Raw genomic sequence first — 122,458 nt, 5'->3', positions numbered from 1 at the left:
TTATGTTTGGGTAGACCATGCCAAGTAGTAATTGTTTTGGTTTTATGATTTAAACCTTTTATTTTGTTTAAAGTTGAAATTACAGTTATCAGTATTTATTCATCATAGATTTGATTTGAAAAATATTATCATAGGAGAATTTTATGTTTGGGTAGACCATGCCAAGTAGTAATTGTTTTGGTTTTATTATTTAAACCTTTTTATTTTGCTTAAAGTTAAAATCACTATTCATTGATGATAAACCGTAAACGGATAACACCATGAACTATAATATTTTAAATAGAACTCTCATTGTAATGTTTACTACTATTATTGCTAGCTTACCATCATTTTGGCTTAAATATTTTGTATCATATCAAAATATTCAATATTTATGGACTTATTCTTTATAATATTGATCAGTATTTAACAAGAGTATGCAATGTTAACATTCCAAGTAATTTTGTGCCAGTTTAATGTGACGGGTACCAATGTTCTTTTTCTTCCCTTTCAATCAAAAGCCATTGATGCATGTGTTTGCAACCAAAATATTTAGATTTAGTCAAACAATATAGGTATCGAACCATGGAGTATGGGCTATTATCTGAATTTATTGATCAATTAATGTTACTCCCTCGGTCTATGAAAAGTTATGAATATTTGACACGTATTTTAATGTATAATTGATAAAGTGAAAAAGAGATAGAAAGATTTTTTTTTTTAATTTAGTGTTAGTGAAGAACGAGTCTCGCCTCATTAGAGATAAATAAATTTTTAAAATTTAAAAGTTCATATCTTTCAAAGAAAGACTGAAAAAAAGAATTTATATTTTTTATGGATGAGAAGAGTATTAAATAAATCAATAAAATGGTTTGGTTGATTCCAGCTGACGTCAACTCACTGACCATGCATTTGACTACAAGTCGAACTATTTTCAAGAATACATATTCGACTAAATTGGGGTTAATAGTAGCATAACTGCATGACACTAATAAAATTGATACGATGAAATAAATACAGACATATATGTCTAATATTTATACATAAATTTTACTTCTATCAGATATCTCTATTTTATCACAGTAAAAGTTAAAAGTTTATAAGTCTAATTAAATATTGACATTTTCACAAAATATGTACTACAAATTTACAATTTCTTATTTTGACAAAGTTAAAGTTTATAAATATAATAGTACTATAAATTAATTAATATATTTAAAAATATTTGCAAAATTACAATTTTTTTATAATTTAAATAAATACCAATGCAAAAGAATTGTAGAAAAGAAAACTTTTAGTTTATGTTTGAAATATTGTGAATTGGAAAAAGTATAATATGGGAAGATAAAATTAAATAAAGAAAATCAAAAGTCAAAAAAGTAAAAAAAAAAAAACATTTAAATGAACAACTACTCATATGCTAATGTCAATGACATTAACTTTTTATTCTGGTTGAGGAAGAGGAAAAACGAAATTCTTTTCCTATTATTTTTAATGAGGATGTTTTTTGTCTTTCGTTGTTAAGATTCATCAATGTATGTAGTCGTAGCTCCTACCTAAATTGGCAGTACCTACTCAATCCTTAAATTTCTTGATGCGTATAGGATCAAATACATATAATTGTAGATATTCACTTACACTTTTATTTATGAGGGTATGAAGATTAAAAAAAGTTAGGCACATAGTTTTTTTAATTTATTAGAGACATTTTTACTAATGTCTCTAGATTGGCATCCAATAATGCACCCGATTTAGGTACTAAATATTGTTAATATCACGACAATGATACTTGCAGATATTTTATCATTACAATATACTAGCTCACGGAAAAAATATTTGTATATGCCCCAATATGATTGCTTCTTGAATTTGATCATAATTTAGGCATTGAAAGAAGGTGAAGCGATATCAAAATCGGGATCTATATCCGGTCCATCAACGTTTTTGTTGTGTTTTATGCCTCGTAACTCTTCTATTAATAGCATAATAAACTTTTTTGTTGTTAATATTTTTGCTCACACCAATTGTAAGATTTTCCCGACGGGTACTAATGGATATCCAAATTCTCACCCTTATTTGCTAGAATTGAACTCTATAAAAAGAGTTGATGCATTAGAGTTGATTAACAAGAACATAATACAACAATGTAGTGTTAACAATTATCTCATTCTTCTATTTTCATATTTAGTTTTTTATTTTCTATCATGGTACCTGAATAATTAACAATTTGTGAATAATCAATCTTTAGTTCGTTGATTATAATACCTAAATTATGATCCAGTACTTTTCAATTTGAGGTGACTAACTTCTGGATATGAATAAAAAACTATCTGATTAGCTTCCCACGAGTCAAAACTCTCAATGATGAAAATTGAAATGCTCATTGACACTAGTCAATATTACCGAAAGCTGACAAGCTTCTTGATATAAGCCTAAACTATCAACGGATTTTTAAAAGCTCATTGAAATAAGCCTAAACTTTCAAGAAAGAATAAGAAGCTCCACGCGAGAATAATCTATCAACGAAAATTTAAAAACTCTTGAACATGATTACAAACTATTTATCAAATTAATTAGGTATAAAAAATTTGATACTTTATTTATGGGGAGTGTTGGAAATTTGGAATGAAGAGGATACATGTAATTGAATGAAATAATCAAATGCTACATTGTCAATTAGAGCTTATTTAGAAATTGATGAAATCAAATTAGATCCATCAAAGATAATCGAGTAATAAAGGAGTACTAGATTATTTATTCCGTATTCTATTTCTATCAAACAGCCTAAAAAACTTAAATTATTGGGTGGAGGTTGTGCATGAAGCTAAGCCTAAGTTAGCCATTTAGACCAGATAAAATATAAATGGAATTATAACTCGTGATATTATTTTTTTTAATAACAAATCATTTAAATAGTGAAATTTCATGAAATTGTCAACCATGAGTAACATCCATAAAATCAAATGGCATTAGATTTTATGCGATCAGTGTAAAATGCTGACGACCCAACAGGCTACCCAAAATCCGTTGGGTTAAGATTAGATTCAGAAAATTTTAGTCAAAATGAGAAAAAACTCAATTGATCTGACTTGAAATTAGCTTGAAATTGAATCGGCTTATCGAAACATAGTGGATTTCCCCAATGAACACCACTAAATAAATAAAGAAAATACAAAAAATAATAAAAATGATAAAAACAAACCACTTAATATTTGGCCTTTTCATGATAGATTAGACCTTTCATATTGTAGATAGTTTATTTTCATCTCAGGCTTAGCCGGGCTTGTTCAAATCCAAATATGAGAACTGGGCTTACTGTAGTCCAGTTACGTGTTTTCTTGGCACAAATTGAGCCTTGATGTTTAAATATTAGAGTCACCTAATGATCTCTAAATTTGCATATGGAAAAATATTTGTCTTTACAAATCCTTAAGTATTTCAATTTGTTGTCCATTTTTTCTAAATTTGGAATTTGCATTTAGCTCATGAATGAATCGATTCTAATATGCTAAATGAAAAAAAAAAAAAAATTGTTATTATCCGTCAGTTGAGTTAGGTAAATACTCCCTCCGCTCCATTCAAGATGGACACATTCTTGAGTTGACACGGAATTTTAAATGAGATTTTCGGGTGGAGTAAAATAGAAAGAAAGTTAAATATTTTAATAAGGAGAAAAGAGAGAGATATAAAAGTAGAAAGTGAACCCGTTGATTGAGACAAAAAGATGGTCATTTTAAATTGGATGGAGGAAGAAGTATAAAAATAGTACTCCCCCCGTCCCATAATAGATGCTACACTTTCCTTTTTAGTTTGTCCCACAAAAAATGTTACATTTCCTCTTTTAGAAAAAGTTCCTTCTCATATCAATTACTCTATAAAATTATATTTTCTCTCACCACTTAACACACAAAATAACATCTCCTAAAATCTCGTGTCATTTCTCAAGTGTGACATTTACTATGAGATGGAGGGAGTACTAACAAATATCGGTGAAAATATTAAATTGAGAGATCAAATGTGACACATCGATTGATATCTTTGGCTTATGATGAATTGAGATAGAATTTTTTTGTGTTAATGATACTATAACACATAGCGAATAAATAGTTAAACTCAGATCAAGAGTACGTAAAAGTTAAAAACTAAAGATTTTACATGTACCATGGAATTAAATTGGACCAAATAATCATTTTCATAAGAATTTCATGAAAAAAAAAACTTTCTTTCTCTTAGAGCATTTCCAAGGAAAGAGGTAAATGAAGAGGTAAAAAGAGAAATAACCACTATATTTACCTCTTCTATATAAAATTTTATTGTCCAAGAGAAGAGGTATTTGAGAAGTAATTATCTCTCAAAGCTCAGGCTCAACTCAGAGCTCAATTTGGGTCGAGTTTGAGGCCAATGCTGAGTCGGGCCATATCATGACAGCAGAAGCACTGGCTAACCCTTGGAACAGCAGCTTTTCAAGAACTACTATACATTCTCTAGATATGGATTATTGGTCGAGTAGCACAGAAGAAATCAAGTGGGATTCGATGTTCAAGAACTATGATTTATTAGAAGGAAATATGTAAAAGGAAATATGTAAAAGGAAATGCAAGAGAGGAGGATCGGTTTCAGTTAAGCCCAAGGCTATGTCCTGCTGTAGTAGAAAGGTACCTTACATTCACTCGTTTTATGTATGAATTTAAAATTGATGTGTATTAGATAATAACGAGTTAATTATAACAAATAAATTCAAGCACTATCATTTATACTTTGTATTCTCCTATCATTAGTATAGCTATATGTCGATATCAACAGTATGTATTCTTCGAATATTGAAAATGCATATGGCCTCTAGCCTGCGTCTTAAGTTATACTGGGGGCTTCAAATTAGAGACAAGGAAAAAGTCGTCAATTGGGATGTGGTTATTAAAGCTCCAAATATTGGTTGTGATATTCTACGGTTAACGTTTCTCTACAAAGATTTTTTTTAATATTTATGATGTATGTAATATATTATTATGATTGAATATTACTAATTTTGTATTTGTTTTTGTTCTATACTTAGATTGTATATAAATAATGATATATAGAGTAACTATTTGTAAAACACAGTTGATAATTATATGTTTAGGAAGAAGTCTTGGGTGGTCATGATATTGAAAGTATTTTATATTACTGATTGTTTCGTATTAAGTATACATATTGTTAAAGTGTGATTTTTATGTTTTTATTTGAAATTTTAAAAATATTATCATTAGCATTTTTTTTTTGTTTTTAAATTATTGAAACATTTTTTTAGTTCTATACTAAAGTTTGTCTTAATATTGTAAGCAACACATTTTTCTTTTTTGATGTCTTACTCAAGTTAATGCAACATCAATATCTTCCCATTATCCTCTGTGCTATATTATTCCTTCTCCGCTAAATTTACAAAATAAATGTATATAATCTCGTGTCGAATAGGAAGTGCTCCACTCAGAATGGGATAAGAGAATTATATTTTTTTGTGAAGTGTATATAATAATATTATATTTTAATTCTATTTAATTATTTTGAATTTGCATTCAGCTAGTGAAAATCATAAGACCCGTGCATAGCTCTGATGATGAAACTAGTTGCTTACAATTATGGAGATTTCGGATAGTCCTACCCAATGCAGCCTCGACAACCTCACCACATGTAGCTGATAACAAATAACAAATAACAAATAATAAAATAATAAAATTTCATGAAATTGTCAACCATGACTAATATCCATAAAACCAAATGGCATTTAATTCTATGCAATCAATGTAAAATGCTGACGACCCAACAGGCTACCCAAAATCGTTGGGTTAAGATTAGGTTCAGAAAATTTTAGTCAATTGATCCGAATTGAAATTAGCTTGAAATTGAACCGCCTTATCGAAACAGAGTGGATTTCCCCAATGAACACAACTAAATAAATCAATGAAAATATAAAAAAAATACTTCCTCGTCTTAACTAAGTTGAGTCATTTCTTTTCCACACTCGTTTTAAAAAATCGTATTAAATAGTTAGTGGAGATATGATAAAATAAAGCGAGAATAATATAAATAAGACTCTTCTATATATCATTCTCACTTTTATTTTACTATATATCCATTTTAACTATTTATTACAATTTTTTCAAAACTAATGAAAAAAAAGGACTCAATTTTCTTGAAACAGAGGAAATAACAACACACGACTTATTGAGACGGAATCCTATACTGTGTTGAAAAACACAGTAGGGAATGCTCTGTGCATTAAATGCACGCCTTTACCTATCAAACACAGCAATAGAGAAAGTCAATATGATATCATTGGGTCCCTTGACTTTCTCCATTTGTTGCGTTTGTTCGGTAAAGATGTGTGTTTAATGCACAACATTTTGTACCGTGATTTTCAACACCGTAGAGGCATCCCCATATTTGACTTGTTTATGATGAATTAGGCATTACATATTTTGGATAAATTATTTTTATCTCATGCCGGATAGTTTATTTTTATCTTAGGCTTAACATGCATGTTTTTACCCCCAAAAAAAACACCACTTACAAATATATGAAATAAAATTTGGGCCAGGTCCAAATATGAGAACTTTAAATATTACTACCTCCGTCCCTGAAAAATTGATACAATTTACTATTTCGGTCCGTCCCTAAAAATTTGATACACTTCACTTTTACCATTTTTGGTAGTGGACCCCATATTCCACTAACTCATTCCTACTCACATTTTATTATAAAACTAATACTTTAAAAGTAGGACCCACATCCCACCAACTTTTTCAACCCACTTTCTATTACATTTCTTAAAACCCGTGTCGGGTCAAAGTGTAGCAAATTTTGGAGGACGGAGGTAGTAGTCACCTAAGAGCATCCGCAGCGGTAGCAGCTGCGGTGCTCGTCCATCCGTGCCGCTGAACACATAGCTGTTCGTCCGCCGTTGAGCCTCGTCCGTCCGTGCCGGCGGCACGGCGCTGCTCTTAGCTAAGAGCACGTCCGTGCCGCTGAGCACCATTACGTAGCAGCTTATGATTGGCCAACGGCATAGCCGTTGGCAATTTCGTTTTTTTATTTTTTTATTTTTTAAAAAATCGAAATTTATTTTAAAAAATGTTTTTAAATAAAAAAAATATTTTCCCACTTCCCAAAAAAATATATTCGTTTTCTACCCACTTTTAATTTATTTTTCAATTTTTTTTCCCCAAAATTCACATTTTCATCTATAAATACCCCCACTCCAACATAAAAAAAATCACATTCTCATCTATTATCTATTCTATCATCATCTACATTCTCTCATCATTTTTCCTCATACTCTCTCATCTAAATTTCCACCACACTACACAATGTCCGGCTCCGGCGATCACCCCTTAGGCAATCGCAGTTGGAACCACGATTGGTTCGACTCCGAGGCCGGATATAGTCCAGAAACCCAATTTACGGCCCCTCCTCAAACCCAAGGTTCGCAAGCTCCGGGTGGCTACTGTCCTTACCCGTTGCACGACCTAAACGCCCCCGGGTTCGGGTGGGCACCCGAACCCGGATCGGGAGGGAGCACTGCAGCTCTACTCCTACTCCTACTTTTGTTCCTACTCCTCATGTTCATGGCACCCGCACCCCGTACACTCCGGGTGAGATGATGGCGATGTTCAAAGCCTACTTGGCAGTCTCCGAAGATCCGAACGTCGACACGAACCAAACCGGGGATACGTATTGGTGGCGCATCACTCGCCTCTACAATGAAACCCGGCCGACGGGAACCATCTATCGCAATGATAGTATGATTCGCAATTGCATCTATAGATGCAACGAAGCAATCGGGAAGTTCCAGGGAATTTACCTCCAGGAAGAGCGGTCGATGGGGAGCGGCACGAACGAGCTCGACATCATCACTGCCGCCTTGGCGGCAAACCAACAGGTGGAGTTCAAACCGTTCAAGTACCTCGATTGTTGGCAGGAGGGGCGCCTACATCCGAAGTATAGGGGCGGCATAGTAGCATCCTCCTCCAGCTCCTCCAGCAAACGGTCCAGGTCCAGCTTGCCGGAGCTAACTTGGGTAGCCCCGACGCTGGCCCGAGCAGTTCCCGCCCTGCAAGGAAGGAAGAAGGCGGCGGCCAACCCCCCCTGCCGTCGCGCCTCGATTCCATCCGCCCCCGTCCCCGCTCCCTTTGTGCCTCCTCCACTTCCGAACAACACGTTGTGGGCCATCTTGAGTCAACTCTATATGAGCGATACGTCTCGTATGACTCCGGATCAACTTGCAACACATGAGCAAATGATCCGGGGTCTCAAGAGGCAATTGGGGATAGAGGACTAGTCTTCCACGTGTGTAATTTTTAATTTGTAGGATTTTAATTATGTATTTTTTATTTTCTAGGATTTTAATTATGTATTTTTATTTTTTAGTATTTTAATTATGTAATTTTTATTTTTTAGGATTTTAATTATGTAATTTTTATTTTTTAATGTATTTTTATAATGTTGAAATGTTTTTAATAATTGGAGTATTTAAATTGAATAATAGAATGGTGGGACCCTTGAGCTTGTCCTTAGCTAAGAGCACGAATGTGGGTGTTGTGCTCTTAGCGGACAAGGAGTAAAATTGGGTCCGGGCCCATCTCCGTGCTCTTAGCTAAGAGCACGGATGGAGATGCTCTAATGATTTCTAAATTTGCACTTGGAAAAAAATTTGTCCTTACAAATTCTTCAAGTATTTCAATTTGTTGACATTTTTTCTAAAATTGGAATTTTCATTTAGCTTATGAATGAATCGATTCTAATATGCTAAATGCAAAAAAAGTAAAATAGAAAATCTATACTAATATAAAGTGAGAGTTGTATTAAAAATTACAAGAATGCAATTGAGGCATGTTTTGGCGGGAAACATCATGATTTAATGTTGAATCTTAATTTAATGTAGAATCTTATGTTATCTTTTTTTAAAGCTTATGTTAAGATCTCTTTTGGCAGATTTTTGGTCTAACACACTTATTAGGGCGCGTGAGTTTTTTACAATCCAATTTGGGAAAAAAATAATTTCTTGTTGCAGGCCTATTTTCTCTTTTCTAGGCCTATTTTTGCCTGTTTTCTTTTTTTAGGCCTATTTTTGTTACCGAATTTTAGAACTACTTACACATTATAGTATTACATCACAATTAACAATACAATACAATAATAATAATAATAATAATAATAATAATAACTAACAATTGAAAATCGAGAATTCTTCTTCTTCTAATTCATCCACTGCTTTTGTCTCTTAATAGGGTTTCTTTTCTTCTCTTAAGTATTCCTGCAAGATGAATGCCAATAAAAAGCTGTGAAAAAGGCCAAAACAAACATCTCCTTGAATCTTCCACCCAAATGCCAAAAGCTTTTTCATTATCGAGGTTAACTAAATTCTGTAGCAAAAATTAAATCTTGAGCTAAGTGTGCAGTATTGAATATTGGAAAGAGTGAAATTGAAATATTTCCAAAAAATGTTCTATAATATCTTCAGCAGTGGGCACATGAAATATTTTTAAAAATTTAAAATATTATCGTTTGGTTAAAGAGATGGCATACATGACACTATTTAGGAAAAATTCTGTAAATCTACAAACTGAATAATGAATTGGGGAGGGATATAGAATAAAAAATAAGAAACACAACAAAAATTATATCTCGAGACAAGTGCAGTATTGAATCTTGGAAAGACTGCTGCAGGTATGATCAATATTTAAAATGGTGAAGATTTATTTTAAAAATTTAGAAAACCAATGTCCAAATTGACTTACCAATGAACTTTCTGTTCTTTACAAACAAGCACTGTTTGTACACTAACTGCTCAAATGAAAACAAAAAACACCATATTAGAGGTATTTATTCACCAATCTCCATTTCATAAGGAAATATTAATGGCTATCAGTTATCACCGTTAAAACTCAGGCCAGGATTGCTAAGGACACCAGGAAGGAACAACCATTACCTGATGGTTGGCCAATAGCGGAAACAAGAGAGTCTTCTTCTGATTGAAGTAGTTAAGGGAGAAACCATAACATGATTCTGGCCAGTGGTGGCAGCATGTGAGTTTCTGATAGCATCTTCTTTACATTCTCATTCTTCTTTAGGTAGAGGCCCTGTCCAATTTCTACAACTAAGAGAACTGTGTGATTTAAGTATTTAGAAATCACCGTTTAGTAGTGTTATTTCACACATCCTAAAGTTTTCGAATATATAGCCACTCAAGCAGCACACTGAATACTGAATTAGGAAAATGCATTGGTAATATAAAAAACGTCTTGAGAAAACTTTTTAAAAATTCGATTTAGAATTAGGGGATTTGTGCTGATTAATGAACGCAAGTGCAAGAAGCCGTTACCTTTTTCGGAAGATTGAGGTAATTTCCTCTAATTTTTGCTAGGGTTTGGAAGAAATCCTAACGGTGCCTCTGTTGTAGTTGTATGCTGTAGGTGACACTGGAAAATATATGGTGAAGTAGGATATGATATAGAATCACTCAAAAGAAACACTCTCAATTCAATTAGGAATTCACCTAAGAATATAGAGCAAAGAAATAAGAAGAATCCTCTTCTCAAAAGAAACACTCTCAATTCACTAGGAATCCACCTACGAATATAGAGCAAAGAAATAAGAAGAATCCTCTTCTCAAACAAGCAAATAGCTCAAATTATAATATATCATCAAGTTTCTCCTTCAATATGTAAATTGTAGCCTAAATATAGGCAAACTTGGAACAACCCTCCAAGTATTGGGAACTTTTTAGACTTGCTTATTAACTATAGGGATGTGAAACATCTCTTACACTTTATTAAAACATTGAATAAAGAAGCTAAAACACTTCAAGATTCTTGGATTGACCATTAGACTCTTGATTTAGCTTTATTAATTAGACTCTTGAGTTTATGTGTCATTCTTGATTTAGCTTTATTACTTAGACTTTTGGGTTTCTGTGTCAGTAGGGGATGGATTTGGTCGATCTATGGGATTTCACGGTTTAGAACGGAGTCGAATACCTTTTCGTTGATGACGCCGTCGCCGAAAAATGAAAAAATAAGAAATTCATGGTTGAGCAACTGGAGTGGAACACGCAGCCGCCGACTGAGAGTGCGTTTGAGTCACCGCCGACTGAGTGTGTGATATCGTTGTCGCCGTCGCCGTCGCCTTTTCACTCTATTCGTGAAAACAGAGTATGTTTAGGGTGTCGTCGATGGAGACGACGCTTGAAATGGAGAGGAAAATGTATTTATATGGTGTATGTAGTACTATATAGTATTAATAAATCCTAATGTATTTGAATTGTCCGATTTAAGTGAATTAGTTTAATCTTAAGTTAATCAAATTTGGGTTAATAATGTGTAGGGCCAAATTCAATTTTATTAGTCATTGGGTTTATCCCTCTGTTTTTTAAAAATAGAAACATTTGAAATGGCACGGGTTTTAATGCACAATTTGGTAAAATAAGAGGAAGAGAAAAATTGATAAAATAAGAGAGAAGAGGAGAAAAATTGGCAAAGTATGAACGACGAAGAGAAAAATGAAATTAATGAAATTCCATTTTGTATTGTAGGTGAAGTTGCTGGAAGTTTAGATTGTCCTATTTTATAGATAATGCTGATAATAATGAGTTAGAACAACTTAATCATAGTAATTCTAATAAAAATATTTCATATGAAAATGTATGTCTTTGTTCCCAATAACTTATGAATTACGCCTATTTATTAATTGAAAATCAAAGTTGTCTGAGTAAACAAAATGTATTATTATTCTCCGTCTCAATTTTAAGTGAACAATTTTCCATTCTATGATGCCTCATTCTAAATAACACATTTCTAAAGATAAAAATACCACTTTCTCTACTTTTGTCATCTCTTTTGAACTTAACTCACAAAACAACACTACATAAAATTTTGTGTAGGAACATAAATGCCCCACTTAGAGTGGGATGATGGGAATATTAAATTTTGTTTCGAATAGGAAATCTTTTTGTTTGGATTACGACTAGAGGATCATTCTTCTTTTTTTATAAAGTGTATATAATGATAAAAAAAAGTTTAATAGTTAACAATTTTATTTTTATTTTTTTAATTCTTGAAACTTTTATAACTAAAATAAAGTTTTAGATTGTACTCTCTTTGTCTCATTCTAGGTGACATTTCCTCTTTTTTGATGTCTTACTACTATATTTCTACTTTAAGTATTTATTATCATTTTTTCAAGACAAATCCAAAAATGAAACGTCTCACTTGGACTGGGATGGACGAAGTATTATTTTTTATTCACTCAACTCATAAAATAAAAATATATAAAATCACACGTCAAGTCGAATAGGATAGAGTAGAATGAGAGAAGCACATTCTTATTTTTCTTTTTATGAAGTGTACATATAATAATATTCTTATTTTGTTAATTATTTCAAATTCATATTCACTTGAGAAAATTATATGACCCGTGCATAGCACGGGTGTTAATACTAGTTGTTATTATATGTCAGTTGGGTTAGGTAAATACTCTAGTCGCTTCCACTCAAGATAACCATATTTTTGAGTGACACAAAATTTTAGATAGAGTTCTTGGATGTAGTAAAATAGAGAGAAAAAAAATAGTTAATAATAAGAAGAAAAGAGAGAGATCTAAAAATAGAAAAAAGTGAATACCTTGACATAGAAGAAAGTGAATATCTTGATTGAGATGGAATAAAGGAAGTATAAAAATAATACTAACAAATATCAATAAAATAGTAAATTGAGAGATTAAATGTGACACATCAATTGAGATGACATTTTTTTTTGTTGTGTTAATGATACTATAACAAAGAGCGAACAAAAAGTTAAATTCGGATCAAGGATGAGAAAAAATTTCCCTGATCAAGGAATATCAAGGTGGCAATCCTATTTGGTATGTCACACCCATAAAATTTTGACAAATGAAAATATATATAACTCTAGTTCCAACTAAATATATATATTATGGAAAGTTTGTGCACATATTATGCGCAATAAATACACTATACATATAGGTCCATCATTTCATGTATTTAAAATTATTAAATCATTTTTTTCACTAAGTCATTTTATACGTAAATTAATTATACTAAGTCATCTTACAATAAGATATTTTTAGGAGATTACTTTCTTCTTTTTTATAAATACAGCAAATTTGGACAAATAAAAAGTGTAATTAACTTCAAATTTGTTGGCATTAAATACTGCTCCATATAAATTAAATTAATAGTAATACAAATGATTATGTAGTGTCTAATTAAATAAAATATATGGATAATTATTTAGAGTTGATATTAACTGTATGGATACTATATATTTTATTAAATTTATAAAAATATTTAACAAAATAAAATAATTAAAAAACTAATTTTAAAAATAATAATAATAATGATAAGATTAAAAAACTAATTTTATTACATTAATCATTTTTAATATAGCATGAAAAAACTTCATAAACAAAATAGACAAAGGATTGTTGCATGATAAAGCAATTAAATTAAAATTTTATAAACTAGAACTACTATTGAAAAAATGATCGCCATTCCCATAACTATATTATGTGGTATATATATTCCATTATTTAGTGTTTATATATAGTGTGCCTATTATATATTGAATATGCATAAACTTTCCATATAGGAGTAATAAAATGGTGTACATTTATTAAAGAGTGTTTCCATATTTTATATATCTAGTTGGAATATATATTTTCATTTGTTAAAATTTTATGAGTGTGACATACCTATGTCACCTTGGTATTCTTGACTAGGGAATTTTTTCTCCAGATCAAGAGTTAAAACTAGAGATTTTACATATGTACCATGGAATTAAATTGGAAGAAATAATCATTTTCATATAGGAGAAATAAGAATTTCATAAAATAAGAATCTTTAATAGTAATTTCATAAAAAAAACTTTCTTCTGTTATTGACTTTTTTTCACAGTCGAAGACCTCAACTCTCTCTCTCTCTACTAGTCGTAATTTTCTCTCTCTTGATCTCAGTATCCAACTGCTTGTTTCTGGACTCACTCACTCCTCGCAGATCTTACACTCCGATCCCAAGACTTTCCCAATTGTCAACAGATTCTGTCAAAATGGTGATTTTCTCTGCTACTATCTGAATTCTATTGTTATTCGCATTAGCCACTTGTCTGCCAGATCTGCCATCCTTTTCGAATTCATGCTACTTAACTTGTTTTCCAATTGATCGTGCTTGTAATTCCGGGAATGAGGGGATTTATTTTCGGTTTGATAAAGATCTGAGGTAATGTTATTGTTTACTGACTCATTTTTTTCTGTTTACTTCCTCTTCCTCTGGAATTTGGTGCAGCCGCTCAGATTGGAAATCAAGGTACCAATGCCGTTCAATTATAATTGTGCGACTGATTTTAATTTTCTGCATCTGATAAGAGTGTTTGGCTGACTTTTTTTTTTTTTTACATATTTCCTTCTAATTAATTCATCAGAGGAAACTCGCACAACGATCACAAAGAGTAAAATCAGTGGATCTGCATCCAACAGAGCCATGGTATGTTCCTGCGGAATCAACTAAAGCGTTATAGTAGTTGCGTACTTGCATTTGCATCTTAATTTGCAATATGGATATAATTCCTTATGAAAGGTTAGTTTTTTATGGAAGAGGAATTGTTAGTTTTGGACTTTTGGTTGAGACAACAACTGAATCAGTTAAACACTTCAACAGCTTTTTTCTAGTACTAATAAATTTAAGATATCAACACGTAAAAATCACGTTCCCTGCTGTTTCTTTGTTAATCAACTTCGAGGTATTGTTATACTTGTCAGTTTACTGCATCCAAGCAATGTTTGTGCTGTTAGTGTTTCTGAGATAGAGTATACATTGATTTGCTTGTATAAGGGATGAAGTATACTGATCTATTTCTTCAGCTCTCCACATTGGTCACCCTTAAATTGGAAGTATTCATGTTTCTTGTGTTTTTACAGGATATTGACAAGTTTGTATTCAGGGACTGTTTGTATTTGGAATTACCAGACTCAGGTATGGGAATGCACGAATGATGTAATGATATACCATTCAATGATTGGTCTTCTCTGTCAACTCCAGAATAATATAAGACTGTAGAGTTTAAACTACTTCTCAGATTGCATGCCATCTCCAACCCATTCGAAGAATTAGTTTTATAGACATCTGCTAATAATGGGGTGACTCTATTTCTGTTGTCTAAAATATTCAAATTGTTAAAAAAAGCTGCTCCTTATTGTTGTGTTCATATGAGACCTAACTCCTGGGCTTATGCTTTCCTGGTGTATGTGTTTGCATATGGGGTAGATTTTGTCCACAACTTTCCTTACCAAAGATATAAACTTTGACTTTAAGGGGTTAGTTTCTCTAAGAACAGTGAACCTAATCGACATCAACCTGCTTACATTATAATATGATAACAAAGACGTGCATTATCAGAGAATTATTTGAAAAGGGACGTTAAGTTCCTTGGCACTTCTGTAACTAGCTTTGAAATAATCTCTTATTCACTATAAGCTAATATTCTGAAACTTAATTCTGCTGCTACAGATAATGGTTAAATCTTTTGAGGCTACAGATTTACCAGGTACATGATTAAAATCAAATTTTGAATTCCTTGGAGACTAGAATATTTAACATGATGAGAAATATGTTTATATTAGTTCCTACCACATCATCTTGCAGTTAGATCGGCTAAATTTATCGCACGAAAGCAGTGGGTTGTTGCTGGTGCTGATGATATGTTCATTCGCGTGTACAATTACAATACAATGGATAAGGTAACAGTGTTTGAGGCACATACAGATTATATCAGGTGTGTGGCTGTTCATCCCACTCTTCCCTACGTGCTGTCATCCTCTGATGATATGCTAATAAAGCTTTGGGACTGGGAGAAGGGATGGTTGTGCACTCAAATTTTTGAGGGTCATTCTCACTATATTATGCAAGTGACTTTTAATCCGAAAGATACAAATACTTTTGCCAGTGCTTCACTTGACCGCACTATTAAGGTATAGATGGAATCACCCACTGATAATTTTTTTCTCTTTTTTTTTCCTGTTCACTTGACATTGCATAAGCTTGCAAAATTGCTTTCATAGATCTGGAATCTTGGCTCTCCTGATCCAAACTTTACCTTGGATGCTCACCTGAAAGGAGTCAATTGTGTTGATTATTTCACGGGTGGTGATAAACCATATCTCATTACTGGTTCTGATGATCACACTGCTAAGGTTTGTCTCTTGTTCTGCCTTTAGCCTTATGGAGAGTGAAGCTCAGATACAATAATCTAAAATATCTGTAAAACTTGCAAATAGGTGTGGGATTACCAGACAAAGAGCTGTGTGCAGACATTAGAAGGCCACACACACAATGTGTCTGCAGTTTGCTTCCATCCTGAACTTCCCATTATCATAACTGGTTCTGAGGATGGTACTGTCCGCATTTGGCATGCAACCACTTACAGGTGACCTGTTTTCCAAAGAGTGTTATATACTTACACTTGCCGTATTTGTTCAATTGTTCCTTTAGAATATGTTACACATCCCTCTTTGTTGTATATATTCAGTAACTATTGTGGGTGCCGTATCCCATTTTTCTCTTTCCATATTCTGTGGATGAGATGTCTCACCCTTTTATCATTTTGCAGACTTGAAAACACATTGAATTATAACCTTGAAAGAGTTTGGGCAGTTGGCTACATTAAAGGTTCGAGAAGGTACATTCCATTATGATTATTTTATTTCTTAAAGTCCTAACTTTTCATATTGTGTCACTATCTTGACTTTAAATTTAAAAGTTGTTTCTAGGAAAAGTAATATGAGAAACTGTATACTTATATTTTTTAACCTTATTACTGAAGAAACTTATGACATGAAGTGCATTGGTTTTACCCGAGGAATCTGACCAAGTTAGCTTACTTGGTTTTGAACTATAGAGAATTCTCCAAAGAACTAAATTGTTTGCATGTGTGTGCCTCTTTTATTTGGATAGCCCATCTGAATCACTCAATGCTCAGGGTCGTAATCGGTTATGATGAAGGCACGATCATGGTAAAGCTTGGTCGTGAGGTACCTGTTGCTAGTATGGACAATGGGGGGAAAATAATTTGGGCCAAGCATAATGAAATTCAGACGGTCAACATCAAGGCTGTTGGGGCAGATAATGAGGTATGTAGTTTTCTTCAAATTAACTCCAGAATTAAAAGCCACATGCAGGTCTGTGATTAGCTCATCTCAGGTTGCTGATGGAGAGAGACTACCCTTGGCAGTTAAGGAACTTGGAAATTGTGATCTTTATCCACAGGTATTTTTCTACTTATTTGAACATGTTGCTTTAAGTATCTTAAGTCTTCTTGTGTATAAGAATATGGATGGTTATCTTTTCTGCCTCCACTTTTTCCATCTTCTTTTTTCCTTATTTAAAAAAAAATAACACCTCATGTACAATTGAAATGCTGAATATAAATCTCATTGCGTATTTTTAGAAGACATTTAGCGTATTAAAACTGAGAATATTTTGATTCTTTAGTATTAGATTCTTGTTGCATTAAGCTGAAATAAGCGAGCTCACTTGTTTACTTTCTAGGTTGTCATATTATTAACTTTTCCTCTCTCCTCGTTTCTTATCTGACAGAGCTTAAAGCACAATCCCAATGGTAGGTTTGTTGTTGTATGTGGAGATGGTGAATACATAATATACACAGCTTTGGCATGGAGAAACAGATCATTTGGCTCGGCATTGGAATTTGTTTGGTCAACTGAAGGAGAATATGCTGTTAGAGAAAGCACATCTAAGATTAAGATTTTCTCCAAAAATTTCCAGGTTGCTTTTTAAAAATCCTTTTTGTATTAACATTTCTGTCCTAGTAGGATATAAACTTAAAACTAGATGACAGTCTTACTATCTTGCTTTGTCAATACTCTTTCTTAAGTTCTGCATTAAATTTATTCCAGTTCTGGTTCTAGTATTGCTACATTGCATTTACACAAATATGCTGTACAGTTACTTATGTATGGTTCTTCTTAATAAGGAAACATATTAACATTTGTGTATTGTTCATAAATAAACCTTGTCAGCAATCTATATTGAGTTTTTAGTTCATCATTTGACTATTACTCTATTAGAATGACGATTCAGTGGCTTTGTTTCAGGAGAAGAAAAGCATCCGGCCCACTTTTTCTGCCGAGCATATATATGGTGGCAATTTATTGGCAATGTGTTCAAATGATTTTATTTGTTTCTATGATTGGGCTGATTGCAAGTTGATACGGAGAATTGATGTCACTGTTAAAGTAAGAAAATTGCAGATTAAGATATTTGGTTTGAATCTTACTGTCTCAGCCATATAGGTTACGTTTTTTAATCTGTTTCTTGGTGATATATTCCAGAATCTCTACTGGGCTGACAGCGGTGATTTGGTGACCATTGCCAGTGATACATCATTCTATATACTTAAATACAACGTAAGGCGTGTATTCATATTATATCTCACGAATGTACACCAGGGTTCAATTTGGGCAAGTGTTTGTAATTGAATCGGCCTTTATATGTTGCAGCGTGATGTTGTTTCTGCTCATCTAGATAGTGGAAGATCAGTAGATGAACAAGGTGTGGAAGATGCTTTTGAGCTTCTTTACGAAATTAATGAAAGGTTACGAACTGGACTTTGGGTTGGGGATTGTTTTATTTACAATAACTCTTCCTGGAGACTCAATTACTGCGTGGGTGGTGAGGTAGGACTTACATTACCATACCTACTTATATCATAAATCTTATTTTTTGTAAAATGTTATTTCCAGAATGTATGATAGAAACGTTGTGTTATGTGATGTTTTAGGTGACAACAATGTTTCATTTAGACCGACCAATGTACCTGCTTGGGTATCTTGCTAATCAAAGTCGTGTTTATCTCCTTGACAAAGAATTTAAGTGAGTTATTCATGATTTCTCTTGGAAACATAGCCTGTGTACTTTATTTTGACTACAAGAATTGAATAGTTTGTACAATCTTTACCCAGTAAAGAAATTATTAGTCACTTCTTTCTTCTTGATGTGAGGGGAAGGGGCTCTTCTTGTTTAATTTTAGTTTATCTCCAAAAATAACCTTTATATGTATCTTGCAGTGTTATTGGATACACATTGCTACTCAGCTTGATTGAATACAAGACTCTTGTAATGCGTGGTGACTTGGAAAGGGCAAATGAGGTCTTACCATCAATTCCAAAGGAACATCTCAACAGGTTTGTTAATATCAGAACATCTTAGTTAGTTACTTAAAGTTCTCCAAAATAAATATGCATGATAACTAAGTCAACTAACTATTGAAATTAATATTCATGTGCAGCATCAATGAAAATAATCCTGCTTTATCTCAAAATTGAGGAGTCAAATATCAACGTATTTAATAAACTAATTGCATACATCAATTTGGTTTTCTTTTGTTCTTGCTTGCTCTGAAGTCCTCCAATTTATGATACAATCACTCATTTGTACACATAAAAAGAACACCTTGGATTTCTTGATCTTTCTAAACTATGAAGTCTAGCTCTTAACGTATATACGTCAGATTTAACATTCTTAGATTGGCTTTTCTTGACTGCTGAATGACTGATTTTAGTTCCTTACTAAAGTTAAATAGTGAAGATTCTGAATGTAAGAGAAAAATTTCTTAATACCCTGTTCTAACCCCCTTCTCTCTCTCTCTTTGGTTGGCTCACTTGCTCGCTCTCACTATCTCTACATATTCACATTCAATCTGATTCTGACACATAAATTCCTGCATCCATTATTAATTTAATTAATATGAAAAATCATACTCCATGTAGTGTCGCTCGTTTCTTGGAATCACGAGGTATGATAGAAGACGCACTTGAAGTTGCTACAGATCCTGATTATAGATTTGAGTTGGCCATACAGCTAGGCAAACTAGAAATTGCTAAGGTAAATGGTGTTAACTTTTTCTTTTTTCTTGGAGCTCTCTATATATTCAAAATTTTTGCTCAAACACTTTTTATTTGTTGTGGCTGGCTGGCTGGCTGGCTGCTTACTCTGGAAGAATATCTTTCGTGTTATACTCTGAATTCTTGTCTTTGGATTGAATATGTAGTTCTTATTGTGTTACATTTATGGTTTTCACTGCAGGAAATTGCAACAGTAGCACAGAGCGAGTCTAAGTGGAAGCAATTGGGTGAATTAGCCTTGTCTACTGGGATGGTAGCCTCCTGACTATAAGTCAATAAGCTAAAATGATGGCTTTTGTTATAAGACCTGAATGTTTAACTGCTAAATCCTTTAGCCAATTCCTTCTAGATTATTTTAATTTTGGTGCTAAAGATCACATTTATCCTCATCCATGCTTGATTTGTATGGATACCTAGATTGGTCCAGACGTCTCTTCCTTTCTAATAGCTTATGCTTATTTATTGTGGTTCAGTTGGAGATGGCAGAGGAGTGCTTGAAGCAAGCAAAGGACATGAGTGGTTTGTTGCTACTCTACTCTTCCTTAGGCAATGCTGAGGGAATTTCTACACTTGCTTCTCTTGCCAAAGAACATGGGAAAAATAATGTTTCATTCCTTTGTTTATTTATGTTGGGAAAATTGGAGGACTGCCTTCAGCTGTTGATTGATAGGTATTCTCGTTACTTTCATCTAGCTGGTCTGCTGTATAGTTATAATAACTCTTATAAGTTATAACTTGTGAGTCCTTTGCAGCAATCGGATACCTGAGGCTGCATTGATGGCACGGTCATACCTCCCAAGTAAAGTGTCAGAGATTGTTTCTCTTTGGAGAAAGGACCTCAGCAAGGTCCTCATCTTGCTACTATTCATGTCTACTTTTTAATTGTAGGAGTCATGCTTTAGGATACTCTACAGATGTATTCTATTGAAACAAAAGAAAACTAAGGCTGAATGCCTTTTACGGTATTCTTTTTGTTATTAAATTTTAGTTCCATTGCTATTGGCAGATTAATCAGAAAGCTGCCGAGTCTCTTGCTGATCCGGAAGAGTATCCTAACATGTTTGATGATTGGCAAATTGCTTTTGCAGTTGAAGCCAAAGCTGCAGAGACAAGGTCTTCTATTTAGATAATTTCTGCACCATTATTATTTGATCAAGCATATTTATGTACGTAAATTACCCATCATTTGTAGGTTTGTCTTTTGTCCAGCCTGCTTTCCACATTGAATATTGCAGAATCATATTAAATATAATATACAGTTCAAATTAGTTAGCTATGGCACTAAGATATCTGTTTCCATTTTATTTGTAGGGGCAAATATCCTCCAGCATCTGAATATGTGCAGAATGTTGATAGATCAACCGCAAGTCTTGTAGAAACTTTTAGAAGCATGCAAATGGAAGAAGAAGAAGAAGAATTACCAGAAAACGGAGATGTGGATTACGAGGTATTGATGAATTATTGTCCTAGTAAGCCTATCTGATGGTGTTATTATTCTGGAACTTATGTCTGTGTTATCATGCTATGTACATTTCTCTTTCATATTTTTAATTAACTTTATCAAGTATGCTGAGCAGAATGGACATGAAGCACAAGAACCACAACATGATGAACAAGTAGAAGGGCATGACGATGGCCAGGAAGAGCCTGTTGTGGTGGATGCTGACTCAACTGATGGTGCTGTACTTGTTAACGGAGATGAGGCCGAGGAAGAGTGGGGTACGAATAATGAAGGAAAACTGTCAGCCTAAAAGCAATTGGTTGGGCCGGTGTGATATTCCTAATTTTGTTGCTGGTGATTAATTGATTTCTTCTAGTTGCTGTGTTGCCCAGTTTTTGTAGTCCCTCTATTTAGCTCTACATAATTCACTATGTGCTTTTGGTGCATCTTTTCTTTCTATGCATAGATTTCTATAATTCAGCAGATGTTGATCCACATTTTGAAGCAGTTATTATTATCCAAGTTTTCTCCTAAGTTTGCTTGGATTAGACCTTTGCCCCATTTTTTTAGAAAAAATATGAAATTTCAAATCAATTCGCATAGTTTGACTTCAAAGCATCTTTAAATGCTGCTTCAATTTGTACATGATGCCTTAGCCTTGTCAAAACTTGTATGAAGTCTTGTTTCTAGTGGCTCGACTAGTCATGCTACCATCTTACGAAGCAGTTCTTTCAATGGCTGGTCCTTAATTTCTTCTCCCTTCTGCTTATATCCAGTGCTTACGCCTCGTCACTAAGGCCAGAGAAGACAGACGGTTCCAGCGTTATACAGTTTCTCTCGTGGTAAGACTCTTTTAACTTCTTTTAACATTGAGTTATTTTTAAACGTGCTGAAGATCTGCATGGTTCTGTCTGGATCTCTGTTGGTAAAAATTTTGTTTGCTCGACTCTAAATTCGATTCTCATATGCCCAGCAGCCCGGAAGAGGCGATCAGGTGGCCGAGTGTCTTTCTACAAGTGGTGAGATAAGCACAATTATTTTTGCTACATATTACACTGCTTTAGACTTATTGGAGTTCCTATTTTTTTAATCACACTCTCCCTCTCCCTGTCTTTGTATGGTAATTTTACCTCTTGTCATGCGGCGTTGTGAATTGTAGATACATAGTAGTGTTCTACAGAGTGTACTCATCATCTAATGTAGGCAGAATTTTGTCACACTATCCTGACTATAATATTGTATTCATAAATCCTGTCACGTTCATGTTTCTTCATACCAGAAATTCAATTTTTCGAATATCATAGCATGTGGATTTTTAATCAATAGAATTGAGTGAATTTTGAAATTTCAATTAATATAGACATAATTATTTTGTTTTAAAAAAACTCATATTTTCCCCAATCTTCTGTCTTGTGATTGTGAGTGGTCTTGTTAGAAATTGGCTTGCAGGTCTATTGTTAAACAGCCACATTACCACCCATGCTATTCTTTAAAATAAAATTTACTACTCCCTCCGTCCCATAAAAGATGACATACTTTCCTTTTTAGTTTGTCCCACAAAAGATGTCACATTTCCCTTTTTGGAAAAAGTTCTCTCTCACATGAATATAAAAATTATATTTTCTCTCTCCATTTAACACACAAAACAAAACCTCCTAAAATCCCGTGCTATTTTCAAAGCATGCCAACTTCTCTGGGACGGAGGGAGTACTATTTATAAAGAATCCCAAATTTTTTCTTCGATCCCAAAGAATCGAAGTAGAACAATTTAATATATATGAATATTAATTTTATTAAAATAAGATCATGTGCCACCCATAAGAGCATCGTTAACAGAGAGGCGGAGAGTGATTTGGAGTCAGACAACGTAGAGTGGCGTTGCCAAAGGTGTGCAGCCGCAATCACACCTTGAATGGGAACCAAACCGGGCGCCAGGCATGGTCCGGTGGAACCCAGCAGCGGTGTTGCAGACCCCGCACAACTGAATTGGCCTAAATTAGCAACGCAAGACTCAATCAACCCAATAAATAGCTACTATATATTACTATACTTTTAGGTGGTGTTCGGTTCCTAGATAAAATAATACCAAAATACAATTTAGGATTGAGTTGTGAGATTATTTTAGTCATATGGGTTAACTATGACTAATTATCCATTAATGATTAAATTGTGGGATTGAATCTCATGAACCAAACGCACCACATGTTTAATTTAAAATACAATCTTGTAAACTAAACACCCCTTAATCTTATTCATCACATATGCCAAAAGAAATGCCCCTAAATTAGCAGCTTCATCCCTATTTAAAAGCATTTAATTTGTTGAGTTCTAAAATCACCACCTACCTCTAGTGTATAGTGCACAAGTTTCCTTAGGGGTTGATGGGAAGTTGAACATAAATATTAAAAATCGAAGCTATAAAATCATAAAATCAACTGCTCCACTATTTAGGATATCGCTTTACAAAATAAGTACAAATTTCAGTAATCGTTAAAAATATAATGAAAAAATAAATTAATTAAATTGATACTCCTACTAGATTTGGAATAGGGAATTAGGTTTGAATGAAATGCTAATCTGACAATTAAAAATGTGATTTATGGCATAATTTGAGGTATAAAATTGGACTAGATTGCTAAAGCCTAAATGGCTGATTGAATAATCTTGATTTCCTTTTTAGCTGTGATTAAGTATGCGGCTTAAAATAAGGTATAAGTATTAATTACGGGAAAGATTATGCAATTTATCTCAAAGAAATTAATCATACCAATATACAGTATATACTCTACTTACTAAAGTTAGTAGGTTTCCACATATAGGGCCAAGGAAAAAATACCAAAAATACCAAATTTTTGGTATACCGTGATTTTCGGTACGGTATGATCTTTTGTAAGGTAATAGTATGAATTTTCATATACCGCTGTATACCGTTGAATAATGAAATTATATACCGTAAAATATATATATAATTATATATAAAATATATTTTATATATTTGTAAATTATATGAACAAAATATATTTAATACAGTGTATTTTTTAAATTATAGTAAGGTATACAACAAAAGTATGGTATACCGAACTTCGATTTCGGTATACCGAAAATGAGGTACGATATCGGTATAAAAATTCACCATACCGAAAATAAGTTATACCGAAGTTCGATACACCGAAAATTTTGGTAAGGTAAAGGTATGGTTTGCATATCGAATTTACGATAAGGTATACGGTATGGTGGTTTCAGTAAGGTATACCGTACCTACCCACCCCTACATAAACCACACATTTTTATTTGTATTCAGTTTTTTTGGAAGAAGAAAATGAAAAATGAAAAATGAAAACTATTTTTGTTGTATTGATGACGATGATGATTATTTCAGTTCAGGGTATCATCGTAGCAATCGAAACTAGAGAGCAATGTTATAGACGTTGTATTAATGATTGTGGAATTGCACGAGTGACGCGACGTCAAAAATTGTGTAGTCAAAGATGATTGTGACAGCAAACTTAAACTTATGTGTTGACCAGAACTTGACTAAATTTCGTAATGTAAATGACGATTATCCTAAGTTTAAATAAATAATGTGACGAAGTAAAGTTTATGTCGATAATTTAAAATCTATTCAACATTCAACCAAAAGTACTAGAAAAAGGTAGATATGGCATTCCAATCCTACAAATTTTCGGTTGTGATCCCATCTGCAATAATAATCTTTTTTATCTCCTATTTCAATGTGATCCCATCTGCAACATTCCTTTTTAATTTGTCTACTCATAAGCAAGAGAGTAAGGAAAATTATATTTAATGCCTAAGAAAGAAACTACAAAAGTATTTTTAATTTGAGATTATTTATCTGCAATAATTTTCCTTTTTTTCAGATAAATGTTTATAAGTATGTTATTTTAATTTACATAACAAATGGCTGAATTTGGTCAAAGTACTTTTAACGGCAATGATAATGTATTAATAATATTAGTAATCTTTAAACATAGAACGTGGGTTGATGGGAAATTAGTAAAAATTTATAATCGAATCTATAAAATCATAAAATCAACTATATAAGAAACCTCGATCGACAATGTATAGGATCACTTTACAAAATATATAAAAATTTCATTATTCGTTAAATAAGAAAATTATTGACATATTTCTTTTTCTTTTCTTTTTTTGCATTAATGACAAATTGAATATTTCAGAATAATTGCTATTTGCCGATTCCTAAAATGGCAGCTTTATGTATGTCATCTCAAAGAAATCTAAAGTCAGTATATTTTCAACTATATATATCTAGCCTCACACAACCTAATGTGATCAACACATAAACACCTAAACATTTTTATTTATAAATTCAGTTTTTTCCAAAAGAAGAAAATAGAAAATGAAATCTGTTTTTGTTGTTTTTATGATGGCCATGATGATTGTTTCAATTCATGGTATGGTCGTAACAAATGAAACTAAAGAGGAATGCTATAAACGTTGCATGGATGAATATGGAATTGAAGGAGTCGATTGCATCAAAATTTGTGTAATTAAAGATGATTGTGACCACAAACCCGCCGCCGCCGTTGCCAAGTCTCAGCCGTCGTCGTCCTCCGCCGCCGCCAGTGAGTTAGACGTTGCTCATTCACTGCCATAGAAGTAATGTACTAATGTTTAGCATACATATTCTCAATAACTAATAATGTACAAGTGGATGTTTGGCTAAGCTATTATTTTCGTGATGAATTATTAAAAATGGACTATCGGATATTTCAATAATTGTTTTCATATTTATCTACATTTTAGAAGAGTCCATTTACTAATTACTAATCGAGTTAAATGAGAAAATAAAGATAATTAATTGACTTTGAAAAAGGATATTTATGAAGTCGTTGTGACATTGAGATATTTTCTTATATTAATTCTTGCTATTTTTGATTCATTTGTTTTAAGAAATTATACAAATTGACTAATAACAAAACATATAATATGAATGTCAAATTAAAGATTGACTATAGTTTAAATTTGGAGGAATTGCTTAAGCCTTAAATGAACCACTCGACCTATGGAAAAACTTTTTGACAAAGTGGCACTATCTTGACAAATTAAATGGAAAAATCCACATCCAAATTAGACCATCACTATATATAGTAAATTGCTTCATAGGTATTTATATATGGAAATTACCTAATTATATTTGGACTGATATATTTAATATGTATACTTATTTAGTGCAATAATAAAATTAGACTATTAAAAGCGTGTGTAGTTTATAAGGTCACTTAAAAAACTGCATATATTAATATTATTGTATGTAAATGTTAATTATTATATAACTGAATAAATAATATTCAAATGTCAATTTAAATGTATTGATTAAAGTTGATATACTTCTTTTAACTTTAAAATCAACTAATAATCTAACTATTCTGTTTAAAAGAATATAAATGAATTGCCTTTGATAATAATTTTCTTATTTTAAAATTTTTCGATTTTTGACATGCTACCACGAAAGATAAATTAATTAATATGCTAATAAAAATTAAATTATGATCATGCATTTTGTTTGTAGATAATTTTTACTTAAATATATGTAGTATTTGTATACAGGGGTGCACTAGGGTGCCACTATAGTTAAAATAACATCATACTGTTGGGACTACCGCAGCGGAAGACACGGAAACCAAACAGGTCCTAGAACGGATCTATTTAGGTGATTATGCATTCGACTCCAATTTCATGCAATAAACATAGATCTATAGATATAACATCAAATAAACACATAATCATGCAATTTGATGTAGATTCGATTGTTACCTCTTCTTGATCCATCATAGGATCGAAGTTGCTAGCTGCACCACCCGGAGATCCTTGGTTTATCGACCGTGAATCTTCCAACCTATTCCCTAGTCCTTGATTCTCCATCCGTGTGGGCGGATCTTAGATAATCAAAATAGTCTTGATGAGATCTAGGAGGAACACTACACCAAACTATCTATCTCGATTCAATTCTATGGATTAGAATGAACAAGACAAGATCAAACCAAAACCCTAGATCTCCTTGTTCTATGGCTCGAAAATCGAGGCAAGAAGGAGAGAGAGAGGCCGAGTGATCGGCGGCTAGGGTTAGGGTTTAGAGAGGTGACTTGTGGTGTGCTAGGGTTTCCACATCTCATCACTATTTATAATGGACTTGTTGGGCTAGGTTGGGGATCCATGGAATGACTTAAGTGTTGGGCTCACCCATTAGATAAATTACTAATTAAATCAAATGACCCATGATTTAATATATTATCAATGGAATATTATTTTATTCCACTAAAGAATAATATTGCACTCCCACTTAAATCACCAAATTACAAATAACTTGGGTCCATTTTATTTTATAATATTTCCCGCGTTTAAGATTATCTTGATCCATCAATTTAATTCTTTTGTCTGCTATGTGACTAGAATTAAATTAATTCTCCAAAGAGTTTTTCTAGTTTGAAACTTTATTTATTATTCGTGGAATAAATTCCAACTGCGCAGATTTCTGAATAATAAATTCCTCTTTCAAACACCTCATTGGGGATCACCCTTTTAGGGATTTAATCATACCACACTGGGCACGCGAATTCTATGAAATAATATTCCAATACCTTCATGTTATTCAATTACTACCACCCAAGATATCATGAACTTGAGTTACGTACAAACTCTCACATATTGATAAGTCAAAGTGGCGTTTGATTGAATAAACAATATTGATATTAATATCATAGACTAGAAAATACTAAACTTTCTGAAATATATTCTTTCAGTAGATAGCAATAAAGAATACATTTCGGATTAGATCCTTTCAGTGCTTTACCACACCGGTGTTACTAATCTCATCTTAGGTAAGAGAGAATTATCACAAACACCGCAACCGTACCAATAGGTAGCCAAAGCCTATCTAGGTTGTGAATACGTTTTTCTTCTTACTAGATCTGGCCAAGTCCCCTACTGGAAAACTCATGAGGAGATTCATCGAATTTCCCTACTTGACCTTCTTAGTAAAAAGCCTTAGACTTGTTTATCATATTTCAATAATAAACCATTTATATTATATTATTTATTCTCATAAATAGGTAAACAAGTGGATGTGGCGTTTCTCGTATACATGCACAAGCTGACTGTACAAAGGCATGTACGCTCGAAGCATCTTTTAGTATACAAACCCCAACACATACCACCAATATCCACCCTTAGATCCGGAAATCCAACGCTCAAGATTTAATTTCGTGAACAGAATTGAGATTGCTGTCTAGTGTATACCGAATTGTTGTCGGGGTCATTTTAGTCATTTCAATCAGATTCAAATTAGGGTTACCCCCAAAAATACCTTCATTCTCCAAATTCGCCTCTCTCTCTCTCCCCGACTCTTCTCTCTCTCTCCCCGACTATCCAAAATCTCTGATCAAAATATCATCCCGCCGCCTCCAACTCTAAATCCCATCGCCTCCGCCTATAAATCCCGCCGCCTCCGCCTCTGCCTCTACACCGTGTAACTTCAATTTCCAGCCACGACTACACGGTGAATCGCATGATTTAGGGCTAATTTCTGGAATTCCGAACGCCTACAACAAGTAAACGGTGAAAACAGTTCACAAGGTATGTTAATTGGATTCCGTTTAGGGTTGAACGAAATAGGTTTCCAGAATGTTACTTTGTTGTGAATGCAGATTTATGTATGTGTATTATTCATTCAATTGATGCCTTGTTTAATGTTTCGATCTGAGGTTTTAGTCTGTTTTTGGTGATTTTTGAAATATTATAGCTATTTGCTCCATGTATGAGGGTTTTTTGACACGTTGTGACGGACTATTGTGATTTTTTGTCTATTGGATTAAGTATTGTCTATTGTGATTAAGTATCTAAATGGAAAGCAAAAAAGGGATATAATTGACTTGGGGTTTGGGGCACTTCTGAATTTCAAGTTAAATTTCATACCTCCAAAACTGGGATTCTGGGTTGCATCATACTTCAATCCCATTGCTTGTGGGTTACCTATAGGAGGGTCAGGGACAGAATGCAGGCACATCGACGAAGTTGATGTGCATCTGACGCTTGGCCTTCCTAAAGGAAGAAATCGTATTGAACGGAAACTCCGGAAGCATGATTTGTCGTGGATGGAAGCCGTTGCAAAGTCTCTTAAAAAACCAAGGAAAAATATATATGTTGATGACATTGCCATCCTGATGTTGAATGAGGTAGATGGTGGTGACCAATTCAAGAGACTGTTCTTGGTACTCATGGAATACTGTTTTATAGAGACCCCAGCAGATGGACCTGTTATCCCAAAGATCCTACATATCTTGGATGATTTGTCAATCATCCATGAATACAATTGGTGTGAATACGTCATCAATGTTCTGTTAGATGTGCATAACAGATGGCTGAACTCCTCTAGCAGATACTACACTGGTCCAATAGTTTTCCTTATGGTAAGTGTAACTTTCTTACAATTTTTTTAAAAAAATAATATACTAAAGTTTTTTATGCTTCTGTATGTCAGGGATGTTATGTGGACAGGATGATAGTAGGAAGAAGAACAGTTGAACGACGTTTCCCATCAATTAACATGTGGGAGTTGGAGGCGTTAAAAGCAAGAGAAGCCCTAGAGATCAATGCTGGTGGATTTGGGCTGGGTTACTATGATGACCGAATGCCACAACAACTTGTTGATGATGACAAAGCATTAATCCGAGCGCAAGAGCAACAAAGCTTGGATGAGTTGAATGATATGGCTGGTCTTTCAACTTCAGCAGAAACAAAGCAGCAACACAACGAGGAAAGAGAAGCAAGGAAATTTACTGCTGATGTCTATCGTGCTGGAAATCTTTTGGCTGATGGAATATTCAATTTTGCTGCTACGTTACATGCACCACCAGAGCACATACGTGAAATGAATAGTTTTAAGGTAGCATCTGCAGCGGGGTTGATAATGCTGACTAATGGAAAGAGAGAGAAGAGATGGATGAAAACAAAAGATCAAGTTGAAACACTTGCTCAAAATTTGGATGACGAGGATCTGCAGAATCCTGACTGGATGGTAGCAATCGAAAAAATGATGAGTGCTCTAGATAAAAAAATTGAATTGGAAAATTATATGCCTAATTGGAATCTGTTTGATGATGATGACAGTCAAGTAAGTTTTTCTTATTGATAACAATATGTGGTTTATTTATATTGTATTTGAAATTTCACTACACTTTTGCAATTGGAGATTATTCGTAATGATGGTTTTATGGATATGCAGAATGTGCAAGCACAAGGTGACCAGTCGAGAGGTGAGAAATCACCTGCTGCAGATCAAAGTCGTGGAAAGGAGAAGATGGGTGATGCAACTGAAGCAAGAAAGGAGCCTTCACAGGCTACGTGCTCATCGAGCCCAGCTGCAGCTACTGGAATAAATGAGCCTTCAAAGAATAAAAATGATAGTACATCAGCTCCTGCAGAGGTATGATATACATTGCATAACACAGTTTGAATTTTTGCAGATTACTATATTATATATTTCACATTATAATGCGTTTGTGTTTGTGGCTATTGTAGAATGTCTGTGAAGAACCTTCGAAGCCTACACAAGGAGTGGAACCTGCAGCTTCAAAGGACACGCAAAAGGCTAGTGTTGCATCGAATATGAATGATCCTTCCAAGGAAAAGGAGGAACAAGAAAATAATGCATCTTGCCAAATTATACTATACATTCTTAAGTTTAATAACTGTAATATTGTTTGTTGTAATTTCCAACAGGGACAAAAAAAATCTCCACCCGTGACAAGTCAAAAAATAAAGTAAGTGATGCAATCAAATCTCCTTATGTTGTGCGTGCAGTTACGATGTCAAACAAACTGACGGGGGATGAGAGGGAACTGTATTTTTGGATGATGAGTACTGAAATCAATGCCACGTATGTTTCGTATGAAATTATTTTTAATACCAAGTGTTTATTCAATAATTGTGCAGAATGATAACATCCTAAATTTTGTAACAGGGAGCTGATTGTATTCAACATCAACAACTTCAAAATTACTCATGCTCAACTAATGTCAATGCTGCCATATGAAGGATCCATGTTGCAGTCATAGATGGGTGGAGTTGTTACTTAAATTTGAATGAGAATTTCAAGTCCCGTACATCACCCAACAGATTGTTTCTGTCTACTTTCCCCTCCGTATGTCTCAAACACTTAATGCATATTAGACTTCTCATATGGTTGTCCTAATTCTTATTTTCTTTGGCTGCAGAGTGGTACAGTTGTGGACCCAAAGACTGATCAGACAAAGGAGGTCTTTCATGAAAGAATCATTGATAAGCTCAAGTATATCCAAAACTTCAAATGGGAAAATTACAGTATGGTAATAAACTATCAATACATTGAACTACAATATGTTTCTTAGTGGAATGCAATTAAATATGTTCATTGTTATGCAACAGGTTTTTTTTTCCCTATATATACAAACGACCACTACTATGTGGTTTGTTTTGATTTTTAAAAAAAATCTTGGGTAGATAATGTTAGATCGGTTCCCATGTCAGATGGGGTATTGGGGCCAAGTCTATAAAAGGGTTTTAAAAAGGGAAGACTATATATGTTTTTATGCAATATACATTTATAAATATGCAAACTAAAACCACAATTCTTATTTTATAAATTGCGTATAGACATGCTTGAGATTAATTACAGGTCATATCTCTGTTCAGTTTTCCCCCAAATTTAGGGCATTTTATGAAAAAATATTGGATTTTTTATATTTATTAGTTTGTGGGTGTAACAGAGTTTTTAGGACCTATTTTGATTCGAACTCTGAGATTCAGTTAGATCATGGAGTTCTATTGGGAAATTATTGCAGTGTAAATGTCATGACTTTGCACAAAAGAAACTTAAAAGCATCTCCTGGTTAATGAAATTAATGGAATTTGAGTGAACATTTCTTTAAAGTCAAGTGATGATTACCAGAACATCATATCTTCCTAGCACTTGAAAGCTAATTATGCTTTGGTTGTAGAGAATACAGACTTTTAGGGTTGTGTACCACCTAGCTATAGTTTCGTTCTATTAAACTACATCAGAAAGAAAAATTGTAACAATAATATGTAAACTGCAACATTGATGTGGTAACACCGCACCATTCATTGAATAAGACTGCAATATAGTACTGTAAAAATTTGTAATTAAAAAAGATTGAAGTTAGACTATTTACTGAAATAAAAGGCAACTTGGAAACAATAGTATAAAATTAATAGTAATGAAGGAATAGAAAGAAGAAAATAGTGTGTCTGCACTCGTTTCATTAGACTGCAATATATCTACCCTAATACTGCAATATCTTCTGTATAAGACTGCAACCTGATAATGCAAAAATGAACTAACAATTTTATTTTCCCTTTTGTCGACCACAGTTCCTAGAGTCATGGTGACCAAATTCGCCACATTTTTTACACTGACGCAATGGTTTGCTGTTCAACTTTATAGTCTTTTCCTTCGCGGACACCAAACGGCTTTTAGAATCACTTTTCGAACCTTTGGTGGACACAACTGATGGTGGCTGTACTCTAACCACAATTGGCTTACTAGCAAAATAGAAATCTTTAACTGGCAAAATAGAAATCTTTAACATCCCACTTTTTTCGAACCCTAATTTTTGAGACGTGAAAATTTTTGCATTAAATGTTTTTAATGCTATGACATATGTGGATTAAATTATGAGTGATTATTGCATGACTCTTGTGACCTAATTGCGAATTGGAGTTGAATAGTCAAACTTGTTGAATATATGACGTGGCTATTGAATAGTCAATATTGTGGGAAATATGACGTGGCCGTGGAATGGTCAAAGTCGTTGGAGAAATGTGAAGTGGAGGCGAAATTTGAATGGTGGATTTTGTGATGCGAATATGTGAATATTTTGATGCGGGGTGAAATAATATAGTGGTGAATTATTTTCCTAAGGGATGAGTGAGAATTAAATAGGAGCATTAATTATTCACATGGAATTTTCGACCCTCCTATTTATTGGAAAGAAATCCTATTTTTCTTGGATTAAATTATTGCTTGGGATGATTATCCAAATTAAATCCAAGGTCCGATTATTCCTATTTATTTCATGAAATTTTCGGCCCTTATGGTTATTTCGTGGAGATTTTCGAAATCTCCTATATTATGGGAGAAAGGATTATTTTATTTTATTATTTGATCCCTTGTTTATTCTCTTCCATAAATAAATTCAAATATCCTAGCATATCTTGTCATATCTTCCCTTGTTTTAATTAATTCCTTGTGGAGGGAATTGAAATTTGCGCCACTTTCTACTAATTTTTTTGGGAGAAATATTATTATTCTGCTCCGTGATATTTTATTCTACTCCGTAAAATATCAAATTAAATCATAGGCTAATTAAATAGCCTAAGATTTCGAAATCCCCTTATTTCTCCTAGCAAATCACGCCAACTATAACCACCATATCTCCTCAAATCTTTTATTTATTTAATTATAGGATTATATCTTGCACTCTATAAATACATGAGAAATCCTAAACCCTAGCATCACAAAAAACGCCCCACTCCCCCAAAAAATCTCGATCTCTCCTTCTCCCCACTCTCTCAAAACTTTCTTCTACTTTCTCCATTATTTCTTCATCTTTTGGAGAAGAATTGAAGCTGAAATTCAAGAATTTGTTGAAGAATCAAGATCCTACTTTGTTTCTACCGTTCATTCTATCGAAAAAGGTATTTTTATTTTGATCTTTTCTTCATCTACCGATTAATCGGTGTTCTTGAGTCCACATGCATTTAGATTGAGTGAAGGGGAAATTAATTGATGAATGAGATGCACATGTGTGCGGGTGTGGGTGTGAAACCGTGTGTGTGTGTGAAACCGTGTGTGTGTGTTGGTGTGTGTGTTGGTGTGTGTGTGGGTGTGTTTTGAAAACACTCATGCGTGACACGATTTGATGATAAATCTGGGGTTGTTGTGCGAATGAAAGCGATATGATAATCGTACTTTGATTTTGAATGGTGATATTAAAACTAATCGATGGGAAAAAGGGAAAACGTGGGAACATGCATGATTTTGATCAATGATTGAGACTTACTTGTAATACATAAATTAAAGGTGACACCTCGCGTTCACGGAGTGATAGCATGAAGAAGAACATACTTGTGATCTAGGAATCGAGGTGGGCTTTATTCTTAAACTCTCGCTTGTGTTGCAAATTTATGAAAGTGGAGTGATAAGGGTGGATTATATTGTTATGCCATGCCTATGATTATTTTGGATATTGTGTGTGCCTGATGCCTAGTTTGCGAGTGCGCTCCATTAGGCTATAGGGCTATATAAACGAATTCGGGTCTGAGTAGGGCCGCAAACCCTATCAGGCTAGTGTACACGGGAGATCGGGAGCCGTCCTTGCTAGTCGGCCGGTCTCGTGGGCGAAAGTGTGGCCACACTTCGTCGCACCATGATATTGTTGATTGATGAGAAAATGTGAGGTATTGTTTGACTGGCCAGTCCATGAAATATAATTGTGATACTCGATGCTATTCTTTAAATAAATGCTAAACCTCGAGTTCACTATGGTAAGGGTGGCATAACTATTAAAACGTTTTGGCATGAGTCCACTGAGTATGTTTAAAATACTCAGCCCTGCATGTATTTTCCCTATGTGCAGGTTGAGCAGTGACGAGCGGGTGGCGGTGTTGAGCTAATAAATTGAATAATGATATGATCGTTTGAAACATCAAGTGAAGTCGTGTCTTCATACATGTTCTTCACTTTTCTCTTGGTTGCTTCCGCTAAACATGAAACTTAGTATCATTGTTTTTGAACTATTTCATTATTGCTTAGAATATCGAGACACAATGCGTTTTGTTGGATTTACATTAAACCCTTGACCTTTGAGCATAGTTATGATATCTATTCATCTTTTGATTTTTCTTGATTAAATCGTTGACTTATTGTTTTGATAGTTAGTTAAATACCTTGGTCAAATCTTATTAAATAAAATCCTAGCCTATGTCTTTATTGCTTGTAAGTCTGCCTTAGTAGCAGTCGCCGTATTTATTATACCCTAAAATGTCGGGCTGTTACAACAATGGTGCAATGCATCCACTATCTCACGTTGCACTCTCTTGAACATGTGATCAGTGTACTTTGTTGCAACATGTTTTTCTAATACCAACTGACTGGAGAACGGTGGTATAATAGTTGAATCCATATAATCTAACTTCGAGCTAGAATTTATCTGTGCAGCCAATGCATGATCAAAATTAATGATGAACTCAAATAGATTGGAGCGAGGTCTTGTGAATGTTTTATAGAAGTTATTCTCAGACTCGGAAACAGATGTCGTCCTAATAAGAGACCCCATGAGAAAGTCTCTAAAATAGGCATGGACCCACATTTCTCTATCGTCAAACATTGTTACAAACCACTCGACATGAAGAAGCTCATAACGCTCCATTATCCTCATCCATGAATCTTCAAACTCTTCCGGCTCTAGAACCTCAGACCACACACAAGCACTGATCTCTTTTTTCAACTCTTCATTTTCTAGAGATCTCCTTGGAATTTTGTCGGTAAGTTTAAGCATAATGTGCCACATGCACCATCTATGCTTTGTATCCACCAAAACATCACGAATAGCAGCTCTCATACCTCTATCTTGGTCAGTAACAATCATCTTAGGAGCTTGACCCATGGATTCCAAAAAATGCTTGAAGAGCCATGAATAAGATTATGTGGTCTCATTGGATAAGAGTGCAGCTCCAAATGTGACTGGCTTTCCATGGTTATCCTTGCCCATGAAGGGTGAAAATATCATGCAATACCTGTTTCATACATATAAACGGTAGACTGCAATATTAGAGTCCAAAAACTGCAATATAATACACAATAGACTGCAAATATTAGAGTCCTAATCTACAATGTTATCCAAACAGAAACCTAACACATGGAATGCATAATTTATATATAAACGAACAAGGCATTACCTATTGGTATTGTATGTGGAGTCGAAGGAGACAACATCACCATACAGTTGATAATTCCGCTTAGATATTGCATCGCACCAGAAAAGCGCTTTTAACTCTTTTGAACTCCCAAGCTGATAGTGATATGTGAAATCAGGACATGCCTTCTTTTTCCTCGCCATTTCATCTAACAACATTTGTGCATCAGAACCTTCGACATAAGTTTTCAGACCTTGGACATAATTCCTAAGTTCTGCCACGGTGATTCCCACAGTGTCATAGCCGCCCAAGAACTCATTCAAGAATTTGAATGTCATGGTGGGTCCAATATTGGCTTTCGTGCAGTCACATATGAATCGCATGTGTACTTCACCCAACCTACGATTAATATGCATGTAACGTCTAAACGGAAGTTCAATCATACTATGAGTATGAACTTCCACAAATTCTTGAACAACATAACCCACAAATCCAACCTCAGATACATACTTGAGTGATATTCGCGCCCTACATTCACACCTTTTGGATGTGCGTCTACGTTTGGTTATAAAACCCTCTTGTGCATGCATCTCATCCATTTCAATCCTCACCTTCAATCCCTCTATGTTACAAACAAGATATTGCCATTTAACAACATCTCTAGTAGATTTGATTCCACATTTACGCACATCGAAACCAGTTTCACGCCCATAACCTTCATAAAAGGCAATACCCTCATCTAATGAATGGAATTTCTTACCAACATAAGGACGGAGTTCGTCGGGGCATGCTGGCACACATGCAACTGGATAAAAAGATAAAACATGAGGCAAATTAGTTAAGATACAATTGACTGCAATAAACAATTAGGTGAAGAGCAATGTGATACACATAAACCAGCAACTACTACAAACTATACTAAACAGAATCAGAATCAGCAGAAACAGAGTATTGCCATGAAATCATAGGTTAATACTCTGCATTACGCTTTATGAAATCGAACATTACTCCTCTACCAATATTGAACAGAAGTAGAAACATACTCTACTAAACAAGTATTCATCGAAAACTACTCTTCAACCAGTATTCAACATAAATAGAAGCATAATTCTTCAAACAAAAGATCAATAATCGTCAAAACAGTAAACAAATTCGCCATCACAATCGTCTAATAATTGACAATTATTTTCTAGCTAAACATGTCGATACTCACCTTCAGGAAAAACATCCAAATCAAACTTGATGATCGAGTCGCCCATATTCTCATGAATTTCAGAAATCTATGAAGAGAGACAACGATTTGGAGATTTCTCGGTTCTCAAATTAGGACTGAAATTGAAGATTCGGAATCCAATTGCAGAAAACGAATTGTGGAGAAATTGAATTGCTGAATATGGATCAGAATCAAATTGGATTTAGGATTGAAAAATGATTTCGATTTACAGAATCTGGATTGAATATTGAGTGAAATTGAGAATCTGGATGGAGAATTCATCGATCAATTCAGCGTGAAATTGAAAATTTCCAGCAATGAATTGAGAATTGATCGTCGCGATCAATTGAGAATTGATTCTAATTCAGCCGTGAAATTGTTAAGGAATAGAGAATTCCTATTTTACCCTTCAGAGTTTTTAATGGGTTCAACATATTTAAAATAAGCTGCCACGTGGCAGCTTAATAAGCCTAGGATTTCCAGATCCAAGGGACTAGAATGGTGGTATGGTGTCATTATAATAAGTGTTGTCATCTTAACACAACTCTTTGTATACATAAATAAATAAGAAAAAAAAATTATACCTGATAAATTTCAAATAGTTATAACCAAGTGTTATTGTATAACTAATATTTTTATTTACGCCACGAGATGAAGAGTACACATAAAAATATTATTGTTATATTATGTGTATATAGTATATGGGAGGTGAGAAATATATGGTAATTTCATTTGTCAAAGAGTTATTAGTTGGACACACCAACTTATAATGTCATTTGGTATGGAAATTCATTTGTCAAAGAGTTATTAGTTGGACACACCAACTTATAATGTCATTTGGTATGGAAAGACTAGTGAATATTTTCTTATATAATTACTCAAAAGCAAAATAAAAAATTAATAAGAAGGAATTATTTGAATAAACCATTTAACTGTTAGAATCAGAATCAGAATCAAAATTCAAAATTCAAAATTCATATAGCTATTATATCAGTGTGACTCTTGTGAGTACCAAATAGTAATACTAACCGAATCACATCAAATCAAATTGGCATCTCATAATTAAGTATGGAACTATATAATAATCTCTCTGTCCCGAGTTAGTAGAGACATTTATTTTAGGCACGTAATTTAAGAACTTGATGTGTTAACTGTTAAAATAGGGAGAATAAAATATAGAGAGAATAAAGTATGAGACGAAAAGAAAGAGAGTAAAGGTTTTGCCAAATAAAAAAATGAGTCAACTACCTTAGAATAGCAAAAAGGAAATACGACAAAACTACCTTTGGATGGAGAGATTATATTCTTTATCAAATGAGGAATATTAGCAGTATACTCTATATATCGTCCCTTATATAATCATCATTCTAGTACTATATATTAACTCTTCAGATGATTACAAAATAATAGTTAAACATGAAATCCTCAAGAATTGGGTTTGTTGTTGCTCTGTTGATGATGCTAATTATTTTTGTCAATTATTCAGCTGAAGCTGAACAAGATTATGCCCCATGTTCCAAAATATGCAATGGGCTTATCAGTAACAAATGCGAGAGGAATTGTCACTAGTACCACTGCAGCCCGGTCCAGCCGCCGAGAACAAGTACTAGTTCAAGGCGGAGGAGGATGATCAGCTAGAGATCAAAATAGTAAACGAACGATAATGTTGCCTAGTGGTAGAGTAGTTAATATCTGAAACCAAATGTCTCGTGTTGGACCCCATATCCTAATATGACCCATAAAATTTGTTTATTCTTCCGTTGAAAAATAGGCTTATATATGTGCATCACTTGTTGTGATGTGTGATTGAAATTATTGAAATAAACTTTTACAAAACTAGATTACTACTACCTTTTATCAATATATTATATATGCATTCATGCTAATTAAAAGTTTCATAAATCCAAATCTTCATTTCATCTCCAACTATAATGAAAAGAAAAGGTAAATAAACACACACACGAAAGATAGATTCTTTGGTTTTGTTGCTACTAAAAACATAGAGCCTTCAATTAATCCGTCAGCCTTTCACCACCGGTAAGGGGAGGCGGACACGGGGGTGAACATTCGCGAACACAGTCTTCGTAACACTTGATCAAAGGATCGGTACAAACGTCCGTGCAACCAGCGTAGCAACTACCTAAACTTTCGTCAAGCGCCTCCGCAGCAAAAATCAGCACCATCGCCATTGCAACCACAAATCCGAATCTCCACAATTTCATGTTACTCCCTTTATTTTGGTTGATTTAGAAATAATGTGTAGAGGTATATATACATAATTAGGTTGAGTAAAGTTAGGAGTTGATTTTTATAACGTACAATTTATTAGGGTAGATTTAGGTAATAGTAAATGTAGAGGCAGCGTCAGAAAATTAGTGTCTTAATAGGTTGATTATTGGTTGACCAAGTGTACATAACATAAGTATTAACAGTATCAGCACGAATTAATATATAAATAAAAATTTAACATGCATTTGCTCTGTCTTAACTACTCAAATATCTTTATGCTTGACTGAACTCTTTGGAATTTGGATTATGAGTAAATTTTGATTTAATTTCCGTCACTTCTTTTTCCCAAATAATTAGAAATTAGAATAGTATAGGATTTGGGGCCATAATAATGTTTACAAACATTATGTTTTTTTCTTAAGTAAATTTAAATCAAGCCGTTTCACTACTATAGCAAACAGACATAGTCACATACATGATACAAGGTAAAAAAAAAAATCTAATTAGGAATAATATTAGAAAACTTCTGATTAATTTAATTTGACGTGTTCACTTTCCTTTATGAATTCTCTTGAATATTGTAAGGTTTAATGTTATGTCACAATCACGCAGATCAAATCCCCACATTAAATCGCATCCAACAAGTGAGCAAAGAAATTAAGAAAAAACATAAAATTAAAGAGATGAAATGCCGAGTTTTTCTAACAAGGGTTTGACAATATTTGTTTCAAAACATGTCATGTTAATTCCCTTACATGAATCATCCACCTATTCTATCATATCGCAGCGAATCTTTCGTTGGTTGGTTCCCGCGCCTCCAGTCTTGCTGCTCCGGGAGCCAGCATCACCGCATAAGCGACTGCAATAAGGATCGCAGCTTGATGGATTTTGGGGACATGTCTCTTTAACACAATTTTGGCAGCAATGCAGCCGCCGTTGTTCAGCAAAAACTGCACTAAAAAGAAATATTAGAGTAATCACTATGCCAATTGCATATCCAATTCTTGAAGATTTCATATTTATTGGATAATTTCTTGGATTTTGATTACAATATGAGCATATATTTTAATATATACAGAAAGAGTTCAAATAAAAAAAATATTGTTGTGAAAATTAACTAAGAACTAATCTTAACAGTACATTTATGCATATTCATATTTATGCAGATTAACGGACATGATTCATGCTTTATTTGTGTATTTTTGTAACTGATTTATTTTTATACCTGCATTAGCATTGCTTGTGAAGACGATATTGCATTCTCATGAAAATACTTTTTTCCTAGTATATTTAATTTTATTTATCGTTGGCAGACATTTTTAATACTCAACCGTTACGTTGTTATATTGAAAATCTTTTTCTTCAGTCCCGAATTCAAATTTTCAATTGTCTCAAAAATAATGGACAACAACTTGTCAACAAGGCAGCTGCAAATATTGGTTTCAAACTTTCAAATGGAGAAGTTTCAAAAATTGTATACAATCTTCTAGATGTCAGAATTGAATTATTGTTGATATTGTACTGAGTCAATAGACTCAACACAATAGTAAGCTATTGCTGATGGAGTATTTATAGTCAACAAATAAATTACTAATATTTTGTCACACAGAGTTTAACATGGGACACCTAAAAATTTGATTATATGTCAAAATATCCCCTAAATCTGTGAGCTTATGTGAATTTTTGCCACTTTTCCTCCATTTGTGTTGACACAAAACTTAAATGAGGAGCCCATGATATAAAATTTATGGACTATTTTTATCCACATAGCTTACTTGGATTCCATTGCCTGCATGTTCTTGTGCTCCACTCCCCATTAATGGATAAAATGTATAGAAGAATGTAGGTTTTGAAATCAGATTCGTATATTCTTGAAGAATCACAAATCTTCACATGTATCAACCCAAAATGTGGTGCATATGCATTCTTTTGTCAATGATAGAGACTTCTGAGTTCTAAATTTCATGGGGATTAATGAGGGGACATATATGTCTATGACTGGACTTCATTTTTCTAGATGGTTTATGGCTATGATCAGACATGAAAATTCAATGAATTTAATAAATACAAGTTTAATGAAAAGTTGATCATATATATTTTCTCAATTCATGAGAATCAAATTGACCAAAGGGAAATAGTATCGATGATTGTAAAAAAATGAATGGATAATATTCACATATACTAGCTAGTAAACTATAAAGAAGAACAATATTATTTTGATAATGATTCATATATCAACAAACTAAACTAGTTTGCACAGTGGCCATGATCGTGTGCATATTTTGGAGGGTCTTGCCCAAGAATCTTTAAAACCATATGACCAAACAATAAGACTTGATTTATTAGGATATCAAAATTATTTCATGGTTTGGTAATAGAAATAATTAGATTCTTGGGGCATATCTTTTGAAAGAAAATATGGATGTCTAAATGTTAACAACCAAGCATGATACAGCTTCCCATCATGTCTGCACTATGTGCAAAATAAGGTCAGACAAAGAAGGGAACAAGACCACAAATTTTGTTGCTACAAACACTTTGTAAATGAGTTTTTTAATTACTTATAATTACCAATTAATTAATTTACATTTTATTTGACACTTTTTGATTCTATGCAGGAAAGTTATATCCGGTTAATTTTTGTTATTGAATTGTTTCATTATCTATAGGTTCTTCCTCTATATCTACATATATCGAGTTGATCATCGACTCCAATTCATTCTAGTTGTCATTTAATTTGTCAAATATCGGATGCATTTTCCAACAAAAACAACCAAAGATGCGAATTAGCATAACACTTTACATGATTTATAAACCCTGTACTAGTATAACAAATGGCCTAGATAGGGAAGAAAAGCCAAAAGGGGTAAAAGTTAATGGCCAAAGGGAAAGTGATTGTGTGTACAAACACATAATCTTGGATCCGATCTCACCCAGCTTTCTTGACTATGTAATTTGCTAGTTAATAATATCATTATCTCGGAGTTCACAAACATATAAAAGTTTTAATAATGCACGTATATGCTGTCTGTCTACAAATGTTGTTTCGAGATATGCGCATGCTTCCTTTGTATCCTTGAGCAAATTATAATGTACTAACAGAATATGTAAAAAGTTAAATATGATCCATCAAAACGAAACTCATAGAGTTAGATACAGTGAAGAAAGTCATCGCAAGCATAGAAAGCAGAGGCAATGCAACAGTGAGTGACAATTGAATGATGGACAAAGAAACGAAATTTAATCCCAATGTCAAAGAATTGGAGCAAGATCGAATTTAATGGAGTTTTCTCAACTCAACTAATTCTACCTAGATCAACCGTTGATTTGATTGATGATCTTTCAATAAAAACATACTCACACAACCAACTAATTAAATCATCCAAAAACACAAAATTACTACTAATAATGAATATTAGTGGTGGGAGTAGAGTAGTAGTGGGGTTGGAAGCTAAAGAGCAGACAAAAAATAAAGGCGTAGTTGTGTAGGAACACGTCTTTTACAACTCAACGTGAACGACTGAAGTTACAATTGATTAATAAGGTGAAACCGCGTTATATCAACAGACAGACTATCAACATCTCGAACCTCCAGATTTAATCAACTATGCGATCATGAGTTATTTTAGTGAAAACTTATGATCTACTTCGTTTGGAAGAAACTTACCAAAAAAATAAAATAAAATAAGTGGCTAAATTTTATGGATGAATTGAAAAATATGAGTATTGGTTATGGACTAATGGAGTGGAGTATTTACCTTGAAAGAATTATAATAATATATCTACATTTTCCGTAGCAAGAACTATCTGTCTTAAAACGTTGTCTTAATTTGATCATGTCATCATCTCATTTTAATGTTTTATGCTTCAATTGTTAAATTGATACCTCCCCCAATCCCTTTAAACAACAAACAATTAAATGCACGACTCAAAATAGTGTAAAAATTTCAGTAGTTTTGTTAACCACTTATTATTCACCTCTTTAAAAAGGCGAGTGACTTAATTTGGTATGAATTTCAATTACTCCTGCCTCTATTTGAAACATAGCAAAAATGACATAACTTAACACAGCCAATTACCACACAATAATAAAGACATTTAAAAATATAGAGAAATTTATCTGAGAAATAACATCCAAATACTTCTCAAATTACATCTCAGTGTACAAGAACATAATCATGAAGAAAAGCTAATTAAACCATCTATTATCGTATAAATAGAATTGTTTTGGGGTGGCTCGGACTACTCAAACGGGCAATAGTTTTTTCTCAATAACTAATTCAATTCCATCTTTTGATGGATATCATAACATTAGTATGAATAGACTATTTACCCACTCCACTCCATTACACATAGTAATAAGTGTAAAATCTACAATCCCCTATTTTCCATTTATCTTTCAACCCACCACAATTAAGCCCATCACATGCAATGTTTCCCATGACCCGCAATCAACGGCCACGATCAAGCCCTCCCAAGCCATGCTGCATCATGAGCCGTCCGATCTGTCCAACTCCAAACTTTAATCTTGCCGGCCCATTTTGGTAATTTTGGAAACAAACAATTCCCCACCATTGTTTCTCATGTGACCGACCACTAATCCTCCTTTGACCTGGCACTGTCGTCTCTTCTTGCATGTATAAGACCTAACATATTTTGATTCACCAAATACTAAACCAAAAAAAAATCAACCCTTTACCTTAATTCACTGGAAAATGGAGAAAGGCGGTGGAGGACTGGAGACGGAGCTGAGGCTCGGGCTGCCCGGGGGGGAAGTGGATATGAAGAATGAGAAGAAGAGGGTTTTTGAGGGGTGTGAGGATAGGGCGGCGGTGTGCAAGAATCAGGTGGTGGGGTGGCCCCCGGTGGCAGTGTTCCGGCGCAAGAACAGCTTCAATGAGGGGAAAATGTATGTGAAGGTTAGCATGGATGGAGCTCCCTTTCTTAGGAAGGTTGATTTGACCATGCACAAAGGCTATTCTGACCTTGTTAGGGCTCTTGAGGATTTGTTTGGCTGTTTTGGAATTGGTGAGTTTCATTTCATTTTTTCTCTTGTTTAAATATTTTTTATTTTGATTTTTAAGATTTTGGTTCTTTTTTATGTTAATTGTGTTGGAATTAAGTGTTTGATCATGATTCATGCAGTAGGAAATTGCTTCGTACGTGATCATATTTTTTTCATATATTGTAATAGTTTGATATTTGGCTCTTGATTTTGTGAAATGGTTACAACTTAGGGGATCAACGAACTATATTAAATTTATATAGGTTTTTTTCTTTTACTTATGTGAAAATGCAATTTTGATGAAGTTCGTTCAAACATTGATTTATTAGTAAAGTATGTATTATTAAATTGTAAATATTTCATCATAGCCATAGAGTGTGACTACACAATACGTGGGCCTAATATTATGAATGGTCATGATTGCACTTATTTAAATTTAGGGTAGTATAAACAGTAATAACATGTCGAAATAGGACATTTTATGATTAATTCACGGAAGTATATATTTATTCGATCTTAGATTTATTTTGTTGATATACTAATCGTTGCTATTGAAATATATTATATTCTGAGTATAATAAATAAAGTATGAGGTGATTATGGGCTAAAAATCTAAGTATACCTATATTAAGATAATTGGTATGGATAGATCGGATAGTTTAAGATTTTATACAGTATGTTCTAGAAAATTTGAGAACTAATAGATCCCTTTTTTTCCTTTATTTTGGACTGCTCTTATTTTTACGTTACATCATCTATAGAATCGTAAATGTTACCTCGAATTTCTTGAGTAATTATAAAAGTAAATTTGAATTATCTATAATTTTCTCTAAATAAAATTCTTTCTATTTATAGTAATATGACATACCACTTTCTTTCTCTTCTACTCTTTTTTGCTCTGTCTTTCTCTTGCCTACTATTCAATTTGAACTGATGTTACTTTAATTATTTTTTCCTCTATGCCCATTTTATAGTAAAATGTATGTTTAGTTGTAGACTAGTGAGAGTATTAAATACATAAAAGATAGTGTGAGTTTTAAAAGAAAAGTAGAAACATATTTGAGAAGAAAAATCATGAATTTAGAGTCAAAAGAATCAACTTGTGACACGAAGGATGCAAACAAACATGAAGATGAAAAGATAGGAGGAAGAGAAATAAATTAATACTATCATTCAATTATGTCTTGCTATTGTCGGAGAAAGTACATGCACTAATTTATGACTACTATAGTCGTGTGATAGGCCTTGCTAGCATCCCCCTTTCATTTGATGATTTAGATGAGACCGAGTCTTATAAATCTTGTTCAATAAAATAGATAGAGTCTGATATTTAATCCGAGTATTATAACTCTTGTTAAAAAAACTAAATAGAGTCTGATATTTAATTAATTGTCTTGGATCAATTAAATCCGGATAATTTCTGGACAAGTTAATTGATCCGTGACACGCGTGGTCCCACACGTACATTTAAGGTTTATGTGGCGTGCAATGTGCACGCGTTTAAAACACAATAGACAACGGATAATTTCATATTGTCTGAAAAATAAATTTAAATTTCTAGAAACTAAATATTTGAATTTGATTTGAAATGTGAATAGGGGAAGCATTGAAGGAGGACGAAGAAAATTATGAATTTGTTCCCATCTATGAGGACAAAGATGGGGACTGGATGCTTCTTGGAGATGTTCCATGGGAGTATGTCCTTCTCACCTATTTATTCACTAATTTCAATTTGTAATTTGTTTCTATCGTAATTAGCTGTCGGGGATAAATTCTTTTGCTTGTGACTATAACATATAGTAGGGGAGTACAATTATTTATATAAATTGCCAATAAATTAAAATAAAATAAAATATGAGCAACAAATTTATGAAAGTAAGTACTCCATGTTTTTAAAATTGAGAGATTAAATTTGTGCAATGACAATTCCAAGTCAATACAAACATCATTGCTTATGATTATTGTGGGACTGTTTGGACCACCACTTTCTCTAACATTAGAATCTGTCGAAAATTTATTATTTTACCTTTTTCTAATAAATAATCATCGCCTGTCTTTGCTGCAGAGTCATTCGAGGACTAATCAATTATTTTGATTTGTACTAATGTCGTGTCATTGTTGATTCTATAATAAAATACTTAATTATAAAATTAATTTGTGTTGAATTTATGTAGGATGTTTGCAGAATCATGCAAGAGGCTGAGGGTGATGAAAAAGGTAGAAGCAAATGGTGTTGGGCTTCATGCAAAGGATCTTCTCAAGGGACTTTCCAAAGAGGATTAGCTTTAATTTGTGCTTTCACTTAGTTGAGAAGGATATAAATGTCTTTTCACCACTTTAATTAATCACTATCACTTATGAAGTAGTAAGTTTAATTTTAAATGTGACTTCAATTCATTATTATAGACTTGAGGTATTTGAAGAACTGATTGTATGTTTTTTTTGTTGAGATTGCGCTATTGAATTGGCATGTAAGGGTCCTTGCTTAATATGCTGACTCTAAGCAGTTAGTTTTATAGCACTGGAGCTGTTGTTTAATTTCCAAGCATACTATTAATATTTATAAATGATTATATAATATATTTAAAGTTTGATGAAAACCATGCTAGATTCTAATCTGACACTTGACTTTTTGTCGATGGACTTTCAGAACTTATTTCCCCTCTTTTGATAGTGAGTAGGTTTGGATGTATCTTAATTTTAGGTTGGGTAAAGTGAAAACCAAGCTTAAATATTTGTTGTAAAATCATTGAGGATAACCAAAATAAAAAAATGGAATCGAATCGAATCAGTTGAATTTTTAGCAATTCGATTTTTATTAGAGGAATTGAAACTTATTTTGTTAGCCGTGGACAAATAAAATGTTCAAGCAAAAAATGATTTATAAGCAGATCAGATCAACAACAACAAAAAATTGCGAAGAAACAAGTATTCTATCTAGAACTAGTATATGTAGCATTGCATTATCAGTCAAAATATATTTCTATAATCGATTTTGAATTATATGGATTTTGTTATAATATTTTTGGTTAGTCGAAGGTTGAACCGAAACTCGAACTTATATTCAAATTATTTCAAGTTAGGTTCGATTCTATCGGGAAAATAACTTTATCAATAACCATTGGCTATTTTTAAAAATATTAACTAATAGTAGTACTCTCTTTCTCCCATGATAGTTTGAATTGTATTTTTTTTAGACCGTTAATTGAACGGTTTCTTTTTTAGTAAAAGTTTTATTTTTTTTATTTCTCTTACTTTATTCTTATTTATATTTATTTTTTCCACTTAACCTCCAATAAATCATTTCTCAATTTCTCTGTAGAAAAGAATTAAATACCTAACTAAGGTGGGACAGATATAAGGTACTGTACAATTTTTTCATTTGAATTGTCAACCAAACCGACAAATGAATACCAAACAATTACTCCACTTAAACTTGACATTTATTGACTAAATATTGTCGAATGTATTATCAGTGGATTATTTGAAAAGCTTAAAGACTATGTATAGATAGAGACAGATAACACAAATTCCCTTATTTTATTGTATGGGAAATTAAAAAAAACGTCAAAACATATTGAAGCAACAGCAGAATTGGAATATATTGGTATCACTATATCGTCGAATTTTGAAATATGATTACGCTCATTCCATAACACGATTTATTTCCAAAAATGGAATACGTATTCGTGTTAAAAACTAGCGATTAGTGATAGCGTGTCATTGTCTATATTGATGAATCTTAATTATTAAATAAAATAGACCTAAATCCTCATCTATTGAATTAATCAACCACGTATATTTTGCGCTATTAGATAAGATCAAAGTCGATTATTAATTTACTTTATTTGTTTCACGCAGCTGGATTAGAGCTGTTTGTAATTTGGTGCATGCATGAATCGAATTAAAACTTCCATTATTAACATTAATTTACATTGCAATAAATTTATTCATTTACATATTGTTCAGAGAATCAGATTGATCTACATTCAAAGAACATAGAACAAAGATTAAACCAAAAAAGTAACAATTTTGTGTAACACGCTCTAATATGGAACAGATTCTATGAACCTATATTTTAAAAAAATTTGTAATCAACCAAAACTAATCTCACAGATTAGATGTGTTTATGTGATAGAACTTAATAGTAATATATAAAATGATTGTCTATCTTAAGTGCAAGAGATTCTAATCAATCACAAGCGTATCACTAATTTTCTGGCTGATTTTGTGAAATCAATTGAGATATTTGTGAAATCTTGTCAATCTACTCTCAGCATATACGATTTTGGATTAAATTAATGAAATTTATTTTTTTTCGAATTGAACTTAATTTGTGACTCCATTTATGTTTGGCTAGATTAGGCTTTTGAGTTTATGAGTGATCAAATAAGTTCAAACAGTAAACTTAAATTTCGGCAACATTATAAGCTTAAACAATTGCATTTTAACTCCAAAAAGGAATTGACATATATAGAAAACTGACAGAAAACACATCACAAAGTTAAAAGGCAAAAAGCTGATTTATTCGAACTCCATTAATTAAACTTATTTAAAGCTATAATTATTATTTCGATATCAATATTACACGATTTTGTTCCCCTTATGATTTAACTACTTTTTCAAAAATAATTTTGTTGGTGTCTAAATGGTGATTAGTTTATTAATGAATATTGAAATTTAATTAAAGACTCTCCTAACTTGTGAACCAAATCATTTTCTTTGATATAATTTTGAGTTTCTTTTACTAGACTTATGAACTGTTTTTGGATACGAGACATTCTTTCTCTTTCTTTAATAAAATCTGTTTTGTTATTATAATAATCATAAAAATTAAAGTATCTCCTAACTAACTTAGCCAGTGATTAGATTCCACTCTCGTTTTCGAAATATTCGAAGCACACCGTTTTCATTATGTGGTCTAATTAGGATTATTTTTTAAATAAAAAATGGCAGGTTGATCGAGGCCAGTTTAGTTAAGTTCGTTGAACTAGTTTACTTAAATTAGTTAAGTGCATAAACATGAAGTCCGATCTCAAATATTAATAATCTAGAATTCGAAAAAGCACAGTATAAAATAATGTTTTAGTATAAAATAATTGGAGACATGTTTCCTTGTCGTGCTGTCAAATCCCCATATTTATACATGCATGTCCGAATTATCAGTTGTATGTCACAATGTATAATTTTTAATGTCTCCTAAACGAATCTAGAGTTTGATGCATATTTGTTTGATGATAATATCTTTGATTTTCTACTTTATTTGATATTTTAATGATGGTATGTTATGTATAGTATGAATTATTACGGTGATCAATCGCTATATACCATTAAATGATAATTATATACGAATAGTACTATTTTGACAAGAGTATTAATTAATATGAAATCCAATTTTTTTAATATTTGGGTATTAAATGATGGACCTATTTCTTAAGCCTTACCGACCGTTTATAGTATTATTTTTATGAAATCATAAAATTCCCAATTTTTGAGTAAATGAATGAACAAACGGTCCCTATCAACCAATGAATGGTATAAAAATGATTTTACAAATTTTAAAATCAAGATGAAGCTATTAAGAGGGTAATTTTTTAAGCCTTGCCGACCTTTTTATATACTTTTTTTTAATAAAAAAACATGAAATTCGCAATATTTGTGATAACGACTCTACAAATTAAGGTCCCTACCGACCATTAGTATTTTCTTTTCTTTTTTTGGTTTTTTATTCTCATAAATTGTCAACATAATTATATCTCCACCAAAAATATTTACCAAATATTTTATTAAAATTCACACATCGTGCGATATGAACTAGTAAAGTGAGACAGGAGGAATTAGATTTAGTGGAACTAACTATGACTTGCACGTTGCTGGAACAATAAGAAGTTGCAATATTTATTTATTTATTTATTAATACAACAAAATATTGGTTGCTTTCTTCCAAAGTATTTTAAATTATATTTCATATTTTCTATTTTATCTACACAATCGTGATAAATATTTTAATTCTTTTCGAATACATTTTAAAAGGTGGTGGCAATAATTCAGATGGTCGATATCCTTGTATAACGTTATAAAGCACATTAACAAATCGTGCAATTGTAATCAAGTACACAAAAAATCTTTCAATTGTAATAATTTCCCATGTCTAACCAATTTAGGAAATAGAACTCAATTATTTTATATACTTTAATTCATGAACACAGCCGAATATTCTATTCAAAGACTGAATTATTTTGTGACATGATAATCATGATAGGTTATTTCAATCGATTCGCGAATATGTGAATATAGATTTTACTAGTCAATGGTAAAATTTTGACACTTGCTGAATCCCTAATAGTTACTTACTCCTATATAAGACTTGAAACTAAAAAGCAAATATGAATTTATGTACAAAGAACAATGTAAAAGTTAATTCCGTAAAGAAAATATTTCAACGTATGGACATAGGCAAAACTGCTCCTCCCCCCTTTACCGCAGTGAATATATAAAAAGCATTGATACATTTCATTGATTAAAAAAAAAAAAAAAAACTAGCAGGGGCAACGCAGTTGGCAACGGAGAAGTAGATCTTGCTGGAATATATAAAAAAATATTGATACATTTCATTACTTTTTTGATCCACTTTTCTTATTTTTTTTTTATAAATAGCAAATGCTCGAGCCACAAGACGGCGAGCTACAAAGAGGCAAGCCCAAAGGCCAGACCACCAACAAAAGCGAAACCCCCTACCTTCCAAAAAGAGGTCCAAAACAAGCAAAAACAACCAAACAAAGCGGCCTCAAAAAGCATCAAACCACCCATCCTCTCACCGAGCCAAAACCCATAACAAAGCCACAAAAGAAGGAAAAAACAGCAAGAGCCCGGAAAAATAAAAAGTTCAGCACAACCTACCCCTTCGTGGAGCTCTTGTTCCTTCCCAGCCTTTGACAACCTTCCTTTCGGGCACCATCCTTACGCCCAAGTTCCAAAGCGCTAAAAGAGTCGCTTCTTCTCGACCTCCCAGTTAGGTTTAAAATCTTAGAATGCCATTTTGTTTCTAATATCCCAAATTGTCCACGCGACAACATAAAACATGTCAGTCCACAAACGCTTATCAAATCTTTTGAACGGAGTACCCACCCAAGAAAGCAGACATGTCTTTGGATCTTTGGGAAGACAAAAAGATAACTCCCAACATTTGCAGCAGTGATACAAGAGATTGCTCGAAGATTTGCAACAAAAAAACAGGTGCTCAACAGTTTCAGTCTCTTCTTTGCACAAAATGCATCGATCATCCTCAGTTCTAGCTGCTCCCAATCTGAAAAGCCTCTCTTTAGTGTTGATTTTTCCTTGAAGGAGAAATCAAACTTGAAGAAGAAGGGAGTAACACTTTACTTATATTTTATAAAATCTGTAACGAAATTGATCGGAACTTCTTATCACGAAGAAGGGAGTAACATTTTATGTATCATGTGTTAACCTTTGAAACATTTGATGAGAATTGACTAAACATTCATATTTTTTGTATGATTTTTAAAATGCACTTCATTAATCCAACCATATTCTCTGTACAAATTTTAAAACACGTAAATATAAAAAGTTAATGAAATATATAACTCATAAGTGCTTCATATTTTAATTTTAAAATATGACTGGAATACGTTCATAGGATATGGAGTACTCTTATTTTGTATAAATGAAATAAAACTCATAACAAACTGGTATCAGAGCCAGGTTAGGTGGCTATGGGTCGGGCCGCGACCCATGTTTGTGTCGATTGCGTTTGTCCCGATGTGATCTGGTTTGAGGGGGAGGTTTGTTGCAGTCGACGATCCTAACAAATTATCAGAGTCTGGTTATCGGTTAGGGTTTTGAATTCTGCTGCGAGGGTTTTGTCTGGTACAAATTATCAGAGTCTGGTTTTCGGACTAGGGTTTTGAATTCCGCTACGAGGGTTTTGTCTGGTAAATCGAGATGTCTGCTCTGAACGTGAATTCCGCTGCGAGGGTTTTGTCTGGTAAATCGAGATGTCTGCTCTGAACGTGAAGGTCGACAAATTTGGGATAAGTTTCTTCGTCTGGCATTGTAATGATGCGTTTGCAAGGTGAATTCGGTTTATTGCAAATCTGAGGCAAGGAAGGAGAAGTCTGTCATCTGGCATTGTAATGATGCGTCTGCAATGGAGAATTCAAGTCAAGGTGGAGATTTGTTAGTATGCCTTGAATCTGTATAGGATTGTGTTTCCTAATTGGAATAGGATTATGTTTCCGAATTAGGATAGGATTTTATGTGTGCCTATTTATATAGGAGTAGGGCACATAATTCTTTGATCTGACAGATCTAATCTGTAGCCATAATCTGAAAACACTCCGAATACAATTTGTTCTTCGTTTCCTGCCCGTGGAGGTAACCAACAAAGTTGGTGAACCACATAAATCTGTCTCTTTACGTTCTTTTGTTTGTCAATTACAGTATTACCTTGTTTGTCATAACAATAACAAAATTAGACTTTTTGTTGATTAGTGGATAAAGTATACTCCCTCCGTCCCAAGGTATTAGACCAACTTTCCTTTTTGGGATGTCCCAACATATTAGACTCGTTTCCTTTTTTAGCAAAAAGCATCTATCTTATTTTATTCTCCACCTACTTTTTTCTCTCTTCTCTCCCCTACTTTTTCCCTCTCTCATACTTTACTCTCTCCACTTTAACTATTTAAATATCAATTCCTTAAATCATGTGCCCAAAAGAAGTGAGTCTAATACCCCAGGACACGGAGAGAGTATATCCTAACAATTTAATGAAAATACGTGATTATTAAGGTGCTCGGAATGTTCGAAGTAGAGCTTAGCGCGTAAACATACCCATCTCATTAATGCGGGACGAGCCAACGAGTCCGGGCTACGAATGCTCTTAACTTAGAGTAATGGTTAAGTAAAAAAAGGCGATGGGTGGCAAATCTCTCTTTGACGGCCACGTGTCGGTGGCGGAGAGAGAAAAAATAGCTGGTCCTGAAATTGAGAGTTGATTAGCCGACAAACCCACAGGTTCACATGCGGAACCGGCCCCACTATTGAATGCTAATTGGGTTTTGTACATTTTTTCTTGTTGACTTTGTATCAGTTTTGCCCAGACAAGTGGGGCCCCCATTTCCACCTTATAATTTTCAGTTTTCACCTTGCCTTTGCTCAAACCAGCACGGGGCCCGTGTTTCTCTGCATCTGCGCTACAACTTTCTCTCCGTGCACCCCCTCACCCCCTCCTTTCTTCATTTCACATATTAAGGTGATATATATAAAAGATTTCTTCATTTAAGTTGTTCTGCTACTCAATAGATTAAGTTAAGTAGCTCATTTCAAAATTTGAGATAAAGTTAAGTGGCTCATTTATTTTTATTTTGATTCATCTCATAAAAATAGTCTTATTCTTATTTTTGATAACTACTTTATTTTTAATTAGGTAATGTCTCATTCTCTGCTAATATAACTCAAATTACTTTTTTTTTCTTTCTATTATTCTACTATTTATGTATTAAGACTCATTTCATCCGAAATGTCTCTATTTTTATTAGATAGATGGAGTATGATATTTATAGTTGGACGAAGGGAGTACTATAATATTGTCACATTCAACATGCATGTTTATTTTTCTTTCTTTTTTTTTTATAATTTATTTTAATTATGATGCCATCTTTGTATATTTAAGATAAATTCATTTTTCTCTATACTCATTAAAATATCCAACTATTTTCTTTTATCTTGAATGGGAGGAAGGAGTACTATATATTCGAATTTACTCAAATTAGAAATTATCTACATAAACTTTTTTTTTGTAAATATCCATGATCTAATACTAATATGCTTTTGGGCTGAAATAGAATAACATAAATCAGAATCAAACATGATCTTTGATACGCCAGTTCAAAGGATAATGTTCTCGATTGTATTGGTAATTTTTATTTCACTTTCTTCATTTTTATAATCAATAAATTAGATGAGAGATATGGAAATCTCCAGAGGTGGAATCCAAGTAAGATGAAGATTAAGCAGTTCTCTAAAAAAGCAATAACAAATTGAATGAGAATTAATGTCTTTTTATTGGAAAGGATTTCCCCCTTGAGATTAAAATTTTCTGTTTCTTGCCCAACATTATCACTTAGGAAAACCACACAACCCAACCAATATAATTTTGTGTTAAGTTGAATCTAATCACCTTTAATTATATAAAGCTTCTCTAATTGTTCTTTATAAAAGGGGCATATATTTTGACCTAGTGATAGTGTTTCGGACATTTAGCTTCGTGGTTTGAAAATAGACTCTGAAATATCCTTGAAAAATATTTTTAAAAGTCATGCTATGATGGAATTTGATTTGTTAATATGTTCTGTATAAAGATCGAGAGAAAATTTGAGGCCAATGCCTTAAAACAGTAAAATATTAGATTTATACAACAATTGAGCCAAATAATTATTTTAAACTTATATGGAATTGACAACAAATTTAGTGACCCATCCTGCCAAACTAGTGGTGTCATGTTACATCAATTTACATTTGTGAACTCCATGTTAGCCTTTACGGCATGTATATTTACATTTACAAAATAGTAATACTTCTCATATATACATATGCATATTTTGTATCATTCGTACGCGGTACGTCACATACGTATCCCACGCACATTTATAAAAACTTACAAAAAGCAATAATAACACTACACTGAACAAAGTCATTTTTATTTATACTGAAATTGATAGCACTAGGAAAATATATAATTTAGATTAAATCATCTCGTTTTGTGATTCAAATCCTGATACCACACTCATCTATGATAGATGTGGATGAGTACAATGCGAGTATTTCATTTTTTAAAAATTTCTAAAGCAAGACTGTAAACGTCCAATGCAATGTTTTTTATTTCAGTACAACAAATTGTTTACGTATTGTATAGAATTATAAGGGATATTAGCCTCTAATATCATGAAACTTTCAAAATGTTGGGTTTTTTCCACGAACTTTAAATTTGGCAAATAATATTACAAACTTTATCATGAGTTTGTTTTTTCCCACGAATGAAAATATTCTCATAAATAATATTATGATACGGATTTTTTTTCATAATTTTTCGACAACAATTTTGAGAGCTTCAAGTTTTTCAATCTTTGAAGATAGTTTTTCTTGAAGCACACCCTCCAAAATTGTTCTTCAATCTATTAAAATAACATGAATTTTTTCATTCGTGGGAAAAACTCAACTTTTTGAAAGTTTCATGATATTAGATGCCAATATCTCAAATTATAAATAGTAGTACTACTACTATTTTGAATAATATAACCTGCAACTAATATATACGGCCTATGTCCGCTATTAGTAGTCTCATTTCTTGGTGGCACGAGTTTTAAGAAATGTTAAGAAAAGTGAATGGAAAAAAGTTAGTAGTTAATGAGTCCCATTAGTAAATAGTGGAGTAGTAGGTTTAAATGAAATATGAGTGAAATGAGTTAGTGAAATGTGAGACCGAGACTCCTATTCGCAGATGAAAGGAATACCTCCATCCCTCGTACTATTTATTACTACACATTTATACTATCTTCGTCCCACAAAATTAGCTCATTCTATATTTGGTATTATGTTTTTCTCTCTAATTATTTTCCACTTTAATAATTCAATTACTTTCTTTTCTTTTTCTATCTCTCTACATTACCAAACTCCCATTAAAACTTGAGTCAGTTCCCAAATTTCTTATTTTTACGAGATAGAGGCAGTAAAATACAGTTTTATTGGAGTATATTTATATTATTTGAGTTCGGTTTTAAAAGTAGTCCATAAATAAAACATCCATTGCATTTATAAGTTTTAGCTGGACCAGCTACACCAATGCTACAGAAGAAAGAGGCCCCTGCATTTTGCTCATATAAAAAAGACAAAATCGTACCCCGGTGGGCCCACATGTCGGAAAGGCACTCAAAATCACAAAACACGCACACCCACACGCTTACCATCACAACAAATCGACTTGGAAATCATAATCGCTCATCATCGGACACGCGTCGATCAGCCACTGGTCCGTCGTTTACCCACACGCTGACGTCTTGTTTCCTCCCCTTTATATCAAGCAAAAACCAAAAACAAAATATCACACGCAAAAAAGTTCAATCCCAAATAGTCAAATCTTTCTCCTCCCGCATTCGTTGCTTTGATTTCTCAACCCAAATCCGAAGCATTCTGTCGGAAAAATGGAATTCTCCGGCTGCCTTAAAACCGACCTTACGCTGGGCTTACCCGGCGGATGCGGCGGCGCGCCGCCCAAGCCCGGCTCCAAGCGCGGGTTTAGCAACATGGTGGATTTGAAACTCGGTGCAAGTTGCGATCACGACGAAGTTAGCATCTCGACACCGCCTCCAACAAAGTGAGTAATTGTTGTTACAGACTACTGGTGTGAGGTTTATAGACTAAATGAATTTTTTTCTCGGTAATTAATGTGAAATATGTTGTTGATTTTTAGGGCGCAAGTTGTGGGGTGGCCGCCGGTGAGATCTTACCGAAAAAATATGATGAAGAGCTGCAAATATGTGAAAGTGGCTGTTGATGGAGCTCCATATTTGAGGAAAGTTGATCTTGAAATATATTCTAGTTATAAACAACTCTTGGCTGCTTTGGAGGAGATGTTTACATGCTTAACCATTTGTAAGTTTATATCAAAATAGTAATTTATTTTATTTTTTGGTTTTTTTTATAATTATTTTTTTAATGTTGAAAATATGTATTTTGGTGATTTTAGGTAATGTAATGAATGAGAGGAAGATCATAGATTCTACAAATGGGATAGAATATGTGCCTACTTATGAGGATAGAGATGGAGATTGGATGTTGGTTGGAGATGTTCCTTGGAAGTAAGTTCTCAATTTTGATATTTTATTTTGTTATGAAATTAAATTAAGATCTAGATTTTACTGATAGTATTATAGTAGTATTGTTTATTTATAAATTTTTATTGGTTTTGTGCAGTATGTTTGTTGAGACATGTAAGAGAGTGAGATTGATGAAGAGTTCAGAGGCTATTGGATTATGTAAGAGAATCATCCTTGATTAAATACATTCAGTTTTAACACAAGATATGCATGCTTATATATTGTGATTTGGAATTTATGTAATTAATTTTTTTTCTTCTTTTTTGCAGCTCCTAAAACATCTTCAAATGGGTTAAGCATGAATTGATGAAGAAGGATTCGGCGGCAATGGATCTCTTGGTTTAGAGATTCTTGTGCATATAGAGGCGTTTCTTACTTATTCTAGATCTTAGGAATTTAGTTATATGTAACAAACTTTTATTATAGATTTTGGTGATTTAATTTCACTTTTGGAACTTTGAAATATACACCACTTATTCCAATAATATGTTTGTTATAGTAGTTTATTAGCAAATGTCGAATCTCTTGTTTTTTTCCAAAAAATATCGCAATCGTTGATCATAAATGTACTATATATTATGTCTCCACTGAAATATTGTTGGATCCCAATGTTTTACATATGAAAATAGCTATACATAATGTGCTAGTTCTGACCTATTGATCAATCGAATGATTGTTTTGACCTAATATTTCTGATATTCAGATCTATCCATAATTTCTGGCTAAGTAATTAAACGACATTGTTTGTTGAGCTTTATTGTATAGTACTCCCTCCGTTTTATAGTAATGGAGGCAAAACTTTTCGGCATGGAAATTAAGAAAAATTGTGTTAGGTGCGTTAAGTAAAGATAGAATAAAGTGGAAAATAAAAAAGGTAGAGAGATGAAGATAGAAAAAAGTAAGAGAGTAAAGTAGGTGTGGAAAAATTGTAATGACTTTTACTAAAAAGGGAAATGACTCTATTACTTTGAAACAGACGGAAATGGAAAAACGCCTCTATTACTATGGAACGGAGGGAGTAGTAGGTTGATGGTCATTCTCTTCTAAAGTTATGTACTGAAATTTAATCTAGTTATCAACAGCTCTTGGCTGCATTTTAGGACTTGTTTATATGCTTAACTTAATTATTTATGAAAATTTCATTTTAGCAGTATTATTTTCCTAAATTGAAACTTCAAAAATTATACACATATATATATGGACTTAATAATAAATTCTAATAATTAATTTCAAAATTAAATGTTAGAAATAATCCCTATATTAATAGTTACATAATTAAACTAAATTACGAAAAATTAAAATTGAATGGAAAAAACTGAATTTTTTTATAATGGAACATCACCAAAGTGGGAAAAAAAATTAGTTGTACTTTTTATTAGGTGAATTAGTTGGATCATGAGCTTGACCCATCTGTCCAGCTCTCCTCTGAACTTATGTTGGGCCTACAGCCCACATTTTATGGGCCATTAATGTCAAGTAAACAATTCCAAAAACCGGTGCTTTTATATTTGAATGGATCATTAGCAAATTTATTGCTTAATTATAACTTCAATTTAAGGGTCAAAACCAGTGCGGAAAATCTACTAGATTCGCTCAATCGCTTTCGGCCACCGACGCATCTGCGGTGAGTATATATTTCATCTCTCTAAATCGACCAAAATTGAAACTACAAAAACTGCATTGAAAAAAAAATCCAATCTTGACGCTTTTCTTCGACTACACAGCTCCATTTTCGCCCATCTCAGATCTGCTCTCCTAGCCAGGTATGACAAACAGCAGTCTCTCTACGAAGAATTCCACAATTCTTCTCATTTCCTTCGATTTCATTTTCTAGGTTTTATTCCTTTGAGAAATTATGCCCAATTCCGTAGCAGAGCCGCACCACCAAAACGGCGTCGCAGATCCAAAATCGAGCAACGGCAATGCCAGCGGTAAGCCGTTCAAGATCTTCATCGGCTACGATCCGCGCGAGGATCTCGCCTACGAAGTCTGCCGCTACTCTCTATTGAAAAGATCTTCGATCCCGCTCGAAATCCACCCGATCAAGCAATCCGAATTGCGCGAAAAGGGGGTTTATTGGCGTGAAAGGGGGAAATTAGAGAGCACGGAGTTCTCATTCTCCCGTTTCCTCACTCCATTCCTCGCCAATTTCGACGGCTGGGCGGTTTTCGTGGATTGCGATTTCCTATACCTAGCCGATATCAGCGAATTGTTCCGATTGATCGATGAGAAATACGCGATCATGTGCGTTCAGCACGATTACGCCCCTAAAGAGACCACGAAGATGGATGGGGCCGTGCAGACTGTGTATCCGAGGAAGAACTGGTCTTCGATGGTGGTCTACAACTGCGGCCACCCGAAGAATCGCGTGCTAACGCCCGATGTCGTGAACAAGGAGACGGGAGCGTACCTGCATAGGTTCCAATGGCTTGAAGATGGTGAGATTGGTGAGGTTCCTTTTGTGTGGAACTTCCTTGTGGGGCACAATAGGGCGGTGGAGGGTGATCCGAGCACGTATCCGAAGGCGATACATTACACGCTTGGGGGGCCGTGGTTTGAGCAATGGAAGGATTGTGAGTTTGGTGAGCTATGGTTGAAGGAGTTGGAGGAGATGAGGAAGGATTAGGTGTTGTAGGTCTTTCGACAATGTAGGTTCGTGGAGGAGGGGGATTCGGATCGTTGGCATTTGTTTTGAGAGGATTCTTTTGCTGGGATTGGAGTTATGTGTTTGTTGGTTTATATGTGAATGTTGTTTGGTTGTGTGAGGGTTGTATTTTTTTGTGATGGTTATTGTTTGGTGAAGGGGGATTATGTAGGATGGTTGGCTTGATTCAGATTGAGTTTTGTTGTAGCATGATTGAAGTTGTCCTGAGCTATATAATGTTGAGTCATCTGCAGAGAAGGATGAGATGTGTTTGTTTGGTAGTATTGTATGAAGCTGAGAGATTGTTGAGGTGTTAAAAGCTAAAATAGTGTTTAGTAGTAAAAAATTAAAAATTGACCTCCATAAAAGAGGCTAATATTTACCTCGGAGTGAAGTAGTTGTAAAATTCTTGATGAGTGTAAACTAGAGTTGTACAATTGGATTGAGTCAAAATTGATATTCAAAAACCCACCAAAGCTAAGCGAAATACGTAATTGATTTTTCAATTGTTAGTATTCACAAGAAAAGGAAGATGGAATGGTTTTTTGTGGTGGCAACTGGTAGGTGGTAACTGATGGTTTTAAAAAGTCAAACTGAAAAACGTGATTGATTTTTCAATTGTTAGTATTTATAGTAGAATGCAAAAAAGGAAAGTGACTGGTGTTTTTTGAAATTTGATAAGAAAAATTGGAAAAACTAGAATAAATAAAAATTAAAAAATGGGGTGAGAGAGGCTCGAACTCTCGACCTCAGGATTACTCAGAAGCTATGAGACCTACGCGCTAGCCAACTGCGCCACCACCCCATCTTGATTCTTAACAAACTATTTCAATTTGATTTCAATTAGTTTGTGACAATTTACACTTCTAAGTTTCAAGCCATACTATTTGGAGTTTGAAAGAATAAAAAGATTTTGAGAAATAGTAATAACTTAGTAGTTTAGAATAGCAACTCTTTCAGAACCAAGTCTAAAGTTAGAAAGACTAACTAAAATTTGAGAATCATCAACTATACCCATAGATATGCTTGCACTTAGTAGAGTCGTTGACTGGTTGGTCAAATTCAAATGATAATTTTGTATTAGTTTCTACAAAATCAAATTTCATGTAGCATTTGGTTTGGACATTTTAAAATAAATTTCAAAAACTTCCTCCAAGCCGATTTAATTGTATATTTTAATTTATTTTTGCACAATTTAAATTTTTGATACTAACATAATGCTCTAATGGAAATTATGGAATGGAAAATTAAGTTTGTGTATTTTGATGAAGTATTATTTGGGAAGAGAAAATTTAGCTAACTGATTTTCTCTTATATTGCTACAAAAAATCATTTCTGAATTATGATATTGAATTAATTAATATCCGTGATTTTGAATAATAAATTATCATTGAATAATAAAATTAGTTAACTTCTATGCTTGCAAGACATCGCCTTCATGTATATCTGCCATCTCCTGAGTCCTTGGCAAATTTAATAAAGCATAAAGAAAATAGGAGGAAAGCCCCACAATATTTGAATATACTTGTATACTCAAAAATATAATAAACTATTTGTAGCCCACCAACAATATTTAGAGATTGAATAGTATTACTATTTGCACTTTAATTGCTACCTCCATGTCACCTTTTTTTTTCTTGATCAATAGAACAACAGCAATTAATTAATTGATAAAATTTTGGTATATGCTTTTACTCATCTTTATGATTATTTTTATCACTTACGTTATCTTAGTAGATTGAATAAATTAGAAAGCTACTAGCCATTGAAATACAGTCTTTTGCTCGACCTTTTTGAGGATATTTATTGAACTTATCTTTTCCACGCAAAAAAGGCAAGCAGTAACGGTAGGTGCGAAATTATAATATAGAAAAGCAAACTAATATACGTATACTTTGGCTTTTATACCTTTTTTATGCAATCTTTTTGACTGAGATCGACAAAAAATTTAATCTTGCAAGGGTAGGTGGTGAGAAAACGCCAAACATTTCATTATCTTCATATGGTGAAATAATTATTTTATCTCTTACTTACATGTGCTTGCATTTTGTGGGTGCCTTGCCTATAATATAGAGATAGAGAGAGAGAGGGAGCAAGAGAGAGATGGGTTCTTATGGGATGCTTGCAAAGAGGGCTTTGCTTACTGAAACCCCTGTTATGGTTGAGGTATTGGATTTTTATCTATAAAAAATGGATTCCCTTTAAATTTCTTAATTGATTTTATAGGCATGTTTATGGTACTCTATAATTTGTAGCTGTTTTCTTGAATTTTTGATGAATGAGTAGCTTTAATTGTGAAAAAGGTGGTTTCTTTACTTGAGATTGCGTAAAAAACTAATGTTTTCATACTTTCAGATGCAGAAGCTGATCCGAGGTGTGAAAGGTTGCGTTTCTCTAGCTCAGGTTTCTTTACTTTTCCCAATGTTAAATTAAATTTTGCAACTTTTTTGTGAGATTCTATTTTTCAACATGTTTTCTGAGTTATCGAGGTTGACAAATTGAGATGTGTGAAGTGTTTAATGATTTTGTTTTGTTGAACTATGAAGTTTGTGCTGTCTAATTCTTGGGAAAGTGCATTTTCTTGAACTTGACATTTCTGTAATTGATGAAAGCTATTTTAAAGTGAGTTTAGGTTGTTCTTTTTGGAACATTGTTTGAGCTGAGATTTGTTTAATCAATGGTGTTGATTGGGATTAGTTTATGGTTTCTAAAGGTTCTTGATCGTATTGGCAGACAAAAGCTCCTGCATCTTGAGATTTGTATTCTTGAATATGGCCTTTCTATATAACTACTGCATCTAACTATAGTTTATTGTGATTAATTCACTTGGCTTGTAGCAATTTTATGTTAAATTATGATGAAATCTGAAAAGGAGGTCTATGGTGCTGGCATTGAGATCTTTTTATCGACATAAACTGGATCCGATTTAGATGCCCTTGCTTTATGCTGGTTTGCCTTTCCAATATTGTTATTGATTTATCTTAGCACTTTGTTTGGAAGCTTAAAGTAAGCACTTGTCTTCTAGTTAGTGAACTTTAATGTGTGCATCTTTGTAGTATATTTTAGCAATCTTATCAATTTAAAATGGTGGTATTTGCAGGGGGTAGTGTACTGGCTACCACCGAAGGAGGCACTAGAGAAAGTGCAAGAACTAGTATGGGAGCCTTCAGTTAGTCGCTATGGTGCCGATGAAGGCCTCCCTGAGCTCAGAGAGGCCTTAATGGATAAGGTCATATTTGTTGGTTACATAAAAAAATTCTTCTTTCTCCTAGTGCTTGTTTTTTGCAATGCATCCCTATTCATGATTGAGGATATTCATAATATGCCTAAGCACATTTATGTCATTGTTCATTGTTTGTGTGCTTGATCCTTCTTACACAACAACCTGGTTAAATCTATCACTTTGATTCTAAAGCTAATTATTTGTTGCAGCTATCCAATGAGAACAAGTTGAAGAAATCCTCAGTGATGGTGACTGCCGGGGCAAATCAGGTGAGTGGTTCCCTCATGATATATTCTTTGTCGAACAGTATAGAAACGAGTTTTGGCATGTCAGAGGCTTATAACTATAGTGTAACTGGAATGTACATGGCACATGAACAAGCTTCTTAGCCATTTCTTTTCTGTAATGGTATTTTTTTGTGGATCTCCTTAGGGGTAGAAAAAGTTAACCAGATCGATTTTGACCTCATTTAGATGATGTGTTTTCTTGGAGATTTCTTATTAGCTCATCTGTCGGGATTTAAAATTCTCTCTGTGAGTCTTGATTTGCATACATATAGATTTTCCGCTCTGCAGAACTCGTGTTACATTGCTGATTTGAAGTTTGTTTCCAATACTTTTGTGTCATATGTAACAACACAGCATTCAGACATATTTTGCCGTAGCTAGTTTACTTCCATCATCATATTCATGTTGCATAATCTTACTATCATCGCCAAAATTTTGCAGGCTTTTGTCAATATTGTTCTTACACTATGTGATGCGCAAGATAGTGTTGTCATGTTCGCCCCATACTACTTCAATTCATACATGTCGTTCCAGATGACTGGAGTGACTGACATTCTGGTGGGCCCTGGTGATCCCAATACGCTTTATCCAGATGCAGGTCAGTCGAATCTATCGATAAAAATACTCGTCTTATTCACGATTTTGCTTGTATGATACAATTACACATGGTTTGCACTCTCATGTATGCTAGCTAGCTAACCGGTAGCAAGACTTCCGAGTCTGAATAAATGTAAGAAGCCACATTTGAATTTTATCACTACCTTCTTATTTTCCCCAAATCATAAGATTGGTGTCTATTTGATTCATCCATTCTCCATATTTGCTTCTTGTTGTTCAGTCTGTTTATACATTATCTGCCTCTGATGAGATATTGTCCATAATGGATGCGACTGCTGCGCGTCTTGATTGTGTTGTATGCTGTTCGATTTCTGTTACGTTGCTTTCATAAGTACTGAAATGCAGTCTGTTTCCAGACTGGTTGGAGACTACACTGCAGCAAAGAAAACCGACTCCAAAGCTTGTAACTGTTGTAAATCCTGGTAATCCGTCGGGAACCTACATCCCTGCACCACTTCTCCAGGTTCGTCTCTTCTTGACTCGTTTTCTATTCCATCTCTTACCTAGCCACTGCAAAATTTCCATAAACATTTCTTGCAACAATGTTTGCCTTGACACTATATTTCTCTGCATTTGCTATTTGATCAGAGGATTTCAGATATTTGCAAAAAAGCTGGATGCTGGCTTGTGGTTGACAACACTTATGAGTAAGTAAAATTTTCTCATTGAACTTACAATATTGATACCATTCGATTGATTGCTACTTTATCAGAATAATCGCAAGTTTCTTGATGCTTAGTTCGAAACAACTTTCCAACTCCCTTGTTTGTGCGGTCGAATCTTGCCTGGTTTTTTGCAGTGTTTCCATTCCAAACATGGGAAATTCAACACAATTGATACTTTCATTGCTTTGTAGGTACTTCATGTACGATGGTCGAAAGCATGTGTGCATTGAGGATGATCACATCGTCAACATATTTTCCTTCTCCAAAGCCTATGGAATGATGGGATGGAGAGTTGGATACGTAAGCTCAATTTCATGTGGCAAAAATCTATCAAATTTATCATCTTTCGAGTAGTCAGAACTTTCGATTAACCTTTCCTGATATGAAACAATCAACCGTGGCCTTGCAGATCGCTTACCCTTCGGAAGTCAAAGGCTTAGCCGAGCAACTCCTCAAGGTCCAAGACAACATTCCCATCTGTGCTTCCATAATATCCCAACAGCTGGCGCTTCACTCACTGAAGTTGGGGCCGAAATGGGTGACAGATCAAGTTCAGAAGCTCGTTGCAAACAGGGAGGTTCTTATAGACGCGCTGTCCCCGTTGGGGAAAGATTCTGTTAAAGGAGGAGAAGGCGCGATCTACTTGTGGGCAAAGCTCCCGGACAAGTACCAGGACGACTTTGCGGTCATTAGTTGGCTGGCAAAGAAGCATGGGGTGGCGCTGATACCCGGTAGCTCCAGCGGGTGCCCGGGATACGTGAGGATCTCGTTCGGGGGGCTGGTTGAGGAGCAATGCGAGGAGGCGTCGAAGAGGCTCAAGAAAGGGCTGCAACAGCTGGTAGATGAAGGCATGGTGCCATGATTTTCACTTGAATTCTTGTGGCAATTTAGCCATCAATTGTGACAGAAACAAATAATTTGTGAATTCTGAGGAAAAACTGCAGATGGAAAAGAATAAAATGTTATAAATGCCCAAATTTCCATATTTCACTTTTTCTTTGCATATGATTGATAATTGATGCCGAGCAAAATGTTGCTCGATTATTGAATTTATTATTATTATTATTATTATTATTATTGGGAAGCCGAACCCAAGTCAATGGTAGCAGCCAATTGGATAATTAAGAAATTAAACAAACTAATAGTGGTAGTAACCAATAATATGGTACAAAAACTAGTCACACTTTTGTAAGTAAACTAGCCAATTGTGGATGGAAGTAAATATTTAAGCAAGATCATATATCAATCTTAAGTTGAGTAAAATATTTTAGCTCTATTATTGGAATATTGTGTATTTTTAAACATTCAAAATTGGCCCATTGAAATGGACATATCTGATTATCACATATGTTTATTTAACTTGGGAAAATGGACCACAAAATAAATATATATAGTTGAGTTCTAGTGTTTGTCTTCAAAGTCAGCCGAATCGGTGACAAATTATTCGAATTTAATTATGCTGATTAGTCAGAATGTTATATTCAATTATGTGTAGTTATTACCGAAAAAAAAAATAATAATAAGGTATATTGGCGTCTAATATCACAAACTTTCAAAAAGTTAGGTTTATTCCCACAAGCTTTAAAATTGATAAATAATATCACAAATTATACCCCCAGTTTGTTTTTTCCCATGAATGAAAAAATTCATGCTATTTTAATAGATTGAAGGACAATTTTGGAGGGTGTGCTTAAAGAAAAACTATCTTCAAAGATTGAAAAATTTGAAGCTCTCAAAATTGTTGTCGAGAAACTACGAAAACAAATCCGTATCATAATATTATTTGTGAGAACTTTTTCATTCGTGGGAAAAAACAAACTGGGGGTATAGTTCGTGATATTATTTGCCAATTTTAAAGTTCGTGGGAAAAACCTAACTTTTTGAAAGTTTCGTGATATTAGATGTCGATATCCCAAATAATAAAAAAACAGTGTCAAGTGTTAATTTTGGTGCTCGCCTATCGGCGTGATTATTAGTTTACTTGTCCAATCTAATGTTTGAATTGCCATATAAATATTCTGCGTGGTCCATTCATAGGCAAGGGCTCATTGTAATAGCGAAGGCTCATTGTAATAGCGAAAGGGTGTATTATTATCAACAGAAATTCAGTGATAGCAATAAAATGTAAATCTTAATTTAACTGAAATTACTAATATAGCCTTATACACTATAAAAAGTCAGAGGATAGTTTTGGAATTTCACACTATAATGTGGTAGTATATAGCATATCAAACATATGTTATTAAAGACTATTATATAATGGGATATTGGCATCTAATATCACGGAACTTTCAAAAAGTTGGGTTTTTCCCACGAACTTTAAAATTGGCAAATAATATCATGAACTTTACCCCGAGTTTATTTTTCCCACGAATGAAAAAATTCATGTTATTTTAATAGATTAAAGAATAATTTTTGGAGGGTGTGCTTCAAGAAAAACCATCTTCAAATATTGAAAAACTTGAAACTTTCAAATTTGTTATCGAGAAATTACGAAAAAAATCCGTATCATAATACTATTTGTGGGAATTTTTTCGTTCGTGGGAAAAAACAAACACGGTGTAAAGTTCGTGATATTATTTGTCAATTTTAAAGTTTGTGGAAAAAATTCAACTTTTTGAAAGTTTCGTGATATTAGATGTCAATATCCTTTATATAATATACCATCAACTCAAAAACCATAAATAGAATTAAAAAACCAAGAAAAGCATTGTTGCAAAATGATTATGCTCTTATCTAAATAAAATATAAACTCCCATTCAAACACACTTATAATATACTCCTTCTGTCCCCGACTAAGAATCACACTTTGACCGGACACGGATTTTAAGAAAATGTAAAGAAAAGTTAGTTGAAAAAGTTAGTGGAATGTGGGATCTATTTTTTTATATTAGTTTTATAATAAAATGTGAGTGAATTGAGTTAGTGGAATGTGAGACCTACTTACTATTTATGGTAAAAATGAAGTGTGACTCTTAATTAGGAATAGACCAAAATGGAAAAGTGTGACTCTTAATCGGGACGGATGGAGTAATAATTTTGTAAGCTTCGATTTGACGTTGAGGATAATAGATAGGCTAATATTTTGATCAACTGTGGTCCAATTTTTCATATTTATATGGACCAGTGTGATTCATGCATGACGATGATATCAAAAGATACTACTCCTAAATTAGCTATATTCAAAATCGTAGTAATTTCAAACTTTTAAGATCATTGGCTAGTTAATGGAAATACATCTGGCCTAAAAAAAGACAGCATATAGTAATGAACTTAAATCAAGTATACTCATCTTCACTAAAATATGAATAATATTAACAATCAAAACCTTATGATTTAATTTTTTTGTTATAAATACCACACACCTACTTGGCAATGTAAAGAAACAACAACTAAAAATCACACATACAAGAGATTAGTGACAAGAAATATGGATTCTTATGAAGAACCTAAGATCCCCATCTTCGAATTCACCGAAGCGAGCTTGACTCCTGGGTCGAGCTCGTGGAAGTCGACGTCAAATTCAGTGCGACGTGCCTTGGAAACCTACGGGTGTTTGGTCGTGTCGAATGAAAAGACACGACCTGATCAACAACACCTGCACGAGTCCTTGTTTAGTGCGTTGGATGAGGCGTTTTCTCTTCCCGATGAGACGAAAAGGAAGTACACTTCTGAACTTGCAGGCTTTGGATATGATGGTAGGTATCCAAAGATACCTTATTTAGAGTATTTTGGAATTGAAGATGAAGGAAATTTTCAAAGGGTCAAAAACTTCACCAGCCTCATGTGGCCTCATGGGAATGATAAATTCTGGTAGTTACCTGTTATCTCTCTCTCTTGGCAAATGTTAATCATTACATTAGTGTTAAAACTGTATCAAGAGTGAACTGCAAAAATAATCTTGAACTTTGCGGTCCTTGAATTTAAAAAAATATTATTTACTGTCTCTATGCTTTATAATTTGCATGCCTTTTTCTTACTCCCTTTTGCACTTTTTTCATTTTCTTTTTCAAATTGAAATGCCCCTTGGTAGGCAATTATATTCTAGTTGTTTTTACATGTATTTGAATGGTTTTGATAATTAGGAAAATATGGAATTTTGTGATTTAATATTCTATTTTTTAATTTACGGGAATACTCATAATTTAATCAAATTTTATGAATTAAAATTCATTATTCTTGAGCATTTAAAGTAACTAGATTATCTTTCTTTATTTTTCATGAATTTTTAAAACTTTTTTTGGTTTCTATTTTTCTTGAAGCAAAACTATATGCTCACACGGTAAAATATTGCTGCAACTGAACAAGACGATCATGAAAATGGTGAGCAGCAGCTACGGCTTAGAAAAACACAGCGATTCGTCATTTTACATGATCCGACTCATTAAATACAACTCGCCTAACTCAACCGAGTCTAGCACAGGGCTTGGACCTCACAAAGACTAGAATTTCCTTAACGTGCTTTGCTCCAACGAAATCGAGGGTTTGCAGGTCCAAAATCGCCAGGGAGAGTGGATGGATTTTGAGCCATCGCCTTCCAAATTTATCGTCTTAGTAGGCGAATCACTCATGGTAAATTCTAAATTCATCATTTTTTTTCCAAATTTTTTTACTATTTAAATTTGTGATTAAAAATATATATGTTTGATTATCAGGCATGGAGCAATGGGAGGTTACATAGTCCGACACATAGGGTTATTACAAGGGGATTTAAGGATAGGTATTCTTTTGGAGTGTTTGGGTTCGTTCATGGCCTGGTGGAAGTGCCACAAGAGTTGGTTGATGATCAAAATCCTTTGAGGTTTAAACCTTTCAACAGCATAGATTTCCTTCAATACTGCAAGGATGGTGGGCCCACCATTGACCACGCCATCCACTCATATTGTGGGATTTGAATAGTATTTGTTTGTATTGTTTCTTTTTATGTTCATATGGCTTGTATGTTGGTGATATTAGGATTTGGCGTTTTATTCTTTGTACGAAGTCATTGTGTACGATATAGATAAAATTATACTGTAATTGTTGTCGTTATTGTTATTGTTATTGTTATAGATCCGAACAATCCGGTTGCTGGGAATATGGATAATTCCCAATCTATTCTGTTTATTACAGGCTCAATTGAAAGTCCATTCGGTCTCTTGAGGATTCACATCACAGAGTAGAACAGAAGTATATACTCCTTTAAGTTTTCAACGCCATATGAAGGAAACAAGAAGTGTTAGTTGGAGGACACGAAGGTATTTCCACACCTCTTCTCGTCGACATCTCTGAAGACCCGTTGATCGATAATTAGCAATGGTCCGAGTTTTCTGGGAGAAGTTCATATCCAAATACAAATGTACTATAACTTGAGCTTTCAAGCAAGATTACAAACATCTTCCCAAGTGATGCATACAAATTTACAATATACATTGAAACCTCTATATTTACACAATGGTGGTCGATGTTGTGCATTATTTCACCAATTGATAGACCATGGCATGTCTGTAGTCACAGAACATCACCAAAACTATACAAACAATAAATTTATGAAAGGCAAGAAAAGGTCGACTCTCTTTCTCTCTCTACGGAGAAGATAACAATGGTTCATCTCCGGCACCGGAATCCGCCTTCCATCCCCAATCCATCTCACGCAGCTTCAACAGCAAATACAACACAATCCCACATACAAACCCCAATGCAGCACTCGACCCTGTCATCGACACACCAGCACACACCAACATCACAAACGACTCTTCCTTGGAGTTCATATCCCTCGACGCCATAGCTAGCTCGATCCCAGCAAACAGCAGCAGCACACCAAGAATCCCAACGGGGAACGTGTTCAGGATCCGAACGAAGGAGTTCCCTAGAAGCAGCGCGATCACAAGCTTGCCCAATCCAAGAAACACCACGGATAGGCCACTCCTCCCGCCGAACCTGTACTGCCCGGCTAACCCCCCAGCCCCGTGGCAGACAGGCATTGCCCCGAACCAGCAGCCTACCAAGTTCATCACACCCACACTGATAGAGACCTTGGTGGCGGACAGCTCTGTGCCCGGAAACAGATCGCCAGAGAGCTTACAAACTGCAACGACGGAGTTGAGCACTGAGAGGGGGATCTGAGGCACTGCACCTCGGATAAACCCGACTTTGAAATCGTCCCACGTGAGGCTCAGCACATGGAACTTAGACGGACCGAGTGTCAAGTCTTGAAAGATTGAAGGATCACGGATGAAACAGAGTACTACTCCAAGCAAAAAAAGGATCAACGCTGATGGGATTGCTGACAGAATCCGGAGCCTTCTTTGAACCCTTCTTCGATTGATCGGGACTTCGTCGACTGCACTTGCATTGCCACTGCCGTCGCCGGTTGTGAGAGTTAGGAAGAGCAGGCCAACTAGGGCAAGAACTAGTCCGTCTAGGCCGAGCCAGGGGCGTGGATCCGAGGTCGAGGTTGAGGTTGTTTTGCTGAAATTTTGATTGTAGCGAATGTAATTGATTGCTGAAAATGCAAATTGAAGTCCCTGGTAGAGATGGTGTTTCAGATAAGCTTTCATTAATACAAAACTCACTGAGACATTTTGTCGAACAACTCGACGGCATATAGATAAGGAATATACGGATTTCTGATTCATGCTCCAAGGAAACTACTTGTATAATCAAACTAGTTCTGACAAAACGAGAGAGATAACGAATTCGAACTAAAATTTCCTGATTAAAACGGGAGAGAAGATGAATTCGAAGCAGGAAATAAAAAGAAACAAATTTGGGGGGAAATGTTACCTGAGAGAGCTGGACTCCGCGAACGACGGGGAGGGGGAGGTAGCGGTAGAGGACTGACATGAGGCCGGTGACGCCAAGGAAGAGCAGGACGGAGGCGGTGCAGATTCCGGCGGCGGCGATCTGCTCCACCGTCAAATGAGCCGACTCAGTGACGGCGACGGCGGCGATGGATTTCATAGGCTGGACCGGCATCGGGGTGCCGAAGAGGACGCCGGTGGCGATGTTGTAGAAGGCGGTGAAGATGAGGGTGGTGGAGAGGTCGAGATTGACAACGAGCGTCAGCGCGAGGACGATGGGGATGTAGGTTCCGAGGTCGCCAACGGCGCCGCTGAGCTCGGAGAGGAGGGAGGTCTTGAGGCTGAGGGCGGTCGTGACGCGTCGGCGCATCCCGTCTAGGTGGCGGTTGAGGTGCGCGGTGGCGGAGACGGCCTCCGGCGACTCGTCGGCCATTTTTGGTTACTGTGTGTGTTAAGTTAACTGAATAGTACTAATAGATTAACAGGTGTTGAAGTTTGTGAAAATTCTATGCCCCGCGTCCAAAAACAAATAGAGCACAATTATTGTTTTTGGCCGTCTACAAAATATAGAGCATATTAATTTATGCAAAGTGTTCAACAAATAATAATCTTATACATCATTCCACTAATAATACTTCTTACTTATTTTTTTCCCTTCTCTCTTACTTTTTCAATTTTACATTAAAACATGTGTCATATACAAATTGCTTTATTTTTTATGGACGGAGGGAGTATTTTTTATATGATTATTTCATTTTCTTTAATTGGCTGGAATATCTCGAGGATAAAATTTTTGTAGAATCTTTTACGGAGTACTTTATTTAAAATATTCCAATTTAAAAGTATATACATGTAATTAAAGGATTATGTTAAGATGACAACCCTTTTAAAGTGATAACGTGCTGCCAATCTCAAGTTGCCATGTGGCACGTTATTCAGCAATATTAGAGGCATAAATTGCATGATAGTAATATGTAGATTGTTGAGTATTGCTGTATAGGCATAGAATGTTTCAGTTACAGTATATATATAAACATATTGCTTTTTTATACCTTTATTTTGCATTATAGCCTATACAACAATACTCAACACTCTACACAGCAATCCACGTAGTACTATCAAGCAATTTGTAAAAATTCATCTAAAAAACCGCTTACTATGATATTGCTGGATAAGACCATAATATTGTTGTATAGCGTGTCACGTGGCAGCACGAGGTTAGTGGTACGTTTATGGTGGCACCCTAATGGTCCCCGTTAATTAAATATCAATACTTACTTTCTTTATCTCGTACAAGCATGTTCAAACTTTTTTTGCATAAATTTTAGTAGTGTATATTAATTTAATACTTATAATAGATGTGTGGGAGAAGAGATTTACATAATTTTGTGCCTAAAAATGTTACATTTAGTCCTAAAAATGTGTGACTATAATAAAATAATTGGAATTGTTACTATCATGATTAATTAATTCACGACAATGACCCGTAGTGAATACCACTACTAAAATTGAAAGGCTCTCCAGCTGTTTGAGGGGGTGTATATAGTGACAGAAAGTTGGCTCTTCAAGCTTTAGATATTTTTAATAGTTTCTACATTTCATAGGAAATACATTGTGCTGTTTGAAATTTGTATGCATATGAAAATGTGAGTATTTTCTTATCAGAAAATTACGACTTAGCCTTCTTCTAATTGGATTGTGTCGATCGCAGAAGCTTGAACAAGTGTGTGGTTGTTGCTTGATAAAGAAATTGAAAATTAAGTGCAGGAACTTGAATTGAACATGTTAGTACTCCTAATATGCAGATACTATTTTTTTTTTGTTTGTTTGATAAATATAGACAATCTTTTATTTACAAAGGCCCAAACTATCAGGTTGAAATAAGTGTGTAGTGAGCCCAATTTCTCGAGTCCTAATAAATATTGATTGGACCATGATCCGACACAATAAGGCTTATATCAAATGTATTGATTTCGTGTATGTTGGTGTCATATTCAAAATTGAGAGTTCAGCTTAGATATGATACAATCAGAACTTTAGAAAATAGATCTACTGAAAATCAAATGCGTCACAATACTCATATACAAAGCAAGAACGCTCTACATATTACTATTAGTTTATTATTCATTTATAAAAAAAACATTTGATTACATCTATAGAACAATGGATGAAAAAGCATAAAAGTGAGAGAGAATTCACGACATGGATTTCCTCCTATTGGGAGTCCTACCTCGTACCTTAGTCTTAACCAGGTAGGGCCCGATCCCATTAATCTCAGTCCCTTGCTCCATCTCCGCAATCCTATTACCCTTAAACCCCGAAATCCCGAGCTTCTTCCAGCTGAGAAACGACCCCCTCTTCTTCTCCGACAGCTTCTCGATCTGCCTCTCCATAGCCATACACTGGCTCTGCAGCCTCAGCACCTCCTCCTTTAGCTTCTTTATCTCCATCTGCTGCACCCCTGTCTCCCTCTTCGACAGGCACCTCCCCGGCAGCTCAGCCGGGCTTCTCTGCCCGCTCAGCGTCCCGCTCCAGTCCAGGTGCTTGTTCGCCAGCCGAGACTGCTCCCACAGCAGCACCTGGATCACAGCCCGGACCGGCAGCCTGTCGTTCTGGGCCGCGTGTAGGCACGCCTCCTGCGTTAGTTTGTTGCAGTCGATCAGGCTCCAGATTGTCTTCCTTTCCTTCTTCGATAGCCCTGGATGTGCCTGTATATCACACCAACCCAACAATATACATTGCTACTTAAATGAAAGTCTTATGTGCTACTTTGTTGATCATTAAACAATTTTAAGTTGAAAATCCCTTTTATCATGGTATCAGAGTAGATTACCAACTATGTGCTGAAATTTTAACCGACACAATAATGCTATCTGTCTAGAAACAAAAAAATAATTACTAACTCAGCATTACATCTTTCTTAAAATTTGGGCCATATCCCACATGCTAAATTGATATTTCACCATTTTTTTTGTCTGTTTTCAGAAATGTGTGGCTTAGTTTTGTCATGCATGTATTTTACGTGCCAACTTCTTTTGCAGAAAGAATCTTTCTAATGTGCCTTAATTATCGATATAAATAAGAACTAATTAGTAGTACTATAACTCTATATAAGTTTATGAGTTGTTTCTAACTATTATCAATTGATTTGAAATCCGAATCCTAGAATTAACATGATATGATTATAGACTAAAATTTTAACCATTCGAAAAATGTATCTGACTCGAAACAAAAAATATTGACTAATTCAATATTATATGAGTGATTAAAATTTGGTCCATATGCCACATGCAATTCTATCACATGATAGAAATATCTTAACTGATTAAACTAAAATAGACCCAAACAAATTAATTAATTAAGATCCAACGGCTCTTAATTTTACGAAATCGAAATATAATAAAAGTGAAATAAGACAGTACCTTAAGATAAGTATCAATAGCGCGGTAGAGCCCATCATCTATGGGCCGGGCGTGCCTCGGAAGAGCGCCGGCAAGGGCGACGAACTCTGGCAACGCCAAACACGAGTCGAGGGCGGCCTCCGCGAGGTAGGAGTCAACGAGCCTCGCCACCTTCCCCACAGCCGGCCCGCCTCTAGCGGCCTCCTCGGTGCTCACAAAATTCCCCACGAGGCGGAGCACGAGGTCGACGTCGAGCAACGTGGAGCTCGTGTGGCTGAAGGACGGTATCATGAGCTCTTTCAGCGAGGCCTGGTCGAGCTGCCGCGAGACGCGCTTCTCCAGCTCGAAAAGGCAGGCGGGCTCCACCCGGACGATGTTAGCGGCGCGTAGAATCCTCAGCAGGAAGTCCGTGGGGATGGAATCTTTCTCGGGGGGAAGGATTCCCACTAGAGATTCGATGATGAATCTTTTCTTGGTCCATGAGAGGGTCACGCTCTCGGGTGGGTTCCCCGAGGGGGCGGCTGGCCTGTCTGACGACTCGTCTGCTGCCAGCTCGGGGAGCCAAATCGAGGCGTAGCGAGTGATGATTGAGCCGATGAGGTCAGGACTTATTTTATTGCCCTTGATTTCTGAGAGAGTTTTGATGAAATCATCCATTTCGAGAATATTGGTGTTTTTATTTCTCTTGTGTGTGAGTGGAAATATATATAGTACTTATAAAAACTGTGAAAACAAGCCAAATTTTGTAGGAAAATTCTAGCACTACTAATATAAATATACTATAGTATTTCACTTGCCAATTTTGTCTTGATCAATATTGAAAATGAAAGCTTGGAAGAAAATTCCCTTCACGAGGCTCAACATTTGGATTAACTGGATGAATTTACTGAGAAATGAGAGCATCTAACAATTATATCAGCATATCATATTTCAGTAGTTCATGTCATCTTTTCATTAATTACTAGGCATTTTCATCTGATTCATAAAGCAACTCTTGAACAATATAATGTTCAATTTCAAAAATGGTATTTTGAGTATAATTGGAGAAAATTTGGTAATGTAATTTTTATTTTGCAGTAGTATTGGCCGGCCAAATTTATGTGGACAGAAAATGATGATAAGATGGTAAAAAAAATAGAGGGAGAGAGAGAGATCACTTTCAAACTTTCTATCTCTTTTGTTATTTTATAATGAATTTTGTCCATGGCAAAATCGAATAAGCCTCTGTCACTGGATGGAATATTTGCATTCACTTTTCATTGTCATAAGTGGTGAATAAAGCTGTCACTTTATTTATATTTTTCCCCTACTATTAAAACATGCAATATAATAAAATAAAATAAGATAATACTAAGGCTTAAATAATTAAATATTAAAACTTAGTTTAATATGTTGTATATAAAAAGTAAAAACTACACAGTATTACCATAAGAAAATTTAGGCATCATCTTAGACAAAAATGGTAGTTTTCATTACAATAATTGTGAATCTAAGAAAATCTTCAGGTACGTTTTGTCAAGTAAGAGTGGAGCCAAAAGGGAGCTAGCTTGCATTGCTGGCTTCATGAATTTTGATTGTACGATTGTTTACATTTGCATTTTTCTTGAATATCAAAACTATGTCCATGATATTGAATTTACGAACAAAAAAAATCATTCACGACCACTCAATATTGGGTTTGGATTTTTATTTGGCGTCACTTAGAAAATGTGTTCGGCCCAGTTCAACACCATTTGAGCAATTTAACTATTTACTTATAATTTAACGAAATAATAAAATCATAAAATCTGATCAGATTTTGGTCTATCCATAACATTGAAATCGAAACATTAAATTACGAAGTTTAATTTTTTTTTTCAATTGTCCCTTCCATGCACAAGTCGACGTCTTTCTGTGACGTTAAAGAAGAAGAAGATACTTATATTAATAAAACACGTTGTTTTGAATATCGTTAAATGATGACATATTGTGCATGGACGAGACAATTAAAGAAAAATTAAAACTTCGTGATTTAATATTCTAATTAAGACTCTGAGATCGTTCTTGGTTTCATTAATCCTATAACATGATCAAAACGAGCAATGAAATCCAAGAACTCTCAGAAACTAAAATTGTAAACCTAAGAGTTACTAAACTTATTAATCTATCTACCTATCTATCTATCTTTCCACCATCTTTGCCTGTCAATCTATTGATCATATAGCTTCTTTGGGGACAGGTTGTCGCCTACGGCCGAGCCGCGAGAAAGAGAACCGTTATCACCTTCATCCGAAGACGCTATGGGGATCTTGACACCTTTTCCCTCCATCTCCTTCTCGAGCTCTTCCTCCTTCCTCAGCGCAGTGAACTGCACGTCTAGAGATCTGGCGGCGCCTAGCCAGGCGAGGACGATCACAAGGAGGATGCCACCTAGATACGGAGTCGAGTTTGCTAGGGATCCGAAGGTCAAGATCATGAACTGCTGAATTAAGGCACCCCCAGATTTTCCCAGAGGATTGCAGACTACATCGATCGCTGCTTTCCCTTTAACCTAAGACCAGAAAACGAAACTTCGCCTTAACTCACGTGATCCAGACATGTAAAGCACTGTATGTGAAAGTTAGGAACAAACCTTTGTGTCCTCATCCAGCGGAATGTATGCCATTTCCTTGCACGGATCGAATAAGCTGTATTTGGCGCTCTTGCTAAATATGTTTTGCATTGCTCCGACATAAACGGCTGCTAATAGGGGGGTCATGCCGAATTTGGCGAGAGTTGGGGCGAGAGGGTGTCCGAAGAGAATCAAGGAGAAGAAGCCGACACCGGTTAGGAGCAAGACGGTTGGTGTGATCTTCGCTGCAGCCCCCCAACCATATTTGTTGAAGATCCATTGGCTCAAAAGCATCATTGTGAAAGTTGCAATTCCGGTAGCAGTTGAGAAATCTCCCATGAAAGATGAGTACTCATTTGGTGTTGGGAACTGCACGATTTCGAAGGTTAGATGCCTGAATCAACTATCAGAAATGGTACGAATGAATGAATAGTGTTATTCCACCTGAGCTTTGAGCTTCGACTTCCATGTAACCTCGACGAGGTTGATACTAATACCGTATGCTACCACTAAAGTAGCAAGATCTCTTATGTATCTTGAAGAAACCAAGAATTTCAAGCTCTCCATCGTCCCCATCTGTGGCTTCTCCTGGAAGAAAATGAACAACATGGTTAGAAAGTACTAACACGAACCAGTGCTGTAATGCCAAGTGTTCACAGACTGAATTTCTTGACTGGAAGTACAGAGAAATGTTAGCCAAAATTACGAACAGAAAGCCTCATATCGCGATACTAAAGCTATGTTAATGGAATAATGAAGCTACTATTTCTTGGATGTAGTTACCTTCTTCTTCTGACTACGGGTGGGGAGAGGGACATTATGATTGACCCACCAATAAAGGAAACAAATCGCAAGTCCCATCAGCACCACGATACTCATCATTCCCTTTAGTGAGACAGCCCAGCCATCAACACCAGGACTGAGGTTTTCTCTCAGTTTAGAGAAGTATTTCACAGTTCGACCAGAGAAGATAAGCGCTACATTTGCTCCGAGCCCAAACAGGGGATAGAATTTCTTGGCTTCATCAACAGTGGTAATCTGCAATACGAAACACATTGCAAACCTCATGAAATGTGCAGCTAGACAAATATACGAAAAATATTTGGCCAGCACTAATGCACCAAAACTATATGGAAAGAAAATGAAAAACACAAGGACACTTCACACAATCCAAGTTAGTTCAAGAACTAGCCAACATCACTTGAGATTGGCTTATCCATCCCGAATGTAGACCGTGTCAACTATAGCAAGACTGTCGAAGATTAATATACTACAGTAACAAATAAGGCATACTTCGATTTTCAGACAACGCTAGCTCAGACACCATGAAACACAAAAACGAAACATACAATGGAATCATCAATGAAACATTTGCTAATCCATCAAAGGTGCAATCTTGAACTACTCATGGAAGCTACTAAAAACAGAATCATTAATAGCACCACATGTCTTTAGGGGAAAAACTATAATAGTAATAAGCTATACATCAAAATTACTAATTGAAACCTCATACAAACACTTGTAGTATATTCTAACAGTAATATGCATAGTTACAAAACCAACAGAATTACCTGATTAGCAAACCCCCAAAACAGAACTGAGACAACCACACTCCCCCAAAGCTCAGCCATAACATAGAACAAACAGAAACTCCATATCCTCAAAATAGCAAGAGGGCCAAGAAACCTCGGACCAAGAAGGTTCAAAAGATTGTCAGCAAGGGCTGTGGGGTGGATATAGCTGCTCATGGGGTAGAAAACAAATCCAAACGCCCCGAAAAAGGCGATAAATGGGAATATAACAGAGTAAAACAGAGCCTGCTTCGACAACACATTGGCCATCTTAGTGTACAAAAGCATGAAGCCCACAGCCATTGGCAAATTCACCCACGTTTTCAAGAAAGGTATGATCTCAGCACTCGACCCTTTTGCTGTCACCACTAGAACATCCTTGGTGTCCCTCAAGATCGTGTAGTTGAACAGAATACAGAAGAACATGAGCCCAAGAGGTATGATTTTCTTGAGAGTCACCAAATCAAGGCCCATGAATTTGGGTGGCTGCCCATCAGCTGATGATGCAGCTGCCTCAGCTCGGCAGAAGTGACGATTTCTGTTGTTTTGGGGTTCGGACTGAAGTTTTGAGAACCCATTTGGAGAAAGAGAGGCTTTGTTTAGTGTGATTGGTTTGGAGAAAGAGTTTATGGGATTGAATCTGTACCTCAAATCACACGAGGGCTGTGAGATGAAAGCCCTGGTTTTGGGGCTTGATGGCAACGAAAGAAGCCCTTTTGATTGTAATATAGCTTGCATTTCTGCAAAATCCCCTTTCCCCTTATGATTTCCACACAAGCTTCAGAGCTCACAGAGATATGTGATGAAGATAAGGTGGATGATGATTTACCTCAATGAGGATTAGTTGCACCAGAAAGAAATGGGATTCTTGAATTTGTAATTAAACAAAAAGCAATTGTTGGAATGAAAATAGGTAGAGAGAGATGGGAGTTGATGAGTGTAGCAATCAAAATGGGATCTTTAATAGGATCCAACTAAAAGTGCAAGAGATTCATGTGAAGAAAGCTCATATACAGCCAAGAATGGTGATTTATTGACCAAGCAACATTAATATGTGCCTCTGTTAATTTTCCGTCCAAATTTGGTTGTTGGATTGTTAATGGAGTTTCGTTTTTTCATTTTAGTCCGTCCGTGAATAGGAGTCGCAGTTCACTTTTACTATAAATACTAATAAGGTCTCACCTTCTATTAACTCATTTCACTCACATTTCATTAAGAACTAATATATATATATGGGACCATTATTCCATTAACTTTTTTTTCATCCATTTTTCTTAATATTTCTTAAAATTTGTGCCGCTCATAAATGAGACTCCTAATGTGAACGGAGGGAGTAGCAAAATTTGTGCCGTAATCTATTTTCTTGGACTTTTCTTTTCATTTCTTGCAATAATATTTGCACTTTATTTGAATTATCATGATATCGTAAAACCATTCGAAATGCAAAATATAAATAAGAATATTATCAGATATTATCAGAGATTGCATTTTTGGGACGTGGTTGAATTGAACACGATAATTCGATAAATAATCGTGTCGGGCTGACATTTCGGACCCTTGTCACATTTTTCATTTGAATCATAACGTGTGCCATTTTACAATTAGAAAGTCGCCAAAATGCTTAATTCTCATAATTTATCTACTGCAACAATTTATTTTATTTAGATGAAATTATATCTTTATCAATTTACCTCAAATTTAACATTAACAAAAATTGGTGTTTGTTTTGTTTGATTCTATCGTATTAATCCCATGGTTAATCGTTCTATGCCAAAATGTTTCAAACTTTTCTAATTATTCATCAATAAATACGAAATTATGTGATATACTCACCTTCGTCCATTTAATGGTTTTGATTTTCATTTTGGTTCGTTCATAATTAAGAGCTTCTTATAAATAATGTTGATTTTACTTAGTAGTTTGTACTTTTTACTATATTTCGTAAACTTATAAATATGCGGTTACCGTTCTACTATCTTTTTTCACTTATTTTTTATTATATTTCTTAATAATCGGAACTTCGAAGTGCTGATGAAGTGAATAGTATTCTCTCTGTCTCATAATAGATGTCACACTTTATTTTTTAGTTTGTCCCACAAAAAATGTCGCATTTTCTTTTTTGAAAAAAATTTCCTCTCGCATTAATATAAACTAGTATCACGCTTGTGCTATGCACAGATTGATATATTTTTAAAATATTAATTGATAAAATTTAAATTAATTAAATAAAATTAGAATCAATATTAACAATGAACAATATGAATAACAATTTTAGTTATAGAGAATAAAAAACTATGCATATCAATATTGAACCATAATAAATAGTCATCATTTTTTAAACTTCTTTACACATTACATTAACTTTAAAATTAAACATCTGTTGATATGTTCCCTAATAACACAATGTGTTTGATATGTAAATCATATACTACCAAGTAGTATAGTCTTAGAGAGAACATCCACTATACTATATATGTCTCTACTACATATGATATTCTCATTAATAGGGTACGCCTATATACCCTCCTCGTCCGCCAGGATTTTCATTAGATTGAGTTGAACTATCAATCTGCAAAATTTCTCGTTCTATATGTACAATTCTCTCAAAAATCTCAGGCGTGCTCACAAAACATACAAATCTGCAGTTACAAATTGATAAAAAGATTGAGAAAAACAATATCCTCTTTGATCCATAGCTGTAAATTTAAAACTTCACCAACATACAATGTACTATATCCCAAATATTTATTATCTCTCAGCAACATACTCTTATACGGTTATACTTCCAAGATTATCACTAATTGACATATTAAAACCTCCCACTATTTCCACTTACCTTTAAATTATATATATTCAATTTAATAAAAGTTTTAAAATTAAATGGCAATCTAGTATTTGAAAAATATTTAAAAAAAAAATGGAATGAAATCTCAATGTATTCGATCTGTTCTTTTTCCTCATTTAGCTTCCATTGACCTTCTAATAAACCTCAATAAAGCTTGTAAATTATTTCCTTAGGTGGCCATTGCCAAACTATGCTAGGTGAGAAAATGTTTAAATTTTCTCTTGCTCAAAGTATATGATCAACACACTCAAAGTGAATGAAGAGATTTCTACCAGTTGACATTCTTATTAGTAGCACTTGAAAAACAAAACTGCACGGATACAAATTCGATATGATTGAAATAACACAACATCATTTGTCATGCTTAATACACAATTACCAACATAAAATCTCAACAATTTTAAAAACTCCCAATTATTTTGCAGAATGTCATACACTTCAAATCACAATCAACATTAATAGAACTAAAAACCAATCATATCATATTTATATTCATGATATCACCAATTTGATTACACAATCACGTAGAATATATAAATGCAACAGTAAAACCCCCAAATCATATACTTTTAGCAATAGAATCTCACAATTTCACCTGATCTACACAATCTCTTCCAAACACGACAATCAATACGTACAAAACTAAAAGAAACCGACATTAAATTCAACTTATTTTCTTAACGCTAACAACAATTACAAAGAAAAAAAACAGAGTAAAGACATTGGATGTTGAGGAGAAAAACGAAACGGAAGCCCAATCATGCTTCGATCGAATCTGATACTCTCTTAGATGTCGTCCTTTGAATGTTGATTATGAAGCTTTCCAACTTCTGCAATAAAAATAGAAAGAGAAGACGGTCAAATGTTAAACAACATACAAGTAGAATATTAAATTAAATTTACTCTAGAAAATTTCGACCATATGTTGTTGTGCAATATTACCACTAACTATGAAAACTAAATAACCAACAAACACTTAATCACACGTTTTATATACTTTTAATTCATTTAAATATCTATTTTAAATAGGTATTTCCCTAAATATCCTCAAAATTCCTCTTATTTTCCTAAACACTCTAAAACTCCACTTTTATATATGGTATAAATATATTATCTTCTCTCTATCTAATACACAAAACAATTCACCTAACATCCCGTTTCAATCGCTAATTTGTCATCTATTTTGTGGTGAAGGAAATAGTACTCCATCATTTTGATATTTATACAAAATTACAAAATTCATAGATTTGTTCTCGGGACTAACATACGAAAATATCCATAATTTACAATGAAATATCCAAAAATGGTGGAACAGATATTGAGGAAGAATCAATGAGCAGCGGTGAGTAATCATCCACGTGTAAAAAGTAGTGTTCTTTAACAACTCTCGTGATAATACTACTCCATCCATATAGCATAAGAGAAGCAGCACAAAATTTGAGAAAATTTATTTAACTAAATTAAGTAAAAAAAGGAAATAAAGTTGAAATAAAAAAAATAAGGAGATAAGAGAGTGTAAAATACATTTTGCAAAAAAAAAATAATGAATCAGCTATAACTACTGTGGGACAATCCAAAGAACGAAGGGGAGTATAATACTATTATCATATGGAAGCATTGGAGTGCATCCTTAATTAGACTCACAATGTATATTCAATCTTGTTTGAGCGTGAAATATAATATTATAAACGCTAAAATGAAATATACATTTGTGAAGTTGTGGATTGATTTCCGCATATTACATTTTAGTTATTTGCAATTTGTATTTTATATTATTGAGTTTTGCATTTTAACATAAATTATCTATACTACTCTCTCCGTTCGCTATTAGGAGTCACATTTCTTGGCGGCACGGATTTTAAGAAATGCAAGAAAAGCGGGTGGAAAAAAGTTAGTGGAATATGAGTCTCACTTTTATATAATAGTTTTAAATAAAATTTGAGTGAAATGAATTAGTGGAAATGAGTTAGTGGAATGTGGGGATCCTATTACCATTTATGGTAAAAGTAAACTGGGACTCCTATTCGCGGACGGAGGGATTGTAAAATAACTATATATAAATGCAATCCATCTATATATAAAATGCAAATTAAACCGTCTATATCTAAAATGTAAAACTCAACAACAAAAGATGCAATATCCATATAACTAAAATGCATATGTCGAAATCCATTTACAACTTCTACACACGTATATTGCATTTTAGCATTTACAATATTACATGTTCACTGTCATATAGCTGCACGAGACTGGGTGTACACGTTTTAACTTTAAAACTAGTTACTCCCTCCATCCGATATTACGAGTCCCATTTTTTGATGCATGGGCTTAAGAAATAGTATTATGAAAAGTGAGTGAAAAAAAATTAATAGAATATAAGTCTCACTTGTATATATTATCTTAAATGAAATATGGATGAAATGAGTTAGTAAAATATGAGATCCTATTAACATTGATAGTAAAAAAAATGAAACGAGATTTTTATTCACGGAACGAATAAAATAAAAAAAATAAGGCGCATGCTCGCGGACGGAGTATGTTTTAAACATATCATAGTTTGGGATAGCCCATTCCCATATATAATTGGGCCTAGAAATCTGGGTCCAATCAGACAAAGCCCAGTGCACAAAAATATAATTCTTGTCAATTATAAATTTAATTTTAATATTTAATCCTTTTCTTCTTCGATCTGAAAATATTCCAATCTCTTCAGAGAAAATACTGAGGATTGAGCATGGACAGCACGATGGTGACGTCATCGAGCTCGTGGGGCCAGGCGCTGCTTCGGATCTCTCCGTACACCTTCTCCGCCATCGGAATCGCTATCTCGATCGGCGTTTCCGTCCTCGGCGCCGCATGGTATCTATCTCTCCCATCTATGACCACTGTTTATTCACTTCGTGCAATCTCGGGCTTAAATTGGTGATTTTTTTAGGGGAATTTATATAACGGGGAGTAGTTTAATTGGTGCTGCCATCAAAGCTCCTCGCATTACCTCCAAAAACCTAATCAGGTATGCAGCTAGGGATTTTGTTGGATTCGATTTTTTGATCTACTCATGTCTTACTTTTGATGTGATTTTTTCCCTAGCTGATCCGTTGAAACTATTTCATACTTGCACAATATGTGTAGCAATAGAAGAATTTAGCTGAAAATTGATCATATTTTTGGAGTGACAACTGATAAGTGCTTGCTTTACTTTGAAGATTGAGCATTAGAACTGTTTAAGAAACTACTATTAACAAGTGAAGTAGAAGTTTATCCAAAGTGAATTGATTGTATTGTTTGAGTTTCACATGATAAATATGGTCAGCTTGGAAATATAGGGGGGATTGGTCATGTATCATTTGTTTCTTGCTTTTGGCTCAATCTGTAATCAGAGTTGAGGTTGTTGTTGATAAATTCCTATTGAGCGCCAGTCAGTAGTGAAGTTATGATAAATGGATGTGACAGTTGCTTAGAGTTGATATAATTTCTCAGTGAAGATCCAATCTTTAGATGAATCATGGATTACCTTGATTCTCGAGTGTTTAATGATGGGAATAACTAGAATTCAACTGCCATCCTTTATGTTATGAACATGAGGTGGGAGTAGGAGAGGGAGAGTTGTGAACCGTGGATGTGTTACCTCTCCATCAATTCTTTGTTCTTTCCTCTCTGTTCATCGGTTACTGTTTGGGCTTCTTCAGTGACGGACGGTGAAATAATGATGGAAAAAACACCATATAAGATTAGGACAAGCGTACCTGCTTTCATACTGCGTAATCAGTGTTTTATGTTCATAGCTTTTTAAGTAATTTCATTATTGTTGGTCCATATGTTTATCATTCTCTGTGGAGATTATCTACTCTTTATGTGCATTGATATTGCACTTGAGAAGATTAACACTTACTACTATTTGTTAGCATTAACGATGGCATAGCTTGACCTTTTTCCAACATTTTTGTTTTCAGTGTCATTTTCTGTGAGGCTGTTGCAATATATGGAGTCATTGTTGCTATCATTCTACAGACAAAGCTTGATAGTGTGCCTAAGTCAAAGATTTATGACCCTGAATCCATGAGAGCTGGCTACGCCATATTTGCATCTGGAATTATCGTGGGCTTTGCTAACCTTGTCTGTGGGTAAGTTCTAACGCTTTTCCTTTAAACAGTCAAATCAGATAATCTTACTTTCTAGAGCAATTTCATCTCATATCATCCCCCCTTGGGGTCTTCTTACTTTCATGAAGGCTATGTGTTGGTATTATTGGAAGCAGCTGTGCTCTATCTGATGCCCAGAACTCAACGCTTTTTGTTAAGATCCTTGTCATCGAGATATTTGGCAGTGCACTTGGATTGTTCGGTGTCATCGTAGGCATTATAATGTCAGCTCAAGCTACATGGCCAACTAAGTAATTTCTCATGAATACCATCCTTTATGTAACACTTTCCAGTTTTCTTCATTGTTGTGTAGGGAGTATATTTTAAAAATTATTTTTTGTTGTCATACAACCTTGGCGGATATTTGGAGCACCACAATAGTCACTTGTGGTTTCTGTTTGTAATTACTTTCGTTTAATAAGAAAAAAACTGCCCATTCATATTTCTATGATTTTCTTCTATATGAAATGAATGTGAGTACTTATTGTATTTCGGTTCAAAATTCTAAGTTCTAACTATGAATACATATCCAAATTGAAAAAATTGAAATCACACTAAAAATTCCAAAATATTAAAAAAAATTTGAAAATCCAAAATTATTTTCTAGAATCTGCCTATAAGTAATCATATCAACCATATGCATATACTATTATAGTATTAAAACTAAATTTGGGTTTTTATTTTTGTTTCTTGAATCAAATCTGAGTGAAATAGAAATATATAAAAAAAATTAATCAAATTTTACCAAAATTTGAAAAAGAGTCGGAACAAATTTCAAAATTGTTTTTAGTTGCGATATTTGAGTTTCAATATCCTCGCCCCTAATTGTAGCTATAGGAAATTAATTTTCACTCATGACACGAATCATTTGTCAATTTTTGAAACTCCAAATATTGTAACACGAGAGATCAATAAGAAAGAAGGTAGGATCAAAGTAAATTTCAGAGTGTTGTATGGAAATCAAGACATATGGATTATGGCCCACAAAATTTTGGAAAACCGAACCCTCCAATTTTTGAGTCCTTATATTTTACATTGATGAATCAATTGCTTTTCATATGTTTACTTATGCTACAAAACAACGTACTATTGTGTAAAACAAATTAAACATTCTTTTAGCATCAATCTACGTCAGAGTGAACTACTATTATCTAGTTCAAATTTGTTTGTCTTTTGTGGAAACGTTGTAGTTTGTGCATTAGGCTTGTGCCGCACCACGACATTGGGTGCTCATTCTACATAGCTCATTTAAAGAAAAATATGATGGCTTGTAAAATAGTGGCATTGGTAGACAATTGGTTTGGTGATCACAATAATTGCACTCTTGTTTAGATTCTATACTAAATAGTTTTACACTTTTATTCTTATGAATGGTTCTCTATTTTTCATGTTTAGTTCATTAATATGAGAGTATTACTTTTTAATGATTTATTTGAATACCTAAGTTTTTCTATATAGTACTGTACTATTCATTTATCAAAAGTATGCTATCGGTGACTAATTACAAAAATAAGAGCTCGTCATTAATTGTGCAAATACTTATACTTTTCCAAATCTTTTGCAAACTGTTAACTCATCATTTAATTTTAATAATCATGGTAAAATAAAGAAGCCTTCAACTGAATGCATGATTAAACAAAACACAGATTGCACTAAGAATACCTCAATTAGAATAATGTCGTGTCATAAAAGAGATATTGAACGAAAAATGTAAAAAAATGGATATAAACTTAACTTACAATTTTATGTAAGTTAACTTACAAAATATAGCTAGCTATTTTTGTAATCTTGTAGTATTAGCTAGGGATAAGGAGATGAATTGAATCATCAATAGGTCAATAAGTAGGAAGAGGTTAATGTGTTGGATCACTCTCATATCTGATTTTTTTAGTGCAATACAAAAATAATACTAGTACTTCAAAGATGTTAGGTCATATATATGAATATATCTAGCTATATTTCTAGTTATTCCTAGAGAAGTGCACTTGGGCACGCTTAATATTTTAGTTGACCAATGTTCAAAGAGTGTTGCTTGATTAATATTTAAATTAGGGTAATGCTCATTGTTTGCCTATTATTTCTTGTAGACACATCATTTTGGTTTAATGTCTCGAGGTTGTAGACTTATACTTGAGGAGATACTGCACTATTACTTTTGTTAAACTAGCGTTGCCACCCGTGCTATGCACGGGACAAAAGATTTTCAAAAATAATAAAGATATATTTACAGTTTAATAGATTAAAATAAAGATATATTAACAATAACATAAAAATATATTTCTCTAAAGAATATGAATTAATTCAAAAATAATATTAATAAAATTATAAACAATTAAAAGCATTATAAACAACAACAAACATATTATTGAATTATACAATATGCTCTCGACTCATTGTAATGAAACATTTCATATTCAGCATACTATTGAAACAATTTTAATATCAATTATACTTATAGGTGTAGTAACATAAATAAAAAATAACAAAAAAGGACATGCGTGAAATAAATAGAATAAGATATACAAATAAAGGAAAATGTATTCTTAAATACAATAAAAAAGAGAGAAAATTATTTGAACGAATAAATTCATTGTCATCAAAATTAAATTCAATACATGATAATATTCATAAACATAATATTTTGAAAAGCAAAAAAAAAATATAACTCAAAGTCATAAAAAACATTATCTTATCTGGTAGAAATAAATAAAATCAACTCAATTATAACTAATGATACAAATTGTAAACAATTAAAAAAATTACTTTATACAAAAAGAATAATGATTCCTAGTACTATTAAAACCCGTGCCAAACTTAAATGAAACTTTTAAAGTGGATGAAGAGAGTATTAATTATACTTGAAAACCCTCCATTATGATAGTTGGCATGTTTCCCTCGGGAATGCCTGTGTCATGTAAGTATTTTCTAAAATAAATTTTGAATTATAAAGTAAAAAGTTTTAAATTTGTATAAATATTAGTACAATGAATTTGTAACGGTTATGCTAATTAATACCTCCGTTCTTGATAAGTATGAACTATTTCCTTTTAAGTTCGTTCCTGAAAAGTATGAACTTTTTAATTTTGAAAATTCATTTATATCTGATGAGGTGTGACGGATTCTCCACTAACAATAATTTAAAAGGGTTTTTTTCCTATCTCTCTCTTACTTTTCCAGTTATGCATTAAAACCTGTGCCGAACAAAATGTTCATACTTTTTGGGAAAGGATGGATATTAATAAACATCATAGGCATATCATTATGAATATTATAATAAAATTACCTCAAAAAACTTTATAATAATAGTATTAAAGAATACTAAATTACATTTACAACCTAGCTAATAATTAATACTCCATCATACTACTGCATACTTACTATCCTATGTGCATATAAAAAATCTCAAAATGAAATTAACGGTAGAATCTGAAATAAAAAGTTTTTTGGTACTGCAAAGCGTTAAGTAGCATTAATATTGGTGACAAGGGTATTTATGTAAAATGAGTAACGTTTCGATTTTCAAATGTATAATTATATTATCGCCTTTCTTCCTATTTAATTTCCTACATCAGGTTCTAATATATAAATCAAAATTTGAAAAGAAAAGATTTTGTGAAAATTAATTGGAAGTGGAAGGTTTTCCAGAAAATTAACTATTGGAATACAAAACTTTAAACATTAAAATTAATACTTGGTTTATTCAGATCTTTCATAATTAATTAAATTATAAGTCCTATGTTTTAGCACACATTAATGCCATTAATATTTTATACCTCTTTCAACTTCTTTTCCCTCTATAAATTTGTATTATGAATTATATTATCTCAGATATGAAATATATATAAAAATTTATTTATGAATATAAATAATTATAATCACTAAAATTAATACTTGGTTTTATTAAGATATTCTATAATTAATTAAATTCTAAGCCCTATCTTCTAGCACACATTAATGATGTTGTTATTTTATACAGTACCTCTTTCAACTTCTTTCCCCTCTATAAATTTTTATTTATAAATTAAATCTATATAAATAATTTAATTAAGAATATAAATAATTTTAACATATTTACTTAAATTATATGCTTAAATAAAAACAATTAATTTAAAAAATGTATACAGTTACATGATATAGCCTGTAAAACACAATAAAAATTCTAACTAATTAAAAAATATTCAATTATAAAATTCTGTATTATTAAAAGCCCAAATTCTAAAAATTTAATACACTCAAGCCCAAACTAATAATGTGTATACGTACAATTTCAATTTTCTTCTACAGCTAATAGCCTAATAGTCTAATACCCTATGCTAAAGTAGCGCAAGGCCGCCTCACACACCTCGACGGCGAGAAACGCCAACGCCTTCCTCTATTCCCTCATTTCCTTCTTTCTCCCCTCAAATCGGTGGAACCCGCTGAACACCTGCTTTCCGCCGCCGCCGGGCACCTTCTCTTCTCGACTCCGCCGGCCCACTAAACAACAGTCTCCACGCCACCGCAGCCGGGCTCACCATCGTGCTAAACACCAGCTTCCGGCGGCCTCACCCGCCAGCTCCCTCATTTCCCGACTCCTGGCACTTTTCTCTTTTCCTCTCCCCTTTTTCTTATTCTCTAGCGGGTAAAGATCGGATCTTTGAATGAATCCGCCGCTGCCGCTGTACTTCTCTCTCTCCTTTCTCTTCTTTTTCGTCTTCTCAACTTTCCTCCCATCTTTCTGGTTCCGGATCCCTCGTATCCTCTCGGCCAGCCGCCGCATTTCTGCTACCCCCGTCTCCCTCAGCCTGCCGCCCTCTCGTCGGAGCTGTCGCCGGATTCCAAGCACCCTGCTATGCTGCAATCAAAATTCAGAAAATCAGTCCACAAAAATGCAGATTCAATTAATGTTGTGCCTATATAAATGTCTTAAACTTCTTGTAGAAGCCAATTTTTTTCTACATTTCATTGGACCAATTTTTATCCAATAATAGTTGCCTTTTAGTTGCCCAATAGATAGTTTTCCCGCTCAAAAGTGTGCCACATAGACTCCCAAAAAACTGTCCCTTTATATATTGATAGATTATACTTACTCAAACATAGACAAAAGATGTGCACTTTGAAATTTATTATTGACTTGTGATTTTTTATACACATGCATGCAGCATGCTTGTATTAAGTAATCAAATTTTATTTTTTTAGATATATTATAAAAAAAATAGTACTATAAAATTAGAGCGATGCAATCTCATATTATTATGGGCATGTTTTGATATCTTCGTTGCAAATAATGTCATGGCTCTTATTTGTCTTATTTCGTTTTGCCTTGTATCTAAGCCAATGGACTTGTGTCCTTTTTTATTGATGCTAGTTTTCTTGTTGTATGTTGTTCCTTAGGCGGCAATTGCACGCATACAAACAATTGACAGAAGATTGTGTTCAAATATTTTATACTGTAGTGTAAGTTAGGCCAAATTGTTAAATAAAATAAGAAAGAGGATCAAATCTAAGTCCGTCTCACTCAAAAATATAATTATAGTATATTACAAAGTTTCTAATTTTCGCAATTATTACATTCATCTCTTCCTCGGCGAAGTATGAGATAATATGATAATTGATTTTTAAACACGTGAAAATATTATGGTGGTTAGGAATATTAATTCACTTCTTAGTTTTTGTGGTTAATGACATGTTTAAAATTGAATGTCACTTATGCTATATGGGACGAATCATAATTTAATCAATATTATCCAATAATCATATTTAAAAGATCTATTCCTTCTGTCTCATAGAAATATGGCATTTAGAGTTGACAAGAGTTTAAATACATAATTGATAAAGTAATAGAGAATGAAAAATAATAGTTAAAATTGTGTAGTGGATGCAATGGCGAAGCCATGATTTTCATATTGGAGGGCCCAAATTATTGTCAACGTTTGTGGTTATTGCTTGTGTCGTCATTGTTAAAAGTATCTCGAACCTATGAGAGGAAGATGGATAATAAGGGAGAATAAGTATAATACTATTATTTTGCTTAATTTTCTAATTAGTTTTCATCATAGATTAAATAATGTAAATGATAAACAAATAAATAAAAATGTATTGAAAAATATAGTTTAGATCTTTAAATTTGAGTTTAATATTACTAATATACATATATTTATACTTACAAATCTAAAGAATTAATTTTTATTATTAGATAACAGATTATTACTTTGTATTTTTATATTGTACTATGTTTTACTTAAAGTTATGAAACAAAGACAACAATAGAAATAAAAAGGAACTGAAAAAACAAAGCATCCAACACTGATGGGACTCGAACTCTGGGCTATACATGAGATGGCAGAACTTGGGAGTTGAGACCATTTGAGTTATTGAAAGAAATTGTCTAGGCACATGTATAGTCAATTCTATACGGTAAAATTCATGGGATAAAGCAAATGGTGGGGCCATAAATGATAAAGAAAAAAATAAAGAGAAAAAGTTATGATAAATGGATATTGACTATTTCTATGAGGCAGAAAAATGAAATATGACATATTTCTATGGAACGGAGGAACTATAATACTCCATCTGTCCCATAGAAATAGGCCATGTTTCCTTTTTCGTTCATCCAATAGAAATAGTCCATATCCATTTATGGAAACCTTCTTCTTCTTCTTCTTCTTCCTTCTTTATCATTATGAGCCCCACAATGCAATACACAATTTCAACTATTTTTTCTCCTTCTTTCTTTACTTTACTAATTACACACTAAAATTCGTGCTCATCCCAAATAGTCTATTTCTATGAGATGGAGGGAGTATATGGGCAAAGATCCCCTGCTATGCACAGCAGGAGCTGTGCCTTTACATACATACTCAATAATTTAAAAGATAAAGAAAAAAAGATAAAATAAAAGATACAATACATGCGTTTTGTTATTCGAAAGTTGCGTTTTAAGGCACAGCCCATGTGCACAACAAGGGGTCCACAAAAAAATAGGAAAATTGGTTTATGACACAGGTTTTAATGTAGAATTGGTAAAGTAAAAGAGAAGGGGAAGAAAATAAGAGAGAAGGAGAAAAAAGTACTCCCTCCGTCCCACTTTAGGAGTCCCGATTGAGTTCGGCACGGGTTTTAAGAAATACAAAGGAAAGTTGGTGAAAAAAGATAGTGGAATGTGGGTCCTAGTTTTATATATTAGTTTTATAATAAAATGTGAGTGGAAAAAGGTGAGTGGATTGTGGGGCCTATTACCAATTATGGAATATTGCAACCGGGACTCCTAAAGTGGGACACCCAAAAGTAGTAAACCGGGACTCCTAAAGTGGGACGGAGGGAGTAATAGAGAAGTAGAGTTAGTGTAAAAGAGAAGTTTTAATTCTAATGGCATAAGTGGTTGTTGAGTACAAACCTATCCCACATCGAAAATCTGAGGGAAGTTGGAAGGTGTATATAATTCCTGTCCAATCCCAATTAGTTTGAGGTTTTTGGGAGTGATCCAAAAACAAATCCGTGCAGGCTTGACCCAAAGCGGATAATATCAAACTAATATTGCCGACGCCGACAATCTTGACAAGTGGTATCAGAGCCAAGTTGGCGTTGGGTTTGGTCTGAGAGGCCCAAGTTCGAGTAGGGCCAACGATCTTGACAAGTCTGAGTCGGGCCCGTAATATATGTGTCTCGATGTCGAAAATCTGAATGCCTCAAACTAATTGGGGTTGGACATGAATTATATACACCTTCAAACTTCCCTCAGATTTCCGGTGTGTGAGAGGTTTGTTCTCAACAAATCTCCCCTCAAACCGAGACCACATCAAAACACATAATGGGCCCGTCGGCCCACTCTAACATGGGTCTCTCAGACCAAATCCGACGCCAACCTGACTCTGATACCACTTGTCAGGATTGTCGGCGCCGCAACATTAGTTTGATATTGTCCACTTTGGATCAAGCCCGTACGAATTTATTTTTGGGTCACTCCCAAAAGGCTTCAAACTAATTGGGGTTGAATAGAAATTATATACACCTTCCAACTTCCAACAGATTTCCGATGTGGGATAGGTTTGTACTCAACAATGGTAAATAAAATAATGTATAGAGTTATTATTTTATTGAAAACGTTATATAAATGAATGTACTCTATTTTATGTGGACGGCAAAAAATGATAAATGTACCCTATTTTTTAAAAAAAAAATTTAATTTATTTCTTTCATTGTTAATTATATATTGTTAAAATATACTACTCCATGATAGTTAAATTTAACCGGCGCAGCATCTTATAAAAGAGAGCACAAAAATACAAAAAGAAATGTGCTCACCACTCGATAAAAGGTCATTTTGGTCAAATCAAAGGTGGCACGCCCGGCCTCCTTTTTAATTTTCAGGATATACAAAAGGATTGGCAGGGGCAGAAGAGTCCAATTCAAAAGGCTGACAGATGGAAAAAGGCTTGCATATTTTGAATTCTATAACACCTTGATTAATTAGTATTCATGCTAAATTGTTACAAAATAAACTTCATTATTAGTATGTGAAAAGCTGCATTTATTTGAACCCAAATTACTATACCACCTACTATTGCTAAACTAATCGAAATTAATCGCTTCGCCTCGAATAATCATGTCTGAAATTTCACTATTTTTATCAATTCCTACCTAACTTATTATCAAATCAAATCCATGCTTTTGATTCAATATTTGACCAAAATTGCAATTTTTTTCTAACTTTAATTATGCTTGGAAGGAATATAGTGTGCTCTATAATAGATGCGATTCGGCATCATTGAATTCTACTTATATTTTCCATTGCAGATTTCTTTTTATTAAAATAAAAATATAGTGCTGTAATTGCGGAATATTTTATTGATCATCTCAATTATATATTTCCATTTTAATTTATTTGAAATGTTGGACAGTTGAGACTTTTTCTTTGGATTCGATGATAACAACTCGGATTCAAGTTCCACACTCTGATTCACCTTTCTCTCTCACACATTCAGCAGTAGAGGAGAGAGAGAGAGAGTAAAAGACTCCGGCGACAGAGAAGAACAATTAGATTCTACCAGAGAAAATTCAATCATTCTCTCTGTGCTTTCCTTTCACCAAAATATTTATACTAATTTGTTCAATTTCTGGAGGTAGGATCATACGAATTGTCTGGATTGATTAAACCCTAGCGCGACGGCGAGCTTTGTGTGTTGTGAACGCGGAATTCACGGTTGACGTCGGGGATGGCGATTGCGGCGCCGTCGATTTCTTCGTGTTGCTGCGGAGTTCTGCTTCCTCATCGATCCACATTTCGATTGTTTTGTAGTACTTGAAATTATTTGTGATTGATTTTTTTCCGGTGTCGGAGTTGATTGACTGCGGCAGAGATGATGGCGAAGGGCGGTTGGTGGTGGGAGAAGGTGAGGAGAGGACTGAGGACGGTTTATTTCATGGTGGCGATGGTTTCGTCGCTGGTGGTGGTGGCGTTGCCGGTGGTGGTAGCGATCGTCGACGCCGTTTTGCCTTGTTTGTTAATTTCTAGCTTTACGTGCGTGAATTGCTATGGTTTTAGGGAACATTTGCATAGATACGCCTTCAAGAGCTCGCTTGTGGATATTCCTCTTGTTTCCATTATCAGATCTCTCGTTATCATCTGTATGATTTCTTCACTGTTTAACTTGCCACTTAAATTTTGATTGTGTGATTGTCGACTTTATACTTAGTGTTGTTGTGTTGTGCAATGAATATGCATGAGCAGGGTTTCAATTTAGCAATTTTATATGTTAAAGTTCCTCTGCTTTGCCAATGTGTTGTGTCTTTTTGTTCTTTATTGCTCTCTTTCTTTCAGTTTGTAGCATAATTAACTGATACGGATAATGTGGTAGAACGGCTAATTTAGATTAAGAATGTAGTCTTGTCATTGCTCCGAATGCATAAATCTGGAATCTCGAATAAGATAGAAAGTAGTATCATTGAATTATGAATGTGTTTTTGTTCCCTTACATAATGTAAAGGTTATGGTGAAGTATTGATTTCATGCTTACATTCCCATTTTAGTGTTTAATAACTGATCAAATCAAGAGTTGGAAGACCTCTATTATAGAAAGCCAATCTTACCACTTTTTGGAATTTTCGAATGTGACCAGGTGTATATACAATGTGCGATGGCCCAGCACTATCACACGGTCCCTATCTAGGAACTGTAACAATCTGCTCAATAGTTTCGATACTTGTTCTTTCCATCAAGGCTTGTGTATTCACTGTTCATTCTCAACTTGAGGGTGAAGCATCAGTTTCTCTTTCGAGGAAGAGGATACATCTGAAGAAATCTTGGGGAATGCCTGTGCTGTTTCTCTCATCTGTTGTATTTGCTCTGGGCCACATTGTTGTGGCATACCGTACAAGTTGCAAAGCTAGAAGGAAATTCAGTTTTCACCGTGACCCAGAGGCGGTAAGTTCATATCTTTTACTATATCTTTGTGCTCTCTATTCATTATTTATATATGCCTAGATCACGTTATATAGATTCTCAACATCATTAAGATGACCTGAAGATTAAAAAATGAGCATATTGTACAAAAAATTCACATATCATGTTATTCTATGAATATGACTGTCATTAAACTTCACTTCATAGGAATATGACAGAATCCAATTTTCTTAATTACTCTTTCTCTAATTTTCTCTAGATGGTTTTAGGCTTTTAGCTAATATTCTTTCTTGATTTTCAGGTGCTTTCTTGCAAAGCGATTTTCTCTGGTTACCAGAAGGTTCCACGATCACCGACTCCTGAAGGGAAATCTTTCCGAAGTGAGAGTGCCATGAGGAGAAAAGCACCAGGATTGGTGCAGGATGATGGGGAACTTCCAGTCAGTTTACTTGCTGACAAGGACAGTTTATTCCTTTCTTGTCTTGGGCTAACGGTTCATTACAAGATACACATGCCGGGATCACCTTCACGCTCTTTGTCCTCCACTACACTTTTTGATACACCGTCATTGAGGATTCCTCTGAAGACCCAGTATGGTCTGCATAGGAGTATCAGTAATCAGTTCTATAGTAACGTTTCCCCACTTGATATTCCCCTCCTGGCGAGCACTCCAACATCCCCAATATCTGAGGATATGCCTGTTTTGAGCTTGCATGAGTCTTTTGAGAAGAATGAACTCAGTAATCTAGGGTCTCCAATTATGGAAAGAAATGGGGATGCAATTGAACATTGTGGGATTGTTCTAGTCCATGGATTTGGAGGAGGAGTCTTCTCTTGGAGAAAGGTAATGAGCGCTCTTGCCGGACATGCTGGTTGTCCTGTTGCTGCTTTTGATAGACCTGGATGGGGTTTGACGTCAAGGCCACGGAAGAAGGATTGGGAGGAAAATCAATTACCTAATCCTTACAAGTTCGACAGTCAGGTAATGAGTCATATGTATGTGTGATGTGTGCTATCACAGCATGAACAAGAATAACATTTATAATGTGTGATTCTGGCCATTGTAATTTTTCTGATGTATTGGTTGTCATAGCTCCTGCAATCTCACATAAACATGTAATACTATCATTTAAGCCTTTAAGGGTCCCTACTATTATTTTGTTAGGAGCTTGATCCAGTATTTCTATCACATATATGCATAATACACAAAATGATGCAACTGCTATACTTTCAAATATGGCTTTATTAACATAATTATTAATTTTCTTTCACTGAGCTCATATATCATAAATATGATTGTATTTAAATTTATCAGGTGGATCTGCTACTTTCATTTTGTATGGAGATGTTTTCATCAGTCGTTCTAATTGGTCACGATGATGGAGGATTACTTGCACTGAAAGCTGTGCAGAAACTTCGGTCATCAGCAAATCCTGTTAATGTAAGCTGGTTACTTTAGTTTATTATACTGATGTAAATGTGATTTTGGTACAAAGTAATACAGAACTTCAGATTAAGAATTAATTTCATAAGCTATATTTCTCAGCTGGAGATTAAGGGGGTCATATTGCTTAATGTAAGTTTGTCGAGAGAACTGGTTCCTGCCTTTGCCAGAATACTATTACGCACTTCTCTAGGAAAAAAGCACATGGTGCGTCCTCTTCTACGAACAGAAATAACTCAAGTGGTGAATCGGCGAGCTTGGTATGATGCCACCAAACTAACCACTGAAGTCTTGAGCTTATATAAGGTAGTACTATTTTCTGCAGCTAACATCTTGGATGATATTTCTCTGCACAACGACATTAGTTTTTATGACTGATATTGATTTGTTGGTAAAAATGTTTAGCTGCTTCACTTACACCCATCAAATCACCCACTTCATTCTGCATTATATCGTGCTTTTTCTAAATAGAATGTTTTGAACAATGTCTAACAATCGTACTTTTTACTGCTGTGGGTAATTTCAGACCCCATTACACGTGGAAGGTTGGGACCAGGCCCTTCATGAAATTGGTAAACTATCATACGAAACAGTCTTACAACCTCAAACTGCAGCATTAATGCTCAATGCGGTTGAGGCGCTGCCAGTTTTAGTTATTGCTGGGGCAGAAGATGCCCTTGTCCCTTTAAAGTCTGTTCAGAATTTGGCTTCAAAAATATTAAATTCTTGAGTTCCCCAGTTTTTCCCCCTTTGATATCTTCTCTTTCTCTCTCTCTCTCTCTCTCTCTCTCTCTCTCTCTCTTTTTTTGTCACTCACAACACCTGATTTTATCTATTTGCAGAGAATGGGGGGCCATATGGGGGTTGTGGCCATTTTCCCCACGAGGAATGTCCAAGGCTTTTTTCCTTGGCCATATCTCCATTCATTAGTAAGTTTTTACAAAGGGACCAGAATTCCAAAGGCAAAGGTTGCTTGATCATATTTCATGTAGTTGCTAGGTAGCTTTGTGTTTTCATCCCCAATTATGTTGTAAATTTTCTCCAAAAAGAAGCCCAAGTCCTGCTCCCCTTTTTTTTTTGGGATCTGTTAGTTAAATTTATTTGTGTTTTTCCCCGATTTTTTTTTTTTTTTTATATATATTTTTTTTTTGTTGGAAATGAGTTTTGTAAGATTTTTAAAATGAATGGAATTGAGAAATTTTAAAAGGGAAAAAAGGGGACTCGGTTGTTTTTTTTCAATTCGGTTTTTTCTAGGGCTCATTTATTCTAGATTTTTGTGAAGTTTTAATAGATTGTAATTTTATAAAATTTAAAACCAAACTAACAATAAGCATAAAAAACTACCAAAAATAAAACAACAAATGCAACGTATCAAAAATACGAGCTATGAGTAATGAATAAACTGAGTCTGCTGGTTTATTCATAAATTTGGTTAATCATAAAGGGCCCCAGATCAACAGTAATGTGTAATATTCTATCATTAATCTATTTCCCAGAGTTTCCCCAACACATTTTTTTCCGGGTTTCCTTTTTTATGACCTTGGCCCCGCCATCCCCAAAGTCCTCCTGAGTAAAATGAACCCTTCTCTCTTCAGAGCAAACATTCCCCCTTAGTGCAAAACAGCCTGCCAAAAGTATATCATAAATTTCGATACTGTTCTCCTGATCTAAAGCACCATTACCACAGTACGGAAGATATAGATAAACTAAGGGCCCGGCAATTGAACGATGCAATTGAACTTTTTGGTTATAAAAATTGGGAAACTTCAATAACAAGCAACAGATAATTGCATCATATTCCAACATATTTCTGATTTTTACCCAAAACGGGGAGAAGAATCTCCGCCATTAAAAAACCAATTAGGTGTGACAAGAAGAAAAAAAAGAATTTTACATGATTCATTCATTAAAAGGGGGTAAAGCTCTAATGTAACCAAAAAAAGGCATCCCTTTTTAAGTTCTGCACCGGGTCTCCATTCATTTTCTGGCGATCTTTTTTTAGATCAATTCCGACACCTTTTTCCCTTTGGGAATGAATCTTAAAGATATCCCCGGGGGACTGGAAAGTTTCCAAAAATTAGTATTTGGAAGTCAAAGAAAATAGGCCAAACCAGAATTATTAATTTAGACAAGAATACAAAAATTGTAGGGAAAAATTGGAATTCAAAAGGTTCTGTGCATTAAATGAATATTTTCTATATTTCTATTTTGCAAGTTTTAAAAATGCGTTCTGAACATGCACCACTAACCTCTTCATTGGGATTTGGGAATTTCAATCTTCCTATCAATTCTTCCAGGCCTAAGAAGAGCTTGGTCCAGAATGTCAATTCTATTGGTAGCCATCAGTACCTGTATAGAGCAGAAAGAAAATGAAAAAATTGTTAAAACCCGGTATAAAAGGACTCTTTTTTTTAAAATAAAAGGAAAGAACAAGATTGGGTACAAAATAAGTAAGCACATAGACACATTTTTATCTTGTTAGAGGCTTCAAAGCCATCAAGTTGATTAAAAAAGCCCCCAAACATAGTTGGCTGAACCTCACTATCCCCCATTTCCATTTCCCAAAGTTTCCCCCATACAAAACAGATCCAATGTTATCAATTTCATCCATGAAGATGATGGATGGAAAAATTTTTCCCCTGTCAAAAGACCACATCAGTAATGCATCACAGGGAATACTTTTTGGGAAAAATAAACTGAGATGGATGATGCTAAAAGAGACTAACCTGGCCATGACGAAGAGTTCTCTAACCATCCTAGATCCTTCACCAATGTACTTCTGAACTAGCCCCAGACCCCGAAACCGGATGAAAGTGCAGCGTTGGGGGTTTGAGCCACTGCCCTTGCCAGCGGGTCTTGCCACCCAGGAGGACCATATAGCAACACCCCCTTTATAAATTAAAAAATATAAATGTTAGAAAATATGGAATGACAAGAAAGGCAACAGTAAGGGATTGGGTTCAGAAGTTCCCTTTTGGTTGGGCTATTCCTAGATTTTCCAAACAATTTGGGTGCTTGTTTGGGAAGCTCAATCCCCCATAACACCAGACAGCGGGGTATGAGAATTGAGAAAGATGGGTTTTCCCTGATGAGGGTGAAAAAAAGGGGGAAAAACCCCCTTTATACCATCCACCCCCAAAAAAAAATGAAAGAGAAAAAAATACTGCAATAAATTGGTTACTTCCTAATTTTTAAAACATTAACCATCTCAAAATGTGGGGCAATGAAAAATAATCCAGATGAACAAAAAAAAAGACAAACAAGGATAAGACCTTTTTTATCTTTTTAATTTGCTGGTCAAGACCCCCAATCATGTCAAAGTGGAATCTGGAATTTTCTCAACTTTCATTAGGTTCAAACGGATCAACTTTACTAGGCAGGACCAAGGGGGAGCACATAGCTATCATTACGTAGAGAAACCCCCGGGAAGGTGTAATCTTAGTGATATCGATGCTCTTGTCAATGTCAACTACATACTTGCCCCCGGGATGGACCTAAGCAAAGACAACAAAACAACACAAAATTTCTGCTTAGCAGAAAGCTAAAACATTAAATTTGAGAAAGAATGTTCCAGTGCAACAGCAAATTTTATCAGACTGGGGACCATAATAAAAACCCCCAAAAAAAGAACATAGCTCATGTCTTTTTTTCTTTCTCTGTGCATAAAATGGAGTCATAAACCTCTCTTTTTCCCCCTCTTTTTTAGTTAAGGAGGTAAAAGTTTGAATAAAAAATTTCTTCTTGGGGGATAAAGTGATACCTCCCTAAATACCTAAAGTATAAAAAAGAAATAACATCGCTGAAGTATACATTTTGACCATTTTTTCTAGCATATACATATTCAAATATGATATTCACGGACCCCATTAAATTTTTTCAGCAGCAACAAGGAATATTATGAGTAGTACATTTTAACCTTCACTGCATAAAATTTTTCCCCAAACCCATTGCTAAAGTAGCTAAATTCAAAGGACCAAGATGTTCTAGTTATAGAAAAAATGCCAATTCATTTTTTTTTAGTGGCAAGTGAAAGTATTAGGGAAGAAGGCATACTAGACCAAAACCCATTATTTCTGTTTTTTTTAATTATGTTACATTGGATGAAGGAGGAGGGATGATATTGACTGATTTGATATCGTCCCTTTTAAAAAAAAATAGGAAAATGTTGTTAACAGTAACAACCAACCCCAAAAGGACCTTTTATTTTCCCAAACTTTGACAACTTCCCAACATACGATCCAGGCTCCTGAAGGAAACCGCAAAACCCTTTCCCTTTTAAAGACCTCCTGCCATTAAGGGAAACAAGTACTTTCATATAAAGATGCCAAGCATGCCCCTTTTTCCCAAAAGATTGGTTTCTTATTTAAGACTTATGTCCATCTCGACCAATTTCTATTGATAGCACTTCTTTAAAAACAACGCTGGCATTCAGATGAAGATAAAAAAATTCTTTAAGGGTTTTATTACCATAAAGGGCCCCCCCAAAAATTTGGGTTGGTTTCAAGTGAAATGTTGAATCACCATTTGGAAAGGGGTACTATGAAATGTATAGAAGACGAAAGGGAAAAAACATTAAACATAAATTACAGAAAACAAAAAAATTTTTTTAGCAACAAGATCTTAAATTCATGCCTGAAATTTCTTGCTGCTCATTCGTCATTCATAACAAAACAAGCAGTTAGCAGACAGTAAAAATTCCCATTAGTACTATTTTTTTTGAAGAAAAGTGCATAAAACATGATAAAAAAACCCCCTAGAAATTAAATAAACTAATAAACGGGGTTTGGGAAAACCTCTAAATTATCACCTACAGAAACCTAAAAAAATAATTACAGCAAAAATTTCACAATTTGAGAGCATAATGAAAACGAAACTACCACCCAGCCTAGGGTTTTCCTAAAAAGCAACAATCAATTAAAATTACACATTCCCTTTGAACCATAAGCGAATTGGGAAAAAACCTCGAGCATTAAGGTCATTGCGCTGAGCTTCGAGGCGCTGGAGATCGTGGGGTCTTTTTGGCGTACCGACAGCTGCAAATCCCCGAATACTTTTGAAAAACTGGCAGGCCCTTTGCCGCCGGGAAACAGCCCTTGTTGGTGGTTCGGCTTTGGGTTTATCGACCCCGCCGAACGCCTATCGCCGCCGTCCCCCATTGATACCCCTCGTTTGACGTGATTGGATCGGAGAATAATTGGGTTTTGTCTTTGCCAAGCTAAAAGGGGGGATTAAAAATCCTTGAAGCTCTCCCCTCACACTCTTCCCCCTTTTCCCCCAAACAAATTTCCATCGATTTACTATTATAAATTTAAAATTTGATCCTAATCATGGGGTACTATGTAAATTTTATTGGTGTTCGATTTTTAAATTAAATTTGAATTTCCCAAATCTCTTAATGTTTTTGATAAATAGTATATTCATTTATGAGATAATAGCTCATAGAATTACATTTTAACCAAAATTTATGATTTTTTTTAGTCTCGTTGATAGTAGTGGAGTTATTTTTATGCTTTTTAATAGTTACATGGTAGTGAAGTCATTTACTTTTTTTTTAGTAAAAGTAACACATTTTTTCTCATTTATTTTATTTATCTCTTACTTTATTCTCCTTCATTTTTTTATTTTTTCATCTTTTATTTATTTCTTTTACCTTAATTAGGATTTCAATTCAACTGAAAACCGTGGGTAGAACAACCCTAATATAGCGGGTTAGTTTTAATTTTATTACCGAATATAAAACAGTAACGGGTTGCGGGTTGGCCGATGAGTTGTGAATTTTAATTATAAAATATTAAGTTTAGGGTTTTTTTATATTTTTGAATCCTCAATCTTCATTCTACACAATCATTAGTCTTATTCAATCTTCATTCACACTTTTCCACTCGACCCAACATATAGCTTTCAAGTTCCATCTCAATTCATTATTGCATAGTCTCATCATACGCCATTAGTGTCTTACCACCCCCAAAGCCAATCAAGACAAAATTAAGAACTAACCCATCAAAATCTTAATATATTTATCATTTTAATAATGATTATGTAAGATATGATTTTTAATTTTCAAAAAAAGGATTATTTAGAACAATGCCATAATAATGACGACACGAAGTTTTAATTTATATTGTAGTTGATGGAGATGAAAGGCTTAACTTTCAAGTATTATTGAATAAAACTATGCAAATTTGAAGATTTTATATGATTCTTACCTAAAAGAAAAAAGTATCTAAAATTTAAAATCATTTTATAGAAAAATTTTTTGATACAAGAGATTATTTTGAAAGCTTTTAGGCCGAATAGCCCGATGGGTTAGCCCAAAATCAGCGGGTTAGAGTTAGGGTTGAAAATTTATGATCCGAAAAATCATAACCTAATGCCGCACCCAAATAGCCCAATGACCCGAATGGGTTAGCAACCGAATGGGTTATCCCGATTACGTTCCTAACCTTAATCCACTTTTACTAGTCAATTTTAGAAATGACACCCTTTTAAATCAGAATAAAAAATATCGTTTTATGATTTTTTTCCTTAAGTTTAAAAATTTATCCCAAACTTAGTCGTTTATATTCTAGAGTGAACTACATAAATGGTACACGATCTTTTTTTCGCACGTAAATGGTATCGATCTTTATTTTATATCGTTTTTGGTACCTATAAATCACATTTTTGGTTTTTGATGTAATTATTTTTTCCCAAAAAGCCTCTAAACAAATACATTTTCTCATTCATGTCATAAAGGATATTTTGGACATAAATAAAATTAGTACAAAAGTGATATTATAATATCTTCTCTCATTCTCCTCACTCTTTATACTATTATTTTTAATCAATATTAATACTATCATTTTGACGTTATAGATTAATAATTAATTTATTTTTATATCATTCAAATTTACTTAATTATAATTATAGATATAATTATATTTAATTATTATTATAATACTAAAAAGTGTTAGTAGTTAATAAATAATTAGAGTATAATTATTAAATCATGAATCACCATAATATTATCTAATAATAATAATATTATTATTATTTTTTTATTATTATTATTATTTTACATTAAATTAGTAACTTATTAATATAGCCTTAAAAAAAATTTAACATTGGTGTATTCATTTTGATAAAAAGGGTTAATATTTTGTTAGGTGTTTAATTAAAATGAGTATAAAATTTAATAAAAAATTCAATTGATTTAATTACTTAAAATAATTAATTTAATTGACATTTGGTTCTTGATTTATATTATTAATACAATTAGATGTATGTAAAAAACGTAAAAGAAAAAAAGAAAAGAAAAAGAAAAAAAAAAGAAGAAACATAAACTAAGGAGAAAAAAAAAAAAGAAAGGAAGAAAAATGTTTAAAAAAGGAAAAGGAAAAAAAAAAGATCACTATTTGGTCTCCCAAAATTTAAATTTAAAAATATCATTTGTAAAAAAATCAATTTGATGCAGGGGGGTTTTTTTTATGGGGGAAAAAAAGCATATAAAAAAAAAGATAATTTTTAATTTATGAAATTGAAAGATCGTCTTATTTATGTAGTTACTCATCTTTAAAATCAATAACCCTTTATTTATTTATTGGTGGGGGATAATTTTAAATTATATAAAAAATTAAATTTAATTAATTTAAGATAAATTTTAAATAACGTGATTATTTTTTTAATTTAAAAAAAATTAATAAATAAAATTGAGGGGTTTTAATTTCTTTTTTAAAAAAATTATCTTAAAACTTTAAATTTCGAACCTCCCCCGTTTTAAAATTTTTTTTTTGCAAAAATATATCAAAAAAATAATTTTATAAGTTTCAACGAGATCTCAATTGCATATTTTTTGAGGGGTTGGATAGAAATTTGATTTTTTTTATTTTAAATTTGAACTTTATCTTTTTTATCAAAAATCTTTAAAAAATCCAAATAAATATTGGTTTTTTCTGATTTTGTTGATACATTCTATTTAATTTTTTGTAATTAGGATATAAAAAAACTTTCCCAAAAATTATCTATGAAAACTTTTGGGATATTCCCTTTTGATATTTTGCTCTTTTTTTTAGATTGAAGAAATCTATTATTATTTTAAAATCAAATAAGATTTACCCTTTTTTTGTTAAAGGGTTTTTATCAATTAAATAGACCCCGTTAGTAGTACATTGGAACAATAAATTACTACTACCATTAAAAAAAACTTAGAAATTTAAAAAAGGGCATGGATGTATATACATTTTAATTACATTATACTAATACCAATTTTAATTTAAATAATTAAAAAGCTTAATCTTTCTTCACCTATAAATTACTCACTCTTCTACCTCTGAAGTTCTTCTGCAATTGACTAATAAATTTGATCATGGTTGGTTGGGATCCGCACGAAGCTCTCAATGGATTCATAATCATAAACACTAGGGTTTCCCACCTCCGTGCATCACCGTCAATACATACATATATACACAATTATTGATGCTGCTTCACCTTGATCTGTAATAAAGCCTTGATTTTTATGTCACAGGCCACATTTGCTTCTTTTTTTTTTCATTTCTAATTTGAATTTGAATCAGACGTTTGGGACCTCCGATTGTCGGATTGTGGGAATTGTGATTTCTATACAGTAATTTGGATAGAGAATTTGCTTTTTCATTGGGAAGGTAGAGTTTTTTGTGTTGAGATTAGGTCGAAGAATGGACAAGAAGAAGGTGGTAGCTCCATTGATCTGCCATGGGCATTCTCGGCCCGTTGTCGACCTGTTCTACAGCCCGATAACGCCGGATGGTTTCTTCCTTGTTAGTTCCAGCAAGGGTAATTGTGTATTTTAAGCTGATGTGTGTTCATGCAAATAATGCATTGCTTTTTTATGCTCAGGGAAACAAATAGATCATTATGTGATTGTAGCGTTTGGAATTTGGTGTTTTCGTTTCTATAAATGTTAATGTACATTTGATGCATTGTGATGTTATTATATTAGATGAAGCTATTTTATGGTTAGCGGGATGTGTTTTTATTTAACCAGCCTATGGTTGTTTGATGTGAAGGAGATATCAGAGCAACGCATTTGGCTATAGTGTTTTTAGGAGAAATGTTGAGTTTTGGAGTGTGATGGAAACTGAATAAGAAAGAAAGAAAAAGAGAAAGTATGCAGAACTATGTGCAGGACTGTTTTCAGTTAATGATCATATTTTAGTGCTCTTAAGGCTGTTGTTTCCTATGTATATGTTATTTCTATATAAGATATGTAGTTCACGAACTAATCTAATTTGCCAACAGCCTCTTTTGCAGTGATGGTTTGTGTTATTGTTTGAAGTTACCTATTAAATTTTACCTTTGAAATTAGTTTTTCTTGATTTGTTCTTTGTGTTTGAAAGCACATCTGTGACTTTGTGTGCTTTGCCCATTTAATGACTATGGAATCTCTCTCTCTCCCCAGATTCCTCACCGATGTTGAGAAATGGAGAAACTGGAGACTGGATTGGAACCTTTCTAGGACATAAAAGGGGCAGTGTGGAGTTGCTGCCTGGGCAAACATGGTTTGCTGTAGCAACTGCATCAGCGGATTTTTCTGCGTATGTTAAATATTTGTGTTTCTTTTATTTAAGAATCAATATAGTCGTTTAGATGATTGCAGAGAAACATATGTTGGAATTGATTTTTCTTATTCTCACGTCCCGATGTGACTGTCCATATAAGCAAGTGTCGCATATTGAGCTTTGTTTACCATACTAATTTCATTTTTTCTGTTATGTTCATTGGTTTGCAGGAAGTTGTGGGATGCACTAACTGGAGATGTTTTGATCTGTTTGAGCACAAGCACATTGTTCGTGCTTGTTCCTTCTCAGAGGTACTGTTTTCTGTTACTTGCCACTTCAAATGTTTATTCATCGTTCTTTGTATCTATTTAATATTTTCTGTTGATTTTATTGTGAAATCTCCGTATTAATTTATGTCCCTTTTGAATTTCTGAACTCTCGATATCCCAAGTATAAAATGAAGCCTCTAATTTGGCTTCCCAAAGCATATTTCTAAGCTTGAATTTGAGGTGGTGAAACTTTTGTCTTAGCATGGTTTGAAAATGTTGATTTCTGAAATTGATTTATGGAGTAGTATTTTTAGTTTTGTTTCTTGACTTTTGTTCTTTGCACTCTACGCAGTTTGCTTGTGTAAAATATCAAAACTTATATACGCGTGTGATAGAATCAGTTTCTAGCTTAAAACATATCCTAGGATCGGAACAGTTATGGTGACTTAGCAAATCATGATGATTGAACTTTTCCATCAATTTGTAGGATACTCACTTGCTGCTAACTGGAGGGATGGAAAAAGTTCTTCGTATATTTGATTTGAATAGTCCGGATGCACCACCCAGGGAACTTGAAAATTCTCCTGGTTCAGTTAGAACGCTTGCTTGGCTCCATAGCGATCAGACAATCTTAGGCTCTTGCACGACATGGGTGGGGTGAGGTACGTTAAATAATGCAAATTTTATGAGGTTGCTATTTCTAATCCTTTAAAATTTGCAAACTCAAAACTAACATGAATATATGCAGAGATCGTTTTCAATTCACTCTTTTTAACGAATGGCAATTCCTTTTTATTGCATTATCATTTTAGAACTTAAACTTGATGCTTTGCTACTCAAAATGATGGCCATAGGTTATGGGATGTGAGAACTGGAACGATTGTTCGAACACTTGAGACAAAGTCTTCTACAACCAGCGTTGAAGTGAGTCAAGATGGCCGCTATATAACAACTGCTGATGGATCGACCATTAAGTTCTGGGATGCAAATCAGTACGTCTGTTTCTTTCCTAATTGTGTAAAGTGCACTAGAAAAACTAACATGCAAAACGCTTGAAACAGCTTCGGTCTGGTCAAGAGCTACGACATGCCCTGTGTAATGGAGTCAGCCTCGTTGGAGCCGAAGCTTGGCAACAAGTTCATTGCAGGTGGAGAAGACATGTGGGTCCATTTATTCGACTTTCACACTGGAGAAGAAATCGGTAAGCTCTGAATTATAACTACCAAACATCGATTTTATCGAATAGAAGGCTTGACTTAATTCATTTCTGGTCTTACATATTGTTGTGATTTAATTCAGGGTGTAACAAGGGGCACCATGGTCCGGTGCATTGTGTTCGTTTCTCACCTGGAGGTGAATCATACGCCTCTGGATCTGAAGATGGGACTGTTAGAATATGGCAGACCGGTCCGTTTGATCATGCTGAGCCGGAGAGTTCAGCTGCCAACGGACCTTCTCAGGCGTGAAGGCTGTCGTGAACGAGGTTACACGACAGATGGAGAAGGCGCTATTGTCGATGACAAGAACAAGAAACAACAACTGCCAACTGAGGGGAAGGCAACGGAGGCCGGTTAGTGTTTATAGTTTTACCTGGTGTTACATTGTCTAAATGTTTGAGGGATTCTTCTTTTTTGAATAAGAATGAGCTTCTATCATTTGATGTTAAAGACAAAATACCACAATCAACGGAAGCCAGAGATGAGAAGATTTTTGCTACCGAATTCGACTTTTCCCCCAGCATTTCTGCATCACTCTCTTACTGAACTTGATCTCAACTCGAAGCCCAAAATGCTCAAAGCTCTCCTCCTTCTCCTCTAGAATGTTAACTGCTGATATGCAAGCAGATTCTCTGCAATCATACATTGAGATTCTCTTCAGTGTTGGAATCTCTCCGATGGCTGAAGGAATCTCTTCGAAATTGGATAATGATTGAAGTGAAAGCCTCTCTAACACAGGAAAAGTATAGCTGTCTGCTATCCAGCAAATCAGATCATCACACTGATTAATGCTCAAGTGTTTCAAGCAATCAAATTCCTCCTCCCCAAAATCCCACTCCTGTCCCACAGCCACCTTATGCAATAGAAGAAGTTCGAGATGAGGCTACGAACCAAGAATCTTCACATCACATGAGTCAAGCTTGCAGTCATTCAACTGCAACTCCCTGAGGGAACTCGGGAGCCTGAGGTTCCGTGAGGAACCTTCTAGAAACTCCAAGCTATTGCAAGAGTACACGAGCTTCTCAAGCTTGTCGAACCGACCAACATCGTGGAGATGGTAGCGAGAACTCGCCTCACCACGTTCATGGAAATAATGAGAAATCTCCAGTTCCTTAACATTGGGTATTCTCTTGCAGACATCCTCAGTGAAAACCAAGTCCTCCACATCACGAAGTGTCTGTAGGTAATGCAAAACAACAGCGTCGCTACTAGGAGCCGGACTGGGAATACTGACAGATGATATATCGATATGCCTAAGCTGCGGCATCTCCCAAATCTCAGACGGTGCCACAACGTCTGAGATTTCAGTGACAATGATAGTCTGCAGACTCCAAAGTAGTGATATCGGTGAAGAAAGCTCGTAAGTAACCGACCAATAATCATGAGGGTTAATGTCGCTATATTCGTCATCCTTATCTGCTTCATGGTACAAAAGGCGGGAGTTCACTTCGGGATAAGTGTAGTCAATGCGACGGATGTCGCGAACCAACACCCTTAGCCGCCCTGCTGCCCATCTTTCACGGGATATGATTGGACGATGATGTGATACTGTTTCTCTGGTGTACAACATTGCACTTCTTTTATCAACTGCAACGTGACGCTTCCCGTTTTGGTCTCGTTCGACACATAAAAGGCTCTCTTTCTCACTTATCCTCATGCATAAGTCTCTCACGAGATCGTGAATGCTGTATTTTACCATTTTCCTGTATACTATGAGAGGAGTGCGGAAGAGGAGACTTCGGTGGACAAGGTCGTCTATGTAGCCCTCTGCAACTTCTTCCAAACTTCGGGTTTTATTCTGCTTTATGAAACCCTCGGCCACCCAAAGTTTGATGAGTTCGGTCATTTCAAGGCCGTAGTCTGCACATATTCCCAGGTAAAGAACACACAGTTTCAAGCAAAGTGGCAAGTACGTATAGCTCAAGTACAGAATGTTCAATGGTTTGTAGCCCTCTACTGAATCAAGAACCAAGTGCTTCTCTTTAGCAATCTTTTCCCAGTATTCTTGTGACTTGGGTGATTCTCGAAGAAGGCCCCCAATCACCACGATTGCCAGTGGAAGTCCTTTGCATTTCTTGACGATTTTCCTCCCAACTTCCTCCAATTCAGAAGGGCAGCCTTGTTGTGCAAATGCCTTGGCGAAAAAAAAGGTCCCAACTGTTTTTATCATCAAGAAAATCCACAGAGAGTGTGTTAAGAGTATTCCTCTCAACACAGGTCGGATAGTGATTTGTAGAAGTCCCCAGAGGCTTATTCCCGACGACCGCTTAGGGTTGTAGAAAAACAGAGTAAAGAGAAGAGAAAGTAGGCGAAATATCGATGATCTTTATTGATGAATTTAGCGCCTATTTATATTCTAAGGACCCTAGGGTTGGTTCGATTTTACGGTCCGGGAAAGAACCAACAAAGAAAACCCGGAACGGAGCTTATAAATCGCCGACCCAATTGTTCAAAAATAATAATAAAGATAATAACTAACGCAAAACATAAATTAACTAAAATAATAAAAAGAGCGCCACGCCTTATTTGGAGACGAAGTCACCAAATCTAACCGGTGGCCTTGTTCTCCTTCTCGGCTTCTTGTTCGTCTCCCTCGGTGAAGGCCTTCCGCTTCAACCGTCTCAAAATTCAGCTCTGGCCCCAGCAACTCCTCGGCCTCTGCATATTCAATGGGCACTCGCTGCTGCTTTTGTTCTTATTTTCTGGGAAGAAAGACTTGATACTATCCCAATCATCAACACCCCACACATCATCCAAGATGATAAAATATCTCCTATTGAATAAGATCTTGTGCAACTCAAGACTTAGTTGCTGATCACTGGTTGTTTCCCTGTCATCACTGGATACTCCTAGGCAAGAAAGTGCTTGTAGAAAGAATTTTCTTGGACTGAGTTCTTGAGACACAGTAACCCAAGCATGAACGTTGAAATTCTGGAGGATGTTTGAACTTTCATATATTCTGCAAGAGTGGTCTTGCCAATTCCGCCCATCCCAACGATCGGGATTATTATCCTGCCAGCATGATGTCCGGCGAGCTGGTCCCAAAGCCGCTTGAGGTAGCTGTCGAATCCCACTATGCTGGCAGTTTCAAGAGGCAGTGATGGAGACGGAGATGGAGATGGAGATGAAAAGGACTTTATGAATCCAGTTTCGTCTTTAATCTTGACAACTTTTTCCATGATATAATCCATGTCTTGCATAACCTTGTGGAAGAATGAGGGGCTTTGTTGAGTGGATGCAGCAGCATGGATTCGATCTGCTGCTTCGACTTCGATTGCATCTTCAGCTTCATGAGCTGCAGCTGCGATTCGCCTCATCAAATCTTCTGCTTCTGTTGCTTCGTCGTTCACCATGAGATCTTCGAGGAAGCCAGTCTTTTCGGGGATCACAGCATCGGAATAGTTCTCCACAAAATCTAGAACGAAATCGACCTTTTCGCGGAGAGATTGTAATTGGTTGTTGTCGAAACAAGCGTAAAGGCGAGGATGAATCTGGATCTGATCCATGGTATTCAACAAGGAAACTAGAGCTGCATAAGCTGCTGCCATCTCTAATTTTAACTCCTTTTTTTGTTCAAGTTTTAGACTCAATAAATTGAGTTGTCGTATGTTAAAGAGTTGAATTTTCTAAATGAGATGTACAACAAAGGATGGGACTAAAATATTCCAAAACCGTGTAGTATTATTTTATTCATTGATCTTTCTCGTGAAATTTTACCGTAACTACCAAAATGCTAATTTAATAGGTCTAATGTTGATCAAATTAGACATGTACAAAAAACAAGGACCATGCAGTTTAGTTTATTGTATATGAATAAATTTAATCGTTTCTTACAAGTTAATATAAACTACTACTATTGACTCATTAATACATAAAAACATGTAACAAACTAATACGAATTGAAAATTATTGGTATAAGCTTTGCAACTTTGAGTTAAATCTTGGCAGGCGTTCTTAAATATTTCAGTAAATTATTTGAATAGAATATTGTTGTAGTACTAGTATAGAGTTCATTGCGACCTCCTTTCTTTATTTTGACTAATTTCGTTTGTTTTAGACGAGTCCAATAACCAGTTGCAGTTTGTAATATTCTCTTCCGCTTTACAGCCTCATTGATTTTTTCGCTCATTTTATAAAAATGATAATAAATAATTAAAGTGGAAAAATAATAAAGTAAAAAAGGAAATAATATAAAGAAGAGTCTTATCTACATTATTCTTTTTTTTTTACTTTATTATTTCTCCACTTTAACTATTTATTATTATTTTTACAAAATGAAATCAGAAAAGTTTAATGAAATCATAAAGAGGACGGAGGAGTAATAAATACAGACCTAAAAAAGTTAGATATTGGAATATTATATCACAAATAAATGAATATTTATATACCAAATTAGTAGATATCTTAACAAAATTAAAGAGTCAAATTGAAGGCAGTGGAAGATTTTCCAATTAATGGGTACTTGACCATCTCCAACCATTTACACCAAACTCAAACTCATTTTTGAGATACAACACACCAAAAAGTAGTTTTACTCCAATCATTTACACCAAATTCAAAATTTACACCATTTTTGGGTTTTTATCTCACAAAATTTTTGCAAGTAACACCATATTTGGTGTTGTTTCACAAAAACACCAAAAATGAGTTTGAGTTCGGTGTATGGGGAGAAAATTTCTACACCAAAACTCATTTATGGAGATGGTTGGAGATGGTCTTACATCGTATGTCTATGGAGTGCAATTTGGTTTGTCACCCTATCTTATTGGACCATTTATCGAGCATTTTAATTTTTTTATTTATTTATTTAAGGCAACTTAAATTTTATTTCGGACAAAAGTGATAATGATATTCTCTATAAGCAAAAGGAATCAGATCATATATTTCCCTAGGGATGTATTAAGATGACAACCTCTTTATTGTAATACCATACCACCATTTTAAGCATTGATCCGGAAATCGTGTGTTTGTCATGTTGCCACGTGTAAAAACACGAGGGGTAAAATAGGAAATTTCTAATTTTACGTACCGATTGCAGTTATTCATTGAATATTGCGCTTACCGCAACAATATTGCAGTCTTACCACGACCGCAATATCTAATACAAGAGATCGCAACTCGTGTTCTTTCACTGAAACTTAATCCTAGCGCCCATAAATGAGATCTAACGGACTATATCGGTGGTATGACGTTATTCTATCTATGCTGCATCCATAGTACACCCCTATTCCCTTATCCGAAAGAATGATCTTAATAAATTGGCCTCCTTTTAAAGAGATTAAAATTAGAGGAACATTTTTTATAGTCTATGAATTTTGTCATAAATTCATTTTAAACTCTAACTTTAAAATATCATTCGGGCTCATCAATTATAAGTTAATATCAATCAAAGTAGTATTACTTTTTTACTCGTTTATAAATTTTTTTAGACTAAAATACCCTAAGACCTCTTAAAAATAAACACAAACATATAATGAAAGAAAAATGACATCCTTACTTTTAATTTTAATTTTTCCGTTTTCCATGTTTCATAAGCTCCTAGTTGCCCAACTTCACCGAAATTCTTGCTCAATAAAATTAAGGCTTAATTTGCGTCAACCAAATTACTATATTCAAACTAGTTAGTAAAAAAAATGGAGTACTTAAAATAAGACAAATTGATGATATATATTTGTGCAAAAGATTCTCACTCTCCACCGTCCGGGGTCAGATTCTGAGGTCAGATCCAACGTCCTTATCTTTAAAAAAAATACAAAAATAAAAAGAAAAAAGAAAAAGAAAAAGAAAAAAGAAAAAGCAAAAAGCACGGAAAAGCGAAAAAAATAGAATAAGCCACGTCTTCGCCACGTCTACAATCTTATCCATTTCCCCACACCCCTTTCCCTATATTCCAAACCCCAAATCCACACCAAAATATCTCTCTCTCTCACTACCACCGCTACCAAATCAAGCCAAAATCATCCCACAATGGCCGCTACATTGTCCTCCTTCCGCCTCCCCACCGTCGCCACCACCGCCATCCCCCACCCACCGAAGCCCGATCCGAACCGCAGATCCAACAATTGGTGGGCGCCCATCCTCGGCTGGTCCGCCGAGCCCGACTACATTACCAACCAAAACTCCGATCCCGCTGCCGAATCGAGGCGGATCTCGGCCGACAAGATCCTCTTCCGCGGCTGCTTCACGGAGCAGAAGGCGAAGGAGCTGCGGAAGAAGACGATCGAGACGACGACGTTTCACGACATTATGTACCATTCCGCCATCGCCTCCCGCCTCGCCTCCGATCTGTCCGGCCGCGCCGAGGATCGTTGAATCGGAGCGTAAGAATCAATCTGCCGACTCGCCTATCTCTGCTTTTTTTTAAAAATTTGTTGAATAACAAATTGTAATAATCTAGGGTTTTCATTTCTATGTACGCGCTTATTCGGTGCTTGTTTTAATTGGTACCGTTTGATGCTTGGATCATGGGGGAATTTTTAATCCCGTGCTGTGAAATTTAGGTTTAATGGTGATGGATCTTTTTGAGTTTATTTGTCATATCGTTCTTGTAGATTCAATTTACTTATTTGCTTCGTTTGTTTATGATTGTGAATCTGTGATGAAGGATGCCGATAATCAGCATTTTGCCTTGGTTGATTTTCATAGGGCAAAATAAAATTTCTTTTTAGGGTAAAATTAAAATAAATCAAAATAATGTTGTTTTTCCGCCATTAAGATCTGGATCTGGGATTTTGAACTAGTCAAGAATCAAGAGGAGTATGTATTTATATGACTGTATCAAAACAAGGTTTAACAGTTTTTAAACTGTCTTAACGGTTTTCAAATAAAAATAGGTGTGAACTACAAATAATGTCTCGGATTATCGCGTTATCTCGGCCGAAGCTAACTCAACTTTAAAAATATTTCCGGATAATCTTGATGCGTTTATCTCGAAAATGATCATTTTTCATTGTTTAGCATTTAAAATACTCTTTTAGGAGGTTTTGGAGATTAGGAATTTGTCTTTTATATTTTAAATCGATACTTCCTTCGTCAAATAAGAGTCTCATTTCATGGGTGATCTAAGAGCACATTATCTAAGCCATAATCAGATTTTACAATTAAATTTAATGCACTTAGAAAGTATCAAAATATTCATGACTATTTTACCCTTTTCCTTAAATCATCCAAAAACATTTGATTAGCTTTCTATATACGCTCTAATTAATTATTCCTTCTCTTAAAGCTACAGCAAGTTAAACTCATTTAGTAATTGAACAACTTATTGTTATCATAAAATTGCAATTATTTATTGTTGAATTTTATTTTTACGTATCGTTTGTATATGTATTTATGTTTTGATTGTTTTAATTTGACGTACTTTTATTTATTTATTCATAATGTGAATTTAGTTTTGAATTTACATTCAATATTCTTAATATTAAAGTTTAATTTTTAAACCATATGTGTTTAATAATAATTATAATAAGTTAATTAGTTGGTGTATGCTGTAGCTTTAAGTTATATCTCGTTTTTAGAATCAATACTAAATATTAATCGATATCCTATATATGAGTTGAAAAAATTAAAATTGTCGGTTAATAACATTCTAGTATTTATTATACGTTTAATCATGCTATACCTTTATATCGAAATAATACTCACTCCGTCCCTAAAAATTACTCCTCCGTCTCTAATATGGTCATATGATACGACACGAGAATTAAAATAAAATTTGTAAAGTATAGAAAAAGAATAGTAGTTCAATAGTTAGTGGATGGTGAGATTCCATTAGTTTTAGTATGTTAATGGTGATATAAGTTGTAAATAACTTGATGTATATAGATAATAAATAGAGATAGCTTTCCATAAAGCTGAAATGTCATATTTTTAGGAATGATTAAAATCAATTAGTTTTATTTTTAAGGAACATCCTAAAATGGCAAATATAATCTATTTTTAATTGATGGATGGAGTAATTAGTAGGAGTACTGCATATCCTAATTTACAAAACTATATTCATGTAACAGACTAATATATCTATTTAATAATATCAAATATAAAATCATAATAATCCTATGATATTTTATAAATTAATAAGACTTTGAAGGTGTGATATAATCTACTATTATATAATAATAATAGTAGTAGTAGTAATTAACGTTGTTAATATCATTATTATTAACATTATTACTTTTATCATTCTTTTAAATTATATTCTAATCATTTGATTTATAAATCATCATTAATTAAAACTATATAAATTATCGTCCTTACTCCTTACTCGACTAATCTCCTTTATTTATAAAATATTGTCCGAATATTAATTTTGTACTATTGAAGAAAAGCTTCGAGCCGTACATTAATGCATAATACAGTTTTTAAAGGAAAGGACTATCTTGTAAAATACTTATGCACTAACAACTAGGTTTAGTTTTTTTAAAATATTTTAATAGTGTTTAGTACTATTTTACCCTTGTGTGGATGGCCATAATGTGTGCATAGCATTATTCTTTTACTATTTATGGTAATTATGAACAGGACTCTATTCAGGACGGACCAAAATGGAAAAACGAGACTCATTTTCGTGGATGGAGGGAGTATTATTTTAGTTAGTATTAAATCATATTATTTCAAAATTATCATTCTTCATCCCTTTTGGCCCTTCACTTTGTTTCTTTATTTCAATATTAGATTTTATTTTATAAAATTAAATTTTAAATTTTGATTTTTAAATATCAATAAATTTTTTAATTATTAAAATTACTACTCCTTAGTGTCTAATATTTAATCAATAAGGTACGACGACGCCTTAGTTTTAATCAATATTTAATAGTTTTAATCATAAATAAATTATATAACACGATTTAGTCAACTTCATAATATTTTTAGTCAAATTCTCCTATACATTAGATGCATATTTATTTCGTAATAAATTGTGTTATATGATCTCTTTATGATTAAACTGTTAAATATTAATTAAATCTAGAGTGAACTTCAAAAATGGTCCCTGGACTATTGGTTTATCTCCACCATAGCCCTGAATTTAAAAATATCGTCGTAGTCCTGGACTAAGGGTTTATCTCAAATTGGTCCATTTCGCTTTTTGGGTACAAAATGCCCTTTGGAGGGTTTTGAGGTTTTGGGCAATTTGGTATTTTTACACTTTTAATATTTTAAATTTGATATTATTTTAGTTATGTACTAAATTTGATATTATTTCAAAATTATCATTCTTTCTTCCATTTTGTCATCCTTCACTTTGTTTTTTTATTTCAATATTATATTTAATTTTATAAAATTAAATTTTAAATTTTGATTTTTAAATATCAATAAAATTTTTAATTAAACTATTAATTCATGGACACTATAAATATTGATTAAAACTATTAATTTTTGCTATGTAATATAATATTCAATGAATTGAAGAAGTACACAAAAATAATATTAATCATGATGGAAAAATAAGAGCTATTCTATTTAGCCTTCGTCGTTGTTATAATTGCTGTGATTGAATATTATGAAGTTGACTAAAAATTTGATCATACTAAAAATTTTATATAGGAGTATTTTTGTTGAAAATTTCTAGTAAATTTTGATTGTTTTCAAATTAATAAACAAAAATTATATTATTTACATTAGATGCATATTTATTTCGATAAATCGTTATATGATATATTTATGATTAAAGCTATTAAATATTGATTAAAACTAAGTGTTGTCATATTGATTAAATATTATACACTTTCAAATATTGATTATGACTATTAATTTTTTTATTTAATAACTTTTGTAATTAAAATTTTTTATTGATATTTAAAAATTATAATTTAAAATTTTGTAAAATTAAATCTAATATTGAAATAAAGAAGCAAAGTGAAGGATGACAAAAGGAAGAAGAATGATAATTTTGAAATAATATCAAATTTAGTACATAACTAAATAATATCATATTTAAAATGTTAAAAGTGTAAAAAGACAAATTGCCCAAACCCCCAAAACCCCTCAAAAGGGCATTTTCCGTACCAAAAAAAGGCAAAAGGATCAATTTCGGATAAACCTTAGTCCAGGGACTACTATCGATATTTTTAAAGTCCAGGACTAGGCAGATAACCCATAGTCGGGACCATTTTTAGTTCACTCTTAAATCTAAGCGTCGTCGTACCTTATTGATTAAATATTAGACTATCAAATATTGATTAAAACTATTAATTTTTTATTTAATAATAATTTTAATAATTAAAAAATTTATTGATATTCAAAAATCAAAATTTAAAATTTAATTTTATAAAATTAAATTTAATATTGAAATAAAGAAATAAAGTAAAGGATTCCAAAAGGACGAAGAATGATAATTTTGAAATAATATCGATTTAGTACATATCGAAATAATATCATATTTAAAATGTTAAAAGTGTAAAAAGACCAAATTGTTCAAACCCCCCAAAACCCTCAAAAGGGCACTTTCGGTACCAAAAAAGCCAAAAGGATCAATTTCGAGATAAACCCTTAGTCCAGGACTACGACGATATTTTAAAGTCAGGGACTATGGTAGATAAACCCATAGTCCAAGCGACCATTTTTGTAGTTCACTCTTAAATCTAAGGTGTCGTCAGTACTTATTGATTAAATATTAGACTATCAAATATTGATTAAAACTATTAGTTTGTTATTTAATAATAATTTTAATAATTAAAAAATTTATTGATGTTTAAAAATTAAAATTTAAAATTTAATTTTATAAAATTAAATTTAATATTGAAATAAAGAAACAAAGTGAAGGATTCCAAAAGGGACGAAGAATGATAATTTTGAAATAATATCGATTTAGTACATAACCGAAAACAATATCGATTTAAAATATAAAAAGATCAAATTGCTCAAACCTCCAAAACTCCCTAAAAGGGTATTCTCGTCACGAAACAGAAAAAATGGCCATTTTGAGATAACGCTTAGTTCGAGTTATCTCATGATATTTTAATGTACAGAATTCATGATTGTGAGATAAAGCGATAATCCAGAACTATTTTTGTAGTTCACTCTAAAAATAAAGAGTTTACGTAGAGCAGGCAGTAATAGGCTAATTACCTTCCTTTCCTTTTGCACATTATCCTAATCCCTTTCTCAATCTCCATATTCTCAATATAGAAATAAAAAACCGGAATAGTTAACTACAAAATTTGGACAACGACAAATTGAAAAATATACTCCACTACTACTACTCTTTAGAAAATTTTTAAATGATTGTACAAGTTTTAATATACTAATACATAATAGGAGTAGTGAAATGGCGCAAGAGAAGAGAATTAGTAGTAAAATACTTTTTCATTTTAGAAATGAAATGTTTTCCATTTTAGCTTGTTCTATTAAAAATAAAACGTTTCATAAAATGAAAATATCTCTATCTCTACTTTTTCATCTCTCTTACTTTACTTCTCTTCGTTAACTCACAAAATAACACTACTAAAAAATTCGTTTCAATTTCCAAATGTCAGATATTTAATGAGATACAGTAGTAATAGAATAGGAGTAGTAAATTGGGGTAAGAGAAAAGAATTAGTAATAAAATAAGAGAAAAAGAGAGAAAATGGGTAAAGTAAGAAAAAATAAGAGAAAAATAATAAAATTAGTGTTAGTGAATTGTTGGATTCTATTTCTAAAATAGAAAGTTAAAAAAGTTTCTATTTTTTAAGGGACGAGTTAAAATAAAAATAGTTTTTATTTTTAAGGGATGAAAATAATACTAATAAAAATGACTTTTTTGTTTTACTAAAATTCGTAAGTAACTTAGAGTGTATATTTATGGGCGATTAAACTTAATTTTGCCGAAAAATTTCCAAATTTCTAAATAGTAGGAGTAGTAGTGGAGTATTTCTTACTCTGAACAATATTGTGAACTATTCCCTCCATTCCGTCTTAATAATAACTTTTCATTCTGCACTCATTTTTAAACATTGATTAATTAATTCTTAAAATAATCATATTTTACATTATATCTAAAGTAAATATCTTAGATGAAAAAATAACATAAAATAATTTTATTACTACACCTTCCGTTCCAACTAAGTTGAATCAAAACTTTTGGACACGTAGATTAATAAATTATGTTGAAAAAGAAGATACATGGAAAAGTAGAAAACACATAAAGGAAGTAAAACAGATTGAATGTTTTATTTTTTATCAAAAAAAAAATAACTCAACTCATTGGGAGGAAGTATAATTTAAGTGGCCATCTTACAAATCACATAATACTATTTTATAATACTCCATCCGTTCCATCTTAATACGCGTTTCATTTTCTCAGCATGTGAGGTGTAAGATGACACTAAAATTATAAAAAATTTTTTTTTATGCTATATAAGATATTTACTTTAGATATAATGTAAAATACGAGTATCAGTAACATGAATTTTCATCCCTAAATAAAGATTATAATATAAAACGATTTAGTTATGCTATATAGCATAATTACAGTAGTATAGATGAGAATAGAAATTGGATTGGGCCCATTGTTATAGCACCTGGTTTTGGGTTTGGTTGAGGTTAATCTGTGGGTAATCCATCCCACCCCACCCCAATACAAACCTATTTTCTGCAGATATTGATTTTTTACACATTATATAGATCTTATTATTGAATTGGGTTCTTTAATTTGTTTTTATTACTACTCGTTATTTTTGGTAAAATGTATTTTACTGAAACGACGAAAATTTAGATACTGAATTGAACAAGAAGTTCGAGAAAAGCATACTCCTTCTTGAAGAATCTAATTTAAAGATAAAATGAAATATTATGGACATACTTGCGTATTTATCCTTAGGTCATATAGCGGTGGCCGGTGGGTTAATATTTTAATTATTTCTATGGTTTATCGGTTTACTACTGTTCTAACCAATCACTGACAATATCATATTCCTTCGGTCCCTAAAACATAGCCCATTTTTTTCCAACATTATTTTTAATAAAATTAGGTAAATCTACGTATAGTGGAACATTATACCCACATTTATCTCAAATGTATGTACTATATTTAATTATAAATGTTAAGGCCATCCACTCTTTATCCTTCTCTTAACCGTCTCATCTCTTAATTATTTATTGCAATCCATTGATCTTTTCAACTCATCTCTTAACTAAGAGACAACACCTCTGCATCCCTCCATCTCTTAACCATCTCTTATCCATCTCTTAACTATTCATTCAAT

The 122,458-nt window shown here is 33.9% G+C and overlaps 14 protein-coding genes, 1 non-coding gene and 2 pseudogenes across 23 annotated transcripts; 10 read left to right on the top strand and 7 right to left on the bottom strand.

Moving 5' to 3' along the window:
* Positions 1-13,922: 13,922 nt before the first annotated feature.
* Positions 13,923-22,658, top strand: LOC125207275 (coatomer subunit beta'-1-like). Of its 8 annotated transcripts, none has more exons than XR_007173942.1 (26): positions 13,923-14,078; positions 14,312-14,332; positions 14,448-14,509; positions 14,944-14,998; positions 15,533-15,569; positions 15,668-15,993; positions 16,084-16,215; positions 16,300-16,448; positions 16,632-16,700; positions 17,001-17,151; positions 17,222-17,287; positions 17,618-17,806; positions 18,136-18,276; positions 18,373-18,447; positions 18,541-18,717; positions 18,822-18,913; positions 19,108-19,224; positions 19,810-19,924; positions 20,126-20,197; positions 20,418-20,614; positions 20,697-20,790; positions 20,951-21,057; positions 21,256-21,391; positions 21,522-21,704; positions 22,162-22,227; positions 22,362-22,658. XR_007173942.1 is itself a non-coding variant. In XM_048106545.1 (26 exons), the coding sequence occupies exons 1-25, from the start codon at positions 14,076-14,078 to the stop codon at positions 22,179-22,181; spliced, it is 2,745 nt and encodes a 914-aa protein (XP_047962502.1). In that variant the 5' UTR covers positions 13,923-14,075; the 3' UTR covers positions 22,182-22,227; positions 22,362-22,658. The 8 variants fall into 8 exon arrangements, 2 of the variants coding, with proteins under 2 accessions (XP_047962502.1, XP_047962503.1); XR_007173943.1 differs by having other exon boundaries at positions 22,359-22,658; XR_007173940.1 differs by having other exon boundaries at positions 21,522-21,713.
* Positions 22,659-36,126: 13,468 nt separating this feature from the next.
* LOC125206461 (protein FAR1-RELATED SEQUENCE 5-like) lies at positions 36,127-37,599 on the bottom strand. The gene is made up of 3 exons (XM_048105711.1): positions 37,554-37,599; positions 36,383-37,145; positions 36,127-36,220 (listed from the first exon to the last, which is right to left on the bottom strand). Exons 1-3 carry the CDS (start codon positions 37,597-37,599, stop codon positions 36,127-36,129), a joined length of 903 nt encoding a protein of 300 aa, XP_047961668.1.
* Positions 37,600-44,444: 6,845 nt separating this feature from the next.
* Positions 44,445-47,308, top strand: LOC125204672 (auxin-induced protein AUX22-like). The gene is made up of 3 exons (XM_048103380.1): positions 44,445-44,810; positions 46,386-46,482; positions 46,962-47,308. The coding sequence occupies exons 1-3, from the start codon at positions 44,498-44,500 to the stop codon at positions 47,068-47,070; spliced, it is 519 nt and encodes a 172-aa protein (XP_047959337.1). The 5' UTR covers positions 44,445-44,497; the 3' UTR covers positions 47,071-47,308.
* A 9,587-nt stretch (positions 47,309-56,895) lies between these two features.
* On the top strand, positions 56,896-58,186 carry LOC125204411 (auxin-responsive protein IAA17-like). The gene is made up of 5 exons (XM_048103072.1): positions 56,896-57,178; positions 57,275-57,456; positions 57,551-57,662; positions 57,778-57,839; positions 57,950-58,186. The coding sequence occupies exons 1-5, from the start codon at positions 57,006-57,008 to the stop codon at positions 57,985-57,987; spliced, it is 567 nt and encodes a 188-aa protein (XP_047959029.1). The 5' UTR covers positions 56,896-57,005; the 3' UTR covers positions 57,988-58,186.
* A 1,040-nt stretch (positions 58,187-59,226) lies between these two features.
* Positions 59,227-60,582, top strand: LOC125203816 (protein CDI-like). Of its 2 annotated transcripts, XM_048102276.1 has the most exons (3): positions 59,227-59,304; positions 59,405-59,443; positions 59,515-60,582. In XM_048102276.1, exon 3 carries the CDS (start codon positions 59,536-59,538, stop codon positions 60,304-60,306), a length of 771 nt encoding a protein of 256 aa, XP_047958233.1. In that variant the 5' UTR covers positions 59,227-59,304; positions 59,405-59,443; positions 59,515-59,535; the 3' UTR covers positions 60,307-60,582. The 2 variants fall into 2 exon arrangements, with proteins under 2 accessions (XP_047958233.1, XP_047958232.1); XM_048102275.1 differs by lacking the exon at positions 59,227-59,304 and having other exon boundaries at positions 59,313-59,443.
* Positions 60,583-61,044: 462 nt separating this feature from the next.
* Positions 61,045-61,129, bottom strand: TRNAM-CAU. The gene is given in 2 exon segments: positions 61,045-61,080; positions 61,092-61,129. It is a non-coding gene; the product is annotated as a tRNA-Met (tRNA).
* Positions 61,130-62,347: 1,218 nt separating this feature from the next.
* On the top strand, positions 62,348-66,107 carry LOC125203830 (aromatic aminotransferase ISS1). The gene is made up of 9 exons (XM_048102307.1): positions 62,348-62,490; positions 62,680-62,727; positions 63,425-63,553; positions 63,757-63,816; positions 64,276-64,432; positions 64,809-64,915; positions 65,041-65,099; positions 65,309-65,417; positions 65,527-66,107. The coding sequence occupies exons 1-9, from the start codon at positions 62,428-62,430 to the stop codon at positions 65,977-65,979; spliced, it is 1,185 nt and encodes a 394-aa protein (XP_047958264.1). The 5' UTR covers positions 62,348-62,427; the 3' UTR covers positions 65,980-66,107.
* A 2,409-nt stretch (positions 66,108-68,516) lies between these two features.
* Positions 68,517-70,136, top strand: LOC125206001 (deoxypodophyllotoxin synthase-like). Its single transcript, XM_048105249.1, has 4 exons — positions 68,517-68,930; positions 69,380-69,440; positions 69,541-69,689; positions 69,773-70,136. Exons 1-3 carry the CDS (start codon positions 68,548-68,550, stop codon positions 69,670-69,672), a joined length of 576 nt encoding a protein of 191 aa, XP_047961206.1. The 5' UTR covers positions 68,517-68,547; the 3' UTR covers positions 69,673-69,689; positions 69,773-70,136.
* A 304-nt stretch (positions 70,137-70,440) lies between these two features.
* On the bottom strand, positions 70,441-72,386 carry LOC125206000 (molybdate transporter 2). The gene is made up of 2 exons (XM_048105248.1): positions 71,883-72,386; positions 70,441-71,623 (listed from the first exon to the last, which is right to left on the bottom strand). The coding sequence occupies exons 1-2, from the start codon at positions 72,330-72,332 to the stop codon at positions 70,682-70,684; spliced, it is 1,392 nt and encodes a 463-aa protein (XP_047961205.1). The 5' UTR covers positions 72,333-72,386; the 3' UTR covers positions 70,441-70,681.
* Positions 72,387-73,952: 1,566 nt separating this feature from the next.
* On the bottom strand, positions 73,953-76,164 carry LOC125206459 (root phototropism protein 3-like). The gene is made up of 3 exons (XM_048105710.1): positions 76,098-76,164; positions 75,322-76,013; positions 73,953-74,607 (listed from the first exon to the last, which is right to left on the bottom strand). The coding sequence occupies exons 1-3, from the start codon at positions 76,162-76,164 to the stop codon at positions 74,095-74,097; spliced, it is 1,272 nt and encodes a 423-aa protein (XP_047961667.1). The 3' UTR covers positions 73,953-74,094.
* Positions 76,165-77,285: 1,121 nt separating this feature from the next.
* On the bottom strand, positions 77,286-80,475 carry LOC125207538 (plastidic ATP/ADP-transporter-like). The gene is made up of 5 exons (XM_048106921.1): positions 79,462-80,475; positions 78,674-78,928; positions 78,335-78,478; positions 77,912-78,259; positions 77,286-77,830 (listed from the first exon to the last, which is right to left on the bottom strand). The coding sequence occupies exons 1-5, from the start codon at positions 80,197-80,199 to the stop codon at positions 77,489-77,491; spliced, it is 1,827 nt and encodes a 608-aa protein (XP_047962878.1). The 5' UTR covers positions 80,200-80,475; the 3' UTR covers positions 77,286-77,488.
* Positions 80,476-84,994: 4,519 nt separating this feature from the next.
* LOC125204346 (V-type proton ATPase subunit c''2) lies at positions 84,995-86,894 on the top strand. Its single transcript, XM_048102977.1, has 4 exons — positions 84,995-85,165; positions 85,242-85,319; positions 86,260-86,430; positions 86,538-86,894. The coding sequence occupies exons 1-4, from the start codon at positions 85,041-85,043 to the stop codon at positions 86,701-86,703; spliced, it is 540 nt and encodes a 179-aa protein (XP_047958934.1). The 5' UTR covers positions 84,995-85,040; the 3' UTR covers positions 86,704-86,894.
* An 8,449-nt stretch (positions 86,895-95,343) lies between these two features.
* On the top strand, positions 95,344-99,003 carry LOC125203838. Its single transcript, XM_048102322.1, has 6 exons — positions 95,344-96,054; positions 96,546-96,850; positions 97,131-97,811; positions 98,145-98,270; positions 98,376-98,579; positions 98,800-99,003. Exons 1-6 carry the CDS (start codon positions 95,787-95,789, stop codon positions 99,001-99,003), a joined length of 1,788 nt encoding a protein of 595 aa, XP_047958279.1. The 5' UTR covers positions 95,344-95,786.
* A 755-nt stretch (positions 99,004-99,758) lies between these two features.
* Positions 99,759-103,429, bottom strand: LOC125206458 (annotated as a pseudogene).
* A 3,477-nt stretch (positions 103,430-106,906) lies between these two features.
* Positions 106,907-109,666, top strand: LOC125206457 (annotated as a pseudogene).
* A 104-nt stretch (positions 109,667-109,770) lies between these two features.
* LOC125206456 (putative late blight resistance protein homolog R1A-10) lies at positions 109,771-111,444 on the bottom strand. The gene is made up of 2 exons (XM_048105709.1): positions 110,166-111,444; positions 109,771-110,030 (listed from the first exon to the last, which is right to left on the bottom strand). The coding sequence occupies exons 1-2, from the start codon at positions 111,442-111,444 to the stop codon at positions 109,771-109,773; spliced, it is 1,539 nt and encodes a 512-aa protein (XP_047961666.1).
* A 3,797-nt stretch (positions 111,445-115,241) lies between these two features.
* On the top strand, positions 115,242-115,586 carry LOC125206455. Its single transcript, XM_048105708.1, has one exon. It carries the CDS (start codon positions 115,242-115,244, stop codon positions 115,584-115,586), a length of 345 nt encoding a protein of 114 aa, XP_047961665.1.
* Positions 115,587-122,458: the final 6,872 nt, after the last annotated feature.

This window comes from Salvia hispanica, chromosome 2 (genome assembly GCF_023119035.1).
Source record: "Salvia hispanica cultivar TCC Black 2014 chromosome 2, UniMelb_Shisp_WGS_1.0, whole genome shotgun sequence".
NCBI lineage: Eukaryota > Viridiplantae > Streptophyta > Magnoliopsida > Lamiales > Lamiaceae > Salvia > Salvia hispanica.
This window is presented reverse-complemented; position numbering and strand designations above follow the sequence as displayed.

Excerpts from the sequence above, each read along its gene's own strand:
- LOC125207275 (XM_048106545.1), top strand. Across the intron at positions 16,449-16,631 it reads TGGCATGCAACCACTTACAG|ACTTGAAAACACATTGAATT; the intron begins GTGACCTGTTTT and ends ATCATTTTGCAG. Across the intron at positions 18,448-18,540 it reads TCTATATACTTAAATACAAC|CGTGATGTTGTTTCTGCTCA; the intron begins GTAAGGCGTGTA and ends TATATGTTGCAG.
- LOC125206461 (XM_048105711.1), bottom strand. The coding sequence starts at position 37,599 with ATGGGCGACTCGATCATCAAGTTTGATTTGGATGTTTTTCCTGAAG. Across the intron at positions 37,146-37,553 it reads TTTGGATGTTTTTCCTGAAG|TTGCATGTGTGCCAGCATGC; the intron begins GTGAGTATCGAC and ends CTTTTTATCCAG. Across the intron at positions 36,221-36,382 it reads TCCACATACAATACCAATAG|GTATTGCATGATATTTTCAC; the intron begins GTAATGCCTTGT and ends TGTATGAAACAG.
- LOC125204672 (XM_048103380.1), top strand. The coding sequence starts at position 44,498 with ATGGAGAAAGGCGGTGGAGGACTGGAGACGGAGCTGAGGCTCGGGCTG. Across the intron at positions 44,811-46,385 it reads GTTTGGCTGTTTTGGAATTG|GGGAAGCATTGAAGGAGGAC; the intron begins GTGAGTTTCATT and ends AAATGTGAATAG. Across the intron at positions 46,483-46,961 it reads CTTGGAGATGTTCCATGGGA|GATGTTTGCAGAATCATGCA; the intron begins GTATGTCCTTCT and ends GAATTTATGTAG.
- LOC125204411 (XM_048103072.1), top strand. The coding sequence starts at position 57,006 with ATGGAATTCTCCGGCTGCCTTAAAACCGACCTTACGCTGGGCTTACCC. Across the intron at positions 57,179-57,274 it reads TCGACACCGCCTCCAACAAA|GGCGCAAGTTGTGGGGTGGC; the intron begins GTGAGTAATTGT and ends GTTGATTTTTAG. Across the intron at positions 57,840-57,949 it reads TTCAGAGGCTATTGGATTAT|CTCCTAAAACATCTTCAAAT; the intron begins GTAAGAGAATCA and ends TCTTTTTTGCAG.
- LOC125203816 (XM_048102276.1), top strand. The coding sequence starts at position 59,536 with ATGCCCAATTCCGTAGCAGAGCCGCACCACCAAAACGGCGTCGCAGAT.
- LOC125203830 (XM_048102307.1), top strand. The coding sequence starts at position 62,428 with ATGGGTTCTTATGGGATGCTTGCAAAGAGGGCTTTGCTTACTGAAACC. Across the intron at positions 62,491-62,679 it reads AAACCCCTGTTATGGTTGAG|ATGCAGAAGCTGATCCGAGG; the intron begins GTATTGGATTTT and ends TCATACTTTCAG. Across the intron at positions 62,728-63,424 it reads GTTGCGTTTCTCTAGCTCAG|GGGGTAGTGTACTGGCTACC; the intron begins GTTTCTTTACTT and ends TGGTATTTGCAG.
- LOC125206001 (XM_048105249.1), top strand. The coding sequence starts at position 68,548 with ATGGATTCTTATGAAGAACCTAAGATCCCCATCTTCGAATTCACCGAA. Across the intron at positions 68,931-69,379 it reads CATGGGAATGATAAATTCTG|CAAAACTATATGCTCACACG; the intron begins GTAGTTACCTGT and ends TTTTTCTTGAAG. Across the intron at positions 69,441-69,540 it reads ACAAGACGATCATGAAAATG|GGCTTGGACCTCACAAAGAC; the intron begins GTGAGCAGCAGC and ends AGTCTAGCACAG.
- LOC125206000 (XM_048105248.1), bottom strand. The coding sequence starts at position 72,332 with ATGGCCGACGAGTCGCCGGAGGCCGTCTCCGCCACCGCGCACCTCAAC. Across the intron at positions 71,624-71,882 it reads GCGGAGTCCAGCTCTCTCAG|GGACTTCAATTTGCATTTTC; the intron begins GTAACATTTCCC and ends CATCTCTACCAG.
- LOC125206459 (XM_048105710.1), bottom strand. The coding sequence starts at position 76,164 with ATGTTGAGCCTCGTGAAGGGAATTTTCTTCCAAGCTTTCATTTTCAAT. Across the intron at positions 76,014-76,097 it reads TATTGATCAAGACAAAATTG|TACTATATATATTTCCACTC; the intron begins GCAAGTGAAATA and ends AGTTTTTATAAG. Across the intron at positions 74,608-75,321 it reads CTATTGATACTTATCTTAAG|GCACATCCAGGGCTATCGAA; the intron begins GTACTGTCTTAT and ends TGTGATATACAG.
- LOC125207538 (XM_048106921.1), bottom strand. The coding sequence starts at position 80,199 with ATGCAAGCTATATTACAATCAAAAGGGCTTCTTTCGTTGCCATCAAGC. Across the intron at positions 78,929-79,461 it reads TTTGGGGGTTTGCTAATCAG|ATTACCACTGTTGATGAAGC; the intron begins GTAATTCTGTTG and ends TTCGTATTGCAG. Across the intron at positions 77,831-77,911 it reads CGCTGGATGAGGACACAAAG|GTTAAAGGGAAAGCAGCGAT; the intron begins GTTTGTTCCTAA and ends TTCTGGTCTTAG.
- LOC125204346 (XM_048102977.1), top strand. The coding sequence starts at position 85,041 with ATGGACAGCACGATGGTGACGTCATCGAGCTCGTGGGGCCAGGCGCTG. Across the intron at positions 85,320-86,259 it reads ACCTCCAAAAACCTAATCAG|TGTCATTTTCTGTGAGGCTG; the intron begins GTATGCAGCTAG and ends TTTTGTTTTCAG. Across the intron at positions 86,431-86,537 it reads TTTGCTAACCTTGTCTGTGG|GCTATGTGTTGGTATTATTG; the intron begins GTAAGTTCTAAC and ends ACTTTCATGAAG.
- LOC125203838 (XM_048102322.1), top strand. The coding sequence starts at position 95,787 with ATGATGGCGAAGGGCGGTTGGTGGTGGGAGAAGGTGAGGAGAGGACTG. Across the intron at positions 98,271-98,375 it reads CATCAGCAAATCCTGTTAAT|CTGGAGATTAAGGGGGTCAT; the intron begins GTAAGCTGGTTA and ends TATATTTCTCAG. Across the intron at positions 98,580-98,799 it reads AAGTCTTGAGCTTATATAAG|ACCCCATTACACGTGGAAGG; the intron begins GTAGTACTATTT and ends GGGTAATTTCAG.
- LOC125206456 (XM_048105709.1), bottom strand. The coding sequence starts at position 111,444 with ATGATAAAAACAGTTGGGACCTTTTTTTTCGCCAAGGCATTTGCACAA. Across the intron at positions 110,031-110,165 it reads ATGTGATGTGAAGATTCTTG|CAGACAGCTATACTTTTCCT; the intron begins GTTCGTAGCCTC and ends TTTGCTGGATAG.
- LOC125206455 (XM_048105708.1), top strand. The coding sequence starts at position 115,242 with ATGGCCGCTACATTGTCCTCCTTCCGCCTCCCCACCGTCGCCACCACC.